We start from the raw sequence: 144,179 nt of genomic DNA, 5'->3' as shown, positions 1-144,179 counted from the left end.
TGTAAGCTCAAGTTGCAGGCCTCTCAGCAGGTGACTCACTGCACAAAGGCGGGTGGACATGCGCCAGCATGCTGCCTCCAATTCAAAGTCAGTGGGTATTTCTGTTGAAGTACAAAAAAAAGTCTGTTGACAATCTTCTATGTTTCTATATTTCTATATAAGCCCATGCGAAGAGCAAGTTATTATCGGGTTAATTAAGGGCGTGAAGGAGTTGAAAATTATAGTCCATCTAGTCTGCCCTATTAGTATTTCCTTTTTATTATCTTAGGATAAATATATGTATACACCAGGCAGGCTATTGCAGATTTACCAACTACATCTGCTGAAAGTTTCCTCAAAGCATCTACTACTCTTTCCGTAAAGTAAAATTTTCTCACGTTGCTTCAGATCTTTCCCCCAACTAACTTCTTGTTCTTGAGTTCAGTCGTTTCCTAAAAACACTTCCCTCTTGAACCCCATTTACTCCTTTAACATATATAAAGATTTCATATCATGTCCCCCCCCACACACCTTTCCCTTCTTTCCCCCAGACCATATAGATTCACATCCTTAAGTCTTTCCTGGTAGGTGTTATGCCTGACACCCTCCACCATTTTTGTTGTTTGTATCAATGTCCTTGTTTAGGTGAGGTCTCCAGAACTGGACACAGTATTCCAGATGTGGCCTCACCAGAGCTCTATACAGCGGGATCACAATCTCCTTCTTCCTACTGGTTAATAAAAAAAAGTCAACCGCTGGAATTCCCAGTTAGTCTCCCATGCCGGTACTTGTTGGGCCTTAAAGGGGCACTCCGGGATTGTTTTTAGGGTATGGCCGGGGAAGGGGTGGAAATAAAGGCCGCCGGTCACTTACCTCTCCAGTCCCAGATCGCGCCACCCCATTCTCCCTTCCTGGTCTGAGCTTCATCTTGAGACGTGACGTCTCAAGGCAGCTCAGCTATTCAGCGGTCTAGAACGGGGCAGCGCGATCTGGGACCTGGCGATGGAACTGGGGAGGTAAGTGACTGGTGGCCTTTATTTCCACCCCTTCCCCGGCCATACCCTAAAAATAACCCATGACATTTCTGTAATATGTCCAGTATCTACTATTCGCTACATATGATACAAGGTCTTGTATGATAAAATAATCCAGTTTCTAATCCACTTACCTGACCTTTCATCCTCTGCTCCCCTCAGCGTGCTGGCTGCACAGCTGCTTTATGACAGCTTGTCTATAGTTTACTCTTTTTGGAGTGGAACTTGGGGGTAGTGTGTCTCCTTAATGGGACCACCCAACGGGTATGTGGAGACGTATACACTAGACAATGCTCCACTGGGAAAAGAACATGCAAAGTAGGTCTCCTCCAGAAGGAAAAGAGCTTGCTCTCTGGCGCCACCTAGTGGTGGAAGCCTCTCTGCAAGTAAACATTTGACCCTTTAGGACCCTTGAAACATGATTATGGATTAGTAGCCAAGCCAGAAACTCGTCCAAAGCGAAGGTTGTGATAGCCATGTACGAAGAGCTGTCCGCCCTCTGGTGCTGAAGTGCTAGCCCCTCAGCCTGCATCTTACATGGGGTCCTATGGGTTTTAGGATTAGATTCTGGCAGCCGCAGAGATGTGATTGAGGCGTCACAGACAGGACTGGATCATGGCTCATCGATAACCACCTATGGGAGCTAGTCGTCTCCCCCGGTATGGTCCCATTCCCGCACTTACACACACAGCTCAGCACACACAGTCGGCTCTGCTATAGCTGCTGTTTATTCTATGTTGGCACATAATGGGAGTAGCTTCTGCATTAACCCCTACCTGTCCACCGGAGAGAGATCTGTAATGGAGAAGAACTGAGTGCAGACTTGAGCTTGGAGAATAATGGCAATATCCTCGCCCCACCCCCACCCCGGAGAACTATCATACCCTGAATTATAAGGCATCTGACATTACGTAATGTGAACAACCACACGAACCAGCAGTGTGACATTACTGACTGTCCTCCAGCGACCATCACTGTACGGCTGTGTGAGCTTAGGGTGGTCCCAGGACATTATCTATCTATCTACTATCTATCTATCTATCTCCTATCTATCTATCTGTCTATCTATCTACTATCTATCTATCTCATGTCTAGCTTTCTATGAATGCCTCTATGTATCATTATAGGAGACACAAAGCAGGCAGGGAAGCAGTGTAACAATGTGAGGCTGGGTTGACACCATTTTTGCCATTAGAGCAGAACTGGAAAACAAAGCCAGCGGATCTGTTGCAATCTGGACACCAATGGCGCCCAGTAGACCCATTGGTTTTAATGGGGGTCTTCGGGTTACCAGCATGGTGTCCAGCATTTTACCAGGCAAAGGAGTGCAGCACGCTGTGTTATTTTATATGGTATTGTGGATGAGACCTGTGACGGAGACGCCTGATGCTGGTGGGATCCAAGACAGGTACTTTATAGCATCAGGAACGAGCTACCTATTATTCTATCTATCTCCTATCTATCTATCTATCTATCTATCTCCTATCTATCTATCTCCTATCTATCTGTCTATCTATCTCCTATCTATCTGTCTATCTATCTCCTATCTATCTGTCTATCTATCTATCTATATATCTCCTATCTATCTCCTATCTGTCTGTCTGTCTATCTATCTATCTCCTATCTATCTGTCTGTCTATCTATCTATCTATCTATCTGTCTATCTATCTCCTATCTATCTCTCTATCTATCTCCTATCTATCTCCTATCTATCTATCTCTCTCTCCTATCTATCCATCTCCCCTCTCTCTCTCTCTCTCTCTCCTATCTATCCATCTCCCCTCTCTCTCTCTCTCTCCTATCTATCCATCTCCCCTCTCTCTCTCTCTCTCTCTCTCTCTCTCTCTCCTATCTATCCATCTCCCCTCTCTCTCTCTCTATCTCTTCTATCTATCTCCTATCTATCTATCTATCTATCTATCTATCTATCTCTCTATCTATGGTTGTGTATCCCCCATCCTCAGCCCATGCCCAGCAGGTATATGGTGGCCATGGACAGGGTATAGCAGGCTGGGGGAGGGTGCAGTGGTCCAGGGCCGATGCCAGCAGCAGCACAGTGGGCAGGGATGTGGGTGGAGAGCCGTGTCAGTCACAGTGAGTGACTGGTGCCCTGTGGGGCACTTTGTCTGGGAGATGTGTGCACACTGATAGTGCCAGCAGCGGCGCTGCATCCCCCTCCTCCTCCTTCTCCTCTCCAGCTGGATCTATTCCTGACACACAGAGGGATGGAGGGGGCGGCTAGGTGACCGGCTGCTGCTGATGCTGCTGATGCCTGTGCAGGACATGTAGCGCCCGGACATCACCCGATGTGCAGCCGAGAAGATGCCAGCTAGAAGCCCCCGGACAGAGAGGTAGGTGGGTGCCGGCTGCTCCTCTGCTGCACTGCAGCTCCCCGGCAGATGATGTCATCTCCAGCCCTGCAGCTGACTCACTGAGAGGGGGCACTACCAGGGAGGCTGGGGGGATGCTGGACGGAGGGGATGGGTGGGCTTAGTCATCACCACTGCTGCCTGTGATGGGCGAAAGCATAGTAATGTGCTGGGAAGGAGATGGGTGTAACAGGAGCTTACTCACTGGCAGTGCCCTGCTATACAGCTCAGGGAGAGGGGGTCACTGGCAGTGCCCTGCTATACAGCTCAGGGAGAGGGGGTCACTGGCAGTGCCCTGCTATACAGCTCAGGGAGAGGGGATCAGTCACTGGCAGTGCCCTGCTATACAGCTCAGGGAGAGGGGGTCACTGGCAGTGCCCTGGTATAGAGCTCAGGGAGAGGGGGAGCACTGGCAGTGCCCTGGTATAGAGCTCAGGGAGAGGGGGAGCACTGGCAGTGCCCTGCTATACAGCTCAGGGAGTGGGGGATCACTGTCAGTGCCCTGGTATAGAGCTCAGGGAGAGGGGATCACTGGCAGTGCCCTGCTATAGAGCTCAGGGAGAGGGGGATCACTGGCAGTGCCCTGGTATAGAGCTCAGGGAGAGGGGATCACTGGCAGTGCCCTGCTATACAGCTCAGGGAGAGGGGGAGCACTGGCAGTGCCCTGCTATACAGCTCAGGGAGAGGGGATCACTGGCAGTTCCCTGCTATAGAGCTCAGGGAGAGGGGGATCACTGGCAGTGCCCTGCTATACAGCTCAGGGAGAGGGGGAGCACTGGCAGTGCCCTGCTATAGAGCTCAGGGAGAGGGGGATCACTGGCAGTGCCCTGGTATAGAGCTCATAGAGAGGGGGATCACTGGCAGTGCCCTGCTATACAGCTCAGGGAGAGGGGATCACTGGCAGTGCCCTGCTATAGAGCTCATAGAGAGGGGTTCACTGGCAGTGCCCTGGTATAGAGCTCAGGGAGAGGGGATCACTGGCAGTGCCCTGGTATCAGCTCAGGGAGAGGGGATCACTGGCAGTGCCCTGCTATACAGCTCAGGGAGAGGGGGAGCACTGGCAGTGCCCTGCTATACAGCTCAGGGAGAGGGGATCACTGGCAGTGCCCTGGTATCAGCTCAGGGAGAGGGGATCACTGGCAGTGCCCTGCTATAGAGCTCAGGGAGAGGGGATCACTGGCAGTGCCCTGGTATAGAGCTCAGGGAGAGGGGGATCACTGGCAGTGCCCTGGTATAGATCTCAGGGAGAGGGGATCACTGGCAGTGCCCTGCTATAGAGCTCAGGGAGAGGGGGATCACTGGCAGTGCCCTGCTATACAGCTCAGGGAGAGGGGATCACTGGCAGTGCCCTGCTATAGAGCTCATAGAGAGGGGTTCACTGGCAGTGCCCTGGTATAGAGCTCAGGGAGAGGGGGATCACTGGCAGTGCCTTGCTATACAGCTCAGGGAGAGGGGATCAGTCACTGTCAGTGCCCTGCTATACAGCTCAGGGAGAGGGGATCACTGGCAGTGCCCTGCTATAGAGGTCATAGAGAGGGGGATCACTGGCAGTGCCCTGCTATAGAGGTCAGGGATAGGGGCATCAGTCACTAGCAGGGTTACTTACTAGCAGTGCCCTGGCACAGATGGTCCAAGTCACTGACAACCTTTAAGCATACAGATCTTAACCCCTAGCAGCAATGTTTGGTCTCCTAAAATTCTAAGATAAGAATTCCCTGTCAGTGCTGCACCGTATACTAATAGCCATAGGCACTGGCACAGATTTTATAATAGTGTTTTTACTGGCAATGGTGTGTATTCTGTGATAAATAGGCATAGTCACTGGCACTGCTATATTGTAGCTGACATTAGGAACTGGCTCTGTTATGTAATAACAGATGTTACTGGCTCTGTTATGATGTATCTGCCTTCATTCATTGGAACTGCTATGTAGTAACCAGCATTGGTCATTGGCACTGCTGTGTAGTAACTGATACGGGTTGCGTACTCTTCTGTAAGATAACCAACATTAGTCACTGGTACTGCACTGGCACTGCTATGTCATTACTGACATTAGTCACTGGTACTATACTGGTACTGCCTTGAGTAACTGACATTAGTCACTGGTACCGCTATGTAGTAACTGATATTAGTCACTGGTACTGTTATGTAGTAACTGACATTAGTCACTGGTACTGCCATTTAGTAACTGACATTAGTCACTGGCACTGCACTGGTACTGCTATGTAGTAACTGACATTAGTCACTGGTACTGCCATTTAGTAACTGACATTAGCCACTGGTACTGCTATATAGTAACTGATATTAGTCACTGGTACTGCACCGGTACTGCTATGTAGTAACTGACATTAGGCACTGGTACTGCACTGGTACTGCTATGTAGTAACTGACATTAGTCACTGGTACTGCACTGGTACTGCTATGTAGTAACTGACATTAGTCACTGGTACTGCACTGGTACTGCCATGTAGTAACTGACATTAGTCACTGGTACTGCACTGGTACTGCCATGTAGTAACTGACATTAGTCACTGGTACTGCACTGGTACTGCCATGTAGTAACTGACATTAGCCACTGGTACTGCTATTTAGTAACTGATATTAGTCACTGGTACTGCACCGGTACTGCTATGTAGTAACTGACATTAGTGATAAAGGGATTCATTCTGGTTCTGGTATGTCCCTTTGGTCCGCTCCTAGTCTGGTACCTTTGTTTCCTGTATAGGCCACTTACTCTGTATTATATATATAGTATACACACCACTTACTCTGTATTATATATAGTATACACAGAGTAAGTGGCCTATACAGGAAACAAAGGTACCAGACTAGGAGCGGACCAAAGGGACATACCAGAACCAGAATCTATCCCTTTATCAATTATGCTAATGTCCAAATGGCCTTTGGACACACTGAGAGCTCAGTGAATGCCTGCTATCAGTATATACTATATACCTGTACCAGGTACTGTATATAGTATATGTGGTCACAGCTCCTGTAACAATTAGTCACTGGTACAACATTGGTACTGCTATGTAGTAACTGACATTAGTCACTGGTACTGCTATGTAGTAACTGACATTAGTCACTGGTACTGCTATGTAGTAACTGACATTAGTCACTGGTACTGCACTGGTACTGCTATATAGTAACTAATATTAGACACTGGTACTGCTATATAGTAACTAATATTAGACACTGGTACTGCACTGGTACTGCTATATAGTAACTAATATTAGACACTGGTACTGCACTGGCACTGCTATGTAGTAACTAATGCTGTTTAGTGACTGACATTAGTCAGGGACGGTGTGGCATACTGAATGAGCTCTATCACTGGCTATGACTTGTCTGTACCATTTCTCCCATATACAGTTCAGCATTCTAGATGATTCTATGGATTTCTGGAGGATTCTAATTAGTGTAATCTGTGTCGGAGACATTACATGACCGTATCTACCAGTGCAGGTACAGGTCAGATGAGAATGAAAATCCAAATAACGGAAATACAGGTGCCGTTACACCATAGTAGCGTAAGGTCCAGTGGTCAAGACAAACTAGAAAAATCACCGGCGTATGGGGACCACTTAGGACTAACTAATACTTAACTTTTAATAATTCATTAAAAATTGTAGCAAAAAGGTCCACACTAACAACAAAAAGACATACACTAATGTGCTCTATATACAGTGAGGTAACCTACAGGGCAAATGTAGACATAGGGGAGATATCCCACGTTCCCAAAGGGATGCTAATACTTAGGGACTAATGGCCCGGTGTCAAAACACCTAGGATACAATTAAAGAGTCAGGGAGAAAAGGAGAGGAGAGTAGTGGTGCGCCCTGCTCTCTGCCCTAATAACCTCTTGCCCTGCCTTTTGGGGAACCCACCTCCTTAACAGGGTGGCCCCAACCACGGTGACAGTCCCTTCCTTATTGCACGTGCCCAGTAGGAAACAAGAAGCACAGAAGACAGAAAAGAGTGAAAAAACGGTGTATACTCAAAACCACCTTAAAAACAACCAGCAAGAAATATCATATTATATACACAGTACCTATTATATATAAGCTGTGCTTGTTCCTACACAGCGCCTATATCAAAAGCTGTGTTCGTTCCGACGCGTTTCAGCCATCCCAATTGTGGATGGATTCATCAGGGAACACATATAGCACTCCAAAAGGATGTGCTTAAACCAATTCCTGCTGTGAGGGATATCCTTTCATCATAACAAATACATGGACCTCTTAGGAATGGTACAACACAATATAGTGGTAAATGATTCGTACTCAATATGGTGACAGCAATTAAGGAGATAACAAAGGAGAACAAAAGAATAACCCCAAATAAATAAACGGATGAATATAGCAAATAGTTGTACTTAGCTATACAGATGAACTGAAGTTGTGCTGCCTGCGAAGGTCCATGTTCACCCCACGATGAGAGGGTGACACTGAATCAGAGGCAGGCCAGGCTTATATACCAGTGATAGTGGTATTACTTCCGGGTAAAGGCTAGTGTGTTGGTGCGGTCATGTGACCTAGATGTGGTCACATGACTAGGTTGATGCGGTCACGTGACCCATATATACCAGTGATAGTGGTATTACTTCCGGGTAAAGGCTAGTGTGTTGGTGCGGTCATGTGACCTAGATGTGGTCACATGACTAGGTTGATGCGGTCACGTGACCCAGATGCGGTCACGTGACTCCGCTACAGTCCTGACTAAATGTTAAATAGCCTCTGCTTGTATAGAGGGCGCACAAGCGCCACTTACCAGCCTACAGAAGCTTCCATAGGACGCCGAAAGTGTCAGAGATGCCACTGATGATGTGTATGAGGATATTTACCAATGCAAATACCTCATAGTATATATAAGGGCAAAGGCAAGTTATGTTAATAGCCCACAACTTACAGAAAAAAAAAAAAAAAAAAAAAAAAAAAAAAAATATATATAAAAAGAAAAATATATAGTAACTAAAGTATAACTAGTAATTCATGATGAATGAAATATAAAGAGAAAACAGTCATAGCCCAACATACACCATTCACCCACATATAGAATAATGTGATGGGTAGCGAGAACATATGGTATAAATACAATTATATGGGGTTACATTCCTGGGCTGATAAAGCCACTAAAGATACATAATATGATGTCAATAACCAAAAAACAGTCACCAAGAGCACACAATAAGGGCATTTTTAACCAATGAATGATGAAAACACAAGTGCTTCATTGAGGCCCCTTGGACTCACAGTCCCAAGTCTGTAAATCCACTGGGCCTCCTTTTGGAGAAGGCGTTTATCCAGATCACCCCCCCTGGGTGAGGGTCGTAGTACCTCAATCACCTGGAACTTGACCGTCCATGGGTCAACTCGGTGGACCAATCGCATGTGTTTAGCAAGAGGTTTATCTCGACTGTGGGAGATGTCTCCCATATGTTCTAGTATACGTCTGCGTAGTTCCCGCTTCGTTTTGCCGACATACTGAAGGGGGCAAGGGCAGCTTGCCAAGTATATGACCCCAGAGGTCTTGCAATTAGCGAACTCTCGATTCGTGTAATGCTTCCCATCTGCCCCATGGAAAGAACGAACCTGCAGAATATACTTACAGGCCTTACAGGCCCCACATTTATAGGTACCCTCCATTCGGGCCTGTCTCAGCCACATGTGCGTAGATGGAGGGGAATAGTGACTATGCACCAAACGATCGCCTAAATTTCTACCCCGTCTGTAGGTGACAGCCGGTCTGTCATCCACTAGTTGGGAAACCACAGGGTCAGATTTAAGGATTGGCCAGAAGCGATTGAGTATGTCCCTGATCTCGGTCGCTGATGAGTCATAGGTCCCTATGATTCTCGTTTTAGACAGTCCCTCTGTTGGTGTGTCCCTAGGTACCAGTAACGTCCGTCTATCTCGTTGCTTGGCCTCCTTGTAGGCCGTTTTGAGTACATGGTTAGGGTAACCACGATCGCGGAAACGCTTATACAGCGTATCTGCTTCTTGTTCAAACGCAATTGGGGAGGAACAGTTACGCCGAGCCCTGAGGTATTGCCCCTTCGGGATACCTCGGCGAAGTGGTTGTGGGTGATAGCTGTCCCACCGTAACAGGCAATTACCGGCCGTGGGTTTTCGATAGATGGCCGTATTAAGCCTACCATCAGCCCCTCTCTTAAGGGTAACATCCAGGAAACACAATTCTTGTTCCTGGATTTCATAAGTAAACCTCATCCCAATGTCATTGGTATTGAGGCACTGCATGAAATCCACGAACTCGCTGCGCGTGCCTGACCAGATTACTGCCACGTCGTCAATATACCTAGCCCATAATTGTATATGCTGCTGGTATTCCAATAAGTGATCACCAAAGACCATAGCTTCCTCCCACCAGCCCAGGAACAAATTTGCGTAAGTAGGCGCCACAGGGGCGCCCATTGCAGTGCCCCTGAGCTGGTGGAAGATATGGGAAGCAAAAAGGAAATAGTTCTTGGTTAGAACAAATTCCAAGAGTTGTAAAATAAATAAGTTATGTGGTCTATCATGGGTACTCCTGCTACTTAGGAAATGACCCACCGCTTTCAGTCCTAGTTCATGATGAATGGAGCTGTAAAGGGCCTCTACATCTATGGAGCAGAGCAGATGGTGTTGTTCTAGGATAACATCCTGAGTGCGCAGCAACAAGTCAGTGGTATCACGCAGGTAAGATGGTAAAGAGAGAACAAACGGCCTGAGAATTTTATCCAGGTATATCCCTACATTCTGGGTTAGATTGTCAACACCTGAGACAATGGGGCGGCACTTTAAGGGTGTCAGTCCCTTATGGACCTTAGGAAGTCCATAGAAGGTTGCCACCTGTGGGGAGATCGGGTACATAAAATTAAACTCATTCTGATCGATGAGTTTATTGTTTTTAGCTTGGTCCAAGATATTCTTGAGCTCCTTTTGAAATACTGGAGTAGGATCAGACCGTAACAATGTGTAGTTAGACCTATCCTTGAGGACCTGTTGGCACATAGTGACATAATCATTGTGGTCCATGATCACCAAATTGCCCCCTTTATCCGAGGGTTTGATGACCAAGGACCTGTCTCTCTCCAAGGATACCAGGGCCTTTCTCTCCTCAAAGGACAAATTGTGTCCAACATTAGGGGGGCTAGTGTCCAATCGTTCGATGGCCTGTATGACGACCTGTAAGAATGCGTCAATAACATCATGGTCCCCCACTGGTGGCATTCTCGTGCTCTTAGGTCTAAGATCAGTGAAGGGGCCAGTCCCCGGAGTCCTATGTTGTTCATTAAGGAGGGAAGACAGCGTGTCGATATTGGCAAAGTCAAGCATATCCAAGGTCGGATCCTGATGGATCCGTTGATTTCTCAACAGGAAGAACTTCTTCCACCTGAGTGACCTACTAAACAAGTGAAGATCTTTAATCCAACCGAAGGTATCCCTTCTGTTGGTGGGGATAAAGGATAGTCCTTTCAACAGAAGGGAGGTCTCTGCTCCTGACAATTTATGATGTGATAAATTAATAATTTGGTTATCAGCTGGAGTCTCTATGTGTTTTAACCCTGTGTGGGTGGTAGTGGACCCCTGTCCAAAAAAGGCACAATAGGAGTAGAGGAGGAGGCATTGGAGAAAGATCGTGTATTGTACCCCCTTCCTCGATTTGTGTTTCCCCTTCCCCTCTGTGAGTTCCATGTTCCAGACCCTCTATTTCTACTATAATGTGTGTACTTTTTATTATTCCCTTGTTTTTCCTTCCTTGATTCGGAGTCTGAGGTGTCTGTGTCCGAGGAGGTATAGTCAGTATCGACACCCCTTTTCTGATTAGATTGTAATAGATGGGTGTAGGCCCTGTTTTCTTTGAATTCGTTAATGTCCTTAACAAAATGCCGATGTTTTCTCTCCTTCAATGTGTATTTAAATTTCTCAATCTTATTTTGTAATTCAGTCTCCTTTTTGGAGAAGTCCTGAGTGTCTCTAAGGGTGGTTGCTAAATTAATTGTTTCTTGTAGTTTAGTGGTCGTGTTTTTGAGAATTTGCTTCTCCTGATCCAATAAAAGATTCATAAACCTCAGTGAACTAATGGTCGCCTCCTGTTCCCATTTACGCATAAACTCAGGGGTTTGTGATCTTTCTGCCGGGACAATATTGATCCTAAGGCCTTTAGGGACTATATTGTGCGAGATATAGCTTTCAAGTGATTTCACCTCCCACCATGACTTGATGTTATCCTTATAATTCTGTTCTAGATCTTTGAACACATTGTGGAGGGTAGGTGTCGCCTGATTAACCAAATTAATATTTTTATCCGAAAAAACTTCACGTGCCTCCTCCGTCCATGTGTCTGTATTAAGACAGCTGGACAGATAACTTGCCATGCCCAATGTAAATACAACACACTGTAAAATCAGTGGAAAAACAGCATAAACATGAAAATCCAAATAACGGAAATACAGGTGCCGTTACACCATAGTAGCGTAAGGTCCAGTGGTCAAGACAAACTAGAAAAATCACCGGCGTATGGGGACCACTTAGGACTAACTAATACTTAACTTTTAATAATTCATTAAAAATTGTAGCAAAAAGGTCCACACTAACAACAAAAAGACATACACTAATGTGCTCTATATACAGTGAGGTAACCTACAGGGCAAATGTAGACATAGGGGAGATATCCCACGTTCCCAAAGGGATGCTAATACTTAGGGACTAATGGCCCGGTGTCAAAACACCTAGGATACAATTAAAGAGTCAGGGAGAAAAGGAGAGGAGAGTAGTGGTGCGCCCTGCTCTCTGCCCTAATAACCTCTTGCCCTGCCTTTTGGGGAACTCTTTAATTGTATCCTAGGTGTTTTGACACCGGGCCATTAGTCCCTAAGTATTAGCATCCCTTTGGGAACGTGGGATATCTCCCCTATGTCTACATTTGCCCTGTAGGTTACCTCACTGTATATAGAGCACATTAGTGTATGTCTTTTTGTTGTTAGTGTGGACCTTTTTGCTACAATTTTTAATGAATTATTAAAAGTTAAGTATTAGTTAGTCCTAAGTGGTCCCCATACGCCGGTGATTTTACAGGTCAGATGAGGACCAAATGAGTGCGGCTACTGCCGTAATACAGGCCATATCCTGAATGTATCCCAGTGTGTGCTCCGAGTGACCCCAACTCTCTGCACTCAGTGCACTATGCTGACTACCTGTAGTGACCACTAGAGGCAGTGTGGAGGCATTCCTCATACTGCTGTACATTCAGATGCGCTCCTCACTGGCCTCCTCTTGTTATCTTCTAAACAAATGTCTGTGCAGTAGATTATGAGTTCTGTATAAGAAACAATGTAGCTCAGCCTCCTTCCTCACTCATGTATTGCTCACAGATAGAAACCTTGGCCACTACACGAGCCGCCATCTTACACAACAGACCTGGCGGAGTCCCTCAGACTCAGGTCATCCCAGGACTTACAGAGACCACCTGCGTGCTTCATGTGAATAGGTTCTTATATTGTACATTGTTATTGATGTACAGTATATGGCAGATATATGTTGTATACCCTTGACTGTATTTTGCATACAGTGGGACCTGCAGAGAGTTAGGACTAACATAGAGCTGCAGACAGAAGAGGTCATGCCCCCCCCCCCCCCCCCCCAAACAAGATACAATACAAAGGAGACTTCCTCCAACTTCTTCATTCCCTGACCTTCCATTACGTTACTCAGACCTTGTGGTGACCCACCACTCTCTCATTTACTAAACTCGGGTCCCTACAGGAACCCATGTGACCCCTGAACAGCTGCTACTCAGTCACTTCCTTCTGCTTCCAACCCACAGTTGGCACCCAGGTGATGTCACGGTGCCCACCTTGGAGCCTGGCTGGGGTGCATAGTTTCTGCACTGTTCCTAATCTCCTGTAGACTGCAGGCCAATGCATCATATGGCCTACAGGGTCAAGGGTTGGTTTGTGGAACCAGCAATTCCTTACAGTGGTGTTTTAGACATGTGCCTAGCCTGCTACCCCGTCCTGGGGCGTAAGATTTTAAAGAGGAAGTCCGGCAAAATTTTTTTAAAAGTATTGTATTGCCCCCGAAAAATTATACAAATTACCAATATACACTTATTACGGGAATAAAGTGCTTTTTTCCCTGTACTTACTACTGCATCAAGGCTTCACTTCCTGCATAACATGGTGATGTCACTTCCTGGATAACATGGTGATGTCACTTCCTGCATAACATGGTGATGTCACTTCCTGCATAACATGGTGATGTCACTTCCTGGATAACATGGTGATGTCACTTCCTGAATAACATGGTGATGTCACTTCCTGGATAACATGGTGATGTCACTTCCTGCATAACATGGTGATGTCACTTCCTGCATAACATGGTGATGTCACTTCCTGGATAACATGGTGATGTCACTTCCTGGATAACATGGTGATGTCACGACCCGACTCCCAGAGCTGTGCAGGCTGTGGCTGCTGGAGAGGATGATGGCAGGAGGACACTGAGGGACACAGGGCACTGGAGGGACACTGAGCATCCCTCTGCCACCATCCTCTCCAGCAGCCACAGCCCGCACAGCTCTGGGAGTCGGGGAGTGACATCCAGGGTCGGATTGGGCCACCGGGGAGTCGGGGGATTCCCCGGTGGGCCCCCCCCCCTTAAAGGGCCCTGAACCACAAGCAGGCCTCCCGTTTAGAATCTCCCTATGATCAGGAGATCAAGGGGCCCTCTGTTGCCTCCCACAGAGCTTGGGTGATGACAGGATGGCAGCAGGGCCCAGCTACTATAAAATCATGGGCCCCGCTCCCCCTGCAGTCTCTATGGACCGGTCTCTGTCTGCTGCTGCTCCCAGGCTCCCACTGCACTCTTCCTGTCTGTCACCAGGGGGCCTCTCCTCACAGTAAAAAAAACTTACAGGTGGCAGACAGGAAGATGCTGAGAGAAGCTGCAACAGCGGGCCCCTCCGTCCCCCTCCCCTCTGCAGCGATGTCTCCTCTCTTTGGCCACTGTGTGTGCAGTGGTGCTGAGGAGAAGGGGGAGGGGCTGCAGGCTGCCGGGCCTGACTGGGAGAAGAGGGAGGGGATGCAGGGTGTCGGGCCTGACTGGGAGAAGAGGGAGGGGCTGCAGGCTGCCGGGCCTGACTGGGAGAAGAGGGAGGGGATGCAGGGTGCCGGGCCTGACTGGGAGAAGAGGGAGGGGCTGCAGGCTGCCGGGCCTGACTGGGAGAAGAGGGAGGGGCTGCAGGCTGCGGGGCCTGACTGGGAGAAGAGGGAGTGGAGGAGAAGATAAAAGGATCCCCTGGAGCTTCCTGCCCTGCAGAAAAAGTAAGTGTGTATGTATATATTTGTGTCTTTATTCCTGCTCTGTCCGCACTGAAGAATGAACATAGACTCCCATCATGAGAGGGAGGCTAACGGCATTCCGCAGCGGACAATTCCGCGAGTTTTGCTCAGTGGGAACGAAGCCTAACACAAGCCTCTAAGGGTATGTTCACATCTCGTTTTTAGCCGCACATCAGGCTACACGGCAGAAATCAGTGAAAAAAGGATGCTGCCGTGCGGCCGACGGTCACATGACGGCCACATTGACTTTAAAGAGCAGGACAGAGTCATTATGTGACTGTGTTCTGCTCATTTGTGGGACATACACGGCTTTTGTGCAGGACTCAAAAGCGTGGTCGACTACGTTTGTGAACATACCCTAACACTGGTGCAGCCCTGAGTGTGTACAGAGTATACAGCACACAGCATACAGCACACAGTATACAGCACACATAGAGCACACAGTATGCAGCACACAGTATATAGTATACAGCACACATAGAGCACACAGTATACAGCACACATAGAGCACACAGTATACAGCACACAGTATACAGCACACAGTATACAGCACACATAGAGCACACAGTATACAGCACACAGCATACAGCACACAGTATACAGCACACAGAGCACACAGTGTGCAGCACACAGTATATAGTATACAGCACACATAGAGCACACAGTATACAGCACACATAGAGCACACAGTATACAGCACACAGTATACAGCACAGTATACAGCACACATAGAGCACACAGTATACAGCACACAGCATACAGCACACATAGAGCACACAGTATACAGCACACATAGAGCACACAGTATACAGCACACATAGAGCACACAGTATACAGCACACAGTATACAGCACACATAGAGCACACAGTATACAGCACACAGCGAGCACACAGTATACAGCACACAGTATACAGCACACATAGAGAACACAGTATACAGCACACAGTATACAGCACACAGAGAACACAGTATACAGCACACAGTATACAGCACACAGAGCACACAGTATACAGCACACAGCATACAGCACACATAGAGCACACAGTATACAGTATACAGCACACAGTATACAACACATATAGAGCACACAGTATACAGCACACAGTATACAGCACACATAGAGCACACAGTATACAGCACACATAGAGCACACAGTATACAGCACACAGTATACAACACATATAGACCACACTGTATACAGCACACAGTATACAGGACACAGAGCACACAGTATACAGTATACAGCACACATAGAGCACACAGTATACAGCACACATAGAGCACACAGTATACAGTATACAGCACACAGTATACAACACATATAGAGCACACATATAGAGCACACAGTATACAGCACACATAGAGCACACAGTATACAGTACACATAGAGCACACAGTATACAGTATACAACACATATAGAGCACACAGTATACAGCACACATAGAGCACAAAGTATACAGTATACAGCACACAGAGCACACAGTATACAGCACACAGCATACAGCACACATAGAGCACACAGTATACAGCACACATAGAGCACACAGTATACAGCACACATAGAGCACACAGTATACAGCATACAGCACACAGAGCATACAGTATACAGCACACATAGAGCACACAGTATACAGTATACAGCACACATAAAGCACACAGTATACAGCATACAGCACACAGTATACAGCACACATAGAGCACACAGTATACAGCACACATAGAGCATAAAGTATACAGCACACAGTATACAGCACACACAGCACACAGTATACAGCACACACAGCACACAGTATACAGCACACAGTATACAGCACACAGTATACAGCACACAGAGCACACAGTATACAGCACACAGTATACAGCACACATAGAGCACACAGTATACAGCACGCATAGAGCACACAGTATACAGCACACATAGAGCACACAGCACACATAGAGCACACAGTATACAGCACAAAGCATACAGTATACAGTACACATAGAGCATACAGTATACAGTACAAAGCACACAGTATACAGCACACATAGAGCACAGTATACAGCACACAGTATACAGCACACATAGAGCACACAGTATACAGCACACAGAGCACACAGTATACAGCACAAAGCATACAGTATACAGTACTCATAGAGCATACAGTATACAGTACAAAGCACACAGTATACAGCACACAGTATACAGCATACAGCACACAGCATACAGTAAACAGTACACGGCACACAGTATACAGCACACAGCATACAGTATACAGCACACAGTATACAGCACACATAGAGCACACTGTATACAGCACACAGTATACAGCACACAGCATACAGTATACAGCACACAATAGGATAAAACATAGAAAAGAACCCACAGAGACAGAGTGAATACAAGAGGGTGCTGTCTCAGTGTGTGAGTACAGTCATTGTGAAAATAAATGATCATAGATCAATAGTGAGTATACAGTCTGTGATGACCCCTGGTGATCTATATACAGTCTGTGATGACGCCTGGTGATCTATATACAGTCTATGATGACTCCCAGTGATCTATATACAGTCTGTAATGACCCCAGGTGATCTATATACAGTCTGTAATGACCCCAGGTGATCTATATACAGTCTGTGATGACCCCTGGTGATCTATATACAGTCTGTGATGACCCCTGGTGATCTATATACAGTCTGTAATGACCCCTGTCGATCTATATACAGTCTGTGATGACCCCAGGTGATCTATATACAGTCTGTGATGACCCCTGGTGATCAATATACAGTCCGTGATGACCCCTGGTGATCTATATACAGTCTGTGATGACCCCTGGTGATCTATATACAGTCTGTGATGACACCTGGGGATCTATATACAGTCTGTGATGACACCTGGGGATCTATATACAGTCTGTGATGACTCCTGGTGATCTATATACAGTCTGTGATGACTCCCAGTGATCTATATACCGTCTGCAATGACTCCTGGTGATCTATATACAGTTTGTGATGACTCCTGGTGATCTATATACAGTCTGCCATGACTCGTGGTGATTTATATACAGTCTGTGATGACCCCTGGTGATCTATATACAGTCTGTGATGACTCCCAGTGATCTATATACAGTCTGTGATGACCCCTGGTGATCTATATACAGTCTGTGATGACGCCTGGTGATCTATATACAGTCTATGATGACTCCCAGTGATCTATATACAGTCTGTAATGACCGCAGGTGATCTATATACAGTCTGTAATGACCCCAGGTGATCTATATACAGTCTGTAATGACCCCAGGTGATCTATATACAGTCTGTGATGACCCCTGGTGATCTATATACAGTCTGTGATGACCCCTGGTGATCTATATACAGTCTGTAATGACCCCTGTCGATCTATATACAGTCTGTGATGACCCCAGGTGATCTATATACAGTCTGTGATGACCCCTGGTGATCTATATACAGTCTGTGATGACCCCTGGTGATCTATATACAGTCTGTGATGACACCTGGGGATCTATATACAGTCTGTGATGACTCCTGGTGATCTATATACAGTTTGTGATGACTCCTGGTGATCTATATACAGTCTGCCATGACTCGTGGTGATTTATATACAGTCTGTGATGACCCCTGGTGATCTATATACAGTCTGTGATGACTCCCAGTGATCTATATACAGTCTGTGATGACCCCTGGTGATCTATATACAGTCTGTGATGACTCCCAGTGATCTATATACAGTCTGTGATGATTCCTCTGTGAGCCCCTCGCTTGCTCTGAGTGACAATCTAGCCATTTTTGGAGGTCTAAGAAACAGAAATGCCAATTTTACAAGTTAACTGGCAGTGCACTAGTATCACTGGTCACATACACAGCTCTATGCAAAGTCGTATGAAAGGTTTGGCACTGGTTATGTCTTTGTATATAGGGTGGGCCCCTAGAATCAGTTTCCCTGGTGGGCCCAAGGTACCCCAGTCCGACACTGGTGACATCCAGGGCTGTGGAGTCGGAGTCAAAACTAGTACTGGCTGGAGTCGGAGTTGGAGTTGGAGTCAGAAAAAGACTCCGTACTGACTCCGACTCCAGCTTTAAAAAAAGTCTTAGAACAATTTTCAATTGATTTTGATATGAATTTTATAAGTTTTGCTCATCAATATATGTTATGAGCAACATATTAATAGAACACTGTCCCTATTACATAAGGGTGGTCAGGGAATATATCAGTAATAGGACACTGGCCCTATTACATAAGGGTGGTCGGGAAATATATCAGTAATAGGACACTGGCCCTATTACATAAGGGTGGTCAGGGGAATATATCAGTAATAGGACACTGGCCCTATTACATAAGGGTGGTCAGGGGATATATCAGTTATAGGACACTGGCCCTATTACATAAGGGTGGTCAGGGGATATATCAGTTATAGGACACTGGCCCTATTACATAAGGGTGGTCAGGGGATATATCAGTTATAGGACACTGGCCCTATTACATAAGGGTGGTCGGGGAATATATCAGTAATAGGACACTGGCCGTATTACATAAGGGTGGTCGGAGAAAAGTTGTCTGTCACTAATCAGCAGTTTGTTTCTGAGCTGGAAGAGTCCATTGTGTGGGGGGAGATCTGTGTTGTTCTCTTCCTGGATGCTGGATGACTGTATATGAGCAACAGTGTAATATGAAGATATCCTGTGTAATATAGAGGAGGAGAAGACATAAATAGTGCAGCAGTAACCTCTGTCCTCAGTGTGGTGTTTTTCTTCAGTGTTCTATGGCTGCAGGTGTGTGTGAGTGCTATGGCTGCAGCAGGCTGTGTGTGTGTGTGTGTGTGTGTGTGTGCTATGGCTGCAGCTGTGTGTGTGTGTGTGCGCTATGGCTGCAGCAGGCTATGTGTGTGCTATGGCGTGCCCCCACACCCACAGTGACCCCTCTCTATCACTAAGTGTGACTTCTGTATATATCAGTGTGTGTGACCCCCCTCTATATCACTATGGCTGACCTCTATATATCACTATGTGTGACTTCTCTATATCAATCTGTGTGACTTCTCTATATCACTATGTGGGACCCTTATATATCACTATGTGTGACTTCTCTATATCACTAGGTGTGAGCCCTCTATATCACTATGTGTGACACTTCTATATCAATCTGTGTGACCCCTCTATATCACTATGTGTGACCCCTCTATATCACTGTGTGACCCCTCTATATCACTGTGTGTGACCCCCCCTCTATATCACTATGTCTGACCCCTCTATATCACTATGTGTGACCCCTCTATATCACTATGTGTGACCCCTCTCTATATCACTATGTGTGACCCCTCTATATCACTATGTGTGACCCCTCTCTATATCACTATGTGTGACCCCTATATATCACTATGTGTGACCCCTATATATCACTGTGTGACCCCTCTCTAAATCACTATGTGTGACCCCCCTCTATATCACTATGTCTGACCCCTCTATATCACTATGTGTGACTTCTCTATATCACTATGTGTGACCCCTCTCTATATCACTATGTCTGACGCCTCTCTATATAACTATGTCTGACCCCTCTATATCACTGTGTGACTTCTATATATCACTATGTCTGACTTCTCTATATCACTATGTGTGACCCATATATATAACTATGTGTGACCCCTCTCTATATCACTATGTGTGACTTCTATATATCACTATGTGTGACTTCTCTATATCACTATGTGTGACCCCTCTCTATATCACTATGTGTGACCCCCTCTATATCACTATGTGTGACCCCCTCTATATCACTATGTGTGACCCCCTCTATATCACTATGTGTGACCCCCTCTATATCACTATGTGTGACCCCCTCTATATCACTATGTGTGACTTCTATATATCACTATGTGTGACTTCTATATATCACTATGTGTGACTTCTATATATCACTATGTGTGACTTCTCTATATCACTATGTGTAACCCCCTCTATATCACTATGTGTGACCCCTCTCTATATCACTATGTGTGACTTCTATATATCACTATGTGTGACTTCTATATATCACTATGTGTGACTTCTATATATCACTATGTGTGACTTCTCTATATCACTATGTGTGACCCCCTCTATATCACTATGTGTGACCCCCTCTATATCACTATGTGTGACCCCCTCTATATCACTATGTGTGACTTCTATATATCACTATGTGTGACTTCTATATATCACTATGTGTGACTTCTCTATATCACTATGTGTGACCTCTATATTACAGGTATCTGGCATTGTTAGCAGTGTTTCTGTGTGTATGGTGAATATTTAGTTAGAATCATAAAAGATTGTCAGCAGGAAAAGACCACCTGCTCCATCTAGTCTGGTTCTGAGTAGTTCAGGACATGGAGGCTGGAGACTGGCTGCATCCACTGCACACACAGGAGAAGCTGCTTTATATCTTTCCTTATTCCCTCAGAAATCGCCCCAGGATCATGTAGGACATTAGGGAGAAGCTGCTGAGCCAGTGTGATAAATAACTCCCCTGGTATATGACCGGCCATTTATGAAGGAGCAGGAGTCTGAGTCCATCCTGATAAAATTCAGGAGTCGGAGTTGGAGCTGCGGCTTACCGACTCCACAGCCCTGGTGACATCACCATGTTCTCCAGGAAGTGACATCACCATGTTCTCCAGGAAGTGACATCACCATGTTCTCCAGGAAGTGACATCACCATGTTCTCCAGGAAGTGACATCACCATGTTCTCCAGAAAGTGACATCACCATGTTCTCCAGAAAGTGACATCACCATGTTCTCCAGAAAGTGACATCACCATGTTCTCCAGAAAGTGACATCACCATGTTCTCCAGAAAGTGACATCACCATGTTCTCCAGAAAGTGACATCACCATGTTCTCCAGAAAGTGACATTACCATGTTATCCAGAAAGTGAAGCCTAGATGCAGTAGTAAGTGCAGGGAAAAAAATCATTATAAGCATTTTCTGTAATAAGTGTATATTGGTGATTTGTATAACTTTTCGGGGGCAATACAATACTTTAATAAACATTTTCGTCGGACTTTGTGGTTTGGCCTAAGGTAGGACCTGGCATCTAAATATTTGGGTCTTATCTTGGTACTGAAATAATTTTGGTGGTTTAGATTAATGGAGTGTTTAAGTCTTTATGAAAACTGGAAGGAAAAAAATTCAAATGTTTTAAACTAAGTTAAAGGAGAAGTCCGGCCCAAACTATTTTTTAATATGTTATTACTTACGGAAAGTTAGACAAATTTCTAATGTACATTAATTATGGGAAATGCACATATATGGCTATTTCCCTTAATTTAGTAGATCAGGGAGACTTTAGATTCTCTAAAAAGAGATGACGTCACGAATCGGGGGTGTAATTACAATGAATCGCCTGCAGGGGCGCACTATATATAGAAGTCAATGAGTACCATTGACTTCTATATATAGGTCGCCCCTGCTGGACACTCCATTGAAATTACACTGGATGTGTATGTACATGTAATACAGTATACAGTGTTTTTGGTTGAATACATTTATGGAATACTTTGGGGAGCAAGTGTCCTTGCTCCCCAAAGTATTCCATAAATTTAATCAATCAGTACATAACAGTAAGCACGCTGCCACCGAACGCCCGCCGCTACCGAACGCCCGCCAAACCGCCGCTCTGGACTACACTCAACTGCTACTCTCATTAGAGAGAGTAGTAGCTGGGTTCTATCGCCGCTGCCGCTGCTGCTGATGATGGGCGCAGGGGGAGACGCTCATCACTCTGCAGCAGCTATCATCCCCCTCCGCTCCCCCCTCCTCCTCCGGCCAAACTTTACTTTATGTGATCGCTGACTCCCCGCCAGCGCCGCTCTCCGATCACGCATGCCGGCTCCCGGTGCTTCCTGGTGTCCCCGGCGTGATCGGAGAGCGGCACCGGCGGGGAGTCAGCTATCACATAGAGTAAAGTTTGGCCGGAGGAGGAGGGGGGAGCGGAGGGGGATGATAGCTGCTGCAGAGTGATGAGCGGCTCCCCCTGCGCCCATCATCAGCGGCAGCGGCGATAGAACCCAGCTACTACTCTCTCTGATGAGAGTAGTAGTTGAGTGTAGTCCAGAGCGGCGGTTTGGCGGGTGTTCGTGGCAGCGTGCTTACTGTTATGTACTGATTGATTACATTTATGGAATACTTTGGGGAGCAAGGACACTTGCTCCCCAAAGTATTCCATAAATGTATTCAATCAAAAACACTGTAAACTGTATTACATGTACATACACATCCATTGTAATTTCAATGGAGTGTCCAGCAGGGGCGCACTATATATAGAAGTCAATGGTACTCATTGACTTCTATATATAGTGCGCCCCTGCAGGCGATCCATTGTAATTACACCCCTGGTTCGTGACGTCATCTCTTTTTAGAGAATCTAAAGTCTCCCTGATCTACTAAATTAAGGGAAATAGCCATATATGTGCATTTCCCATTATTAATGTACATTAGAAATTTGTCTAACTTTCTGTAAGTAATAACATATTAAAAAATAGTTTTGGCCGGAGTTGTCCTTTAAAGGAGAGAATCAAAATGTTAAACGAATCAAACCTGCTGATAGCCCTCTAATGTGCTCAGTGCACCCAGTGTCTTACCTTCCTCCTCAGAGTCGGTCCTGCACTGTTACAGTTTACTCCTTTGCCCGGAGCACTGCCCCACCCCCATATTGTTCATCCGGCCTGCCTGCTCCATTGATTATCATTAGAAAGAGAAAGACCGATTCCGCTTTGGGGGTGGGGCTGTGCTCCTAAAAGTGCTTTGGGCCAAGTAGTAAACTGCTAACAGATGGGAATGGCGCTGAGGAGGAAGGTAAGAAACATACCTTCATCCTCAGTGCCCCATGCACAATAGGAGTATATAAGCAGGTTAGATTTGTGTAACCTGTTGATAGTTCCCCTTTAATACTATCTGTACAGACATCTACAGGAAAGCTGAACTACCTGTTCTATATCTTTTACAGGAAAGCAGCACCATCTGTGCCCACATCATTTATAAAGGCAATACTCTCTGTACATACATCATATACAGGGGGAGACTGTGATGCAGAAACAGGTATGCGGTACTATCTGTGCCTACATCACTGTCTATGTTTACATCATTTTGAATTGATGCAAAAGCATACATATTTCCCTCTAGGACCACTACATATCAGTGATATCGAAGCACAGAGATGGTGGTCACCTTGCTGTTGCCTGGACTTTTACTAGACCTGGTGCACACAAGTTTATGCTGCATTGTTTCCTGAAAGGGGAACAGATCTAGGCTGCTGATAGCTCCCTATAGTGCATGGATAAAGGATGAAGCTCTGCCTTTTAACTTCATCCTAGGCACTGTCACTGTGCAATTTTAGGCCATGTTCACACAACGTATGTTTTACATAAATTGCAACAACGGCCATGATTTGTGCAAAACATATGTTGCATCTGAATGAATGGAATCCCGGACAGAGCTTATACACATTGGGGGAGATTTATCAAACATGGTGTAAAATGAAACTTGCTCAGTTGCCCCTAGCAACCAATCAGATTCCACCTTTCATTTTCTAAAGGGTCTGTGAGGAATGGAAAGTGGAATCTGATTGGTTGCTAGGGGCAACTGAGCCAGTTTCACTTTACACCAGTTTCCCCCCATAGTATACGCTCCGGCCGGAATTCCGGAATTCGCGAAAAACTGACAGAGAACCTGTCATTTCACACACGCTCCATTGTTCACAGTTCACACACGCTCCATTGTGTGCAGTGGTGAATTTCCAATTCATCAGAAATAAAGATTATCCAGGCGGTACTGCAGTACCGGCCGGGATGATCTCTGACACTGGCCGTTCTATGACATGGCTGGGTCACAGAACAGCCAGTGTCTTACACCATGTGAACTTGGCCTTAATGTAATCTTCTGTCCTTTAAGGCTATGTTTACACAGCGTAAAAGTACAACAGCCGTACTTTGTACGGTGTGGAACACTGCCTATTCTTCTTTGGGATCCCGGCCGGAGAGTATACACTTGCGGCGCCGCAAAGAACTGACATGTCAGTTTTCTGCAGTCGCAATTCAGTGAATTGCGGCCGCAGAAAGATCTGTCAGTTCACACAATCAAGCGAGTGGCTCCGGCCTCTTGCTTCATTGTGTGCTATGAGAGTTCTGATGCGGGCGCGCGCTGATGTGCCCGCATCAGAACACTGCGGCCGGAAAGATCATCCGGACGGTACTGAAGGGATGATCTTTTTTGAGAGACTGGCCGGTCTCATACGCCGTGTGAACATAGCCTAAGGCCTTTTGGAGCAATGCCCCCCCTCCCCTCTATAGCGCAGATCAGCCCTGGCCGTCCCTCAGCCGAGCAGTGCTTCAAATGGCCTTTAAGGACCCAGGATTACATTAAGGCTGGGTTCACACTACGTATATTTCAGTCAGTATTGTGGTCCTCATATTGCAACCAAAACCAGGAGTGGATTAAAAACACAGAAAGGATCTGTCCACACAATGTTGAAATTGAGTGGATGGCCGCCATTTAATGGCAAATATTTGCTGTTATTTTAAAACAACGGCTGTTATTTTGAAATAATGGCAGTTATTTACCGTTATATGGCAGCCATCATCTCAATTTTAACATTGTGTGAACAGATCCTTTCTGTGTTTTTAATCCACTCCTGGTTTTGGTTGCAATATGAGGACCACAATACTGACTGAAATATACGTAGTGTGAACCCAGCCTAAAACTGCACAGAAATGGTGCTGAGGACGAAGGTAAGAGACATGCATTCATTCTCAGCGCCCCATGCGATATAGGGAGCTATCAGGAGGTTGAATAATAATAATAATAATAATAATAATATGTATTTGTATAGCGCCAACAGATTCCGCAGCGCTTATTTAAATATATATAAATACATTACAGGTTATATATTAAATTATACAATGAATAAATTACAACAACAAATTAGAGACCTGCTCTCAAGAGCTTACAGGCTAGGATGACTGGGAGTAACACGAGAGGCGACAAGTGCTTTATTTGTCAATGTTCCAGTCATTGTACATGGAATCTCTAAGTGCCTATAGGCGACTGGGCAAGCCAGTCACAAGCCATTTTCTAAGCTCAGATGACAAGGACAGTGTAACTAGCACCGAAGAAGTTATAGAGAGGATGGAGAGGGGATAGCAAAGGGAGCCGAGATTACGGAATGTTATAAGCACACCTGAAGAGATGGGTCTTTAGGGCACGCTTAAAACTGGGGATGTTGGAAATAAGTCTGAGGTCTTTGGGTAAAGAGTTCCAGAGAACTGGTGCAGCACGAGAGAAGTCTTGGAGGCGGGAATGAGAAGTTCTGATTAAAGAAGAGGTTAGTGTGAGGTCATTTGCAGAGCGCAGAGCACGGGAAGGATGGTAGGTGGAGATGAGGGAGGAGATGTATGGAGGGGCAGAGTTGTGGAGAGCTTTATGGGTGAGGGCTAGGAGTTTGAACTGTGTTCTATATTTAATGGGTAACCAGTGCAGTGACTGGCACAGAAAGGAGACGTCGGTATAGCGGCTGGAGAGGAAGATTAGCCTGGCTGCTGCGTTCAGGATAGACTGGAGAGGGGAGAGCTTAGAGAGAGGAAGACCGATTAGTAGGGAGTTACAGTAGTCAAGACGGGAATGGATCAGGGCGACAGTCAGAGTCTGAGCGGTGTCAGTGGTGAGAAATGGACGGATTCTGGAGATGTTTTTGAGATGAAGATGACAGGAACGTGTAAGAGCTTGAATATAGGGAGTGAAGGATAGATCAGAGTCTAGCATAACCCCCAGACATAGAGCCTGATGCACAGGAGTGATGCTAGTACCACAGACTGAGAGGGAAATGTCGGGTTTAGGTTTGTTAGAGGGAGGAAATACAAGAAGTTCAGTTTTAGAGAGATTAAGTTTGAGGAACAGAGAGGTCATAGTGTTAGAGAGAGCAGATAGGCAGTCACTTGTGTTTTGCAGGAAGGCAGGGGAGATGTCGTGGGAAGAGGTATATAACTGGCTATCATCAGCATAAAGATGGTATTGGAAACCAAACCTGCTGATGGTCTGTCCAATGGGGGCTGTATAGAGGGAGAAGAGGAGGGGACCCAGGACTGACCCCTGGGGAACCCCAACAGTAAGAGGTAGGGGACTGGAAGTAGAGCCAGAGAAGGATACACTGAAGGAGCGGTCAGAGAGGTAGGAGGAGAACCAAGAGAGAGCAGAGTCCTTAAGACCAAGAGAGCTGAGCATGGAGAGGAGAAGCTGGTGGTCCACAGTGTCAAATGCTGCTGAGAGATCCAGGAGAATCAGCAAGGAGTAGTTTCCTTGTGACTTTCCTTCAGGAGGTCGTTTGACACCTTGGTGAGAGCAGTTTCAGTGGAGTGAAGGGGTCGGAAGCCGGACTGTAGAGGGTCAAGAAGAGAGTTATCAGAGAGATAGCGAGTAAGGCGAGAGTAGACAAGACGTTCCAGGAGCTTAGAGATGAAGGGGAGATTGGAGACAGGTCGATAGTTGGCTGCACAGGATGGATCTAAAGAAGGTTTTTTCAGTAGCGGGGTGATTACAGAGTGTTTGAATGAGGAGGCCATCTAACCTGCTGATACCTCCTCTTAAATAAGGTCTTTTGAGGAATCCATCAATCCCAGGAATAGGGTCATACATGCAAACTCAAGGCCCTATTCCATGGAACGATTATCGTCCGTATTCGGCCGCTACGGACTATAATCGTCCCGTGGAGTAGAGTGCAACGATCAGCCGACATCGTTCATGTCGGCTGATCGTTGCAGTGGCTTGTTTTTCAACATGTTGAAAAACAAGCGACTGATATAGCAGCGATCTGCTGCCGTCGCTCCGTTGAATTGAAGCATCGGCAGCAGGCGCTGCTGTATCCTATGGGCTGCCCGGACGATCAGCGATCACCCGGGCAGCCCCCCCGCAGCTTCCCGTCGCCCCTCCCGCACTCACCTGCTCGCTGCAGCCGCGTTGAATAGCGACGGCAGCGAGCGGGGCACGAGGAGGAAACGAGCGCTCGTTTGCTCCTCTAGACGACCCGTGAAATAGGGCCATTACTCCATGGTAGATACAGATATACCATACACCAAAAGTGTCAGATTGGTTTGCAAGACCTGATGCATTGATCTCCAGGAGAATGGTATGTCCTGGGGTCGGATCTTTACTAGATCTTTTTAGTAGAGTAATAAATATGCACAAAGAGTTAAATGACAAATCTGGCTCTGCTACATCTGCAGTAGAATAGATCTTTTTGTTGCTGACTGACTCATAGCTCAGCAATACTCAGGGTATGTGTCCTGGTGAGATGACAGTCTTGACCTGAATTTGTCTCTCGGAATTATCCCCCTTGCACAGACTAGGTGAGCGGTGTATATGTGAGGCCCTCCCAGACGCACTAGGCCCCGGCAGGATGGAGCGCCTCTTATGCCACTAGAATAAAATGATTTGCATGTTGCCATGATGTCTCTTTGCCTGTTGTACTCCCAAGGGCCCAGCTTGACCTGTTTCAGCGCTTTCTTTGACATTGTGTAATGTTTTGCTATATTAAGTTCTGGAGAATTTGTAATGACTGTGACTTCTTAACCATTTCACTTCAGTCTATCTTTCTTTACAATATTATGGCTGCCATTTGCAGCTGTGTTATGCCGAGAAGGTAGACAGACACTACGCCATGCCTCCTGAGATCAGTGCCTCATTTGTATACCGTGTAAGCAGGGAATCTAATCTGGGGTCAGTATGCAGAGGGTCTAGTCTGGGGTCAGTATGCAGAGGGTCTAGTCTGGGGTCAGTATGCTGGGGGTCCAGTCTGAGGCCAGTATGCAGGGGTCTAGTCTGGGGTCAGTATGTGTGTGTGTGTGGGGGGGGTCTAGTCTAGGGTCAGTATGCGGGGGGGGGGAATGGTCCACTCTGCTGGCAGTCTGCAGGAAGTCTAGTCTGGGGTCAGTATGTGGGGGTGGGGGTGGGGGGTTTAGTCTGGGGTCAGTATGCGGGGGGGGGGGGGGGGGGGGGGGTTGGGGAAATGGTCCACTCTGCTAACAGTCTGCAGGGAGTCTAGTCTAGGGTTAGTTTTCAGGGAATCTAGTCTGGGTTCAGTCGGCAGGGAGACTAGTCAGCACTAGTGTGGTGTTCATAGTACAGGATAGACATCATGATGCCCTCCTGATTTGTGGTAAAAAATTGCTTTAAAAAAGCAGCATTTTTTTCCAAATCATGGCAGACCTGTGGCCAGGAGACAGTACACCACTGAAAGTATAAGTCTTTTTGGGTGGCCATGGGCCCCCCAGGAGCTCAGGGCCCCTTGCTACCTGCCGAAAAGGACCTATTATAATCCACTACTGGGGTCTAGTCTGGGGTCAGTATACAGGGGGTCTAGTTTAGGGTCAGTATGCGGGGGGTCTAATCTGGGGTCAGTATGCAAGGGGTCCCGTCTGCTGTCAGGGAGTCTAGCCTAAGATCAGTGTGGGGGGGGTCTAGTCTGGGGTCAGTATGTGGGGGGATCAAGTCTGAAGTCAGTATGCAGGGGGTCCAGTCTGGGGTTACTATGCGGGGGGGAAATCTAGTCTGGGGTCAGTATGCAGGGGGTCTACTCTGGGGTTGCTATTTGCGGGGGTCTAGTCTTGGGTTAATGTGCAGGGGTCTACTCAGGGGTTACTATGCAGTGGGGTTCTAGTCTGGGGTCATTATAAAGTGGGTCTAGTCTGGCATCAGTATGAGTCTGGGGTTAGTATGCAGGTGGTCGAGTCTGGGGTCACTATACAGGGGGTCTAGTGTGGGGTCAATATGATGGTGGTCTACTCTGGGGTCCCTATGCAGGTATTTAATCTGGGGTCAGTATGCAGGGATCTAGTCTGGGGTTAGTATGCAGGGGGTCTAGTATGGGGTCACTATGCAGGGGGTGTAGTGTGGGGTCAGTATGCAGGGGGTGTAGTGTGGGGTCAGTATGCAGGGGGTGTAGTGTGGGGTCAGTATGCAGGGGGTCTAGTGTGGGGTCAGTATGCAGGGGGTCTAGTGTGGGGTCAGTATGTGGGAGTCTAGTGTGGGGTCATTATGCAGGGGGTCTAGTCTGGGATTAGTGTGCAGAGGGTCTAGAGTGGCGTCATTATGATGTGGTCTATTCTAAGGTCAGTATGCAGGGGGTCTAGTGTGGGGTCAGTATGCAGGTGGTCTAGTGTGGGGTCAATATGTAGGGGATCTAGTGTTGGGTAAGTATTCAGGAGACTATTGTGGGAGTGTGGGGTCAGTATGCAGGGAGTCTAGTGTGGGGTCTAATGTGGGGTGAGTATTCAGGCGGTCTAATGTGGGGTCAGTATGCAGGGGATCTACTGTGGGGTCAGTATGCAAGGGATCTAGTTTGGGGTCAGTATGCACGGGGTCTTATCTGGGGTCAATATGCAGGGGGTCTAGTCTGGGGTCAGTATGTGGGGGGTCTAGTCTGGGGTCTATCAAAACCTTTGTTTCCCATAGCAACCAATCAGAGCTCATGTGGCCTCTGTGTGCAATGTGAGGTGTACTGAAGGGATTGATTTGCTCTAGTGGCAATAATGTTGCGTCCTGTATAACAGGGAGGATAATGTTTGCCTCTCTTCATAATCTTCCTGAGTTGTCTATATGCGTATGACTATTACCGCAGTGAGGACAGACTGGTGTTACTGGTGTCCCCTGATGATGTCATAGGGTATAAATCATGCTTCCCCTGATGATGTCATAGGGTGTGAAGCAGGCATCCTCTGATGATGTCATAGTATGTAAACAGACTTCTCCTGATGATGTCATAGGGTGTGAAGCAGGCTTCACCTAGTGATGTTATAAGGTGTGAAGCAGGCTTCCTCTGATGATGTCATAGTATGTAAACAGACTTCTCCTGATGATGTCATAGGGTGTGAAGCAGGCTTCCCCTAGTGATGTTATAAGGTGTGAAGCAGGCTTCCTCTGCTGATGTCATAGGGTGTAAAGCAGGCATCCCCTGATGATGTCATAGGGTGTGATGTGTCCCATATATGCCCTCAATGTGTAGCCACATCTCACATGTTCGCAGACAGATGTGATGTTGCTCTGAAGTCATCACTATCTATATCCTCCCACAGACTGTGCAGATTGGCAGCTATATACTGCATTATGAGCAGTCTCTCCCAGATATGTATATATAGAACCCAAGATGATTCATCCCGGAGGTGCGTTGGGTACGGGCCCAAATCAGGTACGTATAATGGTCTCCTTAGCAACTGTGCAGATAGTGGCTTCTAAACTCCTGACGGAAGTGGATCCGGAGCCAAGCACTTTACTAACTTAGGGAAAATGCAGGAAAGCAACATGATGGTTAATATGAGCGGTAAGACAATCTCTGGCGCCATGGTGCAGCTAATCATAGCACTCAGCGGGGGGCATGTATTTAGATGTGTAAGTAGAAACATCAGCATTACCAGCAGTAACCTGTGTTATGTTAATTCCCCCTTAAAGGGGTCTTCTGGTTTATTATTAAATACCTAATGAGTATATTAAGTTTATCGAGAAGGGGACTCCTGTCTAGAACCTTTAACTCTTACACATATTCGTGAACAGCTACAAAAAGTTACCTTGGAGGACCCAGCAGTGTAATACTTAGTTTCCCCAATGGGGGTGATGCAGAAAATTTATTGACACCTATTACTGAAACCCTTGAATTTTCATTATGTCATTTATTGCATCATACGGCTGGTTGGAAGCTCAAAAGACTCACCTGCCTGTCAACACAAGGATTGCATTGTATTACCAGTAGATCGTGGGTGATGTAGCAGATATTGAAAGTTAATTTCTCCAGCTATAATAGATTCCTTTACTTTAAAGGGAATGTACCATCAAGCCTGAGCTGAAGGACTGGAGGTGGGCTGACCCACCCCCAGTGGTAGGAAACCCTCACCCCTCTATGATGCAGCTCCGTTGATTCTAATTAAGCCGTGTCATAGAAGGGCGGGGATTTCCTCCCACTGGGGTGGGTCTGCCCGCCTCCAGTGTTGCAGCCCAGGCCTGATGGTACATTCACTTTAACCTTTTTATTTTAAAGAGACTATCAGCAGGTTTATGGTGTCCTATCTCATGGTAGCATAAACTAGTGACAGAGAAGCTGAACAGAATGAAGTATCACTTACATTGCTCTGTGCAGCTGATCCAGAGATATCTTCCTGAATAACATCAGGGCCGGGACAAAGGGTAGGTCAGGGTAGGCGATGGCCTAGGGCGCCATCTAGTGGTCAGTTACAGGGGGCGCAATTTCAATCTCCAAAAAAAAAAAAAAATTTACTCCAGGCTCCTGTACTCCTGGTGGCCTCAGAGTGCTGTCCCTCCCTGCTCACCTTCAGCATCCTCATGTGCTCCCACTCTCTCCCCTCCTGGGCAGACAGTGTGAATATCCCCTCACCCCGAGCACTGCAGTCACGCTATCAGCACTTCACTGAAATGGAGTCACACTATCAGCACTAGGAATTGCAGTGCTCCTATATACCATGTTTTACGGTAATAGCCAGGACTAGTTAGTTCCAGGCTCCAGAATGTGCCAGGAAGATCATAGGGTGACATCTACATGTGAGACTAACTAAAGAATGTCAACTCTTAACCCCTTCAGGTCCATTCACCCACTGTTAACCCCTCAGATCCACAACTGTTCAATTTCCCCACTGTTAACACCTTCACATCCACTACAATCTAATTCATCCACTGTTAACCCCTTTAGATCCACAACACTTCAATTCATCCACTTTTAACCCCTACACATCCACCACAGTTTAATTCATATACTGTTAACCCCTTCAGCTCCAGGAATATTTTATTTTTTTCTAACTATATGTAATTTTTAACACCTGAAAACCAGGCTCATTTTAATTTATTTCTCTTATTTGTCTTAGACATAGAGGAACCATTATTACTGTACGGATTCGGAGTAATGTGATGGTAAAATGTCTATTTGGGGCTATATGCCCCACTATTTAAAGTCTAATAAAATCACGAAATCAAATTGTTATCCAATCACACTACCATATCCTAGAAGAGCGCTTACTCTCGTACAGATTCTGTGATTTTCAGACATTTTTACTGTACGAATTCAGAGTAATGTGATGGTAAAGTGTCTATTTGGGGCTATATGTCGCACATTTTGAAGTCCAATAAAATCACGAAATCAAATTGTTATCCAATCTCACTACCATATCCTAGAAGAGCGCTTACTCTCGTACAGTTTCTGTGATTTTCAGACATTTTTACTGTACGGATTCGGAGTAATAAGATGGTAAAGTGTCTATTTGGGGTTATATGTCCCACTATTTGAAGTCCAATAAAATCACAAAATCAAATTGTTATCCAATTTCGCTACCATATCCTAGAAGAGCGCTTAATCTCGTACAGGTTCTGTGATTTTCAGACATTTTTACTGTACGGATTCGGAGTAATGTGATGGTAAAGTGTCTATTTGGGGCTATATGTCGCACATTTTGAAGTCCAATAAAATCACGAAATCAAATTGTTATCCAATTTCGCTACCATATTCTAGAAGAGCGCTTACTCTCGTACAGGTTCTGTGATTTTTCAGACATTTTTACTGTACGAATTCAGAGTAATGTGATGGTAAAGTGTCTATTTGGGGCTATATGCCCCACTATTTGAAGTCCAATAAAATCACGAAATCAAATTGTTATCCAATTTCGCTACCATATCCTAGAAGAGCGCTTACTCTCATACAGGTTCTGTGATTTTCAGACATTTTTACTGTAGGGATTCGGAGTAATGTGATGGTAAAGTGTCTATTTGGGGCTATATGTCTCACATTTTGAAGTCCAATAAAATCACGAAATCAAATTGTTATCCAATCTCGCTACCATATCCTAGAAGAGCGCTTACTCTCGTACAGGTACTGTGATTTTCAGACATTTTTACTGTACGAATTCAGAGTAATGTGATGGTAAAGTGTCTATTTGGGGCTATATGTCCCACTATTTGAAGTCCAAAAAAATCACGAAATCAAATTGTTATCCAATCTCACTACTATATCCTAGAAGAGCGCTTACTCTGTTACAGGTTCTGTGATTTTCAGACATTTTTACTGTACGGATTCGGAGTAATGAAATGGTAAAATGTCTATTTGGGGTTATATGTCGCACATTTTAAAGTAAAAAAAAATCACGAAATCAAATTGTTATCCAATCTCGCTACCATATTCTAGAAGAGCGCTTACTCTTGTACAGGTTCTGTGATTTTCAGACATTTTTACTGTACGGATTCGGAGTAATGTGATGGTAAAGTGTCTATTTGGGGCTATATGTCCCACTATTTGAAGTCTAATAAAATCACGAAATCAAATTGTTATCCAATTTCGCTACCATATCCTAGAAGAGCGCTTACTCTCGTACAGTTTCTGTGATTTTCAGACATTTTTACTGTACGGATTCGGAGTAATGTGATGGTAAAGTGTCTATTTGGGGCTATATGTCGCACATTTTGAAGTCCAATAAAATCACGAAATCAAATTGTTATCCAATTTCGCTACCATATTCTAGAAGAGCGCTTACTCTCGTACAGGTTCTGTGATTTTTCAGACATTTTTACTGTACGAATTCAGAGTAATGTGATGGTAAAGTGTCTATTTGGGGCTATATGCCCCACTATTTGAAGTCCAATAAAATCACGAAATCAAATTGTTATCCAATTTCGCTACCATATCCTAGAAGAGCGCTTACTCTCATACAGGTTCTGTGATTTTCAGACATTTTTACTGTAGGGATTCGGAGTAATGTGATGGTAAAGTGTCTATTTGGGGCTATATGTCTCACATTTTGAAGTCCAATAAAATCACGAAATCAAATTGTTATCCAATCTCGCTACCATATCCTAGAAGAGCGCTTACTCTCGTACAGGTACTGTGATTTTCAGACATTTTTACTGTACGAATTCAGAGTAATGTGATGGTAAAGTGTCTATTTGGGGCTATATGTCCCACTATTTGAAGTCCAAAAAAATCACGAAATCAAATTGTTATCCAATCTCACTACTATATCCTAGAAGAGCGCTTACTCTGTTACAGGTTCTGTGATTTTCAGACATTTTTACTGTACGGATTCGGAGTAATGAAATGGTAAAATGTCTATTTGGGGTTATATGTCGCACATTTTAAAGTAAAAAAAAATCACGAAATCAAATTGTTATCCAATCTCGCTACCATATTCTAGAAGAGCGCTTACTCTTGTACAGGTTCTGTGATTTTCAGACATTTTTACTGTACGGATTCGGAGTAATGTGATGGTAAAGTGTCTATTTGGGGCTATATGTCCCACTATTTGAAGTCTAATAAAATCACGAAATCAAATTGTTATCCAATTTCGCTACCATATCCTAGAAGAGCGCTTACTCTCGTACAGTTTCTGTGATTTTCAGACATTTTTACTGTACGGATTCGGAGTAATGTGATGGTAAAGTGTCTATTTGGGGTTATATGTCGCACATTTTGAAGTCCAATAAAATCACGAAAGCAAATTGTTATCCAATCTCACTACCATATCCTAGAAGAGCGCTTACTCTCGTACAGGTTCTGTGATTTTCAGACATTTTTACTGTACGGATTCGGAGTAATGTGATGGTAAAGTGTCTATTTGGGGTTATATGTCGCACATTTTAAAGTAAAAAAAAATCACGAAATCAAATTGTTATCCAATCTCGCTACCATGTCCTAGAAGAGCGCTTACTCTCGTACAGTTTCTGTGATTTTCAGACATTTTTACTGTACGGATTCGGAGTAATAAGATGGTAAAGTGTCTATTTGGGGCTATATGTCGCACATTTTGAAGTCCAATAAAATTACGAAATCAAATTGTTGTCCAATCTTGTTACCATATCCTAGAAGAGCGCTTACTCTCGTACAGGTACTGTGATTTTCAGACATTTTTACTGTAGGGATTTGGAGTAATGTGATGGTAAAATGTCTATTTAGGGCTATATGTCCCACACTTTGAAGTCCAATAAAATCACGAAATCAAATTGTTATCCAATCACTTTACCATATCCTAGAAGAGCGCTTACTCTCGTACAGGTTCTGTGATTTTCAGACATTTTTACTGTGGGGATTTGGAGTAATGTGATGGTAAAGTGTCTATTTGGGGCTATACACCTGATAATTTGAAGTCCAATAAAATTACGAAATCAAATAGTTCTCCATCTTGTTCTTGATGTTGGACGCTCTTGGTAGACTACTTCCAATCCCAGAAGGGACCAGCTTCATGGCTGATGGAGGATAACCATTAAGAGACTTTTTTCAGGACTGTTCTTCTATTCTAGTTTAATAAGTCTATGTTCCTTTTAAGTTTAGGTTAGGGACTCGCAAGAGAATGAGGACACTTGATGTGGCTTGCGAGCTTACGATATTTCTTGCCTATTTTTTTCTTCTAGTTTTCAACGGTAAAAGATATCTACTAATACCTCATTGAAGATTGAACATCGAGCCATCAAGGAGCCCCACTAGACTAAAGCTGCTTTCACATGCAGCAGATTTTAGGCAGATTTTCTACAGCAGATTGTCTGTTGCCAAACCAAAGTCAACCTGAAGTTTCAAATCTGCTGTAGAAAATCTGCATCAAATCCGCAGTGTGTGAAAGCACCCTTACTATTCTGCAAGTCTTCCCAAGTGCATTATAGGGCCATGCAGCTGCCACTGACTGACAGCTACTTACCGCCCTAGCGGTCTTGTTTCTGCCACCTAATAAAGAGTGCTGAGGGGCCTGTGTGAGCTGCTGGCGCCTGCTGATGCCCGTCCCCTGTGCCAACTTCTATGCTTTTATAGAAGAAGTCTGGCTAAAACATTTTTGTATTGTTATTGTATTGTCACCCAAAAGTTATACAAATCCCCAATATACACCTATTACGGGAAATGCTTAGGAAGCGCTTTTTTCTCTGCACTTACTACTGCATCAAGACTTCACTTCCTGGATAACATGATGATGTCACTTCCTGGATAATATGGTGATGTCACTTCCTGGATAACATGGTTATGTCACTTCCTGGATAACATGGTGATGTCACGACCCGACTCCCAGAGCTGTGGGGGCTGTGGCTGCCGGAGAGGATGATGGCAGGGGGATGCTCAGTGTCCCCCCAGTGCCCTGTGTCCCTCAGTGTCCCCCAGCCATCATCCTCTCCGGCAGCCACAGCCCACACAGCTCTGGGAATCGGGTCATGACATAACCATGTTATCCAGGAAGTGACATCACCATGTTATCCAGGAAGTGACATCACCATGTTATCACGGAAGTGACATCATCATGTTATTCAGGAAGTGAAGTCTTGATGCAGTAGTAAGTGCAGAGAAAAAAGCGCTTTCTAAGCATTTCCCGTAATAGGTGTATATTGGGGATTTGTATAACTTTTGGGTTACAATACAATAACAATACAAAAATGTTTTAGCCAGACTTCTTCTATAAAAGCATAGAAGTTGGCACGGGGGAGGGGCATCAGCAGGCGCCAGCAGCTCACACAGGCCCCTCAGCACTCTTTATTAGGTGGCAGAAACAAGACCGCTAGGGCGGTAAGTAGCTGTCAGTCAGTGGCAGCTGCATGGCCCTATAATGCACTTGGGAAGACTTGCAGAATAGTAAGGGTGCTTTCACACACTGTGGATTTGATGCAGATTTTCTACAGAAGATTTGAAACTTCAGGTTGACTTTGGTTTGGCAACAGACAATCTGCTGTAGAAAATCTGCCTAAAATCTGCTGCATGTGAAAGCAGCTTTAGTCTAGTGGGGCTCCTTGATGGCTCGATGTCCAATCTTCAATGAGGTATTAGTAGATATCTTTTACCGTTGAAAACTAGAAGAAAAAAATAGGCAAGAAATATCGTAAGCTCGCAAGCCACATCAAGGGTCCTCATTCTCTTGCGAGTCCCTAACCTAAACTTAAAAGGAACATAGACTTATTAAACTAGAATAGAAGTACAGTCCTGAAAAAAGTCTCTTAATGGTTATTTTCCATCAGCCATGAAGCTGGTCCCTTCTGGGATTGGAAGTAGTCTACCAAAAGCGTCCAACAACAAGAACAATATGGAGAACTAATTGATTTCGTAATTTTATTGGACTTCAAATTATCAGGTGTATAGCCCCAAATAGACACTTTACCATCACATTACTCCAAATCCCTACAGTAAATAGGTCTGAAAATCACAGAACCTGTACGTGAGTAAGCGCTCTTCTAGGATATGGTAACAAGATTGGACAACAATTTTATTTCGTAATTTTATTGGACTTCAAAATGTGCGACATATAGCCCCAAATAGACACTTTACCATCTTATTACTCCGAATCCGTACAGTAAAAATGTCTGAAAATCACAGAACCTGTACGAGAGTAAGCGCTCTTCTAGGACATGGTAGCGAGATTGGATAACAATTTGATTTCGTGATTTTATTGGACTTCAAAATGTGCGACATATAACCCCAAATAGACACTTTACCATCACATTACTCCGAATCTGTACAGTAAAAATGTCTGAAAATCACAGAAACTGTACGAGAGTAAGCGCTCTTCTAGGATATGGTAGTGAGATTGGATAACAATTTGATTTCGTGATTTTATTGGACTTCAAATAGTGGGACATATAGCCCCAAATAGACATTTTACCATCACATTACTCCGAATCCGTAAAGTAAAAATGTCTGAAAATCACAGAATCATTATGAGAGTAAGCGCTCTTCTAGGATATGGCAAAGTGATTGGATAACAATTTTTATTTCGTGATTTTATTGGACTTCAAATAGTGGGACATATAGCCCCAAATAGACAGTTTACCATCACATTACTCCGAATCCGTACAGTAAAAATGTCTGAAAATCACAGAATCTGTACGAGAGTAAGCGCTCTTCTAGGACATGGTAGCGAGATTGGATAACAATTTGATTTCGTGATTTTATTGGACTTCAAAATGTGCGACATATAACCCCAAATAGACACTTTATCATCACATTACTCCGAATCCGTACAGTAAAAATGTCTGAAAATCACAGTACCTGTACGAGAGTAAGCGCTCTTCTAGGATATGGTAGTGAGATTGGATAACAATTTGATTTCGTGATTTTATTAGACTTCAAATAGTGGGACATATAGCCCCAAATAGACAGTTTACCATCACATTACTCCGAATCCGTACAGTAAAAATGTCTGAAAATCACAGAACCTGTACAAGAGTAAGCGCTCTTCTAGGATATGGTAGCGAGATTGGATAACAATTTGATTTCGTGATTTTATTGGACTTCAAAATGTGCGACATATAACCCCAAATAGACACTTTACCATCACATTACTCCGAATCCGTACAGTAAAAATGTCTGAAAATCACAGAACCTGTACGAGAGTAAGCGCTCTTCTAGGATATGGTAGTGAGATTGGATAACAATTTGATTTCGTGATTTTATTGGACTTCAAATAGTGGGACATATAGCCCCAAATAGACATTTTACCATCACATTACTCCGAATCCGTAAAGTAAAAATGTCTGAAAATCACAGAATCATTATGAGAGTAAGCGCTCTTCTAGGATATGGCAAAGTGATTGGATAACAATTTTTATTTCGTGATTTTATTGGACTTCAAATAGTGGGACATATAGCCCCAAATAGACACTCTACCATCACATTACTCCGAATCCGTACAGTAAAAATGTCTGAAAATCACAGAACCTGTACGAGAGTAAGCGCTCTTCTAGGACATGGTAGCGAGATTGGATAACAATTTGATTTCGTGATTTTATTGGACTTCAAAATGTGCGACATATAACCCCAAATAGACACTTTACCATCACATTACTCCGAATCCGTACAGTAAAAATGTCTGAAAATCACAGAACCTGTACGAGAGTAAGCGCTCTTCTAGGACATGGTAGCGAGATTGGATAACAATTTGATTTTGTGATTTTATTAGACTTCAAATAGTGCGACATATAGCCCCAAATAGGCATTTTACCATCACATTACTCCGAATCCGTACAGTAAAAATGGTTCCTCTATGTCTAAGACAAATAAGAGAAATAAATTAAAATGAGCCTGGTTTTCAGGTGTTAAAAATTACATATAGTTAGAAAAAAATAAAATATTCCTGGAGCTGAAGGGTTAACAGTATATGAATTAAACTGTGGTGGATGTGTAGGGGTTAAAAGTGGATGAATTGAAGTGTTGTGGATCTAAAGGGGTTAACAGTGGATGAATTAGATTGTAGTGGATGTGAAGGTGTTAACAGTGGGGGAATTGAACAGTTGTGGATCTGAAGGGGTTAACAGTGGGTGAATGGATCTGAAGGGGTTAAGAGTTTACATTCTTTAGTTAGTCTCACATGTAGGTGTCACCCTATGATCTTTCTGGCACATTCTGGAGCCTGGAACTAACTAGTCCTGGCTATTACCGTAACACATGGTATATAGGAGCACTGTAATTCCTAGTGCTGATAGTGTGACTCCATTTCAGTGAAGTGCTGATAGCGTGACTGCAGTCCCCGAGCAGGATCATTGCTCTGCCCTGAAGATGGCCTGCAAGGACCTGCTAAAATGACCTGCTAGGACCTTTCACTGGGACTAGAGGCTCCGCCCCCCCTCACCATGTGACCTCCTCACTATCTGACTGCTGGAGGCCGTGCCGACTGCTGGGGCTGCTGTCTGGTGAGTTCACTGACTGACTCTCATCATCCTGTAGGTGTAGGGAGGCTGGGAGTGCTGAGAGAGGGAGGTCACCTAGGTCACAGGGCTGCCCCATATAACACTGCCCCATATCCCTGCACTGCTCCTCTATACACAGCACTTCCCATATTGTTCCCCAACCTGAGGGTCACCAGCTGCTCCAAAACTACAACAGTCACAGCATGATGGGAGTTGTAGTCCTGCCACAGCTTGGGACCCACAGGTTGGTGAACACATGTGTTTATTATGTACAGGCTAATTCTCCTGACACTGGTGCTTTATATTCTTATTGTATTGGGTCCTTGTACTGGGTCAGGCAGGATCAGTATATGATGTGTATATGGCGCTGTGCTGTCATGGTATAGGGGAGGTGTATGTGGCAGGATCAGTATATGATGTGTATATGTGACTGTGCTGTCATGGTATAGGGGAGGTGTATGTGGCAAGATCAGTATATGATGTGTATATGGCGCTGTGCGGTTATGGTATAGGGGAGGTGTATGTGGCAGGATCAGTATATGATGTGTATATGTGACTGTGCTGTCATGGTATAGGGGAGGTGTATGTGGCAGGATCAGTATATGATGTGTATATGTGACTGTGCTGTCATGGTATAGGGGAGGTGTATGTGGCAGGATCAGTATATGATGTGTATATGGCGCTGTGACTGTGCTGTCATGGTATAGGGGAGGTGTATGTGGCGGGATCAGTATATGATGTGTATATGTGACTGTGCTGTCATGGTATAGGGGAGGTGTATGTGGCAGGATCAGTATATGATGTGTATATGTGACTGTGCTGTCATGGTATAGGGGAGGTGTATGTGGCAGGATCAGTATATGATGTGTATATGGCGCTGTGACTGTGCTGTCATGGTATAGGGGAGATGTATGTGGCAGGATCAGTATATGATGTGTATATGTGACTGTGCTGTCATGGTATAGGGGAGGTGTATGTGGCGGGATCAGTATATGATGTGTATATGGCGCTGTGACTGTGCTGTCATGGTATAGGGGAGGTGTATGTGGCAGGATCAGTATATGATGTGTATATGGCGCTGTGCGGTTATGGTATAGGGGAGGTGTATGTGGCAGGATCAGTATATGATGTGTATATGTGACTGTGCTGTCATGGTATAGGGGAGGTGTATGTGGCAGGATCAGTATATGATGTGTATATGTGACTGTGCTGTCATGGTATAGGGGAGGTGTATGTGGCAGGATCAGTATATGATGTGTATATGGCGCTGTGACTGTGCTGTCATGGTATAGGGGAGGTGTATGTGGCGGGATCAGTATATGATGTGTATATGTGACTGTGCTGTCATGGTATAGGGGAGGTGTATGTGGCAGGATCAGTATATGATGTGTATATGTGACTGTGCTGTCATGGTATAGGGGAGGTGTATGTGGCAGGATCAGTATATGATGTGTATATGGCGCTGTGACTGTGCTGTCATGGTATAGGGGAGATGTATGTGGCAGGATCAGTATATGATGTGTATATGTGACTGTGCTGTCATGGTATAGGGGAGGTGTATGTGGCGGGATCAGTATATGATGTGTATATGGCGCTGTGACTGTGCTGTCATGGTATAGGGGAGGTGTATGTGGCAGGATCAGTATATGATGTGTATATGGCGCTGTGACTGTGCGGTCATGGTATAGGGGAGGTGTATGTGGCAGGATCAGTATATGATGTGTATATGGCGCTGTGACTGTGCGGTCATGGTATAGGGGAGGTGTATGTGGCAGGATCAGTATATGATGTGTATATGGCGCTGTGCTGTCATGGTATAGGGGAGGTGTATGTGGCAGGATCAGTATATGATGTGTATATGGCGCTGTGACTGTGCGGTCATGGTATAGGGGAGGTGTATGTGGCAGGATCAGTATATGATGTGTATATGGCGCTGTGCTGTCATGGTATAGGGGAGGTGTATGTGGCAGGATCAGTATATGATGTGTATATGGCGCTGTGCTGTCATGGTATAGGGGAGGTGTATGTGGCAGGATCAGTATATGATGTGTATATGGCGCTGTGACTGTGCTGTCATGGTATAGGGGAGGTGTATGTGGCAGGATCAGTATATGATGTGTATATGGCGCTGTGACTGTGCGGTCATGGTATAGGGGAGGTGTATGTGGCAGGATCAGTATATGATGTGTATATGGCGCTGTGACTGTGGTGTCATGGTATAGGGGAGGTGTATGTGGCAGGATCAGTATATGATGTGTATATGGCGCTGTGCTGTCATGGTATAGGGGAGGTGTATGTGGCAGGATCAGTATATGATGTGTATATGGCGCTGTGACTGTGCTGTCATGGTATAGGGGAGGTGTATGTGGCAGGATCAGTATATGATGTGTATATGGCGCTGTGCTGTCATGGTATAGGGGAGGTGTATGTGGCAGGATCAGTATATGATGTGTATATGGCGCTGTGCTGTCATGGTATAGGGGAGGTGTATGTGGTAGGATCAGTATATGATGTGTATATGTGACTGTGCTGTCATGGTATAGGGGAGGTGTATGTGGCAGGATCAGTATATGATGTGTATATGGCGCTGTGACTGTGCTGTCATGGTATGGGGGAGGTGTATATGGCAGGATCAGTATATGATGTGTATATGGAGCTGTGACTGTGCTGTCATGGTATAGGGGAGGTGTATGTGGCGGGATCAGTATATGATGTGTATATGGCGCTGTGACTGTGCTGTCATGGTATAGGGGAGGTGTATGTGGTAGGATCAGTATATGATGTGTATATGGCGCTGTGACTGTGCTGTCATGGTATAGGGGAGGTGTATGTGGCAGGATCAGTATATGATGTGTATATGGCGCTGTGACTGTGCTGTGCTGTCATGGTATAGGGGAGGTGTATGTGGCAGGATCAGTATATGATGTGTATATGGCGCTGTGACTGTGCTGCCATGGTATAGGGGAGGTGTATGTGGCAGGATCAGTATATGATGTGTATATGGCGCTGTGCTGTCATGGTATAGGGGAGGTGTATGTGGTAGGATCAGTATATGATGTGTATATGGCGCTGTGCTGTCATGGTATAGGGGAGGTGTATGTGGTAGGATCAGTATATGATGTGTATATGGCGCTGTGCTGTCATGGTATAGGGGAGGTGTATGTGGCAGGATCAGTATATGATGTGTATATGTGACTGTGCTGTCATGGTATAGGGGAGGTGTATGTGGCAGGATCAGTATATGATGTGTATATGTGACTGTGCTGTCATGGTATAGGGGAGGTGTATGTGGCAGGATCAGTATATGATGTGTATATGGCGCTGTGCTGTCATGGTATAGGGGAGGTGTATGTGGCAGGATCAGTATATGATGTGTATATGGCGCTGTGACTGTGCGGTCATGGTATAGGGGAGGTGTATGTGGCAGGATCAGTATATGATGTGTATATGGCGCTGTGACTGTGCTGTCATGGTATAGGGGAGGTGTATGTGGCAGGATCAGTATATGATGTGTATATGGCGCTGTGACTGTGCGGTCATGGTATAGGGGAGGTGTATGTGGCAGGATCAGTATATGATGTGTATATGGCGCTGTGACTGTGCTGTCATGGTATAGGGGAGGTGTATGTGGGAGGATCAGTATATGATGTGTATATGGCGCTGTGACTGTGCTGTCATGGTATAGGGGAGGTGTATGTGGCAGGATCAGTATATGATGTGTATATGGCGCTGTGACTGTGCTGTCATGGTATAGGGGAGGTGTATGTGGCGGGATCAGTATATGATGTGTATATGTGACTGTGCTGCCATGGTATAGGGGAGGTGTATGTGGCGGGATCAGTATATGATGTGTATATGTGACTGTGCTGTCATGGTATAGGGGAGGTGTATGTGGCAGGATCAGTATATGATGTGTATATGGCGCTGTGCTGTCATGGTATAGGGGAGGTGTATGTGGCAGGATCAGTATATGATGTGTATATGGCGCTGTGACTGTGCTGTCATGGTATAGGGGAGGTGTATGTGGCAGGATCAGTATATGATGTGTATATGGAGCTGTGACTGTGCTGTCATGGTATAGGGGAGGTGTATGTGGCAGGATCAGTATATGATGTGTATATGGCGCTGTGACTGTGCTGTCATGGTATAGGGGAGGTGTATGTGGCAGGATCAGTATATGATGTGTATATGTGACTGTGCTGTCATGGTATAGGGGAGGTGTATGTGGCGGGATCAGTATATGATGTGTATATGGCGCTGTGACTGTGCTGTCATGGTATAGGGGAGGTGTATGTGGCGGGATCAGTATATGATGTGTATATGTGACTGTGCTGTCATGGTATAGGGGAGGTGTATGTGGCGGGATCAGTATATGATGTGTATATGGCGCTGTGACTGTGCGGTCATGGTATAGGGGAGGTGTATGTGGCAGGATCAGTATATGATGTGTATATGGCGCTGTGCTGTCATGGTATAGGGGAGGTGTATGTGGCAGGATCAGTATATGATGTGTATATGGCGCTGTGACTGTGCTGTCATGGTATAGGGGAGGTGTATGTGGCAGGATCAGTATATGATGTGTATATGGAGCTGTGACTGTGCTGTCATGGTATAGGGGAGGTGTATGTGGCAGGATCAGTATATGATGTGTATATGGCGCTGTGACTGTGCTGTCATGGTATAGGGGAGGTGTATGTGGTAGGATCAGTATATGATGTGTATATGGCGCTGTGACTGTGCTGTCATGGTATAGGGGAGGTGTATGTGGCAGGATCAGTATATGATGTGTATATGGCGCTGTGACTGTGCTGTCATGGTATAGGGGAGGTGTATGTGGCAGGATCAGTATATGATGTGTATATGGCGCTGTGACTGTGCTGTCATGGTATGGGGGAGGTGTATGTGGCAGGATCAGTATATGATGTGTATATGGCGCTGTGACTGTGCTGTCATGGTATAGGGGAGGTGTATGTGGCAGGATCAGTATATGATGTGTATATGTGACTGTGCTGTCATGGTATAGGGGAGGTGTATGTGGCAGGATCAGTATATGATGTGTATATGGCGCTGTGACTGTGCTGTCATGGTATAGGGGAGGTGTATGTGGCAGGATCAGTATATGATGTGTATATGGCGCTGTGACTGTGCTGTCATGGTATGGGGGAGGTGTATGTGGCAGGATCAGTATATGATGTGTATATGGCGCTGTGACTGTGCTGTCATGGTATAGGGGAGGTGTATGTGGCAGGATCAGTATATGATGTGTATATGGTGCTGTCATGGTATAGGGGAGGTGTATGTGGCAGGATCAGTATATGATGTGTATATGTGACTGTGCTGTCATGGTATAGGGGAGGTGTATGTGGCAGGATCAGTATATGATGTGTATATGTGACTGTGCTGTCATGGTATAGGGGAGGTGTATGTGGCGGGATCAGTATATGATGTGTATATGGCGCTGTGACTGTGCTGTCATGGTATAGGGGAGGTGTATGTGGCGGGATCAGTATATGATGTGTATATGTGACTGTGCTGTCATGGTATAGGGGAGGTGTATGTGGCGGGATCAGTATATGATGTGTATATGGCGCTGTGACTGTGCGGTCATGGTATAGGGGAGGTGTATGTGGCAGGATCAGTATATGATGTGTATATGGCGCTGTGCTGTCATGGTATAGGGGAGGTGTATGTGGCAGGATCAGTATATGATGTGTATATGGCGCTGTGACTGTGCTGTCATGGTATAGGGGAGGTGTATGTGGCAGGATCAGTATATGATGTGTATATGGAGCTGTGACTGTGCTGTCATGGTATAGGGGAGGTGTATGTGGCAGGATCAGTATATGATGTGTATATGGCGCTGTGACTGTGCTGTCATGGTATAGGGGAGGTGTATGTGGTAGGATCAGTATATGATGTGTATATGGCGCTGTGACTGTGCTGTCATGGTATAGGGGAGGTGTATGTGGCAGGATCAGTATATGATGTGTATATGGCGCTGTGACTGTGCTGTCATGGTATAGGGGAGGTGTATGTGGCAGGATCAGTATATGATGTGTATATGGCGCTGTGACTGTGCTGTCATGGTATGGGGGAGGTGTATGTGGCAGGATCAGTATATGATGTGTATATGGCGCTGTGACTGTGCTGTCATGGTATAGGGGAGGTGTATGTGGCAGGATCAGTATATGATGTGTATATGTGACTGTGCTGTCATGGTATAGGGGAGGTGTATGTGGCAGGATCAGTATATGATGTGTATATGTGACTGTGCTGTCATGGTATAGGGAACATATACAGTCAGGGGGTACAGTATACACGGTCCTGTTACAGTCAGGGGCTACAGTATACACGGTCCTGTTACATTCAGAGGGTACAGTATACACGTCCTGTTACAGTCAGGGGGTACAGTATACATGGTCCTGTTACAGTCTGGGGGTACAGCATACACAGTCCTGTTACAGTCAGGGGGTACAGTATACATGGTCCTGTTACAGTCTGGGGGTACAGTATACACGGTCCTGTTACAGTCAGGGGTATACATGTCCTGTTACAATCAGGGGGTACAGTATACATGTCCTGTTACAGTCAGGGGGTACAGTATACACGGTCCTGTTACAGTCGGGGTACAGCATACACGGTCCTGTTACAGTCAGGGGGTACAGTATACATGGTCCTGTTACAGTCAGGGGGTACAGTATACACGTCCTGTTACAGTCAGGGGGTACAGTATACATGGTCCTGTTACAGTCAGGGGGTACAGTATACATGGTCCTGTTACAGTCAGGGGGTACAGTATACAGGGTCCTGTTACAGTCAGGGGGTACAGTATACAGGGTCCTGTTACAGTCAGGGGGTACAGTATACAGGGTCCTGTTACAGTCAGGGGGTACAGTATACAGGGTCCTGTTACAGTCAGGGGGTACAGTATACAGGGTCCTGTTACAGTCAGGGGGTACAGTATACAGGGTCCTGTTACAGTCAGGGGGTACAGTATACAGGGTCCTGTTACAGTCAGGGGGTACAGTATACAGGGTCCTGTTACAGTCAGGGGGTACAGTATACAGGGTCCTGTTACAGTCAGGGGGTACAGTATACATGGTCCTGTTACAGTCAGGGGGTACAGTATACATGGTCCTGTTACAGTCAGGGGGTACAGTATACATGGTCCTGTTACTGTCAGGGGGTACAGTATTATTGGTCCTGTTACAGATACATGGTCCTGTTACAGTCAGGGGGTACAGTATACATGACCCCTACATACAGTATAGCCTCCTGGCTGTCCCCGCATAGTGTACAGTCTATACTGGGGGGGGGGGGGGCGCCATTTGTCTTCTCTGCCTAGGGCACCAAAACTCCTTGTCCCGGCCCTGAATAACATAGATAATAAGTAGTCCTCTCCGTTATGTGCATGAGCCCAGTAGTCCTGGATATTCATGAGAAGCAGAAAACTCCGCCCACCAGCTGCTGATTGGCAGTTATCTATCCATGCTGTGTATAGTCAGCCAACTGTCAATCAGCAGCTGGAGGACGGGGGGAGGGATGTGGCAAAAATCTTATTCTTCTGCATATTAGGAGAACGGCTGAACAGAATGATGTGAGTAATACACTGATCTGCTCAGCATTTCTGTCACTAGTTTATGCTGCCCTCATTTAAAGGGAATTTGTCAGCACCTGGGCTGGTCCGAGGTGCCGACAGTGTAGTGAAGGTGTATGTCCCTTATTGTGTATGGTACCTTTCTTGTAGCCAGAGGTGCAGTAGATTTTTCTTATTCTTGCCCGTAACTTGTAGTGGTGAGGTGTTCGAGCCGCACTTAGACACGTCTCACCACCACTTCCTCCTCCCTGTTTTCTGCCCGGCCCTCCCTATTTGATTGCGGCCCGGCCTTCTGCTTCCTGACGACAATTGCGCACTCCTACATCCCGAATCGAGCATGCGCCGTAGCGCCAATGAGTGGTGCAACTGTGGGCACTGGCTTCAGGCCATTGGTGTGCCTCAGCACTACAGCGCATGCTCGATTTGGGACACAGGAGCGCGCAATATCTGACAGACCCAGGGCGCATTCGCATACTGGCAAGTTGGCACGCGGCCCTTGCCAGCAACATCATCAGGAAATAAGAGGCCGGGCCGCAATCAAACAGGGAGGGCCGGGCAGTAAACAGGGAGTAGGAAGTGGTGGTGAGGCATGCCTAAGTGCGGCACGAACACCTCACCACTACAAGTTACGGGCAAGAATAAGAAAAATCTACTGCACCGCTGGCTACAAGAAAGGTACCACACACAACAAGGGACATACACCTTCACTGCACTGTCAGCACCTCGGGACCAGCCCAGGTGCTGACAGATTCCCTTTAAGGCGGCATTACCTAGTGACAGATTCCCTTTAAGCTTTTTGTGTGTTTTGAAGTGAAGGAGCAATAACTATAACCTATCACAAGAGTTATGACATTACAGGTACCTATAGGTGGAGGTCAAGAGACAGTATTCTTTCCTCTGATAGAGAGCTCATTTGCATAGATTTTCCCATGAAGCATTGCAAGTATAATTCCATACAACAGCTGGATCTCCATGAGGAGAACTAGCACCTTCCAAGAGGCATCTCACCCAACCAACCAATGATGATTTACAGGGAAGCTACCTATAGGTGGCGCTGGAGAGACGTTTGATGGGGATGCCATAGGCTTCATAAGGCTGTAATATGCTGATATATAAAGTTATTAGTCATGATAGCCTCCTGTTTGCCCTCTTGCCTATGTACAGTGAGCTTGGATGTTTTATGTATATTTTTGTATGTATCAGGACATCGTCCTCCGAGACTAGAGATACATATGTCTGGCAGACAAGGTGTTAATGATTCCATTCCTGGAGATATCCCATGCAGAACTCATTATGTAGAGATAAGCTCCAGCAGATGTTTATTGCAGGCAGCTCAAGAGTATACGGCATATACACCGGAGACGCTTCACTGGACAGAGAAATTCTCATTTAGTAACAATGACGTAAAGGCTATGGTTCCAGGTTGTGCTTATTATGGACTGAAACCTTCCCCCCTCTTAACGTAGAGGGTGACCCTTATTATGGATGCAGCCCTGCCTATACATAGATCATGGGAGAGGTCTCTGTATAATCCTTTCATTTAGTTATACATAGTTATTGGGTCAGCCATATGTTTTCATGTACATCCAGGCCCTTTTGATGCATCACATATTTGCCTTGGCAGCAGCTGCCTGATACTGGTTCAGTCAACTATTTTTTCCCAGTGTTTTCCTATTAAGTAAGAATCCTTGCCATGGATTATTTCTTCCCTCCACGCAGTATCCGCCTCTTTTTGGCCATAGCAGAGAGACAAGAAAATAGAGCGGATGATGCTTTGGTAGTGTAGGACTCAGCTCATCATTCAGTTAAATAAACCCATGTAATACCAGGTTTGGCCTGTAGTGGCCACTGCAGGAAATCTCCTCAGACAATATCCAGTGCCACAGATTGCAGATCAGGTGATTTCCTTACATGTAAAGTACACGGTAGGTTCCACCCATGTGAGGTCACCTCAAAGTGGCGGGATGGTACACACTATTTGATCAAATGGTACGTCAATAAGCTCTTTTTTTTCTATAGCAGTTCCAAATATCTTTATAAGCCATATGTTTTGATAGACAGGTAGATAATGTGATATGAGATAGATGGATAGATAGATAGATAGATAGGAGATAGATGATAGATAGATGATAGATAGATGATAGATAGATGATAGATAGATGATAGATAGATGATAGATAGATGATAGATAGATGATAGATAGATAGATAGATAGATAGATAGATAGAAAATTAAGATAAAATCGAATAACATGGATGGATATGACAGTAGACATGAGTTATACCGACCATCAAGTCCTTCAAAAGTAACCTGAAAACCCATCTCTTCAAACAAGGCTACAACCTACAATAATTCTGCATCACACTTGAATGGCTGCACTTTACCTCCTGTTTCTCTCCCTATACCCCATAGATTGTGAGCCCTCGCGGGCAGGGTCCTCTTCCCCCATGTACCAGTCTGTCTTTTGCCTTCATGTAATGTTTTCTGATCTTGTATTGTTCCTGCCTGTTGCCTATCTACTGTATAGTGCTCTGGAACTAAGGGCGCTTTATAAATAAATAATAATAATAATTAGACTTGGAAGTGTGATGCACTATACTCACCTGATTCGTGTCGACCCCTGTCCGCCATCTTGGGACAATGATGTCATCTTTGGGCGGGCGGGCGGCCGAACCGCTCCATCCGTCCCTCATGCCGGCCCCCCTCTGCCGCGTCATCAGCTGCTCAGCCGCGATTGGCTGAGCATATCGCGGCTGAGCACAGTTATGATGCGGCAGAGGGGGGCCGGCACGAGGGGCGGATGGAGTGATTCGGCCGTCCGTCCAAAGATGACATCATTTTCCCAAGATGGCGGACAGGGGTCGACACGAATCAGGTGAGTATAGTGCATCACACTTCCAAGTCTGGCGTGGGTGGGGGGGAAACACGGGGAAGGGGGCCATTCACATACATAACATACGTTACAAAATTGTATAACTTTGTAATGTGTGTTATTTTGTGAATAATTGTTTAGCGCCGCACTGCCCCTTTAAGATAAAATCAAATAACATGGATGGATATGAGATACATATATGGCAGTAGACATGAGTTATACCGATAGATAGTACAGAGATAGATAATAGATAGTAAATATAAGATAGATAGATGGGAAATAGATAGATAGATAGATAGATAGATAGATAGATAGATAGATAATAGATGCAAGACTCCAGTATATATATATATATATATATATATATATATATATATATATATATAATGACATATATAGATGCGATCACTGTTATCGTTGTCGTTCTCTGGAGTTTTGCTCGATAATTCCCGAGCTCCATAATTTGATGATTTTTTTCCCACTATAATAGAATAGCAGAGCTGTGTTGGCATGTGAGCGGGCACCGTGCGGCACAGCTACACCCACCTATCAGCCTACTCGGGCACTCAGCCCATGTGAACATTCAGTCCTACACAGCGACGTGACTCAGTGCTGGAGACACACACAGCACACACATGAAGGCTGGTGGATGGGGGGCTGCAGGCACTGCTCGCTCTATAGGACATGGCTATGCTGCAGTACTGGGGAAGGATGAGCCGTGTGCAGCCATCACACAGCATGGGGACTGAGGAGTGACAGGGCTGGCAACATGATATAAGGAGAAGACAATCTGCAAAGGTAAGAGGAGGGGGCGCACCAGGCTCCAGCTAATCACAGCACCGCTATAGTCTACAGCAGCCTCACTCACACCAAATGAGCCATCTTCAGGGCTACATCTGGGCCAGTAGTAGCCTTGTGGTGCTGAGGAGGAGGATGAAGAAGAAGGAAATTATGTGGGTGAAAGGAGAAATAATAAATAGTAATAATAATGATGATTATTACTATGATGAGGAGGATGAAGATGATGATACTGAAAATTGTGATGATGATTATTATGATGGAGAGGATGATGATGATGGTAAAAATAGAAATAATACTAGTAATAATGATCATAGTGATAATGATGATTGCGATAGAGAGGATGATAATGGTGAAAGTAGAAATATTAATAGGAATAAGAATTATACTGTTGTTGATGATGATGATAACCATGATAGAAATAGTGATGATGATGATGATGATGAAAATAGTAATAATGATGATAACACCTACTTTAAAGGCCCCTTGCACAATAAAAGATGATGATGAACTAAGATAAGATGAATGATAATAAAGATAATATAATAATAATGGTGATTATAGATATGATGATGATGATGATGATGATGATGATGATGATGATGATAGCAGCGGTAATGAGAATACATGGACCTGATGATGTTGAAGAAGATGCTGATCATATGGACTTGTAGATACTTGATGATGATGATGACAGTGAGGAGGAGGATGATACAGATTTTTTTAATGCTGCTTCTAATGGAGATGATGAAGATGATGATGATCATATGAACTTTGTTAGATGATGAAGATGGTGATGATATGGACGTGTTTCATGATGAGGATGGGGATGATATGGACGTGTTTGATGATGAGGATGGTGATAATATGGACATGTTTGATGATGAGGATGGTGATGATATGGACTTGTTTGATGATGAGGATGGTGATGATATGGGCTTGTTTGATGAGGATGGTGATGATATGGGCTTGTTTGATGAGGATGGTGATGATATGGGCTTGTTTGATGAGGATGGTGATGATATGGAAGTGTTTGATGATGAGGATGGTGATGATATGGACTTGTTTGATGATGAGGGTGATAATGATATGGACTTGTTAGATGATGAAGATGGTGATTATATGGACTTGGATGAGAATGGGGATGATATGGACTTGTTAGATGATGAGGATGGTGATGATATGGACTTGTTAGATGATGAGGATGGTGATGATATGAACTTGTTAAATGATGAGGATGATGATGATATGGACTTGTTAGATGATGAGGATGGTGATGATATAGACTTGTTAGATGATGAGGATGGTGAGGATATGGACGTGTTTGATGATGAGGATGGTGATGATATGGACGTGTTTGATGATGAGGATGGTGATGATATGGACATGTCTGATGATGAGGATGGTGACGATCAGACTGGTGAAGGTTACAGTGATTATAATATTTATAATAGTGATTGTGGTGCTAATAATATTTATAAGTCTGATAATATGAACCAGTCAACGATTATATGGACTAGGAGTATGATGGACTCTATGATAATGTTATGGGCTCCTAACATGGGTCACACCATCAGGTGTCTGTGTTATGTCTAATACATTAGATACATCATGTTGAATACTGGAGAATTCCATTTTTTAGAGGTAAAAGAACATGAAGACTGTCAATAATGTTGTGGTCTTGTAGACTGCTAAGGATAGTGATGATGACTATGATGAGGATATGGACTTGAAGAAACTTTATAAGGAAATAGATGTCGGTACTGAGTGATGATGATGATGATGATGATATGGGCAGTGATGTGAAACTGACTCGAAGAAATGTATTATTAATACTGATTATAATAATGGGGAATCTAATGATGTTGGTGATGATGAAGATAGTGAATAATAAATGCTTAATAATAATAAAGACAGCAATGATGATTACAGTGGTGGTGGTGGTGATAATGGTAATGGTGGTGATGATGATGTTGGTAATAATGGGGGTAGTGATGATGATGGTATGGGTGGTGGCGATGATGGTGGTGATGATGTTGGTAATAATGGGGGTAGTGGTGATGATGGTATGGGTGGTGGCGATGATAGTGATGATGGGGGCAATGGTGGTGGTGATGATGTTGGTAATAATGGGGGTAGTGGTGGTGATGATGGTGGTGATGATGATGGTATGGGTGGTGGCGATGATGGTTATAATGATGGTGATGATGGGGGCAATGATGGTGGTGGTGATGGTGATGATCTTGGTGGTAATGATGATGGAGGTGGTGATGATTATGGTGTTAATGGGGGTGGGGGTGATGATGATGATTGTGGTGGTAATGATAATGGTGGTGGTAGTGATGATGGTGGGGGCAATGATGATGGTGTTGCTGCTGATGATAACATGGTCTTAAAAGAACTTGATGATGATGACAGAAAATTATGACCTTTGTATTGTTGTTAGTGATGATGAAGACGATAATGGTAATAATAGAGAGAACATTAATACATCAGTAATCTAACCTTTGGCTGCAGTCCATATATATAACATAGTAAACCCAGCAGATGCTATATACTCTGTAAGTGTTATATCTAGCAGATATATGCCCTATCCTGTTACCTTCCCACTGCTCGGGCTCATTACAAACACAGGAGAGGATAGGAGAGGACAGGCTTGTGGGTGTCTGGTGGCTGATGTAGTAATGTTGATGTTTTGTGCATACAGATGGGGGTTGTGGTGGGTTGTAAGTAGTGGATCTATTGGGTGCACTGTTAGTTACTGATACAAAGGCCATGATCCATGTGTCCGGGGCTAGGCCAGAAAAATCTCTTTACAGATGGACTGCCACATTAGGGCTCGGACTGTCCCATATTATCTACCTTCTCAGTGGAGTAACCCATCTGTCCTGTAGCCATGTACCACCCTGAAGGAGCCCAAGCTGGTAATGTGGTGGTCAGGGCATGTTGGGCTTGTGGTTTTCCAATTATAGAGCATAATAAATGTGCATCATAGTCATGCCTGGTGGTTGGTTTGGTAGTGTACTATGACTAAAGTATTCTGGGTATGTTATTATGGGCATGTCCAATGGTTGGTTCATGTTTGGGGTTTATGTATAATATATATTTGAATCGTATCATGGTCATATTCTTTGATAGGATATGTTAGGGGATGTAGTTTTGTATGTATAAATTATATTTGAATTGTACTATACTCCATTGGAGGAGAAGCTAGAATGAGAGGGGAGTAAGGAGCAGGGCCTGTGCATTACTGTGTGCTTCTCCCCCCACTCTCATATTTACATGGAGGTATTTCAGTGTGGAAAATCTGCAACAAGTCCATGCACTTTCTGCAACAGAAATTGAGGTGATGGGAATTTTATGCCGTGTGTTGAAGGCAATTGGTTAAAAATAAAGAATTTGTGACAGAATAAAAAAAAAAAATTGTTGTCTTTTTATGCAGCAGATATACCGTACACTGGAAAACAAATGCCACTAAATGTTATGGGGATTAGTGGGGGTGAAACAGCATCAGATGTGATTCTAGTGGGGGGTATAGCAATAGTGAATGAAATTATACTTGGGGGGTGTAATGTGATTGTACTGGGGGGAGCAATACTGGATGTGATTATACAGGGGGAGTAGTACTGGATGTCATTATACTGGGGGAGCAGTACTGGATGTCATTGTACTGGGGGGGAGCAGTACTGGATGTCATTATACTGGGGGAGCAGTACAGGATGTCATTATACTGGGGGAGCAGTACTGGATGTCATTATGCTGGGGGAGCAGTACTGGATGTCATTATACTGGGGGAGCAGTACAGGATGTCATTATACTGGGGGAGCAGTACTGGATGTCATTATACTGGGGGGGAACAGTACTGGATGTCATTATACTGGGGGAGCAGTACTGGATGTCATTATACTGGGGAAGCAGTGCTGGATACCATTATACTGGGGGAGCAGTACTGGATGTCATTATACTGGGAGAGCAGTACTGGATGTCATTATACTGGGGAAGCAGTACTGATAATGATTATACTGGGGGAGCAGTGCTGGATACCATTATACTGGGGAAGCAGTGCTGGATACCATTATACTGGGGGAGCAGTGATGGATGTCATTATACTGGGAGAGCAGTATTGGATGTCATTATACTGGGGAAGCAGTACTGATAATGATTATACTGGGGGAGAAGTACTGGATCTCATTATACTGGGGAAACAGTGCTAGATGCCATTATACTGGGGGAGCAGTGCTGGATACCATTATACTGGGGAAGCAGTGCTGGATACCATTATACTGGGGAAGCAGTGCTGGATACCATTATACTGGGGGAGCAGTGATGGATGTCATTATACTGGGAGAGCAGTACTGGATGTCATTATACTGGGGAAGCAGTACTGATAATTATACTGGGGGAGAAGTACTGGATCTCATTATACTGGGGAAGCAGTGCTAGATGCCATTATACTTGGGGAGCAGTGCTGGATACCATTATACTGGGGGAGCAGTACTGGATGTCATTATACTGGGGAAGCAGTACTGATAATGATTATACTGGGGGAGAAGTACTGGATCTCATTATACTGGGGAAGCAGTGCTAGATGCCATTATACTTGGGGAGCAGTGCTGGATACCATTATACTGGGGGAGCAGTACTGGATGTCATTATACTGGGGGAGCAGTACTGGATGTCATTATACTGGGGAAGCAGTGCTGGATACCATTATACTGGGGGAGTAGTACTGGATGTCATTATACTGGAAGAGCAGCACTGGATATCATTATACTGGGGGAGCAGTACTGATTGTGAATATACTGGGGAAGCAGTACAGGATGTCATTATACTGGGGGAGCAGTGCTGATTGTGAATATATTGGGGGAGCAGTACTGGATGTCTTTATACTGGGGGAGCAGTGCTGGATGCCATTATACTGGGAGAGCAGTGCTGGATGCCATTATACTGGGGAAGCAGTGCTGGATGCCATTATACTGGGGGAGCAGTGCTGGATGCCATTATACTGGGGGAGCAGTGCTGGATACCATTATACTGGGGGAGCAGTGCTGGATGCCATTATACTGGGGGAGCAGTGATGGATGTCATTATACTGGGAGATCAGTACTGGATGTCATTATACTGGGGGAGCAGTGCTGGATGTCATTATACTGGGGGAGCAGTGCTGGATACCATTATACTGGGGGAGCAGTGCTGGATGCCATTATACTGGGGGAGCAGTGATGGATGTCATTATACTGGGAGAGCAGTACTGGATGTCATTATACTGGGGAAGCAGTACTGATAATGATTATACTGGGGGAGAAGTACTGGATCTCATTATACTGGGGAAACAGTGCTAGATGCCATTATACTGGGGGAGCAGTGCTGGATACCATTATACTGGGGAAGCAGTGCTGGATACCATTATACTGGGGAAGCAGTGCTGGATACCATTATACTGGGGGAGCAGTGATGGATGTCATTATACTGGGAGAGCAGTACTGGATGTCATTATACTGGGGAAGCAGTACTGATAATTATACTGGGGGAGAAGTACTGGATCTCATTATACTGGGGAAGCAGTGCTGGATGCCATTATACTTGGGGAGCAGTGCTGGATACCATTATACTGGGGGAGCAGTACTGGATGTCATTATACTGGGGAAGCAGTACTGATAATGATTATACTGGGGGAGAAGTACTGGATCTCATTATACTGGGGAAGCAGTGCTAGATGCCATTATACTTGGGGAGCAGTGCTGGATACCATTATACTGGGGGAGCAGTACTGGATGTCATTATACTGGGGGAGCAGTACTGGATGTCATTATACTGGGGAAGCAGTACTAATAATGATTATACTGGGGGAGCAGTACTGGATCTCATTATACTGGGGAAGCAGTGCTGGATACCATTATACTGGGGGAGTAGTACTGGATGTCATTATACTGGAAGAGCAGCACTGGATATCATTATACTGGGGGAGCAGTACTGATTGTGAATATACTGGGGAAGCAGTACAGGATGTCATTATACTGGGGGAGCAGTGCTGATTGTGAATATATTGGGGGAGCAGTACTGGATGTCTTTATACTGGGGGAGCAGTGCTGGATGCCATTATACTGGGAGAGCAGTGCTGGATGCCATTATACTGGGAGAGCAGTGCTGGATGCCATTATACTGGGGGAGCAGTGCTGGATGCCATTATACTGGGGGAGCAGTGCTGGATGCCATTATACTGGGGGAGCAGTGCTGGATGCCATTATACTGGGGAGCAGTACTGGATGTCCTTATACTGGGGGAGCAGTGCTGGATGCCATTATACTGGGGGAGCAGTGCTGGATGCCATTATACTGGGGGAGCCGTGCAGGATGTCATTATACTGGGGGAGCAGTACTGGATGCCATTATACTGGGGGAGCAGTACTGGATGCCATTATACTGGGGGAGCAGTGCTGGATGCCATTATACTGGGGGAGCAGTGCTGGATGTCATTATACTGGGGGAGCAGTGCTGGATGCCATTATACTGGGGAGCAGTACTGGATGTCATTATACTGGGGGAGCAGTGCTGGATGCCATTATACTGGGGGAGCAGTGCTGGATGTCATTATACTGGGAGAGCAGTGCTGGATGCCATTATACTGGGAGAGCAGTGCTGGATGCCATTATACTGGGGGAGCCGTGCTGGATGCCATTATACTGGGAGAGCAGTGCTGGATGTCATTATACTGGGGGAGCAGTGCTGGATGCCATTATACTGGGGAGCAGTACTGGATGTCATTATACTGGGGGAGCAGTGCTGGATGCCATTATACTGGGGGAGCAGTGCTGGATGTCATTATACTGGGGGAGCAGTACTGGATGCCATTATACTGGAGGAGCAGTGCTGGATGCCATTATACTGGGGGAGCAGTGCTGGATGTCATTATACTGGGGGAGCAGTGCTGGATGTCATTATACTGGGGGAGCAGTGCTGGATGTCATTATACTGGGGGAGCAGTGCTGGATGTCATTATACTGGGGGAGCAGTGCTGGATGTCATTATACTGGGGGAGCAGTGCTGGATACCATTATACTGGGGGAGCAGTACTGGATGCCATTATACTGGGGGAGCAGTACTGGATGCCATTATACTGGGGGAGCAGTACTGGATGCCATTATACTGGGGGAGCAGTGCTGGATGCCATTATACTGGGGGAGCAGTGCTGGATGCCATTATACTGGGGGGGAACAGTACTGGATGCCATTATACTGGGGGAGCAGTGCTGGATGCCATTATACTGGGGGGGAACAGTACTGGATGCCATTATACTGGGGGAGCAGTGCTGGATGCCATTATACTGGGGGAGCAGTGCTGGATGTCATTATACTGGGGGAGCAGTGCTGGATGCCATTATACTGGGGGAGCAGTGCTGGATGTCATTATACTGGGGGAGCAGTGCTGGATGCCATTATACTGGGGGAGCAGTGCTGGATGCCATTATACTGGGGGAGCAGTGCTGGATGTCATTATACTGGGGGAGCAGTGCTGGATGTCATTATACTAGGGGGGCAGTACTGATGATATTATACTGGGGGAGCCGTGCAGGATGTCATTATACTGGGGGAGCCGTGCAGGATGTCATTATACTGGGGGGGCAGTACTGATGATATTATACTGGGGGGGCAGTACTGATGATATTATACTGGGGGGGCTGTGCGAGGTGAAACTGGATGTTTTTATACTGGGGAACATGTGAAGCAGCACTGGATATGATCCTCTATAGGCACACAGTGATATACATCTATCTGTTGGCACACAGCCATATACTGACATCCCTTTGGCCTCCATCTGGCAATAGAGGTCTATGAAAACGTTTTTCGTATATATGGCCAATTTTCCCAACATACAATCTATATGTATTTGTAAAGTGTGATGTGAACAGGGCCTGAAATCACTGATATCCTCCCTGTAGAAATGAGTTACTAATCCCACAATCTCACAAAGAATGAAGACTGATTCCCTGGTGATCGCCCAGCTGTATACTATAACTATGACATAGCAGACCATCCCCAGCATTCCTGGGAAGTGATAAGCCAGAAGGAGGACGCAGAGATAACTGGGCGGAAGGTTTAGACTTTGTTTATAAATTCCTGTAAACTTCACTTTGATCTGGGAGAAACCTTGGAATAGTAGGGGGTGTCCTAGTGATCAATCTCTGAGATCTCAGCTACTTGTCTAAGCTGGCAGTAAATGTTAGGGAGATGATGCATTTTCTGCATAACACTAAGGGCCCTTACTGTTATATTGTTCAAATTTAGGTGATAATAACCATTCCATGTGTATGCAGGCAAAGAACCAACAATGAAAATTTGTTCGCATTTGAGCTGACCATAAAATCATTGTTAATCGTTTTTCGCATGTACATGTCGTTCGTTATTACAATGGTTTAGCATAGCAATGATGATAGTTGCGATTGTAACTAGAAGAGTTAAAATTATAAGGTGGGTCCTGTGTATATAACATGTCCCCTGCTGGTGTGATGACGTGTGGAGGACACACTGCCCCCTGCTGGTGTGATGATGTGGAGGACACACTGCATCTTGCTGGTGTGATGATGTAAGGAGGGCACTCTGCATCCTGCTGGTGTGATGATGTAAGGAGGGCACTCTGCATCCTGCTGGTGTGATGATGTAAGGAGGGCACTCTGCATCCTGCTGGTGTGATGATGTAAGGAGGGCACTCTGCATCCTGCTGGTGTGATGATGTAAGGAGGGCACTCTGCATCCTGCTGGTGTGATGATGTAAGGAGGGCACTCTGCATCCTGCTGGTGTGATGATGTAAGGAGGGCACTCTGCATCCTGCTGGTGTGATGATGTAAGGAGGGCACTCTGCATCCTGCTGGTGTGATGATGTAAGGAGGGCACTCTGCATCCTGCTGGTGTGATGATGTAAGGAGGGCACTCTGCATCCTGCTGGTGTGATATCTACAGGACATCCTGCGGCCACATGTGTAGTCTCTCATGGCTTCCAGATTTAGGATAGTGCTCCCCACACACACAAGGGTTTCCGGGAATGTCTCCTCCATACTGTAACACTTCCATGGCTTCCCCATTACCACATTTTTCACAATGAACTGGTGGCTAGTGGATGAGTGAGCACACATAGCATAGACACCTGCTCGCTGCCTCGTACCCTTACTACACTTCACTACCCCTATTCATAGGACTATAAGAATAATAGTATAACCCAAAATAGGGATTTTTCTGTGCTCATTGTGCTTTCATGTCAAAACAGCAAGTGCAGCTGATTTTCCTGTATAATATCTTACCAGCCGCAGGAGGAGCCAGTCTATCAATGACAGCTCTATACAAGGTGCACCTGCATGGTAGCTGGAGCAATGAATGCCACGTCTGCACTGGGATTATTACAGTGCTGGGCTCTTGTAATAGCACAGCTGTGTGTACAGGCCTCATTCACAGTATAATCCTGGAAAAAAGATCCGACACCCCCTTTAGGTATAATATAGTATAGTATTGGATTGTTTGGCCCTACAGTATGCGTACACACATTACTACAACCTGGAACTCCTCAGCTGTTGGGAAACTAGAACACATGGCCTGCTGGGAGTTGTAGTTTGGCAACAGCTGAAGAGTCTTATAGTACATAGTACAATACAGTTTCTTTTGATAGGATCCACTCCTGTGAGTCCAATAGGGATGATTTATGGAGTAGTTTATTAGCACCTCTAAAAGGGAATCTGTCACAGTAAATATGCAGTCCAGATTGATATGTACTGTAGTTATATATATATTTGCTTACATCTCTGCTACTAATTCTGGACTTAGGAGTCCAGTGGGCGGTCCTAATCAGTGATTGACAGCTGCTTTCTGTGTATGTAACTTATACATACAATCACTGCTCAGCCTCTCCTGTATACCTCCCAACTTTTGCAAAGAGGGACTTGTGCACCGTGGTCCTCATAGCCACGCCCCCATAGCGACCCTCCATAGCCACTCCCCTACAGTCACCACATGCTCCTGACTGAATAGTGCCCTATACAGTATCCAATCCCCCATTATAGTGCCCCACATAGTATCCAATCCCCCCAATAGTGCCCACATAGTATCCAATCCCCCTATATAGTGCCACACATAGTATCCAATCCCCCATATAGTGCCCCACATAGTATCCAATCCCCCATATAGTGCCCCACATAGTAGCCAATCCCCCCGTATAGTGCCCCACATAGTATCCAATGCCCCCATATAGCGCCCCACATAGTATCCAATGCCTCATATAGTGCCCCGCATAGTAGCCAATACCCATATAGTGCCCCACATAGTAGTCAATGCCCCCATATAGTGCCCCACATAGTAGCCAATCCCCCCGTATAGTGCCCCACATAGTAGCCAATGCCCCCATATAGTGCCCCACATAGTAGCCAACCCCATATAGTGCCCCACATAGTAGCCAATCCCCATATAGTGCCCCACATAGTAGCCAATCCCCATATAGTGCCCCACATAGTAGCCAATCCCCATATAGTGCTCCACATAGTAGCCAATCCCCCATAGAGTGCCCCACATAGTAGCCAAAGCTCCATATATACCCCACATAGTAGCCAATCCCCCATATAGTGCCCTACATAGTAGGCAATGCCCCATATAGTGCACACATAGTAGCCAATCCCCCATATAGCGCCCCACATAGTATCCAATCCCCCATATAGTGCCCCACAAAGTAGCCAATCCCCCCCATATAGTGCCCCACATAGTATCCAATGCCCCCATATAGTGGCCAATCCCCCATATAGTAGCCAATCCCCCCATTTGTGTGGCCAGACCAGAAAAACAATAAACCAGTAACTCACCTGTCCGCCGGTCAGCGGGGTATACAGACACTGACTGTGCCGGAAGTAATTCATGATAAAGGCTGCAGGTCACTTCCGGCACAGTCAGTGTCTGTATACCCCGCTGCCCGCCCCGGAGGGTGACAGGAGTGCGCGCCCTGCCGAAAGAGGAGCTGCTGGGACAGGTGAGTTACTGGTTTATTGTTTTTCTGGTCTGGCCACACAAATGGGGGGATTGGCTACTATATGGGGGATTGGCCACTATATGGGGGCATTGGATACTATGTGGGGCACTATATGGGGGGATTGGCTACTTTGTGGGGCACTATATGGGGGATTGGATACTATGTGGGGCACTATATGGGGGATTGGCTACTATGTGTGCACTATATGGGGCATTGCCTACTATGTAGGACGCTATATGGGGGATTGGCTACTATGTGGGGTATATATGGGGGCGTTGGCTACTATGTGGGCACTATATGGAGCATTGGCTACTATGTGGGGAACTCTATGGGGGATTGACTACTCTGTGGAGGTCACTTCTGGTACAGTCAGTGTCTGTATACCCCGCTGCCCGCCCCGGAGGATGACAGGAGTGCGCGCCCTGCCGGAAGAGGAACTGCTGGGACTGGCGGACAGGTGAATTACTGGTTTATTGTTTTTTTCGGTGGGGCCACATATAATGCGGGACACTGGGTGCCGTTCCGGGACCGCGGGACAGTCCCGTTTTCGGGGTCAATCCGGGACAGTTGGGAGCTATGCTCTCCTGTACTATAATTTGCTCAAAGCAGATTGTAGTCTCACTTTAATGGGTATTTTTTTTCCATTTCTAATATAACTTTGTTGCTGTTATAGAGGTCCGATCGACTCCCAAGAAAGTGATCACAAAGAGCCAATCCATTGCCATGGTAACCTGAGGCCTGTAGTAAGCCTCTGTGGCTGCCATCAGTGATCTGCTCCTACAAATTGCTATAGACAGGCTGTATTAGCAGATCGCAGATTGAATGCATGATTATTATGTATTGTAATAGTATACAAATAAAGCGTACCTGTCACTATGCAGCTCTTTCTTGATCTGAGTGCTGTCTCTGCTGCTGGCGGAAGATCAGGTTACCATGGATACCATCCAAGCCTTCTAATCTGATTCCGTACAGCTCATGGAACTCTTTTGGCTTGGATGCATCTATGGCAACCTGATCTTCCGGCGGAAGCAGCGACTGCAGGCTAAAGCGGTGATCTCCTCCGGCTGCTTCCTCTGTCTCTGTCTTTGCAAGCACATGAGTGACAACACTCGTTCACCACAGCGTTGGAGGGTGTTGTCTCTTGTGGCCGTCGACATAATGGCTGTCAAAGACAGAGCCACATTTAACTGTATGTGCTTCTGATTAGATACATTTAATGGGCGAGCATCAGCACCCCAGCATGTATAACTTAATAATATAGTGTTATTGTTCAGCCCTGACAGGAAGTTGAAAATAGAGGAACAACAAAAGGTGTATTGTCTACTGCTCCCTGACTCCTCTCTGTCTCCTGAGACAATGCATCATTCTCTGATGTCACAGGCTTGACTAGCTCCTTCCACTGAGTGACATCTTTAACCAGCCCCTCCAGTCTACATCACTATCTCCCTGTTATATTCCTAGATATACAGTATATTTCTTTATTGAGACCTTTGTAGTGGGTGAGGTCTGTATATAGCATGCTGCCTCATGGTGGATGATGCTATAGAAAGAGCAGACAGGGAATATATGCAGCAAATGCTGTAACCTCACTATGCATTAGTCTGCAGTGAAATGCGACGTTCTGCAACAGCTTTATGTGGTGAACTGCTAGGAAGGGGTATAGGCAGGGTGGTGATGGAGAGCTAAGGGAAGGCAATGCATTTAGGGAAAGGTGCGGACCACCAGTATAGTAACTGACATACATAAATGTACGGACCACCAGTATAGTAACTGACATACAGTACATAAAGGTACAGACAACCAGTATAGTAACTGACATACATAAGGTACAGACCACCAGTATAGTAACTGACATACATTAAAGTACAGACCACCAGTATAGTAACTGACATACATAAGGTACAGACAACTAGTATAGTAACTGACATACAGTACATAAAGGTACGGACCACCAGTATAGTAACTGACATACATAAAGGTACAGACCACCAGTATAGTATATGACATACATAAAGGTACAGACCACCAGTATAGTAACTGACATACATAAAGGTACAGACAACTAGTATAGTAACTGACATACATAAAGGTACAGACCACCAGTATAGTAACTGACATACATAAAGGTACAGACAACTAGTATAGTAACTGACATACAGTACATAAAGGTACAGACCACCAGTATAGTAACAGACATACATAAAGATACGGACCACCAGTATAATATATGACATACATAAAGGTACAGACAACCAGTATAGTAACTGACATACATAAAGGTACAGACAACCAGTATATTAACTAACATACATAAAGGTACAGACAACCAGTATAGTATATGACATACATAAAGATACAGACCACCAGTATAGTATATGACATAAATAAAGGTACAGACAACCAGTATAGTAACTGACATACAGTACATAAAGGTACAGACCACCAGTATAGTATATGACATACATAAAGATACAGACAACTAGTATAGTAACTGACATACATAAACGAATGGACCACCAGTATAGTATATGACATACATAAAGGTACGGACCACCAGTATAGTAACTGATATACATAAAGGAAGGACCACCAGTATAGTACATGACATGCAGTCTTTATACTAGACTATGGATATAGTGTGTACCACAGCATCAACATGCAAATAATAGCAGATGAGAGAACATGTGCAACACATGGATGAAAAGCAGGCAGCTCTGGAAGAGTGGTCCTCCCTGGGACTGGAGGAACGTCTTCAGAAGGAGAGCGTACGCTGGGGAGGCAATTAACGGCGGCTCGGGCGTGAGGCTTCCTCACATTCACTTCTGCTGATTAACTCATGGGGACAGCTGAATTGCACTTTTCTGTCTTCATTTTATGTAAATCTCTTTATTTTTCAGCTTTAACTAGAGCAGAACATCCCAAAGCCTTCCACCACCGTTTTCATCTGCCGAGCAGGAGGCCTGTGGGGATTGGCAGCCTGACCTCTGGGCCCAGACACCACATTACATGGAGATAGTTTGGAGGATATAGAGTAATAATTATGGGATGTCATCCTCACAACTGTAGACGCGTCAATAGGTTGTAGTCTTGTTTCTCTGTCTCTGGTTCTGGGTTTGAAAATGCAGTCATGTTTGGATGGAACTTTTTTTTTTACTTGGTTGCAAGCCAAGCCTATGATTCCTGGTGGTCAGGGGTATAGTCACTATCCTTTACTTTGCAATCACTTTAGTTATCATATGGTATCTGGCATTGAATAGTCATTATCTGGTTAATGATAACTTTCGGGGCAGTCATCATATGGTACCATGGTAGTGGTGTAGCCACTAGCTGGTACTGTACTTCGTAACTATTGGGACGGTCATCATATTTGAACTGGTGGTAATGGTGTGGCCACTATCTGGTTCTGTACTTGATAACTATTGGCACAGTCATCATATGGTACCTGTTGGTTAGTGGTGTAGCCACTAGCTGGTATTTGGTCACTATTGGGACAGGCATCATATTGTATCTGGCATTCAGTAAAATAGTAATTTTCTATTAGTAACCATAGGGACTACCATCGCATGGTACCTGGTAGTTGGTGGTATAGCTATTATCTGGTACTGGGTTAGCAATGATGCATTTATCATCTGGTATCTGATGGTCAGTGTTTTAGAAATTTTCAGGTCTTTACTTGTCAATGGTAGATAAATCATCTGGTATTGGATGGCCAGGAGTGGACACCTGCCATAAGAACTTCTATAGACATCAATAGAAAATCACCCAAAAAGTTATCCAACAATGGCAAATGTCTAGACACATCGCCTGCTACGCCAAATGTTAAAGCGACTCTGTACCCACAATCTGACCCCCCAAATCGCTTGTACCTTCAGATAGCTTCTTTTAATCCAAGATCTGTCCTGGGGTCCGTTCGGCAGGTGATGCAGTTATTGTCCTAAAAAACAACTTTTAAACTTGCAGCCCCGTGCCCAACGGGAGTGACTTAGAATATTTGTGACCTAACTTTGCACCACCTCTCCGTTCCTCCTCCCCACCCTCTCTTCATCATTAGGAATGCCTCTGAAACAGAGAGGTTGTGCCAGCCTAATGAATACACAATCTAGGCCACGCCCATTGGGCACAGGGCTGCCAGTTTAAAAGTTGTTTTTTAGGACAATTACTGCATCACCTGCTGAACGGACCCCAGGACAGATCTTGGATTAAAAGCAGCTATCCAAAGGTACAAGCGGTTTAGGGGGGTCAGATTGTGGGTACAGAGTCACTTTAAGTGACACAGAGAGTCCCTGGTGGTCAGTGGAGCCCTTCACAGCCTCCATCAATGAAGCCCAGTAGACATAGGAAGGAAAATACTTTGGGACCAGTGTCCATAGTCCAGTGAGAAGTACTGATATATAAGCAATATGGGCCCCAGCAAACAGTATTCGTACAGGCAGTGGTTGCCGCCAATAAAAAAAAAAAGCTGGAAGTGTGTTATAAGGTTCATGACTTTTCGAGACGCCTAATGGACCCTGTGTGAGATGTCTGAGCCGTCCTTCCGGCGTCTCTATAATATATATGAGCAGGCAGCCTGTAGGGGTGAGGGAAGGGAGGCTGCTATGTGATATACCATCAAGCTGAGGAGATGCAAGATTCGTCGCCCTTTCCAGCTGGTGCGAGAAGCAGCCTGCCACATTGTAACGAGACATATGCAGCGAGAATAGCTAGAAGCCCAAGCATTGTTTAATGTTTTATTCAGCCAGGGTTGCTGTGTAAGCAGGAAGCCGGCTGGAAATAGCGACAAAGAATCAAAGTGTACGATTTCCCTTAAGTAAGACCGACATTGTACTTTATGGAGCTAAAAGTATAACTACTAAAGAAAAAAACACCAATATGTATGTAAAAAAGCACATCGAAATGCAGATAATAGGCGAATAGTGATGCGATATTAACAGTGATGTCATCATCTAATAGCTCTTATTATCATGGTCTGAACAGTTCTACAAACCCATCCACACCTGCAATAAGAACATCTAAAGGCATCAATAGAACAGAACACAAAAGCATCAGCTCAGACTAGTTTATGGGTCTACACAGGCTGGTCTAGGGACTGTTCATATTATTGGAGAAAATCATGTGACCAATGCATCTTACTTTCATACATGTGGCCACTGGGTATGGTACAGACACAGCAGTAATGTTAACCTTTGCACTGGTAATATACCTTAATGTGTGCTGTTAAAGGGGAACTATCAGCAGGTTTGACGAATCTAACCTACTGAGCCCCATATTGTGCCCGGGGTGCTGAGGAGGAAAGTATGTCTCTTACCTTCCTCCTCTGCGCTGTTCCCGTGCAGTAAGTAGTTGAATTGACAGCCCTGCGCACCATTAGAAGCCCTGGCCTGGCCCTATGGCACTGATCTAGTTTGCCCGCCACATTAATTATCATTAGAAGGAGTGGACCGGCTTGACGTGATGGGGGCAGGGCTCTTAACGGTGTTCCAGGCTGTAGATTCAACTACTAACTGCGCGGAAAAGGCACCAAGGAAGAAGGTAAGAGATATACCTTCCTCCTCGGCGCCCCGTGTGCATAAGTGGGTTTTCAACAGGTTAGATTTGTCTAACATGCTGATAGTTCCCCTTTAAAGTGTGGATGTCATGCTGGCCAGCTGCTTGATCAGCGGCAAGTTCCCCTGTTATGGTTCAGGGAAGAAAAAGAGTGCTGCACCTCACACTTATGGCTGATACTAGTACCTCTCGGCTGCATAAAAAACATCAGAATTCTGTATGTGAATTAATCAAGCCACACTGCCCCATGTACCTCGTGCAGGTATCTGATACACATGGGTCCCTACACTAAGTCCACACTGTGCCAGTCAGCGACCACCGCCCCCGCAGGCGTGCACAGTCAGGAAAGGGAGGCCATGGAATGGCTCTGCAACCCCCATGCCACAGGACCAGACCCAAAAATGCCACACCAAAACCCAGCCAGCACCACCGGCGGAAGAAGCTGCCCCCAAACAGCACAAGTCTGGATAAGGTATTGCACTCACCATAGCTGTCAAAGATAGAATGGGACAGACAGGAGGGATTAAAACCATGAGCACTCAGGTGTCTCCTGCTAATTGCGGTCATGTGGGTCTCACAAGGAGGAGTGAAAAACACGGAGAAAAGAGAGAAACAAAATACGGTTCAGGGAAGAAAAAGAGTGCTGCACCTCACACCTATGGCTGATACTAGTACCTCTCGGCTGCATAAAAAACATCAGAATTCTGTATTACCATATCCATGCTTGTGTCGTTTGAGGGCAGCCTTCCCCGCCGGTGGTGCTGGCCGGGTTTTGGTGGGGCTTTTTGGGTCTGGTCCTGTGACATTGGGGTTGCAGGGCCGTTCCATGGCCTCCCTTCCCTGCACGTGCACGCTTTGCGGGGTTGGCGGTCGCTGACCGACACAGTGTGGAGTTAGCGTAGGGACCCGTGTGGACCAGAGGACCTGCGCGGTGGTACACGGGGCAATATGGCTTGATTAATTCATATACAGACACTCTGGTGTTGATTTTTAATATAGGCCTAGCGGCATTAGTATCAGCCATAGATGGGATGTGCAGCCGTTCCATTCTCTCCAGTTCGTGTTTCACAGTTCTCCCTCTCTGAACAGCTCGCACTCCTTTATAATACCCACATGACCAAAATTAGCAGGATATGCCTGTGCTCACATGTCCGGACCTTATGTCTTCTCCATTCTGTGAGAGCAGCAATGGTAAGTGTAATACCATATCCATACTTGTGTCGTTTGGGGGCAGCCTTCCCCGCCGGTGGTGCTGGCCCGGTTTTGGTGGGGCTTTTTGGGTCTGGTCCTGTGACATTGGGGTTGCAGGGCCATTCCATGGCCTCCCTTCCCTGCACGTACATGCTTTGTGGGGTTGGCGGTCGCTGACTGACACGGCGTGGAGTTAGCGTAGGGACCCGTGTGGACCAGAGGACCTGCGCGGTGGTACACGGGGCAATATGGCTTGATCAATTCATATACAGACACTCTGGTGTTGATTTTTAATCTAGGCCTAGCGGCATTAGTATCAGCCATAGATGGGATGTGCAGCCGTTCCACTCTCTCCAGTTTGTGTTTCAAAGTTCCCCTGTTAAACCGGATGTTTGTGTCTCCTTGGATACCACCAAGCAATAAGCCACGCCTCTGGGACCATCCGCTCATGTCAGTCGGTACCCCTAGCACATGGTGGGCATCCTGATTAACAGTCATCCTTATAATACTAAAACATAGTGGCTCTCAGTTCTGGTTCATAGAGATGTTCCTGAGAAGAGGACCACCAGCTAGGACCCCTGTCTAGTAGCAACCTCTTCAATGGCCATGGTTTGGAAATAGAAGCCCAATAAGCCCATATAGGTAGCAGTGCTTAGGTAGTCTAAGTGAGCTGAGAAGGCACAGATATCTCTATGGTCTAGTCACTGGGGCCCATAGTCTAAATAGTTTCGAAAGCTTTATCACCATGATCATTTGGAAGATCGCCAGTATACTCCATGGATTAAAAATCACATTTGGATACTAGACTGTTGCAGGTTCCATCCTGGTCGGCTTCTGGTGTCAAGAAGATTCAGATTTATGTTCTGGGTTAATGGTGGTCAGTCAACAGTAAAAAACAGGCCTGATGATTTACTGCTGGAGAAGACAACTTGGCTGGATCCAATATACAGCAGGTTGCGAGCCGAGACTCCATATGTAATAGGTCTATGGATTTTCCTATATGGTTGAAGAAGCAATTCAGTGAACTGGTTTAGAACAATCTCCTAAGGTTTCTTCTCCAATCTCCCTTGAGTCTTCCTTGACATGAAGCAGTCATGTTAGACATACATTCATCCATGTCTCGATGATAAGAAGAGAGGTCTGTCCCACACTCAGAGTAGGTCATATTAATTCATGGTATGGACATGGAGGAAATTTCATGGTCATAATTCTGTACATTGACTTTTAGACATGGAATATAAAGGTCCATGTCCACCAAAGGTGATCTCACATTAGTATATAACGGCAGGTGGTGAGGACATGGGTAAAGCACATCACTCAACTACATTGATCCACATTTGTTACTATTGGGTATGACTACATTGTGACACTGACTTGTGATAGGATTCAGGCATTCCGATAGATTAGCTTACCAACGTCAAGTAATTCCTTTGTACCAAAATTTCCTTAAGTTAGCCCCAAAGCTTTGGTCGTACCCTGTGATGTGTGAGATAAAGTGTACAGAGATACTCGTGTAACAGGCTTATCTGTTTCTGTGCTGCTGAGGTGTTATCATGGAACCACACCAAAGAGCAGATTCTAGGAAACCTCTGGTTCTTCGCTTAACCTTCACCTGGGGATGTGCACTTTTACCCCTAGAATGGTCACCATTGGTAGCTGTTGACATGGATTTAGCTTGGTACTGGATGTTGAAGCAGAAGCATGGTACAGGTACAGGTAGGAAGTCAGGTCTGACAGAGTTTTTGCATATCACACAGGTCAGGACAGGTGGACTAAAATTAGAATCCCGTCTCAGGGCGGACGGAGTATATTCACAATCATGTCACAGGTCATGGCAGGTGGAGTATTATCAGAGCCAGAGGAATACTTAAGAATAAAGAGAGAGTACTTCTGCACGTGTTTTGACCTTTGGGTCTTCACACCACCTGTTGCCCTACCAGTGTGGGGGGACCCGTCCTAGAAGGTGACACAAGCCCCAGACTTTGTTACCTGGGATGAGCGGAATGCTGAGGATTTCCTGCTGACAACTGCACTGCGAGATAGAGTTCCTAGGCTTACAGCAACTTTGCTCTATCCGGATCAGTTCCTAGCTTTCTGTGGCTTTAAAGGATATTGTCCTAGTCCATGGCGTGGATTGAGATAATGTCTGACGTGTTCTCTTCTGTAAGGGTTTAACACTGCATAGTGTTGTGTAGAGTTACTTGAAGAGAAACTGTTAGCCGTGTCATGTCTTGCTTCCTCACCATACGGGAGCCTAAGACTACACTACACCTCCTCTACCCATGTGACTTCCTATCTCCAGCCTATCTAAAGTGTGTTGTGAGTGTGTGAAGAGTGCATAAATAAAAGTAAAGTAAGAGATGATAGGACAAAAGAAGAAGACACTCCTATAGGTTCACAGATCCATTTGACACACATATAAACAATAACCCTTTCCATACTTCAGCTGTGCAACCACTGAGTACCCATACCTATAATAGCGACATCTAGTGGCGATACTTTATCACTACTTTACTTACAATAAGTACAGGCTTTTCCGAGGGGTGTAACCAATAGCAACACCTGTGGTGGGACGTCACAACAGGTTAGGGCAGACAGAGTATAATCAGTAATGTCACAGGTCAGGACAGCGGAGTATAATCACAGGGCAGGGCAGGCAGCAGACGCAAGGCACAAAAGAGAAGTAGGTATATTGTGGACCTAGGAAAACCTAATTATTTTATCAAATTTTTGTTCCAGAAAATACCATATTAATACCTTCTCTCATTTTTTAAACCTACTTTTGCTATTTGTTAATTTTTTATTCGACCCTCAATGTTTAAATATTTAGCAAGATTCCGCCAGAGAACACATACAGAGTGTGACTGTTTGGTCCAATGTCACCTTCTCCCACCTGCCTTGTGCGTGCAGCGTCCCCTCCGGCTACAACCACCTTCCTATGAGTATAGCCCACCGACAGGATTAGTCCAGGCACATTTGTATCTTCCAGGCATTTCCTATAAAGGCCTCTCCTCTTCAGATGCTTTATCCCCGCTCCCCCTGCAGGGAGGGAAACATTTCAAAAACTCTTTGCAAGTTGCAGTTGTGATAAGTTTTAGTGGGGTGCAGAAGGCCCCATCCCCCCCTGTTATTAGCCTCCAGCTCCGCACGGCTCGCTCGGTAATTTCCGTTACCAGCTGCCTTCAGAGATTTACATCTGATTCTTATAGATTAAACCTTCATTTCTTTGCTCGAGGGGAGGTAAAATGTGATGTGCTGAATAATGTTTGAAATAGGGATAAGTATTTTTACTTTCTACGGCCTGGATATTATGGAGGAACATTATTCTTAAAGGGGTACACCAACTTTTGCATAGAAAAACCCGAGAGTGGCTGCAGCTTTGGTGGACTTGATTATATGGTCATCCATTGATCTACATGGGATCCAGTTGTATCACATCTACTCTACCTTCTATCTCAGTAGCTGCTGCTCTGTTCTACTCCAATACACAAAAGTGCAGCCCCCCTGGACTGTTATAGGTTGGGGTTACACTTTCCTGCCCTAGAAAACCATTATTAACTTCTTCACCATTATAATAATATACCCACAAATTGTAATTATTGTTCAAGTTTTTATTAAGCATCAACTAATAAAGCCCTCTAGACGTCCAGCCCCAATAATAAATTTAAACCCAGAATTATCATAGGTCACTATGTATTATGTTACTCAGTATTAATCCCCTGATCAATCTAGACATCCAGGGGTAGTAATGTTAACCATTATTCACCATGGATAGTGTATATTGATTAACCCTTCAAAGAGACTCTGTCAGTAGGTTTATGGTGTCCTATCTAAGGGTAGCATAACGTAGTGACAGGGAAGCTGAGCAGAATGATGTATCACTTACATTGTTCTGTGCATCTGATCCATAGATATCCTATTGAATAACATGGACAACAAGTAGTCCTCTTTATTATGTGCATGAGCTCAGTAGTCCTGGATATTCATGACAAGCAAAAAACTCCACCCACCAGCTGCTGATTGGCAGTAATCTATCTATGCTGTGTATAGGCAGTCAACTGTCAATCAGCAGCTAGAGGGAGGGGGGGTGGCAAGAATCCTATTCTCCTGCATATAAGGAGAACGGCTGAACAGAATGATGTAAGTAATACACCGATCTGTTTAGCATTACTGTCCCTAGTTTATGCTGTTCTCTTTTAAGGCATCATACACCTAGTGACAGATTCCCTTTAATCTACCTGTCACAAATCATATGGGATTTTTTTTCTGTGACTAAACTCAGTCTTAGGGATAGCCTGGTTGTCACACTTATCCGGCCTAAGGTGATCCTTGCTACAAGGCATAATCTCAGATTAGTGGCCTGGGCACTGTTCCCCGTATTTCCAAAACGATCTGGATCAATCAGGATAGAATTCCCTGCAGCCCTAAGCAAAGGGGGACATGACTTTGGGAGGGGGGGGGGGACCTATAGCCCCAGCAGTCTTGTCTGTATAATGCTATACATTTAAGCACAGGTGGTTCTGCTTTAAGAGGAGGAGTATATGCCTAGTGTAATGATATGAGCAGGGTGAGGTTTAGGAATAGATATAACTTCCTGTCTTTCTCTCATTTCCTCTCTTTCGCTAGAAGATCTGGAGGAAAACATTTTCCTCCCACCCTCCTTTTTTCATCTTTACTTTAAGACTTATTTTCTTTTGTAAATAATGCATGTATTGTAAATATTATGTTTATGTATGGTACCATATGCAATGACAAAATTGATTTTTTTTTTTTTTATTTGATTAGTTACAGTTTGGCATTAGGATTCTAAGCCCAAGGGAAGGGCAATCCTTCAGCCATGGTTCCCTAGAGGTTTCCTCCACAGGGGTTTTTTTTCTCTCCTGAGTGCTGGAGGATGACAATTTTCATAGTTTTGCCTGGACTTTTATGTTGTACATTCATGGCATTGAATTCAGTGTGCGAAAATGTGTAAAAAATAAAAAAAAGTAAAATAATTAAAAAATAATTTAAATTAAATATGCATATATTATCTGTCACAGCTTAGGTTTGGCGGCTCAGCAGTCAGGTGGAAGTTGCAGGAAAGTTATGGTGGACTCCTTTTAACTCATAGAGGATGTTAAATGGTGGTGAACAGGCTGAGCCTTGGAAGTGGCCAGCCTTAAGGATGTCAGAATGGTAACGTCATCCAGGGGCGGGCACGGTGGTTAAGTACAGCAGTATGGATCTTCAGTAGGGTCATTGGGGCCCTTAAAGTAGACTGGCTCTGCTAGAATGGCAAGCCAGAACGTGCCGCCCCCCTTTATTGCTGTCTGGCCGAGTGCTGTATGGTAGACAGCTGGCGATCTCACAGTATACGTGAATCCCAGTGACCTTGCACTTCACCTGACTCCTGTGATTGTTTTAGTCCTGTGATTTAAATAAAGCTGTGGCCATCTTAACACCAAAAGTGTGTTTTGAGCCTTCATTTCATAGTCTGTATTTATTGTTGTTGGAGTGTTTTTAAGGGAAAGCGAGGGTCCATCCCATATCCAAAAGTCAAGTCCTGGTGCTGTCCCCTGGAGGTCTGTGTATCTTCCGCTTTCTCCATTGAACTCTGCCTGCTGGGAATACATTGTGCCATGGAGAGATTAAGAGACCAGGCAGAGCTGTGGCTCTTGTAGATAGCAGAGCTGACCTTTAAAGCAGAACAATTTCTTCACTAGTTCTCATGTCTCCTCCCTATCACTGCTCTTTGGTGGAAAGGTGGTGGGTCGATATGGAGGAGCCTGCTATGGTAACACTCTCACGTAAAGATGATCCAATATTCATTTCCCTTGTTGCAGGTCATGTGTTACCCATATAGAAAATATTATACTGTAAGTCCTGAAGGGGTAGTTCACCATTAAAAAAAAAAAATCAAATCAACTGGAGCCAGAAAGTGTCAGAGATTGGTAATTTAGTTTATTAAAAAAAATCTTGTCTTTCGATACTTATCAGCTGCTGTATCTCCTGCAGGAAGTGGTGTATTCTCTTCAATCTGGAGAGCAGGAGAGGTTTTTTATGGAGATTTGCTCCTGATCTGGACAGTTCCTGACATGGACAGAGGTGGCAGCAGAGAACACTGTGTCAGATTGGAAAGAATACACCACTTCCTGCAGGACATACAGCAGCTGATAAGTACTGGAGGACTTGAGACTTTTGGATAGAAGTAAATGACAAATCTCTGTCACTTTCTGGCACCAGTTGATTTTAAAGGGAAAAAAAAGGTAAACAAACCCCTTAATGTAGGAGGCTGACTGTGATTGGTTGTGTTTGGGGGAGGATCCGGCAGGATTCGAGGTTTGGCTTAAGAAATCTACTTGCCATAGCGACTTTGGGCAATTTCTTGGGTAAAGTTGGGTTGGAATCGATGTAAGACGCTAGATGTATAAGGCTCTGGGGTCCGAAGACGGTTTTCAGTTATTGGTGTCACCACTACAAGTTAGTGCATACAGATTTTAGTTAGAATAAATCCATATAGAAGTGTAATATGCTGCCAGGAGGTAAGCAGATGGAAAAGGAGAAAAAAAGCTTAAATTATTTCATCAGATTTTGTTCTTCTTCACACGCATTGCTCCAGCCAGGTAACAGCTAAAAGCGTAATGCAGAAAATGTGTCAAAACAACCCATCATCTTCCTACAGACTAAAAGCCTTATATAATCTATAATAATAATAACGAAGGAGAAAGTAACTCACTAGTGATGAGCGAATAGTATTCGATCAAATAGTTCGCTATTCACGCTATTCGATTTTGTTCGAAAAGTCGAACGATAACGCAGTAAAAGTTCGATTCCCCCTCCCACATCCCCTCACGCTTTTTTCTGGCCAATAAACATGCAGGGGGAGGGACAGGCACTAGGAATAGGCAGGGCTTTAAAAAAAAAACTCTGTCATTGGCTGGCTAAACTACGTCACCTCCTGAGTATAAGAATAGGGGATTTCAGATTCGTGTCACTTACTGGTTGGAGCTAGAGAGGAACAGACTGTATACCAGGGAGAGAAAGGTTTTAGGTGAAGTTAGGTAGGAAGGGACCCCCAAAAGGCCTTGTTAGGGCTAAAAGTATAAAAAACATATATTTAGAAGCTGTTGTGAGACAGGCAGTGTGTTCAGGTATCTACTGATAGTGTATACAGCTGTATACTGTGATTGCGGGATAATAGCTGTGATCTTGCTACTACTGATTTGCGCAGTCTGCGTCCTGTAAAGGAATTGAACGGCTCTTTCATTTTATTATAGTAAAAAACAATTATATATCCGGTATACGGCTGTATACTGTGAGTGTGGGATAATACCTGTTGTCTTGCTATTACTGATTTGTAGTTATCGTTAATTTTCATTATTACGTATTTTACACTGCACCTGCGTACCACTAGACTGAAACGTACGTTTCTACTTTACGTTCGTAATTTGTTCGTGAATATTCGGCGGACACGAACATAAACCAATCACAAACATTTTTTTTTTTTGTTCGTGTTCGGGATCCGAACCAAAAATTGGGATGTTCGCTCATTACTAGTATTAGATGCAGCCACGCATGCTTCCCCTGCTGTCCCATATGCATCCAGAGGTGTTGGCATCATTTCCTGAGGTGTCATTGGGCATTTGGTGACCTCCTAGTGGTCGAATATTGATTTCAAAGTCCTGAGTATTTTTCTCCCATCGACTATAATGGGATTCGATATTCATTCGAATAGTCGAATATCGGGAGCTAATCGAATCGAATTTCGAATTATGGAATATTTTACTATTCGCTCATCTCTATAACTCCCATATATAGATGATTAGGAGGAAAATTTGGCTTCAGGGACAGATAGAGGGGAGTATTCAGACTACATGGTATTTGTAGTCTGTAACAGTAGACACATAAAAGCTGTCTACATAAACGGCAGGATCAGACATCATTGTGTTGTTTTGTAGTCTGTAACCATAGAGATGCCTAGTATCTGTCCCCATAGAATGCAGGATCAGATCAGACTACAGCTGATTGTTTGTAGTCTGTTACCATGGAGACACATAGGTCTGCATAGGAGTTATATACACAGAACCATAGCAGATTTTCAATAAAGATTCTTTGCAAATTCATTATAGCATAAAACAAACTATATGAAAAGTAAGGAATTCAAAGCGAATGTACCATCAGGCACATTGCTTTAAAAATTTTACATCAATAGACCGGGGCGGGGATGCTAGTGCCATGGTCCTTTTTTGAACCACGACCTGGTTCCCGCTTATGGCACCAGTGTATTCCCGGGCACAGGCCTAGGCTTAAAGGACAACTCCGGCGTTAGCAAAAAAAAAACAAAAACACTAATAGACACAGACCCTATACTCACCATGCCTCCTAAGTCGATCGCCAGTCAAAAATCCCGCCGGCTGCGGTCCCGGTCAACCCCGTCCGCGTCGTCATCTTCTTCCTCACTTCTGGGGTCCTACAGCATGAATGAGAGCGAAAAGGCAGCCTTTTAATTGGCTGAATTGCATCACATGCATTCCAGCCAATGAAAAGGCTGCTGGTGCACACGCGCACCGGCAGCCTTTTTGCTTCCATTCATTATAAAGGAAGACACAGAAGAAGAGGATGACTAGGCCCGCCCCCCAGCTTGTGACGACATCGTCACAAGCACGATCATCGTCGAGCACGGGGGTCGACAGCGTTTGGGGGGGGAAAGAGGCGAAATGGCTCCAGACAGGTGACTAACACACATTACAAAGTTATATAACTTTGTAATGTGTGTTAGTTAAGGGGGGAAAAAATGCGGGAGTTGCCCTTTAAGCACTGAAGGCGGGTCTGCCCTCCCCCCAGTGTGACGAAACCCCTCCCCTCTGTGACATGGCTCCATTGATTCTTATGAAACTGCGTCATAGATAGGGGGTAGGACATCACACTGGAACCAGGTGGGCCCGTCTTCAGTGCTTCAGGGCGGGCCGGTGCCCAGGAATATACCGTCCTTGTGCCGGCACCAGTCTACTGATGTAAAAATCTTAATGCAATGCACCTGATAAAACATTCGCTTTAACTAAAGGTCTTGTGGACCTGGTAATTTATTTTTTTTTTTTTACATTGTGGCTGCAAATATAGCAGAGCTGAGCTTGTCAGATGTAGCAGAGTTCAGAATAATCCATTGTAATTCAGGTAACCCTATCACAGGTTTACTAAGATGCGCTTGAGGGCACCTAAGGGTTAAATGTCAAATTTAGCTCTGCCACATCTCCATGTAAAATCGTCGTTGCGTGTAATCTTCCTCTGCGTACATGTAGCAGAGTTGTGTCGGTGTGATCCTCCAGCCAGACGCTGATCATTCCTGACACATGTTTTAGTGAGAAGAACCAGTAGGCGCTGAGATCATTACACGTTGCAGATGAGGGAAATAGCTTCCTAAAGTCTCCAAGATTAATTGTTGCATGTACGCGGGCGAGCGGCAGCAACGAAGTCTGTAACCATAGCAGCCAACTCCTCCAGCAGGATCCCACTCGAAAGGATCAGAACAGAGAGATGAAACGGGGCTTTTTATAGCTTATTCCTCCAAGACAAACCTTAATTGGGACTGGGCTATTATAACGCTCGCCTGCGGAGGGGGCTGCTGAGTCCCACCCATAGTCTGGTGAATAGGGCTGCTGTGGTGTTGAGATTTCTAAAAGGGTCACTTGGTACCATGGACCAGGTAGCTTCTCTCGAGTATAGGCAGTGTTGGACTGGCCCACCAGTAGACTGGAGAATCCTCCGGTGGGCCTCCAGCTTTAGAATCCGCCCAAACCTTAATTGGGACTGGGCTATTATAACGCTCGCCTGCGGAGGGGGCTCCTGAGACCCACCCATAGTCTGGTGAATAGGGGTGCTGTGGTGTTGAGATTTCTAAAAGAGTCACTTGGTACCATGGACCAGGTAGCTTCTCTCCAGTATAGGTAGTGTCGGACTGGCCCACCAGTAGACTGGAGAATCCTCCGGTGGGCCTCCAGCTTTAGAATCCGCCCAAACACTGACTGATGTGTTGTTACTCACTGGTTCTTCATTAGTGGGCCCCCAGGATCATATTCTATAATGGGCCCCAAATACCCCAGTCCAACACAGTATAGTAGGATGAGAAATACAAGGTGGGCCCCACACCACCTGTAGTTATACCCTTGTAAAAAGGCTTGCCAGTTTCCAAGATGGAGTCAACCATCTTCTTTAGTGCTCCCTCCTGGTACTGTGCAGATAGTTCTTTCTCAGTATGTCTGCCCTTGAAGCTCCATTGTAATCAATGGATGGGATGGAGGATCAGGACAGTGTTCAGGACTGGACATTATGGCTTCCATTGAAGCTGTATTGTAAGAAGACGTCCTGTTTCCACTGTTTATTATATAAGGATTGGTGGGGGAGGGTAGTGGCTCATGGACATATATATGCAGCCGACTGTATTCGCGCTGCAGAATATTCTGCTCTCTATGCCCGGCCACTCGCCCCACGGTTGCCATAGCAACCTACACAATGACAGAGAGGAGACACGTACGGCCTCCTGTATTCATTATATTAACTCGCTGCCGTTTCCTTGACACCTTTATAAGAAATACACAAAATCTCAAGCGATCTATAAAGTAACGTTTTCTAATCATGAATATCCCACAGGCTCGTTACACGTGCAAATTATACAGCCGTGTTGTGCGTAACCATTAAGCTCATGGGAGAGATGACAGCAGCACAGAGTATTTTAGGTGCGCAGATCTTGTAGGACACTCGTGTGATGATAGTGAGGAAGGGCTGGATGTGACAGGGTCAGGGTCATGATGTAGGGAGGGTATTATCCATTCGGAGATGGAGCTGGGTCCCACAGGAACACAGAGTATTTCAGGAGAGAAGCGTGGGATGCAGTGGTGCGTCCTCTCGTGATGATAGTGAAGAACAGGGTCAGGGTCATGATGTGAGGAAGGTGTTGTGAAAGGTCACAGATTGAGTCCCACAACAACTGACCTCCTGAAGGAAGAGAGCTTGCTCGTTGGTGCCATCTATTGGAGATAGGGTCTCTGCATGTTAATGCTTGGCTCCTTTAAAGGGGCACTCCGGTGAAAATCTTTTTTTTTTTTATTTATTTATTTCAAATCAACTGGTCTCAGAAAGTTATATAGATAAGAAGATAATCTTAAATCTGGTATTATTTTTTTTTCGATGCTGCCACCTGTGTCCATGTCAGGAACTGAGCAGAAGAGGTTTTCTATGGAGATTTGCTACTGGTCTGGACAGTTCCTGACATGGACAGAGGTGGCAGCAGAGAGCACTGTGTCAGACTGTAAAGAATACATCACTTCCTGTAGGACATACAGCAGCTGATAAGTACTGGAAGACTTGAGATTTTTAAATAGAAGTAAATTATGGAGTACCCCTTTAAAGAGCCTTTAAACAAGACTGAGATTATTAACCAAGATGGAATATTCTACAAAAGGAAGAGTAAGCTCTTCTAGTGGGGGAGGGATACTTTACAAGCTATACCCATGACATCTAGCTAAAGATGGCCTGTGGTTATGTAATGTATGCATTCATTTCCATGCCGTATACACAAGCCAGGCGCACGTTCCTGCTATATAGGAGCCCACCACCAGTATATAGGACAAGGACTATAAACAGGGCTAGTAATAGGATCTGCAGGTTTTCTAGAAAATTTTCCTCCCCCCTCCTCTCCAGAATTTTCTTGGAGGAGATTTCTCCATTCTACAATGAGCGTCTTGAGCTGCATCAAATCTCATTGTGCAGATTAATGGTCTCCAGGCCGGAGATGCAGCAGCGCTTGTACAAATCCTGCCCTTCACACAACATCCTGTCTCTTATCATTAGGCCGTGCGTCTGCCATCCTGCCGAGCATATTCTGCACATGGAAACTCCGACTAAATGCTAATCATCCGCAGCAAATATAGGCCACACGTCACAGCCGGCACACACTGAGATCTGCTGCCGCTATTACATCCGCCATAGTGCTGCTCCGTAAAAACACACACGCTTACATGTCCCCTATACATTATCAGGAGCTCTATGGCTGTAAATTATTCCTTCCTGTAACCTGTAGACTGTAATACTTTATTGCTACGAGACAATACAACAGAGCTCTTGGTTTCAATAGGCCTCCAACTACTAATTGTATTGAGGTATATAGTTTACAGCAGACGGTAAAGAAAGGTGGCTTTTTGGAGTGTAACATGTTATGTTGCCATCTAGTGGTGATGAAGGAAACTGCAATTTAAAAGACGTTTTTAATTATAACATAAGCTAATTCCACAAATAACAAACTGTACATACAAGTAACATATTGTACATACTTGATTTTATTTATTAGTATCACAAAAAAGACCATGTTAAATGAAAGGGGCTGCTGGGCCACCTTAGAAGACCCCAGTATTATATATAGAGCATGACGTTATGCATGACGTTCACCCTCTGGTTGCGGCTCTTAGAGGCGTGTAAATTTTCTTACAGGGTATTCCCGGCATATCACGATTATTTCAGGTATTACAGTAATAGCTGCATCTTGACGTCTATCCGGAGACGTCTCCATCCAGCTCGGCTTCCTACACTTCATTACTTAATTATTGTAATGTGTGTAATGTGCAGACACGCGCTCCGTGTACAGTGATGTAAAGATCACTTCACATTATCTTCAGATATCTTCATCATTTCACCTGTTTACTGTTTCCTTGGCAAAAGCTGTTACCATGGAGATTTCCGGGACCTTATTCAGTGCAGATAGAGGCGGCCATCTTAATCTTTCTTAGATTTTTTTTTTTTTCTAATGAGCATAAGCTTTGATAGAACTGACAAGGTGGACTTGATTTTTGTTCCACTAGGTGGCAGTCACAAACCAGTTTTAAGTTGCCCACTTAAGCGGCAATTTTGGGAAATCTGCATAATTGTGGTATGAGACATAGTGGCACTATATAGGTGTATGCATTAATAGGGAAGATTTATTTTAGGTTTTTTTAGTTTATCCTATAGTATGCTTGTATACTCACCTTCTTTTGATAAACTATATTAGGGTGCAGGTATTGCATGTGACCCCAAAATTAAATCAGACCCTAAAATAAATTAATTCAGACCCCAGACCTGAAAATGAAATTCAGACCACAGACTTCAGACCCAAAAATTTATTTAGACCCTAGACTGAAAAAATGTACTCACACCTAAAAAAATGTGGTTAGACTCCAAACTTCACACCTGAAAAAAAAATATTTACTTTAGACCCTGAAATAAATTCAGACCCCAGACCTGAAAAAGAAAATCAGACCCCAGACCTGAAAAAAACAATTCAGATCTTAGACTTCAAAGCCGAAATATCAATTCAGACTTCAAAAAGGAGGAAAAAATTAGCTCAGTGTCTAAAATTCAGACATAAAAAATAATTCAGACCTCAAACTTCATACCTGAAAAATTCATTTACACCACAGACAACTTCACACCTGAAAAATGAGTTTAGATCCCAGACTTCAGACCAGAAAGAAATAATTCATACAGTACCTTAAACTTCATGTTGTAAAATTTCATTTGGACCCCAGACTTCAGACCCAAACAATGTATTCAGGCCCCAGACTGAAAAATGTACTCACCTAAAAATGTGCTTAGACTTTAAACCCCAGACCTGAAATATGTAGTCAGACGTGAAAAAAAACAAAAAAACACAGACCTCAGACTTCAGACCAAAAATATGAATTTATTCACCAGACTTCAGACTCCGCAATAAATTTAGACCTCAGACCTGAAGAATAAATTCAGACCCCGGTCTTCAGACAGGAAAAATGAGAGTCTCGACCTCAGACATAAAAAAAAAAAATATCTTCGGACCTCACACCTGAAAAAAATAATACCGACCTCAAACTTTAGACCTGAGATCAGTTTAGACCCCAGACCAGATAAAAATAATTTTTATTTTAAACTTCAGATGGTAAAAATAAGTTTGGACCTATTCTTCAGGGAGTCGGGCTGGTCCCCGTTTTCAGGGAGTCCCCTGGACCTTCGGGAATACGCAACCCTGAAGTAGATCGATACCTTTAAACAGAATTGTATTTTACAATTATGAAAAGAAGTGAAAATGGGAACAACACCCGGTACAACTAAAAACTGTGTAGGAAAAGTGGGACCTTTAGTTCTTGGTCCGCTGCCATGTAATGTGCACGAAACCACCCTCACAGCAACTGATGAGAAGGAATCGGAGCCCAAGATATGTCACTTCTTCAAGACAACATCTCCAAAATTAAGTCTAGAAGTAAATATGGCATCCATCCTATCTCAGTACATTGCATCTCCAGGGCTACTCTTTCTGTCAAATCTAATAGAATTAGGGACAGAGGTTGTCTCCATAGACTTCAGAGAGGAGAATGAACATGGTGACGTGGAGGGTGATGAAGGAGTTAATGCTCAGTGTAATTACACGGGTGCCATAGAGACCATCTGAGTCATAAAAACTTTCATATTCTGGAAGAACAGACACCACCCCAACTCCCCACTGCAAATTCTGTCTCTGATACGTGTCCTCCTTATATCGGTCAAGTATGACATCTCTATCAGAACTCTGGTATCATAGCACAGGGTCAGGACGTCCATCCAGGAAGAAGGTGCAGGAAATGACTACGCTGAACCCAAGTGCATAGCCCTATGGTGTCCTATACAGATGATAAGGGCCTTCTTACCAACTCTCTCGGAATATCTGAGAGGTCACCAAAGAAATAGGAGACCTCCCGGAGTCCTGGACTAGATGCAATTTGAAAAACTTTGGTGTTAAAAAAAATTATAAAGACCTTGTTGTCCGAGTCTGGAATCTGATACACTTTAAGGGTGCGTTCACACGTACAGGATCTGCAGCAGTTCTGCAGCAGATTTGAATCTGCAGCAGATCCGCAGCAGATTTGATGCCCCAGAATTGATTTGCTTTGAATCTGCAGCTTCACCATCCCTGCACCATCTGGAGGTGGCTGAGATGCCAGTGGGAAAGGGAGTTCTGCAGCCCGCTTCAGCTTCCCAACCACATCTGGCTGCTATAAGGAGGCCGGAGGGGGACGAGAGACCCTCACTCTCAGTATGGGTGCCGAGCCATGAAGGGGGACCTGCACCCTGTAGACATAAGTTTGCCTCTTTATATCCGGGGTCTGAATCAGGTGTCTTAGTATGCAGTCTGAGTCTGGGGTCTGCAACACTTTGGGATTGGACAAATTTGGGGAACACGTTTGGAGTATGAAACCCTTTGTTGTCTAAGGGTGGTATTACACGGGCCGATGGGGGATCGATAATACCTGTAAACGAGCAGCCATCTGCTAGATCGTCGCTCGTTTACTGGACCTATTACACGGCCCGATAATTGTTAAACAAGGGCTGCAGGGACATCGTTACTGATGTCCTTGCAGCCCTTGCTTAACTATAAGCTTTAACTATCCACGTTCCAGGGCTGCTGCTGCCGTCTTCTTCTCCACGGGTCCCGCACGCTCTAACTTCAGAGTGGCCTGTCAGCTGACAGGCCGCTCAGCCAATCACAGCCGGGACCGCTGCGGCCTGTGATTGGCCAGGCGGCCTGTCAGCTGACAGGCCACTCTGAAGCTAGAGCGCGCAGGACCGGGTAGAAGAAGACGGCAGCAGCAGCCCTGGATTGTGGATAGGTAATGTATATCGTTAGTCGCTGGCCGTGCACCGCTATTACATGTAGCGGTGCGCAGTCGGCGCCTGACGAAAATAGGTCAGAATCTATATCAATGATCAGACGATGATCGTTATCATCGGCTGAGCTTTGTATTTATTACATGGAGCGATAATCGGCCGAATTGGGCCGATTCGGCCAATTATCGTTCCGTGTAATAGTACCCTAAGTCTAGAGTCCGACACACGTTGGCGTCCAAAACACTGAATTTCGGATGTGAAACATTCTGTTATGTCTACGGAGTCTGAGGTTTGAAACGATTCAAAGGCGTCAGGTTGGCGTCTTATGAAAATGCCCTTAATCTCAAGAGGGCTCTTTAAAGTGTAGCTGTCGCAAAAAAAAAAAATTGTTTTAAAGGAATCAACAGGGGTTGTGATTGCAATCTATTCACTTAATTTAATAAAATTTTCTATGTTTAAATTAACCTTATTTTGTGTTTAATAAAAAAAAAAAAATGAGCCCAAACACAGGAATTCCCAGTTCCTAGCGCACTCACACAAGGAGAGACACTTGTTCATCATGCAGGTTGTATATCACCTGAGGGCAATTAACTTCGGCTAATAATAGTATTAACAATTGCTAATTCTATTATCAGCTCTGCAGCTTACCAGGAGACAATGCTCTTAGTTATGTAACAATTCAGTCAGTATGTGTGGTTACTGAGGTTTTGGTGCTGTGTGACAGGAGAGCTGACCATACAATGCAAGTACCCCCTGGATTCTCTGCTACTGAATGTGGATGCACAGCAGCTGTACACATGCACAGTGAAGACTTGTCCCGCTCTGTGTGGGCTCGGCAATGGCTGTCAGTCAATACCAGGACCTGTCTGTGAGCAAAGGACGGGGACTTCCTGTGTTTGGTCTCTTTTCTTGAACAGAGAAAATCGACACAGAGGGAACATGGAGCACAGTTTAAAAGAAGGGAGACACCTAGTGGCCGTATGAATAACATTGTTTTTAAACATAGAAAAGTAGAAAGAAAGTAGAGTATATTGCAGAACTGCTTGAGATCACAACCCCTGTTGATTTCTTTTAAATAAAAGAAAAATTGTGACCGTACCTCTTTAAGAACTGACAGGCAGCAGGTCCTTCCTCCCCTCCCATGCACTGATGCTCTCCCTCTTAGCCCCCTTTTCTTGCCCGGTGAGCTGTGCCAGACACGTGACCCTGCAGAGACATCAGGAATCCCTGGTATGTGTGTGAGCAGGGACTCTGTAATATGTGCAGGTCCAATGCTCACACTTCACCAGGCGCCACCGTCCAGAACCTGCCAGGAGCCCCCCGACCTGTCCTGATGGAGAGACACCTGCAGGAATAGAGGCGGTCACTGACAGGTAGGAACACTAAGGTGCTGAGAACTCCTCCTGCCCTGATGGTTTGTTACAATGTATCAGTGCAGGTCAAATCTGTCACAGAAGGGGATAAAACCCTAGAACTTGCACAAAGACCAAAGGAGCATCACTGTTTATACAGTACAGAACCCCCCCTGACCTGTTCCCTGCACAGCGCCCCCTCCTGACCCTGAACAGTGCAGGAACTACAACTTAAAATCCTATTCTTTGCTCAGTGAATGTTCTATAGAAAACAAGTAGTTGCCACCGTTGGGTACTTTATTGTGTATGCAGTGTTATGCTATAATGTCAACGTTCTGTATGTAATAATATAAGTAAAAGTAGTATTTATAGGAACCATAAGGCTCTATAATGTTACGCTGTAATATTGGGTCATTGTGTAGTATAGATGTTTGGAAACCATATGGGAGCATTATTTTTTCTTTGTATGCTGATATTATTATGTATGACTGTTATATATGGTTTTATTATAGCACTGTATGGTATTAGGTACGGCAGTTATATATGGTATTATTATAGCACGGTATGGTATTATGTATGGGGGATATATACAGTATTATAGCACTATATGGTATTGTTATGTACGGCTGTTATACTGTATATGGTATTATTATGTATGGCAGTTATATATGGTATTATTACAGCGCTGTATGGTATTATTATGTATGACTGTTATATATGGTATTATAGCACTATATGGTATTATTATGTACGGCTGTTATATATGGTATTATTACAGCGCTGTATGGTATTATTATGTATGGCAGTTATATATGGTATTACAGCACTGTATGGTATTATTATGTATGGCTGTTATATATGGTATTATTACAGCGCTGTATGGTATTATTATGTATGGCAGTTATATATGGTATTATTATAGTACTATATGGTATTATTATGTACGGCTGTTATATATGGTATTATTACAGCACTGTATGGTATTATTATGTATGGCAGTTATATATGGTATTATTACAGCACTGTATGGTATTATTATGTATGGCAGTTATATATGGTATTATTACAGCACTGTATGGTATTATTATGTATGGCAGTTATATATGGTATTATTACAGCACTGTATGGTATTATTATGTATGGCAGTTATATATGGTATTATTACAGCACTGTATGGTATTATGTATGGGGGATATATACAGTATTATAGCACTATATGCAGGGCTGTATTAACAGCTGCTGCTGCCCTAGGCACCAAACCTGGAGACGCCCCATCTACACGCACCTATTGGCGATACCAGACCTGACCAATACCACCATAACCCCCACCCCCCTGGAAAAGACACCAGATTTACTGGCAAGTCTGAACGGGAGGAGAGAAACTAAAAAAAAAAAAAAACTAAACATTGTTTTTTCTGTCCCCCTGCTCTCTGGTGCTTCCCCCCTGCAAGGTGCTGCCCTAGGCACCGGACCACGGGTGCCTAGTGGTAAATACGGCCCTGACTATATGGTATTGTTATGTACGGCTGTTATATATGGTATTATTATGTATGGCAGTTATATATGGTATTATTATAGCACTGTATGGTATTATGTATGGTTGTTATATATGGTATTATTTCTGCACTATATGGTATTATTATGTATGGCTGATATATATGGTATTATTATAGCACTGTATGGTATTATGTATGGTTGTTATATATGGTATTATTACAGCACTGTATGGTATTATGTATGGCGGATATATACAGTATTATTATAGCACTATATGGTATTATATATGGCTGTTATATATGGTATTATTATAGTACTATATGGTATTATTATGTACGGTTGTTATATATGGTATTATTACAGCACTGTATGGTATTATGTATGGCAAATATATACAGTATTATTATAGCACTATATGGTATTATGTATGGCTGTTATATATGGTATTATTATAGTACTATATGGTATTATTATTTATGGATGTTATATACAGTATTATTACAGCACTGTATGGTATTATGTATGGCTGCTACATATTTTATTATTATAGCACTATATGGTATTATTATGTACGGCTGTTATATATGGTATTATTACAGCACTGTATGGTATTATTATGTATGGCTGTTATATATGGTATTATTATAGTACTATTATGTATGACTGTTATATATGGTATTATTACAGCACTGTATAGTATTATGTATGGCTGCTACATATGGTATTATTATAGCACTATATGGTATTATTACAGCACTATATGGTATTATGTACTGCTGTTATATATGGTCATTCTGTGGATATGGTAGCATTATGTTCTCTCTGCGCGTGGCAGTATTATTTGAACGCTATATTTTCGACTTTCCAACTTTAGAGAATGCATCCATGTTACATAGTGGTATACATTAAATTCACCTGGGTAAACTTATTTTTTTAATTGGCGTATGAAAGTCCGTTTTATGAATTGTGGGCCGCTGTGCCTCAGTAATATTTAATCAGTCTTGTGGTCACGAGTATTAGTCAGATGTCACTTTATGAGATTTTATTAGGGTATCGAATTGCACTATTATTATATTATATGTAATTCCATGTATTTGCACTTTCTCTAGCACAGGGGTAAAGAACCTTGGCTCTGAAGCTGGTGCTAAACTACAACTCCCATCATGCACAGAAAGCCAAAGTTAAAGCTTTGGCTGTCGAGGCATGATGGGAGTTGTAGTTTTGCAACAGCAGGAGGGCCGAAGGTTCCCCATCCCTGCTCTGGCACTATTATTTGGGAACTAAATGTAAACCTTCTTCGGACATTGTTGGGCACCATTTATAAGGAACGGAGTGTAATTCTTATTTTGACATCATATGTTACTATTATTGGGAACTGTGTGTTACTCTTATTTGCACACAGGTTACCACTATTATTCAGGGTCTGTGTATGACTCCTTTTTTTGTTTTTAGGATATTTCATAACACTTTTACTTGGAAACAGTTTTAATATTTGTACATTATATGTCACTATTTTTACAGTTTAAATCAACCAGTGTCAGAAAGTTTTAAAGATTTGTAATTTAATTCTATTTAAAAATCTCCAGTCTTCCCGTACTTATCGGCTGCTGCATGTCCTGCAGGAAGTAGTGTGTTTTTTCCAGTCTGACACAGTGCTCTCTGCTGCCACCTCTGTCCATATCAGGAACTGTCCAGAGCAGCAGCAAATCCCCATAAAAAACCTTTCCTGCTCTGGACAGTTCCTGACATGGACAGAGGTAGCAGCAGAGAGCCCTTCCTTCAGGACATACAGCAGCTGATAAGTACTAGAAGACTTGGGAATTTTAAATAAAAGTAAATTACAAATCTATATAACTTTCTGACACCAGTCGATTTAAAAGGAAAACATTTTCACCATACTGTGTGTTCCTCTTTTTTAGATATCGTATGGCAGTATTATTGGGGAGCTGTATGTAACTCTTGTTGAAAAATCTGATCAATCACCTTGTGCAGTAGAATCTGTTTATGTATATAATCTATTAAAATTCTAATAAAATGATGGTAAACGGCACTAGAAATGGGATATTTCATAACAATAAAGAGACAGGCACTGATCTCTGTGTACACACAGGCGGCTGTACACTATAGGGTTAATTACCCACTTGCTGTACATTATAGGGTTAATCACCAGCCTGCTGTACATTATAGGGTTAATCACCAGCCTGCTGTACATTATAGGGTTAATCACCAGCCTGCTGTACATTATAGGGTTAATCACCAGCCTGCTGTACATTATAGGGTTAACATGCTGTGCATTATAGGGTTAATCACCAGCCTGCTGTACATTATAGGGTTAACATGCTGTGCATTATAGGGTTAATCACCAGCCTGCTGTACATTATAGCGTTAATCACCTGCCTGCTGTACATTAACAGTTAATAACCTGCCTGCTGTACATTATAGGGTTAATCATCTGCCTGCTGTACATTATAGGGTTAATCACCTGTGTGCTGTACACTATAGGGTTAATCACCTGCATGCTGTACATTATACGGGTAATCACCTGTGTGCTGTACACTATAGGGTTAATCACCTGTGTGCTGTACATTATAGGGTTAATCACCTGCATGCTGTAAATTATAGGGTTATTTACCTGCATGCTGTACATTATAGGGTTAATCACCTGCCTGCTGTACATTATAGGGTTAATCATCTGCCTGCTGTACATTATAGGGTTAATCACCTGCCACAGACAGTACACAGGAGCATGGATCAGGCACAGGGGGCAAAGGTTATGATCTGTGTGGCTGGGGGGATACAGCAGTGTACAGGACTGAGCGCACACATGGCAGAGGGCTGGAGGGATCAGGGGCTGCAGGTAAGGTGGGCTATATATTATTATACTGGGGTGTAATGGCTTCAATAATGTTGGACTCCAAACAACTGGGGCGATGTACCGAGGGCCAGGACACCCAGCGCAGTGTCTGAACACGGCTATATGACAGTGTATGAGATAGGTATTATCCAGTGTGTATGTATGTAGGTGTATATATAGGACTATGTGTATGTGTGCCTGTATGAATGTATTGTGTATGTGCATGTCACCTGTATGTATGTGCATGTATATTATTGTGTATGTGTGTATATTATATGTATGTTATCTCTATGTATATGTGCATGTGTTCGATATGCGTGTTGCACATGTGTATATAGCATGTGCATGTCTTCTATATGTGTGTGTTGGGCATGTGTATAGAGTATGTACATATCTTTTACATGTGTGTATAATATGTGTGTATATGTGCATGTGTGTATAGAGTATGTACATATCTTTTACATGTGTGTATAATATGTGTGTGTATATGTGCATGTGTGTATAGTATGTACATATCTTTTTTATGTGTGTGTTGTGCATGTGTATATAGTATGTACATGTCTTTTATACATGTGTATAATATGTGCATATCTTTTATATATGTGTTTAGTAGGTGCATGTATTTTATATGTGTGTGTGTGTGTGTGTTTCATACATACAGTTTGTGCATGTTATCTGTCTGAATTAATTGTGTATATTATGTGTATTTCATCTAGATGTGTGTGCTGTGCATGTATATGTAGTATCTATATATCATTTGTGTGTATGGATTGTAAGTACATAAGTGTAAATTAGTATGTGTGTGTGTTGTGCCTGTGTATAGTATGTAGTATAGGTGTTATATATATATATATAATGTGCACATTGTTCACATAACATTATACAGTATGGGGGAGATTTATCAAACATGGTGTAAAGTGAAACTGGCTCAGTTGCCCCTAGCAACCAATCAGATTCCACCTTTCATTTTCCAAAGAGTCTGTGAGGAATGAAAAGTGGAATCTGATTGGTTGCTAGGGGCAACTGAGCCAGTTTGTCAATGTGTTTACAAATCTACACAACGTCTGTATGCGTGTATGTGCTGTATACACATAGGTGTATATTATCTGTATGTCAATTCTTTGATTTTCACATGAGGGGGGGGTGCAATAAACACATTTTGCTCTGGGACCCTTGTGTAGGTGTTAGCTAGTCTAGGTAAGTTTATTTAGCCAGTTCTTTACATAATAGGTTGTCAGTGGATGGAGCTGTCCTATTCCCCCACTTTAGCAGTACATTGCATAGATAGCTGGGGACAGGTCCTACTCACTTACGTTGCAGTATTATTTATACTTGTAGAAAAACTGGTTGTGCTTATTGTGCGGCCGATAGTTGGAGGTGGATAATTATTAACTACATTCCTCATCATAGACAAACACAGATGAAAGGATTCCTGCAAATACTGGGCCTTCCCTCTACACTGCCGGGATGGAGGGGGTAGAGACTGGAGCCTGGGAAAGTTGGCTTCACAGCTCAGATGACTATCAGCAAAGTTGAGTAGAAGTTGGATGCAGGCCTAGAGAGTCCTGGGAAACATGGATACAAACATAGGCCATAGGCGTTATCCATGTTTTCCCAGCATCCCTAGGGCTGCATCCAATTTCTCCAGCCATCGGTGATCCAATGCAGATTGTTGGGGTTTGGATGAACCCGATTGTGTTCGAAATGTTATCATCTCTAGTTAGGATTATGGTGTCTTGGTGGTAAAGAGCGTGGATACAGTCCTGGGAGACCTCTGCATGTCACATGATCTTCCAGGGCAGTTGTCGTATTTTCAAACCAAATTTGGTAATAGGAGAAAATCTTGGACCAGAAGTGAAACCAGCTGATGCCGGAGCAAAGTTTTAAAGCAACTCTGTACCCCCAATCTGACCCCCCCCCCCAAAACCACTTGTACCTTCGGATAGCTGCTTTTAATCCAAGATCTGTCCTGGGGTCCGTTCGGCAGGTGATGCAGTTATTGTCCTAGAAAACAACTTTTAAACTTGCAGCCCCATGCCCAACGGCCGGGGCTTAGAGTATCTGTGCTCTAACTTTGCACCACCGCTCCGTCCCTCTTCCCCACCCTCTTCATCATTAGGAATGCCACTGGAACATTTTCTCCTGTCTGAACACTGCTTAACGATCCAGTCCATGTGCTGTGCTGACACAGGTGGGGAATAGGAGACAATCTGCCTGAAGCATTCCTAATGATGAGGAGGGCGGGAAGGAGGGACGGAGGGGTTGTGCCAGCCTAATGCATACACAATCTAAGCCCCGACCGTTGGGCACGGGGCTGCAAGTTTAAAAGTTGTTTTTTAGGACAATAACTGCATCCCCTGCCGAACGGACCCCAGGACAGATCTTGGATTAAAAGCAGCTATCCAAAGGTACAAGTGGTTTGGGGGGGACAGATTGTGGGCACAGAGTCATTTTAAAAGTTGAGAAGCCTATGGGAATTTATCAATACTAAAAAAAAGTGTAAAAAAAAAAAAGTTGCACATATATTCACAACACTCTCAGTTTTTGCACAACACAAAGAAAAAGTTGACATTTTTACACAAATGACTGCTCAAAAATGTACTTTACCAAAACCAACAAAAACCATTGATAAATTCCCATATTTCTGGATCCTGGCACCAATGTTTCAGAGGGAAACGAGAAAGTTCCATACTCATATAGGGAGGGTTGCAAGGTGTTTTGACATTCTGTTGTACATTGCACCAAAAAGTTGTGTGGGCCACATTTAATAGGTCAGATTTACTGTCAGTCCAAAGAATGCACCAAATTTATCATAGTGGCTAGGCTGTTGGGTAGATTTGGCAAATACATAGGGGGAGATTTATCAAACATGGTGTAAAGTGAGACTGGCTCAGTTGCCCCTAGCAACCAATCAGATTTCACCTTTCATTCCTCACAGACTCTTTGGAAAATGAAAGGTGGAATCTGATTGGTTGCTAGGGGCAACTGAGCCAGTTTCACTTTACACCATGTTTGATAAATCTCCCCCATCGACTGTTTAGTCTAAGTTTAGACCAACTTTTAGTTTTCTTACTTCTGGTACATTTTTAGTGCACAACTTCCCATTCAGCCTACTTCCTTTTCCTAATAAGCTATGTGGTGCAAGCAGTGGGGGTGGCCATAGGGGTTCACAGGAGTTGCAGCGGCAAACAAACCCATATATCAGGGGGGCTCGGAGACCCCCCAATACCACCACCTCTTTAAGATTGACTGCTTACATCTGACCTGCTGAAATTCAACACCAGTGCTCAACAGTATATGGAGATCTGTGCAGCAGCACTGACAGGGGCAAAAGTGTCACACAGGTTAGGGGTCAGAGAAGAAAAGTCTGTGCAAATTGAAAAAATAGTAAATCTGCCATTTCGGAATAGATTTGCTAACACAGTGTAGTTATAGGCTACGAATACTCCAAATTTATTACAGTGGCTCTTTGGTCTGACTTGACACCCTATCGGTTTACATAAATCGCACCAAAATGTTGGCCAGAAAAAAAACGTGTTATTAGACAGATCTGTAGACCAAAGTAGATAATTTTTTTTTTTAATTTTTCTACCATTCTTGACAAGGGGGTTAGACAAAGTAAGGGTTTTTTCAGGAGTCATATTACTACTCAGGGGAGAAGAAGTCGAGTCCCAACTCTCACCTTGGACTGTCCATGTACAGTATCTCACAGTTGGCCAGTTATCTCGGTCTGGCCCAGCAAAACCAGTTGCTTTTTTAAAAGTCCTGGACTGACGGCCTCCTTAAAGGAGTTGTCCTATCGGGATGATAAGTGGACAAACACAAGTAAAGTTTACTCTTCCGATGCTGAATGTTTGATGCTTCTTTGAAAATTTTGTGCCGGAGTTTTCTCTTCTACCCTCGGTAGATTTTCAGCTCGTCTTTGTAGAGAACCAAATGGGATTAAATATTCTTTTCAACCCATGAAAAAAGCTCTAATTACGTGAGCTCCAGAATGAATCTTTAACCTGCCTGATCTCGCAGGACTGCAATCATTTTGGCAGAGATTGGGTTTTTGGTAATGAAGTTACTCGGCGCGTTTTAAGTTCATACAAAATGTGCCACATAGAGGCGAGTTATGAATTCTCTCTCCAGGAGCCAACATTACACGTAACCTTTCCTTCAACTCGCTTTCATCTGCAGCAATTGCTGAAAACACTTAACTGGGGAAATCTCTGGACTGAGAAATTGATTCTGACAGCACGGAGACCGGAGCAACGTAGGGAGGTGCAGAAAGAGGGGAGCCAAAAGTTCATAGCCGAAGCGGGAAACTGGACCGGGGGGGGGGGGGGGGTGTAGACACTCAAACTTCCTTGGTTGGCAAAAGTTGTTAATGAGACATAATGTGATTCGCATTGTAAGCAGATAAATGTCAGAGCTAACTGGGGCGACTGTGGGGTCAGGAGGATAGAAAAATAGTACAGACCTGAAAGTGTATTGCATCGGGTCAGTCTAAAATAAGGTGTCCAAAAAGTATCCATTGAAAGTTCCAAACGAGTTGTCTTGTGTAGGGTCTTGGACAGATCCTGAAAGGTATGCAGTGTGTCTATGGAAGATAATATACTTAAAGTTCTTGTTTACGGTAACTAAAGCAGAGTGGTGTAACTGGCTGCTAACATTGGTAATACTAGCCTACCCCAGTATGGCTCCTTTCTGAGCTACCTATATTGCCTAAGGATAAAGATAGACATGATCCTAACCTTAAAGGGGTTCTCCAGCGGGGGGCACTTTTTTGCTGGGACGGGGAGGAGGTGGCCGAGGGAAAAGACGTCACCTCCCCAGTTCCAGCGGCGGGTCCCGCATTGCGGCGCTCCGGTGCCTGGCTGTTTCCGGTTGTCTGACGTGGGCCCGAGACGTGCCGTCTCAGGTCCGCTCTGCCTTTCAGTGAAGGAGGTGGGATCCGTTTCAAGTCCGCTCAGATCCCGCCTCCTTCACTGAGTGACGTCACGTCTTGGGCCCGTGTCAGACACCCGGAAGCAGCCGGGCACCGGAGCGCCGCGATGCGGGACCCGCCGCTGGAACCGGGGAGGTGAGTGGACGTCTTTTCCCTCGGCCACCTCCTCCCCGGTCCAGGCAAAAAAGTGCCTCCCCGCTGGAGTACCCCTTTAAGCATGCTTGGGTTCGTCCAAACCTGAACGCTTGGTATTTGATTACCGGTGGCTGAAGAGGTTGGATGCAGACCTAGGGAGTCCTGGAAAACATGGATACAGCCTATGGCCATGGGCTGTATCCCAGTGGTTATTGTGTCTACAAACTTGCTTCCTAAATTTTTGGATGATTGTGATTGACTTCTAAGATCTTATTACCTAAAAAAGTCAAGATAGCTCCTACGATGATCACAGCAGGGCCGGCGTCAGTACAGGGCTTACTCGGGCAAGTGCCAGGGCCCAGAGAGGGAGAGGGGCCCAGTGTTCTAATGTTCAGCGCTTACTGTAGTGCAGGGTGAGCGCTAAACATCAGAAGACATAAGAGACAGAACAGGACCTGCTCAGAGAGAGAACAGGGTGAAGGACCTGATCACAAGACCTGAAGGTCCTCAACCTTACAGTGTGGAGAGCAGCCCGACAAAGAGGAAGAGGGAGAAGACATAGTTATAAGTGAGTGTGTGTCAGTGTCAGGCAGTCAGTGTCAGTCAGTGTCTGTGTCAGGAATGGGTGTTTGTGTATGTTAGTGGTGTCTCTAGTGATTGTGCATAGTGTGTGGATGATAAGTGCATAGTGGATGGATGAGGGGCCCGCTGAGGCTCTATCACCCGAGGGCCCCCAAATACCTGGAGCTGGCCCTAGTCCACATTTTTGGATATTTTTTCTATCAGATATTGTTAGTTATGTAGCCTGTATGGGAAGGATGGGGAATTTTTGGCCTTCCAGCTGTTGGAAAACTAAAATTCCCTTTGCTGTCCAGTCATAATGGGAAATGTAGTTTTGTAACATCTGGAAGTCTGAAGGTTCCCCATCCTTGCTGTCTGGGATCACACAGTCTCCTATGTTTGCATATAAGGATATGCTCCCTCTACAGAATACGCGACTGCAAGTGGATTCCGCCGCGCGGCCTTCGCTTGAAGTTCCGCCCGTCCAATAGAGTCATTGATATTCGCTGTCAAATTCCACCAGTTGCCCAAAGAATTGGCATGACATGTCATTGGCAGCGGAATTCACCCGGCGAATATCATTGAGTCTATGAGACAGGCGGTACTTCAAGCGTAGGCCACGCGGCAGAATCTACTTGAAGTCTCCGCACATATTCCTTAGTGGGAACATATCCTTACATAGACATGCCATGAGCCACCACATGTTACCAGCTGGAACCATATATAGAGATGAGCGAACCAGCCGAATTTCTGGTTCGTATGAATCAGAAATGGCTGTATCCCAGTTTTTCAGGCGTTCCTTACGATGTATCCACCCGCTGCACGGAGCGAGCAGACAGCGGGAGTCAGCCGCTGAGATTTCGGATTCATACGAACCAGAAATCTGTCTGGCTCGCTCATCTCTAACCATAATCTCCGTAAATCCCGAATACAACATATCATAGAACAGGTTATGCTTCCTTATTCAGATTTTCTTACATAAGAAACCGGAGCCATACACAAGCTCAGAATGACCCCATAGACGTCTATAGTCTTTTGGCTACGACTGAACATTTTGTAGTCAAGGACTGCCCCACCTTGACTATAATATTCTCATTGAGGCCTATACCTGTTAATGATTATCTGTATTATCTGTGAAACTGCAATTAACTTGTGGTTACCAGACCCCGGGCAATGTTGTAGCAGAGGACAGATCAGTGGATTCATCTCCATGTTCAGATGAACAAAACATTTCACATTCTGTTCAGTTATCAGTGAATATAGAGAAATTTCTCATCCCTTAATTTAATACAGGGCCCCCCCGCCTTATAAGCCGTGCATGAGGAGATAACTCAGGATCAGGACAGGATCAGTAATGTATGTACACAGTGACCCTACCAGCAGAATAGTGAGTGCAGCTCTGGAGTATAATACAGGGTGTAACTCAGGATCAGTACAGGATAAGTAATGTAATGCATGTACACAGTGACCCCACCAGCAGAATAGTGAGTGCAGCTCTGGAGTATAATACAGGATATAACTCAGGATCAGTACAGGATAAGTAATGTAATGTATTTCCATATCCAGCAGTACCCAGTATATATATAACCCTTTTTTTTCTTCTCTTGCAGTGCCATTGAGTGTCATCACACACCTTCCTCTCTGCGACCATGGCAAAATTAGAGTCCAGAACTGTCCTGAGTGACACGACCTACCAGAGCCAAGAGTCTTTTCACTCTTTTGCCAGCCGGTCTTCAGACTCTCCCTCCCAGGGCACTATGGGCAGTGTGGGCAGCGGAGTTGCCAATGATCAAGAATTTGCAATGAAGAGTGTGGGAACCAGAACTCAGAACAGCCTCAAGCAGAACGACAGCTTCAGAAATGGCTACTCCAACCGATACTCGGGGGACGAGAAGAGCTACAAGACAGAGAAGAACTCCATGTATATCAATGAGCAACGCAAGAGCGACAAGGTGAAAAGTATCAGATACTGCGGGGGGGGGGAGAAGTGTGAGAGACACAGCACCTCTTTTGTGCATGGATTGTGTCTGGTCATTGCAACTCATCCTCATTCACCGGAATGTTGCAATACAATATACAGCCCATACAGTAGAGGGGCGCTGTTTGTAAAATGAAATAGAACCTTTCTTTCAATGGCAGACAATCACTTTTTACATGATTATTTCACATACTGGATGTGGCTTATACTCTGGAAGTGACATTTCTGGTATACACATGTTTAGGTGTATATATATATATATATATATATATATATATATATATAATATGTACATCTTGGACATGTGTATAAAATAAATGTCACTTCTAGACATATATACTGTACATATATCACCATTAAAGAGAGAAGGGACAGCAAGCTAGGGATGCTTTGGGCATTCCTGGCTTACTGTTAATAGATTCTATGATTTTAGATGATAGAATCTTCGTTGCGCTCCACAGCAAGCCAGCGCCCTTTAATGCATGACATAGAGCCCTTCTACACAGGCCAGCTGTAAGCAGACAAAGAGAGACAATCTAACAGATTGACAACCATTGCTGAGATTTTTAAGGGCCCTTTTACACAGAAAGATTATCTGCCATATTATCTGCCAAAGATTTGAAGCCAAAGCCAGGAATGGATTTGAAAAGAGGAGAAATCCCAAACTTTCCTTTATGACCTGATCTCTGTTTATAGTCTGTTTCTGGTTTTGGCTTCAAATCTTTGGCAGATAATCTGTCAGATAATCTTTCTATGTAAAAGGGCCCTAAAGGCTTAATCTATCATGTAGCTCATTAACTTCATCACTGTCAGACGCACATCTCCTGTTTACACAGGGCAATGAGCGGCCGATAGTAAATGTTTGCTGATGCTGACCCTTTCACATCGCTCCTTTGACTATTCTAAGGGCCCTTTTACACAGAAAGATTATCTGACAGATTATCTGCCAAAGATTTGAAGCCAAAACCAGGAACAGACTATAAACAGAGATCAGGTCATAAAGGAAAGCCTGAAATTTTTCCTCTTTTTAATTCCATTCCTGGTTTTGGCTTCAAATCTTTGGCAGATAATCTGTCAGATAATCTTTCTGTGTAAAAGGGCCCTAAGAGGGGTTGTTCTTAGCTGAGAAGCAGGGTGAGCATAATAGTACACATACACCCCCACTGCCCCCATAACTGCTTGTTTACATAATCCTATTTGTGTCAATTTGGGTATGTGGCAAGATTTTTTTATTCATTTATCACTAAGTTATACAAATATGTAATTTACTTCTATTTAAAAAGCTCCAGTCTTCCAGTGCTTATCAGCTGCTGTATGTCCTGCAGGAAGTGGTGTATTCTTTCCAGTCTGACACAGTGCTCTCTGCCGCCAACCCTGTCCATGTCAGGAACTGTCCAGAGCAGAGGTTTTCTACTGGGATTTGCTACTGCTCTGGACAGTACCTGACATGGACAGAGGTGGCAGCAGAGAGCACTGTGTCGGGCTGGATAGAGTACGCCACTTCCACTGCACATCTATATAATTTTCTGACACCAGTTGATTTAAAAGAAAAATCATTTTTGCCAGAGTTCAAATAGATTTTGTGGTGATCCATAACCAAAGGATATATCTCTTTTATTATTTTAGGGTGGAGAGTTGCCATGAGCTGAGCTGTAGTAACAAAGGGCCACCACTGCACAGTGAATGGAGCCTTCTGTCTCCAGCTCTAGTCACTGTGTAGTACTGTAGCCCAACAGCTGAAAGGCCATTGGTCATACTAGCCCCGAAAACTCAGCTGGTTTATTTGTAGGATGGGCAATCAATGTGGGATCATTGGGAGCCTCAGGATCCCACCATCCACTGACTGAAGGCACCACAGTACTAGTCTGCACAGGCATCTAAGCCCCCTAAATAACCCCCTGGGCCTGAGTAAGGGCCCCATTACAAAGAGCCATAATCAGTCCGATAGAGACAATGATCAGCCAATGAAACGATCATCGGCTAATCGTTTTTTTAGGCCCAGACCTAAGATCATCGGCCGCTGTCCGTACAATGCTACATGTAATAGTGATGCGCAGCCCCCAGCTGACGATTCAACAAACAGTTTAATCACCACTCCACGTTCCCGATCTCCTCCTGCGTTCTGCATGCTTCCTCCCCAGTCCCACGTGCTGCAGCTTCAGAGCGGCCTGTTTCAGCTGACAGGCCGCTCAGCCAATCACTGGCCTCAGCGGTCCCGGACTGTGATTGGCTGAGCTCCCTGTCAACTAAGACAGGCCGCTCTGAAACTGCAGAATGTGGGAGTGGGGAGGAAGCAGAGCGCAGGAGTAGACCTAGAGTAGGTCATATAAACTTTTTAGGCAAAGACTACGCGGCCATCACTAATGATGTCTGTGCAGCCCTTACTAAATGATTATCAAGCCGTGTGATAGGCCCAGAAAATGAGTGCTGATCTAGCAAATCGGCAATCATTTACAGCATTGATCGGGCCACCACCGGCCTGTGTAATAGCACCGTTAGGATGCATTAGCGTCACAAGTTCCTGTTAGTATTAGATGCCGGTGAATCCGTGCACAGAAAGGCAAATTATGATGTGACCATAACCTACTTTTAATAATGACTCGACTTCTCATCCAGCATCAGATCTCCATTGTGATGATCTCAGGTTGTCTGGGACTTGTCCAACAGGATGGAGAGGGAGTATAAATACATATGTATCTACTACCACATGGAGTCACCTTGAGACTTCAATATTTCGATATAGAAGGAAAAGTTAATTCATTGAAATTTCTTTCTTTGCTTCCAGAACAATGAGCCCTTGGTGAGACCCTCTGCCTTTAAGCCGGTGGTTCCGAAGAATTTCCATTCCATGCAGAACTTATGTCCACCAGTAAACAATGGTGTCACTGAGAATCGAAAGGGCTCAGGTCATGGGAACAGCAACAGTTCAGCTGCCTTGAAAAGCAGCTTGGAGAAGACCAGCCACAATAGGTCTTCCAATCAGGTGGGAGGTCTATCTGATTCTGGTCGCAACTCGCTGACCAGCCTACCAACATATGGAACTGGTTACAGCCAGCATGTTGGCCCAATGAGCGCGTCAACAAGCCATATAAATCGCATTGGGACTACCTATGTAGAAAAGAATATAGTAGGTTACAATGGAATTTCTACCTCAGACAGTGGCCGATCTTCCAGCAAAAGCACCTCCTCATTTAGCAGACTGAACCATCTCAATGAGGCCTTGCCTTTCCATTCACCTTCAAGCGATGACATCATTCAAGACCTGGAAGATCGTCTGTGGGAAAAGGAGCAAGAGGTGATACAGATGAAGAGGAACTTAGATAAAAGCGAGGCCGCCATTTTTCAAGTCTTTGAAGAGAAGCAGAAGATCTGGGAACGGGAAATGGAAGACTTGAGACAAAATTACGCCAACAAGCTTCAGCAGGTGTCCAAGAAAGCACAACGCGCCCAACAAGCGTTACAGCTGCAGATATTCAAGCTCCAGCAAGAAAAGAAGAAGTTTCAGGATGATGTCGGCCAGTTGCTGCAGGAAAGGGAGGAACTGGAGAAGAAGTGCATGGTCTTTAAGAAAGAGCAGTCCGAGTTCCTCCCGAAAATTGAGGAAACCAAGTGGGAGGTAAGCTGCTAAGATGATGCCACCAGAATCTGTGATTGTTGATTGAATACATGAGATTGCTACCACTAAAATGTATGTGCTATTCAGCGCTATTCCTTAAAGGGAACCGGTCATCACAGTCATTCTGCCTGAACCATGAGTCAGTAGGGCGGTCTCTGGTAGCTTCTACTCACCAGCCGACCTTGATTGATCGATCTCTCTTAATAGAATGGAGTGTTCAGTCAAGGCTGGTAGGGCAGAGAGAAGCCGCTGGGGACCACTTCAATAACTAGTAGTCATATTTAACTTTGGCCATGATATGCCATCAAAGAGATGGCCAAAGGGGTAAGCGCCAAGAAGAGGGTCACAACAGAGTTATGAGACAGATCAAGACAGTAAAGTTTAATTCCCTGTTCTGTCTGTGTATAATTGTTGAATACAGTGACACAAATATACACAATATACAGTATACAAAAATAACTCCTGCCAGGAGAAAAGAAAACATGAACGTCACCTAGATTTGTCTTTTCACTGTAGCCATATGGGCATCTCTATGTCCATAGTTTGAAAACAGCAGCTCCCTCTCCCCCCTCTCCCAGCAAGCAGTCCCAGCATGATCTCATAATGTTATTAACAGATGAATTCCATCCAGCCTGGCTACTAGTCAGTAAACCAAGTGAACTTTCTGACTTTGTTGGGACAGGACAGTTATTTATTGTGTTTCTTCTCCATATGTTGAGAAGAGAAGGACTGGGCAGTTGGGTTTTTTAATACTCCGTCGTGTTGTTCTCAGACAGATAAGCTGCTGCTGGAGGAGTCTGGGAGATGCTTACTCTCCTCTTTCCCAACACATGCACGCAAGCCCAAGTCAAGCAAGAATGTGAATCACATTCAATCTATTGAAATGAAGTAGTGTACATGGGTATACGCAAAGATCAACAGACGTAGGGCACCTAACAAGTGTCACCCTCATTTCACTGCAACCACCATTTCTATGTGACCCAATGGGAGACAAGATTGAAAACCTTGTGACCCTTGCAAAAATTCAGCATAGTTAGAGATGGTTCTTAGTTTCAATGGTAACCAGTGTTAAGCAGAGTTGCTGAACTGTTAGAGTTCGGCAACGTTCTCCGAACGTGAACACTCAGCATTTGAGCATCTGGAAAAGTTAGTTCCCACCCTAGGGAGTCCTGGAAAACATAGACTGGGGCAGTATCTAACTTCTCCAGGCATCAAATGCTGATCGTTTGGAGAACGTTACCAAACCCGAAAAAGTTCCTCAACTCCACCCAATACTAATGGTAACCAATGACCATGATTCCTTTAGGAAGGCATGGAGGTTGTGTTATGATTATACCACTACTTGATTGTGGTCAGATGTCAGCTTGTAACCATGTACGCGATATTGTTTTGTTTCACCTAAGCAATGTGTGTGCTTTTCTTTGCAGGTTTGTCAAAAAGCTGGAGAGATATCACTTTTGAAGCAGCAACTAAAAGACGCCCAGGCAGACATTGCTCAGAAACTCAACGAGATAGTTGGCCTTAGATCACAATTAAAGGAAGTCAAGGCCTTGCTGCGAGAGAAGGAGGAACAGATCGCATCCATTAAAGATTCCTATAGCTCAAAAAGCGTCAGCCTGGAGATCTGCGAGAGCGAAATGCAGAGAAAGCAGAGCGAGGCCCAGCAAATGAAGGAGAAGCTGAACCAATGTGAACAGGAGATTGCCGGTTTGAAGGAGACTTTGTCTGATCTGGGTCAAAACCCATATACCATGGACCTCAACGAGAAACTGAGGGACACTCTGGCGTGCGAGAGCGATGAGGCCAAGATGAAACGTCAGAACGAGGACAGTGTGGGCACCCTTAAGAAAGATATAGAGAATCTCCAGATGGAGTTGGCTATGGAGAGACAACAGCGGGAACAGCAGGTGGAGGACTTTGAGGAGGAGAGACGTACATGGCAAGAAGAGAAGGAAAAAGTCATAAAGTATCAGAAGCAGCTGCAGCTAAACTATGTGGAGATGTATCAGAAAAATCAGCAACTGGAGCAAAAGATCGGTGAGATCTCTACAAAGGCCACCACGCCACCGGCAGAAGACAAGAAGGCTTGGACGCCATCCAGATTGGAGAGGATAGAGTCCACCGAAATCTAAGGACAACTGACTGAGTGTACACAGCTAGTTACTCACTGTGCATGTGCTACCTACTCCAGCCCATGGTATCAGGAAAAGACCTAACAGAGTCTAAGGGGACTACTGACTCCATAGAAGACCACCCTGAAGGACTCGAAAAGGTGTCTCAAGTGCTTGCTGTAATCTAACTGCAGAAGAAACATTTATGGTATACGGTTTGTTATGCCGCCAACGATGCTATATGTCTGTTTTCTTTTCCCTTACGCCTTCACTTCCCTCTGACTGCCGGTCCGAAAGGTGTATTATATTGTTATAATGTACCGCAGGGCAGTCAACGGGAAGTGCAGTGTTGTGACTGTTACCAGTCCTTAATCCTTTAGGACTCGCGGAAAGAAAGGTCAAAGTGACTTGGATACTGAGTTTATTTAGCCATATTGGCTAGCAATGGGAGTTCTGCTGTGCAGTGAAATCTAGCAATCTTTAATATACTTCCCACCATTCTAGACACTGTTTACTGTGAATTATCCCAAAGTCTTTCGAGGGATGGTAGTAAATGTTCTTTGTCAACAGGTAGTTGTTTCCTATAGTATTACAAATTGATATTTTGGCAAGTCTGCACTACTGATAACTTACACTTTATTGACTGCGAGATACTCTATCAGTCTGTGTGTTGTCCCTAGTGGGATGTCCTTGTTTCTTTGATAGCCCTTGGTCTTTTGTTGCCCTTTTTTTTGACCCTCAACCTTCTTATCGATAGAGTCCAAAATGAGCTGATCACAGAGAATCCAATGGTGGGACCTTCAGTTACTTTTTAGCAAGTGTGTGCTTTCTCTGCAGCACCACCACAGGGGAAATTGAGCATTACACCTCTAGAAATCAATCTGCAAGTGTAATGCATGGACATATGTGGTCCTCCAGAGAGATGGACTCTCTTTGTATCTACTTTATTGGCATTTTGAATGGGAGAACCCTCTTCTATTCCAGTTTAGAAAATCCACTTTCATATACCGGATTATCTATTCAGGATCTTCCTCTCTTGTTGGTGTGGATAGTAACTACAAAGAGTGTCTCTCTTTCTGGAGGACCAGTCCTGTCCTGCTTTACACAGACAACCCATTGATATGAATAGGCACTATGTCATGCTTCATTTCCCCTGTGGTGGCGCTGTAGGAAAGTCAAACACTTACTGCCAGGTTTCTTAAAGGGGTTTTCCAGCGCTACAAAAACATGGCCACTTTTTCCCTTACTGTTGTCTCCAGATCAGGTGCGGTTTGCAATTAAGCTTCATTTACTTCAATGGAACTGAGTTTCAAAACCCCACCCAAACTGGAGACAACAGTAGGGGGAAAGTGGCCTTGTTTTTGTAGCACTGGATAACCCTTTAAAAGATTACAGGTGATCGCTACAGGTTTTAGTCTGTGATCTGCTTATTTAAGGGAATCAATATATAAAATGTAAACGGACACCTTCCTTAAAGGGGATTTCCACCTACTAGTTAAATGTACACTTCATGTTTTGGGTTGCCATTCTTTTATCTCCATAGAGATACAAGAAGCAATGATATGGGGCTGATTGGGTTGGCGTAGCCATTAGATCAACATAAATACCCATAACCTCATTGTACCCATGGGTGTCGTTATACATATTTGCCCCGTCTATCATTCGGTATAACTTTCGAGACAACATACAGACTGGAAAGACTTTCTCACCTGCTACACGCCGAGACTAATTCCGATAGAAATCCCAGGGATAAAACCAAAGAAAAGTGCTGTACAACTTCAGGAATAAATTGCCTCTTCCCTCTTCTTCAGGGATTTGCTGGCAGCACCACTAGTACAGTAAACTACAGGATATAAGCTGAGCTGAGAGCTTCTCCGAGCCTCCCGCCAGGCCGTACTATTACAGACGCACCGCCGGCAAGGGGTTACCTTGGTAATAATGCACAGTTCACAGTGGGTAGATTTTAGCACGCTAGATTTTACTCCATAAAAAAAATGCTGCAACGAATCGTGAGTGTGTTTGTTTACTAATCCAGCATCAAGAGTGTCCTGGAGTCGTGTTCGGTACTTAGAGAGTAGACAACATGCCGAGCGTGGAGCAAGTTCTTCAGGTGGATGGTTGGGGAGATGTGCTACATTACCATAGTGTGTCTTATAACTTAGCAACGAGGCAGCCAAAGCTGGTCACACACACAGGGACTTTATCAGATTGGACGATCAATGTACTTAAAGGGGAAATCCAGCCATCACTTGTTATATTGATGACACACTTGAAATATCTAGTAATAATATAAATTCAAATTCAAGTGTTGTTTTAGTAAAATCTCATGATTTCTACATGGTGTTTTTTTCCGTTTTTCCTTCAGTGGGAGGAGCTTACTGTCATGTGATAACCTAATGCCCTTTTAGGGAAAGGAGAATGAAATAAGCTGAGGAGGAGCCTACTGTCATGTGACAAAATAATTCCCTTTTAGGGAAAGGAGAACAAAATAAGTTGGGGAGGAGCCAAAGTAACTTGTACCTGCTGTGGTGTCTAAATGTTCGCTAAATCTTTGTGGGTGGTGCTTAGTTGTCACATGACGATAGGTGCCTACTAACTAATTCTGTTGTTTAAAAAATAATTGGAATGACACAAGTCGGGGTGGAGTCTGCAGCAAACTTTGTGCAATGGAACCTTGAGCTGCTACAGTGTAGAAACCGTAATGTAACTCATAAAACTGTGGGTGGAGCTTAGTTGTCACATGACTGTGTAGAAAAAGTAATGTCTTCACGGGGAGATGAGAATGACAATCTAACACACCAGGAAGAAGATCCATAAGTTGCCATTATGTAGAAACAATACTGTGACCGTACATTCTAGGAACCTTGCCACTGTTCACATGCAGTTTTTGGTCTATTTTTTGTGTATTAAACAGCTTGAAAAATATCCATTTTTTAGCTCAAAAACAAAATAAAAAAAAATGTTAATACTAAATTTTATCGGGAAAGGGAAAAGGAATGGTAATTCCCATTTGGTACAATTGTACAGCTGTGATTCTATGGCTGTAAAATTGCCAGTTCCTTTTCTTGGACATTAAAAAATTTGGGGTCTCTTTCCACAGCCACCCCACCCCACCCCCACCCCATAAAAAAAATTGCTGGTATGCAAATTGCATAATTGCATTTGCTGTAATAAAAAGATTTTTGAAAAATCTGGAAAGAAAAACCTTTGAAAAAAAAGAAAAACTTTTCAATTGGATCAATTGGAAGAAAAATTGCTGCAATATGAAAAAAGGGCCAAAAACTGAGTGTACATAAAGCTGTTTCCTCTAGAATTTCATTGTATGTGTGCACTAAACTAGTTAAACTGAATGTCCATGTGTGACCAGCTTTATGCCTCTGCTAACGCCAATGTGAAACTTAATGGGGTTATACGAGACTGGAAAAAAAGTCTGCTTTTTCAAGAACAGCGCCACTTGGGCGATGGGATGAGTCATGTATTGCAGCATTGTTATGAATAGAGCTGAGCTGCAATACCAGACATGGCCTATGGATTATAGTGGTGCTGTTACTAGAATCAGAAGTGGATTCTTTTGTCTAAATCCTTTTGAGAAGTTTTCTTCGAGGTCATTCCTCAAGAGCCACCAATTAAGCTTCCAGCTTCACCCATGTCTACACGTCACGTGTCTGATCTGAGAGGAGAGTCACATTTTATCATTACATGGAATCCCATTACTGTTAAAGTGTTTGTAGGACTTTGCCTAAAACTTTACAATTTTTTTTTGTTACAACAACATGTTAAATATAATTGTATTTAGAGTTGGCCCAATCTCTTATAGATGGCAAATTCAGCGGAGAAGTCTGTTAGGCTGGGTTCACACTACATTTTTTCATCCGCCTTTGTGTGCATCCGATTTGATCCATTTTTTCATTGACTTCCATTATGAAAAAACACGGCTCAAAAAGCATGTTTGTTTTTTTTATGTACACAAAAATGAGGTTGACCACATTTTTGTGTAGGCTTAAATACAGATGCGTTTTGATCCTTTTTTTTTTTTCATAATAGAAGTCAATGGAAAAACAGATCGAATCGGCTGCAGGGGGGTGTAGGAATATAATAAAGAATGTATACCTACCTGTCCCCTTCCTCCACAGCACTGGCTTTTTGCTCATGGGGCCCGCTGGCCTCCTGGATCTCCTGCTCCTGCAACGTTACTGGCTCAGGAATGTCTGCTCAGCCAGTCAGTGAATGGGATGGGACACCACTGTAGTCACTGACTAGCTGAGCAGGTCCTTTCACCGGGTCATGACAACCCTGGAACCAAGGAGAAACTGAAGCCTGGCAGTTGTTAGTGACGCAGTGCTTCGGGGGTATGGGGACAGGTAAGTATACATTATTATATACCCACCACCCCCCCTGCCTACAATGGATTTTTTATTTTGGTCGGACTTCTCCTTTAACGATGTTTAAACTTTTTTGATGTGGGTTTTGATATAGATTCTGCCTGAAAATTCTATGAAAACACAAGTTACTTCAATGAGAAATTTGAAATCCTGTCTCTTGATTGGCTGTATTCTTATTCTAATACTAAGAGGTCTCTCTTTTAACCCCTAAAGTTTGCCCTCTGTGAGGGATTTTTACATCTTACATATCTTGTGGTAGTAACCACAGCATCTAAGTGGTTTTTGAAGTGATTTTAATACTATTAACAATTATCTAGTGTTAGTACTAAAACATAGAACCCACAGAATAAAGTAATCCTATGATTTATTACATACAATGAACATGTGGAAAGCAAAACCCATAAAACAAAAATTGCATTTTTTTCACCCTGCCCCTGAATACATGAATGACAGCGTTTCTATTCAGTTAATGCCGCCATATTAATACCATTAAAAGAGATAACTAATCCTGAAAAAAAAAAGTTCTCATACGGCTACATGGACATGAATAATTTTGACATCAAGGCCCGAAAAGACTGCGTCCTTAAATCGCATCTGTACCAGCTGCCACCCACCCCAAACTGCCGGTACCGTTTTGTAGCCCTCACCACACCATGTCCGGTCCCAAGGTCTGCCTTTCTCCTTAGGCTGGTATTATGCCTAAAAAATTTTATTCTGCCGATTGGGCGGGGTGTCAATGAGGCGGGGCTAAGAGCATCCGTGCCCTAGGCCTGTGGCACCGCACTCCCTGTCTCTCTTCTTTTTCAGCATACCTCTGGGCTAAATGAAGGCGGAGAGGTGCTGAAGGCATAGGGACCAGATGCTTTAGGCCCCGCCTCATTGACACCCCACCTTGTCACAGGCATAATACTGGCCCCAGGAAAAAGCTAGACCCCGGGACCAGACATGACGTGATGAAGGCTAGAAAACTGTATCAGGCAGTTTAGGGTGGGTGTCGCCTGGTATAGATTCGCTTTAAGGGGTTAAGCAAAAAAAACCTTAAGTGCATTATTTAGGGATGATCATCACTTATTATGCAGCAGCTATACTGCCATATGGCTTATCAGGTGATCCAGGCCACCAATCACTGGCTTTAGCTGTAACTTTGAACAGAATGTTATGACTGGCTGCCATGGTCACCTGACGTGTTGTCATTATAGATGCCACTTTACTAAGCAGGGGTGGGGACACGGGTTAAAGGGTATGGCTGAGACTGGAGAAAAAACAATAGGATATTGCAAATTTTAAACTTTTAAATCCCTGAAAAACTATTTAAGAAGTCCTTTTAAAATTATTAGTATAATATTTCAGCCTTACAATCAGGGGATGGAGCATAGCTAAATGTTTCCTCCTCCCCTGAGTAACGTTCTTGGCCAATCCAGCGAGTGGCCATAAGTACACATAAGGGCTCTTAGTTTTACCCATGAAAGAACCAAAGTATACCAAGCAACACACAGTGCCCAAGCTCTGCCAGCCTCCTAGCCACCCCTTGCCTTCTATTGTTACCACCCCCAAGTAGGGCTTTTGTTTGTTCCAATAAGTGGCACAGAAAGAGTCTGATGAGAAAGTATACACAATGGGGCTCTTAGTTCTGCTTACAGATTGTATTGAGTTTTCAAGCCAAGTACACCACCCAACATGCAGTGCTCAACCAGCTCCCTAGCCACACCCTTATCTTCTTATGTCCCGCCCCTGAGTATATCTAATGACTGGTCCATTAACAGGCACAGAAACATTTCAGTAGGTGAATACTAATCAGTTCTGCTTACAGACCATGTTGGGGTTACAAGCCGAGTACACCACCAAACAGGCAGTGCCCGAGCTCTGCCAGTCCCCTTGCCACACCCATTTTCTCATTTTCCCACCCCTGAGTATGTCCTTTGGTGACAAAGAAACAATTCAATAAATAAGTACTACTCATCAGTTCTTCTTGCAGAATGATGTGTTGGGTTTACAAGCCAACCCTACCACCCAACAGTGCCCAGGCACCACCAGATCCCTAACCACACTCTTTCCTTCCTTTTGCCCGCCCCTGAGTAAGTCTCTTGGCCAGTCCAATGAGTGGCAAAGAAACAAACTAATAGATAAGTACTACTTATCAGTTCTGCTTACAGAATGAAGTGTTGGGTTTGTAAGCCAACCACACCACCCAACATACAGTGCCCATGCCCCACCAGATGCCTAACCACACCCAAGCCTTCCTTTTCCCCGCCCCTGAGTATGTCTCTTGGCCAGTCTATTGACTGCAAAAATTTAATTTTTTTTTTCATAATTTTTAAGTGCTCTTTAGTAAAGATACATTATTAATCACAATCTATTTCCACCCTCGTGGAAAGATATCCAATTTTTATCAAAAATATTTTCAAAACAATTAACCACGACCAATACTCCGCTGTATTTCCTACAAGACCATAAATATCAAAACAGAATGAAAAAATGGATGACCTCTCAGTAATGTCCATCTGTCTGTGTCACATGACCCTGTCAGTCACCAGCCTCGTCCAATCCCATCCTATCGTCATCAACTCTGCCCTGCACATGATACAGAGCAACGAGGGAGTCTGCAATAACGTGTATGTGTGCGTGAGTGCGTGTAAAAGTGCACGCGTGTGCATGTGACTAGCCGCCTGTGTGTGCATGCACAGATTTAAAGAGAGATATATAAATAGGCAAATAATTGTATATATATAATTTTATATGGAGAAAAAAAAAAAAAAATCTGCGGAAAGAACGCAGGGTGTCTATGAGAGAAAATATATGTGGACAAAAAAAAAACCTATTTTCTGTTATTTTATTTCATAGTTTATGCCGTACGAACTGTTGTCAGTGATTTTACTGGTGAAGAGATGTGTTATGATATCACCCAATTTACTGTTGAATGTTCCACTTTGAACACAATGCTGTGCGTAACGGGACACCTTCACGTGTAGATTTTATGTATTGCTGGTTCTTTTTGACCATTGGGCACCAGTCGTCTCCATAGGGCTCTGGGGGGGTCAATTTGTTGGCTGATCCAAAATTCCTCGGAGATAACAATTTCTTGGACAAGCCTCATTTTCTACTTTTTTTTTGCCTTTTTGCCCACGGTGAGTGGATTGATTGGCCTGCCGGACTGTGGAATTTCAGTGTTGTACACATCACGACCAGGCTGATGGACTGGTCGCTCAGCCATTTAGTGACTGGGGCGGGACACTGCTCCAGTCACCGATTGGCTGAGCAGCCAGTCCATCAGCCTGGGCAGGCATTTTCCCCCTGAGTCATCCCAACTTGGGGGAAAATACCTTCTGGCAGGGGTTGGTCCCACCTCTCACCGTGGGCATTGGGGAGAGGTAAGTTCCTACTTGTTATCAAATTCCCCCTGCTCCTGCCGGCTGCTGGGTTTTAAAGATGGCCGTTCATTATTTTTTTAAAATCTTTTCATTGACCGGCAGCTCCTCTGCTGCAACCAGTGGCTGTGTCAGGAAGTGCAGGGCTTTAGAAGCAGGGATGTCCGTCAATCTGCTTCACTATGCCGCGGCTGCAGCGCCCTTGACATAGACTTCTTCCCCAGTTGTAATGTCTATTCTAATGCTAATAGAGTTCAGGGGTGCCTCAATATGTAACTGTGGGAAGGACCAGAGCCTCTGATGCCCTGCAGTTCTCAACACAGCCACTGGTGGCAGCAGAGGGGCTGCCGGTCAATGAAAACAAAAAAAAATATATTTCTCCAGAATACTTCTTTAACAATATGCATCGGGAGCGGAGGGCTTGAGCCGTCTTGTCCTCCCCGCACAACCCCTTTAAGGTCTACAGAGTGGCTTACTCCATTGTATCTTTCCATACAGAATCAGTAGGCCAAAACTATGGCAATGGGAATTCTAAATGTGGCTGAACCCATCCTCTGACCGGTCATGTGACTTTTAAAATGTAAATTTACTTTTATTTCAATCCTCCAGACAAAATACAAAAAAAAAATGGTGGACCGACACTATTTCGAGGGGCTGATCACAGTGATCAGTTTCCAAATAAAGAAATCCTTAGAGCGCCCCCTTGTGGAAGTCATTGATTGATGTTACCTTTCTGATTTTGGATCAGCTCCCCTTCCCCCTTCTATGTGGACGGCGGGTGCCCTTTAAATAATGCAGAACTTTGAAGAAAGATTTCCTGGCAATCTGAAGTGAGTGACCTGGTTGTTGAGGATTTGATCCATATTTGATATGCTGCTACGTTATATATAAAACAAGTGTACTTTGATATAAATAGAACTATTTCTGTATATACAGTATGTAAACTTACCTGTTAGAGATACTAACACGAGGAGGACGGGTCCGAGCAAGGTGTGCCAGTGCACGTCAAGTTGGGAGGCAAAAAATAAACTTCAATCTTTTTGGGAAACTGTTGTTTTGCTTTCTTGTTATATTAAATGGAAATACAAGTAACATTGACCGCGATATCCTTGTCTTCCTTCATCCTGCTCTCACCCAACAGTCCAATCTGTCCGAGGATACCGCCATACTGTGTCCCTTCTCTTCCCCGCCAGTGCTAGGGCATGCAAAGTAAGTTTGAAAAAAGGGGGCAGGGGCTGGATTTAAAAAAAGCTGAGAGGCAGCAGACTTCTTACCTTAAAGGGGTACTTCGGCGATATTTTTTATTTCTTTCAAATCAACTGGTTTCAAAAAGTTATATTGATTTGTATATTTTTTCTATTTAAAACTCTCCAGTCTTCCAGTACTTATCAGCTGTTGTATGTCCTGCAGGAAGTGGTGGATTCTTTCCAGCCTGACACAGTGCTCTCTGCTGCCACCTCTGTCCATGTCAGGAACTGTCCAGAGCAGTAGCAAATCCCCATAGAAGAAATCCTCTCCTGCCCTGGACAGTTCCTGACATGGACAGAGGTGGCAGCAGAGATTAGAGCGTCAGACTGGGAAGAATACACTACTTCCTGCAGGACAAACAGTAGCTGATAAGTACTGGAAGACGGGAGATATTACAAATCTATATAACCTTCTGCAACCAGTTGTTTTGAAAGAAAAAGATTATCCCCAGAGTACCCCTTTAACAAACTTGATAAGCTCTACCTCTTTTAAGCCCCTCCCACAAGCAAATCATGACGTGATGAATCCTAAGACTGTTGTTAGAATCTATAGAATTATTTATTTTTCTTGATTTACTTGCCCTTTAAATAGTATTTACCAAAAGGGTCTGATTTAATTTTTAAGGCTATGTATACATTTAGTTTCCTAGATCCACTGTCCCTTTAATTAATAATTACTAGAAGTCTTAGTAAAAATCTATTTTGGAAATTAAAAAAAAAAACACAGCTACTTTCTTGCAAAAACAGCGCCACCCCTGTCCTCAGGTTGTGTGCAGTATTACAATTCAGCTCTATTCACTTCAATGGAACTGGGTTATATAGCCACACCCAAAGTGAGGACACAAGGCGTTTCTCTGGACAAACTCCTTAATGGCAGAAATCTGAGGAATACACAGCTTGTGGGCTGCACATTTGGCCGATATCTAGAATAAAGGTTAGTCCCCATTCAAAGGGCTATTCTGTATCCAGATTATCCACTTACATATACTGTATGTCACTTCTTTTTGTCCACCGCATAGATATTAAATCCAGACTTTACGTTACACTGAACTGAAAACTGATGCCACACATCGGAATCAGTGTGAACAAGGCCTAAGGGGATCAGGGAAACATATCATGATCAATGACTAAATAAATAAAATGTTACTGATAATCAGCCTATATTACACACCATCATATTACACACCACCAGCCTATATTACACACCATCATATTACACACCACCAGCCTATATTACACACCCTCATATTATACACCATCAGCCTATATTACACACCATTATATTACACACCATCAGCCTAAATTACACACCATCAGCCTATACTACACACCATCAGCCTATATTACACACCGTCAGCCTATATTACACACCATCATATTACACACCACCAGCCTATATTACACACCATCATATTACACACCACCAGCCTATATTACACACCATCAGCCTATATTACACACCCTCATATTACACACCATCAGCCTAAATTACACACCATCAGCCTATATTACACACCATCATATTACACACCATCAGCCTATATTACACACCATCCTATTACACACCATCAGCCTATATTACACACCATCAGGCTATATTACACACCATCATATTACACACCATCAGCCTATATTACACACCCTCATATTACACACCATCAGCCTAAATTACACACCATCAGCCTATATTACACACCATCATATTACACACCATCATATTACACACCATCAGCCTATATTACACACCCTCATATTACACACCATCAGCCTAAATTACACACCATCAGCCTATATTACACACCATCATATTACACACCATCAGCCTATATTACACACCATTATATTACACACTATCAGCCTATATTACACACCATCATATTACACACCATCATATTACACACCATCAGCCTATATTACACACCATCCTATTACACACCATCAGCCTATATTACACACCATCATATTACACACCATCAGCCTATATTACACACCATCCTATTACACACCATCAGCCTATATTACACACCATCCTATTACACACCATCAGCCTATATTACACACCATCATATTACACACCATCAGCCTATATTACACACCATCATATTACACACCATCAGCCCATATTACACACCATCATATTACACACCATCAGCCTATATTACACACCATCAGGCTATATTACACACCATCATATTACACACCATCAGCCTATATTACACACCATCAGCCTATATTACACACCATCATATTACACACCATCAGCCTATATTACACACCATCATATTACACACCATCAGCCTATATTACACACCATCCTATTACACACCATCAGCCTATATTACACACCATCCTATTACACACCATCAGCCTATATTACACACCATCATATTACACACCATCAGCCTATATTACACACCATCATATTACACACCATCAGCCTATATTACACACCATCATATTACACACCATCAGCCTATATTACACACCATTATATTACACACCATCAGCCTATATTACACACCATCATATTACACACCATCAGCCTATATTACACACCATTATATTACACACCATCAGCCTATATTACACACCATCATATTACACACCATCAGCCTATATTACACACCATCATATTACACACCATCATATTACACACCATCAGCCTATATTACACACCATTATATTACACACCATCAGCCTATATTACACACCATCATATTACACACCATCAGCCTATATTACACACCATTATATTACACACCATCAGCCTATATTACACACCATCAGCCTATATTACACACCATCAGCCTATATTACACACCATCATATTACACACCATCATATTACACACCATCAGCCTATATTACACACCATCATATTACACACCATCAGCCTATATTACACACCATCATATTACACACCATCAGCCTATATTACACACCATCCTATTACCTAGGCTGTATCCCGGAATTCCAGGCGGTACCCCGGCTCCTTCTTTCCCATGGACCAGGAAGGCATCGGGAATCAAATGCGGAAAGGTTAACAAGATTCGAGTTCGATAGAACCTAAGGTTTTCCGCTGTTCGATCATCTCTACTCAGCACTACCCAGAACTAATACATTAGGGTGCATGTAATGGCAGTCAATATGACACTGTACTGGGCACCAATGTGTGGTGTGTACTGTGTGCTATATATACCGGAACACTTTGTCTCCCATCCAGTACTACTGGGGTGTGCTGGGAAAACAGTCTGTTTATTAGGATAGCACCATATGGCGGTATACAGAGCTCCAGGAGTGAACTGTAGCACCTACAATCTTACAACTACAAAGCTAAAATAGTAATAATAAGAATAATATATTAGCATAAAGCACAAAATTACACCACACCACATAGTGAAAAAGGTGGTTATAGATATAGGAATCTATGTGTGTGTAACATGTCCTACAAATACCCAGGTTATACCAGCTGTACATATATAATTATATACAGGAAATACCCAGGTTATACCAGCTGTACATATATCATTATATACAGGAGATACCCAGGTTATACCAGCTGCACATATATAATTATATACAGGAGATACCCAGGTTATATCAGCTGTACATATATAATTACATACAGGCGATACACTGGTTATGCCAGCTGTACATATATAATTATATACAGGAGACACCCAGGTTATACCAGCATGCTCCATATTACTATATACAGGAGATACCCAGGTTATACCAGCTGTACATATATAATTATATACCAGAGATACCCAGGTTATACCAGCAGTACATATAATTATATACAGGAGATACCCAGGTTATACCAGCTGTACATATATCATTATATACAGGATACCCAGCTTATACCAGCTGTACATATATAATTATATACCGGTGATACTTAGGTTATACCCAGTAGCGGTCTTTGGCACCAAGCACCCCAAGCAATCCCTTGGGGCCCTCAACATCCAGGGGAGCCCCCACGCCCTGCTCTTCTCTTGTGCTCAAGACCGCTAGACAGGGCCGCTGCCCCGCTCGCTGCTGTGATCTGAACTGTAAATATGAGCACTCGTAATGAGCGCTCATAGTTACATGCAGCAGCACTGACAGGGCGTTAGCCATTGGCTCCCTTCCTGTCAGTCACTCTTGTGGTAGCAGGAAGTGTTTTCCCTGCGGTCACAAGTGGCTCTTTGTCCTTCTGGTGTTGGCGCTCCAGTGACATCACTGGAGCATCGGCGCCAGGACAAGGGGAGCACGGCCTCTTGTGACCGCAGGGAAAACCCTTGCGGCCACAAGAGTGAAGAGAAGAGGAGACACCCGGACCCAGGTGATTATAAGTGTTTGTTTTATTGTGTTATTTACTATATGGGAGGGGGAGCACACAGGAGCCTGTGTAACTGGGGGAGCGCACAGCGGGGGTCTATATAAATGGGGGGAGCACACAGTGGGGCTATATAACGGGGAAGACACAGGGGGGGCTATATATAACTGGGGGAGCACACAGGGGGGCTATAGACTACTGGGGCTTCACAGAGGGGTCTATATACTACTTGGGTCAGCACACAGGGGGTCTATATACTACTTGGGTCAGCAGAATGGGGTCTATATACAACTGGGGGAGCACACAGGAGGTCTATATCCAAGTGGGGGAGCACACAGGGGGGCTATATACTACTGGGGAGCACACAGGGGGTCTCTATACTACTGGGGTAGCACACAGGGGGTCTATATACTACTGGGGTAGCACACAGGGGTCTATATACTACTGGTGGGGCACACAGGGGGTCTATATACTACTGGGGGAACACACAGGGGTCTATATACGACTGGTGGGGCACACAGGGGGTCTATATACTGCTGAGGCAGCACACAGGGGGTCTATTTACTACTGGAGGAGCACACAGAGGTATATATACTACTGGTGGGGCACACAGGGGGTCTATATACTACTGGGGGAACACACAGAGGGTCTATATACTACTGGTGGGGCACACAGGGGGTCTATATACTACTGGGGGCAGCACACAGGGGGACTATATATAACGTAGAGCACACAGGGGGTCTATATATAACTGGGGGAGCACACAGGGGATCTATATATAACTGGGGGCAGCACACAAGGGGTCTATATACTGCTGGAGGAGCACACAGTGGTCTATATACTACTGGGGTAGCACACAGGGACCTATATAATACTGGTGGAGCACACAGGGGGTCTATAAACTACTGGGGGAACCACACAGGGGGTTTATATACTACTGGAGGAGCACACAGGGTTCTATATCCAAGTGGGGGAGCACACAAGGGGGCTATGTACCACTGAGGGAGCACACAGGGGAGCTATATACAAGTGGGGGAGCACACAGGGGGTCTATATACTAGTGGGGGAGCACACAGGGGGTATATGTAACTGGGGGCAACACATGGGGTATATACGACTGGGGGCAGCATACAGGGGTTTATATACAACTGGGACAGCACACAGGGGGTCTATATACTTTTGGGGGAGCACACGGGGGGGCTATATATAACTAGGGGAACACACAGGCGTCTATACACTACTGGGGGAAGCACACAAGGGGTAAATACTACTGAGGGGAAGCACACAAGGGGTATATACTACTGGCGGCTGCGCACAAGGGGTATATACTACTGGGGGCAGCACACAGCGGTCTATTGTTGTGGAGTGCGTGTCGAGGGGGAAGCCCAGACATAACTTCGCTTGGGGCCCCAGAAATGCCAAGACCGCCCCTGGTTATACCAGCTGTACATATATATTATATACAGGAGATACCCAGGTTATACCAGCTGTACATATATAATTATATACAGGAGATACTAAGGTTATACCAGCTGTACATATATGATTATATACAGGAAACCCAGGTTATACCAGCTGTACACAGGGCCGATTCTGGGGTTTCTGCCGCCTGAGTCAAACCTCAGGCGGCCGCCCCCTGACAACCCCCTCCCGCACCCCCCCCCCCCGCCCCCCCCCGCCGCCGCCGCCGGCGGCGCCGCCGTAACCGGATCACCTGCGCCGGCACCCCCCACCCCACCCCCCCCCCGCCGTAACCGAATCACCCGCGCCTGGACGCCCCGCACCCCCCCCCCCCCCGCCGTAACCGAATCACCCGCGCCTGGACGCCCCGCACTCACCTGTCCTGCAGCAGCCGTCCCGTCCCGCTCACCGCTGTCTCCCGACCCTGCAGCCGCTCACCTGTCCTGCCGCAGCCGTCCCGTCCCACCGCTGTTCCTTTCCGCGCTCCAGTGCCGTCAGCCCTCCAGAGAGTCGTGAGTGCCTGGGGTCAGCGGGGGCATCGCGGCCCCCGCTGACCACGGGCACTCACGACTCGCTGGAGGGCGATAACAGCTGCTGACTGACGGCGCGGGACAGCGGTAAGCGTTGGCGGCGGGACCGGACGGCTGCGGCAGGACAGGTGAGCGGCTGCAGGCGCAGGGCTGCTGTCTGCCGCCCCCTGCAGGGGCGCAGAATCTGCCGCCTGAGGCGGAATACTCATTCCGCCTCATGGCAGAAACGGCCCTGGCTGTACATATATAATTATATACAGGAAACCCAGGTTATACCAGCTGTACATATATAATTATATACAGGAGATACCCAGGTTATACCAGCTGTACATATATAATTATATACAGGAGATACCCAGGTTATACCAGCTGTACATATATCATTATATACAGGAGATACCCAGGTTATACCCGCTGTACATATATAATTATATACAGGAGATACCCAGGTTATACCAGCTGTGCATATATAATTATATACAGAAGATACCCAGGTTATACCAGCTGTGCATATATAATTATATACAGAAGATACCCAGGTTATACCAGCTGTGCATATATAATTATATACAGGAGATACCCAGGTTATACCAGCTGTGCATATATACTTATATACAGAAGATACCCAGGTTATACCAGCTGTACATATATATGTACAGCTGGTATAACCTGGGTATCTCCTGTATATAATTATATATGTACAGCTGGTATAACCTGGGTATCTTCTGTATATAATTATATATGTACAGCTGTACATATATCATTATATACAGGAGATACCCAGGTTATACCAGCTGTACATATTATATACAGGAGATACCCAGGTTATACCAGCTGTACATATATAATTATACACAGGAGATACAGGCCATAGAGTTTTGTATTATGTCTTCCCATTGCCTACATAGACATATCCCACAGCGCTGTACACATACTGTAACCACTGCCTTGTTGCAGTAAGACTGCTGTGAAGGAAGAATCCATTCCTGTAGTTCCGTCTATAGTGAACACACATATACTTATAATGATAACTGAGCAGAGTTGCTGGAGGAGTTATTCTTGTTTTGTAACGAATCATAAAAAACACAAATATTCTCCATGGAAGAAAATCAATCAGTCTTCGATATTATCAATATTTCACTATTTACCAAAAGATGCTCTGGTTATACCAGAATGGTCCATATCACTATATAGAGCTGTACATATATCATTATATTGAAGAGATACCCAGGTTATACCAGCTGTACATATATAATTATATAGAGGAAATACCCAGGTTATACCAGCTGTACATATATAATTATATACTGGAGATATCTAGGTTATACCAGCTGTACATATACAGTGGCGGATTATAATATAGGCGGTTTGGGCGGCTGCCCGGGGCCCGAGGCTCCAGGGGGCCTATGCCACGCCACCCACATTATAATCCGCTACTGCGGGTGACTCTCTTGTGACCGCAAGCATTATTTAGCTTGCGGTCACAAGCAGGGCCGGATTAAAGGGAGGGCACAAGGGGCACGTGCCAAGGGGCCTCCACCACTAGGGGGCCTCCACCAGCCCAAACCCAGAAGTCGTGTCTGGGAGCCAGTCCCACGCGCAAAAAACATGTGGAAACCCTACTTGGACACAGCACTGGCCACACTGCATGCTGTCCAGGGAGGGAGGGAGGTGTAGGGTTAATCCTGTGTAAGCATCTCCCTCCCGACAGGCTCAGACTCCCACCTGGTGGGTCTTTCAATGGATTCTTCCTGTCAAGCTGCCTGTCTCCTGCCGAGGTACTCATTCTCCCTTGTCCCTCCCCCTCACTGAGGAGAGGACTGCGTGGGACCTTAGCAAGGAAACCTGATCTCTCCAGCAGGGATGTGACGTCATGGAGCATGCTGGAGCATCTGTCACAGTGGCTGAAGGAACAGAGAAGAGCCAGAAGAGAGAAGACCTGTCATCTGCCCAGATCAGGTGAGTATGAGGTTTTGTTTTGTATTGGCACATCAGAGCAGGGGTATATACTATAGAGGCATATATCAGAGCAGGGATATATACTATAGGGGCAGATATATATAGCCTGTGTGCAGCATATGACATGTAGCCTGTGTGCAGGGTATGATATATAGCCTGTGTGCAGCCTATGATATATTGCCTGTGTGCAGTGTATGGTATATAGTCTGTGTGCAGTGTATGATATATTGCCTGTGTGCAGCCTATAATATATAGCCTGTGTGCAGTGTATGGTATATAGCCTGTATGCAGCCTATAATATATACCCTGTGTGCAGCATATGACATATAGCCTGTGTGCAGTGTATGATATATAGCCTGGGTGCAGTGTATGGTATATAGCCTGTGTGCAGCCTATAATATATACCCTGTGTGCAGCATATGACATATAGCCTGTGTGCAGTGTATGGTATATAGCCTGTGTGCAGCCTATAATATATACCCTGTGTGCAGCATATGACAAATAGCCTGTGTGCAGTGTATGGTATATAGCCTGTGTGCAGCATATGACATGTAACCTGTGTGCAGTGTATGATTATAGCTTGTGTGTAGCCTATGATATATTGCCTGTGTGCAGTGTATGGTATATAGCCTGTGTGCAGTGTATGATATATAGCCTGTGTGCAGCATATGCTGTATATATAGCCTGTGTGCAGCATATGGTATATATAGCATGTGTGCAGCATATGACATGTAGCCTGTGTGCAGCTATATATGCCATGATACTTAGGGTATATTCACATGTAGCATATCCGCTATAGATTATACACAGCCTTTAAGTACTTTCTGCTTTTTACTGCTTCAGGTAGTTTATATGGTTGGGAACTGAAGATGGGACTTAGACTTGCAAGTCCAGGTTCTGCCTGCGATTCACAACTGCACATGCTAGCTGTGGTGGCTAACACAGTGGGCAAGAGAGCACAGAAAGTGCTGAAGTGCTGTGTTCTCGCATTGAATTAAGTGGGAACGCACCGCAATGCTCACCTCTCCCCCATCCTGTCTCTAGGGCCTGGCATCTTCCTCTGGACTGCAGCCTCTAGGGACCATCATATGCAGAACAGAGGAGGATGCTGAGCCACACAGCCAGGAGTGAGGAGGGGTATGTGCTAAGTCCCCTACAGTAATCAGCCATCTGTATAGAATGCTGTATGGTTTATTTCCGGGGCAAGAAAATGGGGGGGCCCCCAACAAAATTATTGCCCAGGGCCTCCACCAACCTTAATCTGGCCCTGGTCACAAGAGTCCATCTGTCCCCTGTCTGATGCGCGGCTGCCGGGGGTGTCCCATCCTGTCCCCGGCAGCGCACGCATCAGTGAGCTCCCCGTGCGCCTGTGGCTTTGACTTCCGGCGCACGGGGAGCTCTCTGATGCGCACGCTGACGGGGATAGGACGGGACACCCCCAGCAGCCACGCATCAGACGGGGACAGACTAAGAGGCTCAACGGGGGAACGAATGGCAGGTGAGTACTGTTGTGTTGTTGTTTTTTTGTTGTGTGTTATCTGCGGGGGGGGGGGGGGGGCAGCAATGAGGGGGACCATCTATAAGGGGGGGCAGCAATGAGGGGGACCATCTATAAAGGGGGGGCAGCAATGAGGGGGACCATCTATAAAGGGGGGCAGCAATGAGGGGGACCATCTATAAAGGGGGGGCAGCAATGAGGGGGACCATCTATAAGGGGGGGAGGCAGCAATGAGGGGGGACCATCTATAAAGGGGGGGCAGCAATGAGGGGGACCATCTATAAAGGGGGGCAGCAATGAGGGGGACCATCTATAAAGGGGGGGCAGCAATGAGGGGGACCATCTATAAGGGGGGGAGGCAGCAATGAGGGGGACCATCTATAAGGGGGGGGCAGCAATGAGGGGGACCATCTATAAAGGGGGGGGGCAGCAATGAGGGGGACCATCTATAAAGGGGGGGCAGCAATGAGGGGGACCATCTATAAAGGGGGGGAAGCAATGAGGGGGACCATCTTTAAGGGGGGGAGAGGGAAGAGGGGGCCAGCAATGAGGGGGACCATCTATAAAGGGGGGATTGGGAAGAGGGGGCCAGCAATGAGGGGGACTATCTATAAGGGGGGGAGAGGGAAGAGGGGGACCATCTATAAGGGGGGGAAGAGGGAAGAGGGGGACCATCTATAAGGGGGGGAGAGGGAAGAGGGGAACCATCTATAAGGGGGGGAGAGGGAAGAGGGGGACCATCTATAAGGGGGAAAGAGGGGGCCAGCTGACATCCTCTGTACTGCTGTAACCTCCCCTATAGATCAGCACCCTCCTCTCCTGACATCCTCTATGCTGCTGTGACCCTGTGACCTCCCCTATAAGCTCAGTGCCCTCCTCTCCTGACATCCTCTGTGCTGCTCGGACCTCTCCTATAGATCAGCCCCCTCCTCTCCTGACATCCTCTGTGCTGCTGTGACCTCCCCTATAGATCAGCACCCTCCTCTCCTGACATCCTCTGTGCTGCTGGGACACTGTGACCTCTCCTATAGATCAGCACTCCCCTCTCCTGACATCCTCTGTGCTGCTGTGATCTCCCCTATAGATCAGCACCCTCCTCTCCTGACATCCTCTATGCTGCTGTGACCCTGTGACCTCCCCTATAAGCTCAGTGCCCTCCTCTCCTGACATCCTCTGTGCTGCTCGGACCTCTCCTATAGATCAGCCCCCTCCTCTCCTGACATCCTCTGTGCTGCTGTGACCTCCCCTATAGATCAGCACCCTCCTCTCCTGACATCCTCTGTGCTGCTGGGACACTGTGACCTCTCCTATAGATCAGCACTCCCCTCTCCTGACATCCTCTGTGCTGCTGTGATCTCCCCTATAGATCAGCACCCTCCTCTCCTGACATCCTCTGTGCTGCTGGGACCTCTCCTATAAGATTAGCACCCTCCTCTCCTGACATCCTCTGTGCTGCTGTGACCTGGGGGGGGGGGGGGGGGGGGGGCAACAGCAGGAAACCAGGTGTCAATATGTTTATTGGGGGCAGTGGAGGAGGGGTGGACAATGCTTACTGGGGGTAGCAGCAAGGGACCAAACATAATGTTTATTGGGGTCAGCAGGGAGGGGAGGCAGGCAGTGTTTATTGGGGACAGCGTGGGGGGAGGGGGGGTCAGTAGCGTATTATAATTTGGGCAGATTGACCCTGGGGGGGGGCAGGTTGGGTTGACAGCCCGGGGCCCAGGGTACATTTAATCCGCCACTGCACATATATAATTATATAGAGGAAATACCCAGGTTATACCAGCTGTACATACTGTATATAATTATAAAGAGGAAATACCCAGGTTATACCAGCTGTACTTATATAATTATATACAGGAGATATCTAGGTTATACCAGCTGACAATATATAATTATATACAGCAGATACCCAGGTTATACCAGCTGTACATATATAATTATATACCGGAGATACCCAGGTTATACCAGCTGTACATATATAATTATATAGAGGAAATACCCAGGTTATACCAGCTGTACTTATATAATTATATACAGGAGATATCTAGGTTATACCAGCTGTACATATATAATTATATAGAGGAAATACCCAGGTTATACCAGCTGTACATATATAATTATATAGAGGAAATACCCAGGTTATACCAGCTGTACTTATATAATTATATACAGGAGATATCTAGGTTATACCAGCTGTACATATATAATTATATAGAGGAAATACCCAGGTTATACCAGCTGTACATATATATTATATATATAACTCAGGTTACACCAATTTGTGGTCTGTACTGTGTGCTATATATACCAGACCACTTTGTCTCCCATCTAGCGCTACTGGGGTGTGCTGGGAATTTTTTAAAACAGTCTGTTTATTAGGATAGCACCATGTGGCGGTATACAGAGCTCCAGGAGTGAACCGTAGCTCCTACAATCTTACAATTACAAAGCTAAAATAGTAATAATAATAATAATAATATATTAGCATAAAGCACAAAATTACACCAATATAGTAAAATAAAAAAAGGTGTTTATATACAGGGAGGAATCTATGTGTGTGTAACATGTCCTACAAATACTGACAGTCAGGACTGGAGAAAGGAAGGCTCCACATCACCATCTGCTGGTACCAGCGGGTACTACAATGACTATTACGCCATAGAGTTTTGTATTATGTCTTCCCATTGCCTACATAGACATATCCCACAGCGCTGTACACATACTGTAACCACTGCCTTGTTGCAGTAAGACTGCTGTGAAGGAAGAATCCATTCCTGTAGTTCCGTCTATAGTGAACACACATATACTTATAATGATAACTGAGCAGAGTTGCTGGAGGAGTTATTCTTGTTTTGTAACGAATCATAAAAAACACAAATATTCTCCATGGAAGAAAATCAATCAGTCTTCGATATTATCAATATTTCACTATTTACCAAAAGATGCTCTGGTTATACCAGAATGGTCCATATCACTATATAGAGCTGTACATATATCATTGTATTGAAGAGATACCCAGGTTATACCAGCTGTACATATATCATTATATAGAGGAGATACCCAGGTTATACAAGCTGTACATATATAATTATATACAGGAGATACCCAGGTTATACCAGCAGTACATATATAATTAGATAGAGGTAATACCCAGGTTATACCAGCTGTACATATATAATTATATAGAGGAAATACCCAGGTTATACCAGCTGTACATATATAATTATATACAGGAGATATCTAGGTTATACCAGCTGTACATATATAATTATATAGAGGTAATACCCAGGTTATACCAGCTGTACCCAGGTTATACCAGCTGTACATATATAATTATATACAGGAGATATCTAGGTTATACCAGCTGTACATATATAATTATATAGAGGTTATACCAGCTGTACATATATAATTATATAGAGGTTATACCCAGGTTATACCAGCTGTACATATATAATTATATAGAGGAAATACCCAGGTTATACCAGCTGTACATATATAATTATATAGAGGAAATACCCAGGTTATACCAGCTGTACATATATAATTATATACAGGAGATATCTAGGTTATACCAGCTGTACATATATAATTATATAGAGGTTATACCCAGGTTATACCAGCTGTACATATATAATTATATAGAGGTTATACCCAGGTTATACCAGCTGTACATATATAATTATATAGAGGAAATACCCAGGTTATACCAGCTGTACATATATAATTATATACAGAAGATACCCAGGTTATACCAGCTGTACATATATAATTATATAGAGGTTATACCCAGGTTATACCAGCTGTACATATATAATTATATAGAGGTTATACCCAGGTTATACCAGCTGTACATATATAATTATATAGAGGAAATACCCAGGTTATACCAGCTGTACATATATATTTATATACAGAAGATACCCAGGTTATAACAGCTGTACATATATCATTATATACAGGAGATACCCAGGTTATACCAGCTGTGCATACATAATTATATACAGGAGATACCCAGGTTATACCAGCTGTACATATATAACTATATACAGGAGATACCCAAGCTATGCCAGCATGCTTGATATTACTATATTCATGAAGACACTTACACCAGCTGTACAGGATTGTAGCTTCAGGGCTCAGATACAAAAGTTTAGCTTGGGTCCTGAAGCACAGATTTTTTTCATGGGCAGCAGTAGTATCCCCTCCTCCTCACTTCCCTTGACCACCAGGGATGTTTTTATAAAACCCTTCACCGCCCTGGACCACCCAGATTCTTAGTATTATAGGGTTATTCCAGCTGTTTGTTCTACCTAGTTATGCAGAGTGTGCAATTAAACACAAAAAACGATACTTATGTTCCTCGCTCCCATGCCGCCACCGCTGCCGCCACTGCCGCCACTGTCCTAGTCTATGTGTCAGTGATGGCACAAGGACCTTCCTGCTCGGCCAATCAGTGTCTGAAGTGGGACATCGCTGCAGCCACTGATGACTGAGCAGGCAGGTCATTCTGTCACTGTCGACTTAGCAGTGGGGACTGCCCCCGCAACAGTGGAGGGGGAGCGAGGAAGGTAAGTATAGGATTTTATTTTCTATGTAACTGTAATCTAAGCACATTTCAATAAAAGACAAATATCTGGAATATCCCTTTAACCCCATCCACTGCTTTAGTCCATCAGGGATGTTATTATCACCTTCTTCACCTGGCCTAGACCACCAGGAATGTTATTATTAACAGTATCTTCACGGACTAAGATCTTCCGTTTTGTCATTGTTACCTACAATCACTGTCCGAGACCACCAAAGATGATATTAAAACCCTTTCTGTGCTGCCCTAAACCATAGCAATGTTAACCCTACGGGCCACCAGGGATGCAACCATTAACCTCTTCACCATCCTAGACTACCAAGAACATTACTGATCTCTCCAGGGGCCATGGACGAAGTGACGAAGTGGCCTATACACCGAAGTATAAAGCAGAATAAAAGACAAAACCGTCATGAAGAAGTTTACCACTCTACCACTAGAGGGAAGCAGAGCACCAAATATTTTTCTGGTTAAAAATGTGTAATTTTAGATTTTGTTCTAGTGTAATGTAATCCTGACACATGGCACATATGTGGTGGTCCACCGCTGCGTGGGTGCTGTGGTTGTGACTGCCCTGCCAGTGAGCAGTGACGGACGGACGGTCACAGGTTAGCTGGAACAGCGTGACTCCACTGGTGTAGTGGTTGGCCGAGGTATAGCCCTGCCCTGTGTTCTGTCGTGACGCCAGTGCCGGTTGGGCACACAGGTATGCGGGCACACCTGCTTTTATTTTTAGTGGGCTGGCTACACCTTTTTCCCCTGTGGACAATATCCTGCCGGGCTGTTGCAGGGTCCCTTGGGCAATTATCACGGTGGTCCGGAGTGAAGTAGTGACACACCCGGACTGTTGGCACTGCCACCCACAGAAAGAGGAGATAACCCAAGAAAGTGTTATTACTGTGTCGGTGCTTAGTGAAGAACCACAGAGTCCCCTTAAAATAAATATAATCTTGTTGACTGTGAAGATACTTGATAAAGGAGAATACAGTTTTGTCTTGATAAGTTACTTAATACTTTAGAGTCCAGATCTGTACTGAGAGTGAAGCAGGTGATACAGCCGTGCTGGCTGGGTTGCGTGCTGAGACGTAGAAAAGGATCAGAAGTGTAGAAAAGAGGATGTCGAGAGAGTCCCAACCGAAGTAGTACTGTGCTCTACCTCTGTGCTCTTCAGAGGTAGAATAAGTAGAATACTTGAAAGTAGAGAGAATACTTGTGCCTGTGTTTTGAGGCTTTGGTCTTTTCACCACCTATTGCCCACCAGTGTCGATTGACACAAGCCCCAGACCTTGTTACCTGGGATGAGAAGAGTAGTCAGAGTTCTCTGATTACACCAGCGCTGTGAGATAGAGCACATAGGCTTCTAGAAACTTTGCTCTATCCGGATCAGTTCCTTTACTTCCTGGATACTGTCCTGCACTGTTTTCCTCTTTGTCCACGGCGTGGTTTAGGATGATCCCTGACTTGTCTTCTCTAGTTGTGGCTTAACACTGCATAGTGCGGAATAAGGTTGCTTAAAGAGAAACTGTGTCTAGATATATGCTAGCTCTACGTCTAGACCACAACTTAGACTGGGGACCTGGCAGGAGGCAGGGCCCACCCTTAAAAGTACAGACTTCTGCAAAGGGTGTAACCAATAGCCACAGCCATTGCTGATTCTACTTCAGTGCTCAGTCCTAACACAGGGGAGTCAGGAGACACAACCCCCTGCAGCCATTTTTAACCCCCCCCCCCCCCTTGCAATAATAACAGCACCTGTGGCCAGTAATAATGCCCACCCAGTAGCTAGATGCAATGCTTCCTGTACCCAAACATACCCCCTTCAGACAGAAAGGCCCCAGTAGCAGATATGCATCTTGCAGCCAAATGTGATACTTACCCCTTGAAGCCGGATACATGTCCCCTTGCTGCTATATATGCCCTTGACAAGGCAAGGAGGAGGCGTGGCCTCCTCCTGCGCCTCATTTATCATGATTTATGCCTGCTTGCAGGCGCTAATCATGATGCAAATCTATACCTGCTAGAAGCAGATGTAGATTTAGTACGCCGGGTGCAGGCACCCAGCCGGCCAGATTCACTAAGAGGCGTGCTTCTCTTAGCAAATCCTGCCCGGGAAAGGGGGTGGGGTCTAATATATAGCGGCGTACTTGTACGCCAGTCTTCATAAATCAACCCCATTGTTTTTATCCTTTACATCAGCACATACTATGATTAGGTCTCAATGTTTATATACACTCACCGGCCACTTTATTAGGTACACCATGCTAGTAACAGATTGGACCCCCTTTTGCCTTCAGAACTGCCTCAATTCTTCGTGGCATAGATACAACAAGGTGCTGGAAGCATTCCTCAGAGATTTTGGTCCATATTGACATGATGGCATCAGACAGTTGCCGCAGATTTGTCGGCTGCACATCCATGATGCGAATCTCCCGTTCCACCACATCCCAAAGATGCTCTATTGGATTGAGATCTGGTGACTGTGGAGGCCATTGGAATACAGTGAACTCATTGTCATGTTCAAGAAACCAGTCTGAGATGATTCTAGCTTTATGACATGGCGCATTATCCTGCTGAAAGTAGCCATCAGATGTTGGGTACATTGTGGTCATAAAGGGATGGACATGGTCAGCAACAATATTCAGGTAGGCTGTGGCAATGCAACGATGCTCAATTGGTACCAAGGGGCCCCAAGAGTGCCAAGAAAATATTCCCCACACCATGACACCACCACCACCAGCCTGAACCGTTGATACAAGGCAGGATGGATCCATGCTTTCATGTTGTTGACGCCAAATTCTGACCCTACCATCCGAATGTCGCAGCAGAAATCGAGACTCATCAGACCAGGCAACGTTTTTCCGATCTTCTACTGTCCAATTTTGATGAGCTTGTGCAAATTGTAGCCTCAGTTTCCTGTTCTTAGCTGAAAGGAGTGGCACCCGGTGTGGTCTTCTGCTGCTGTAGCCCATCTGCCTCAAAGTTGGACGTACTGTGCGTTCAGAAATGCTCTTCTGCCTACCTTGGTTGTAACGGTTGGCTATTTGAGTCACTGTTGCCTTTCTATCAGCTGGAACCAGTCTGCCCATTCTCCTCTGACCTCTGGCATCAACAAGGCATTTTCGCCCACAGAACTGCCGCTCACTGGATGTTTTTTCTTTTTCGGACCATTCTCTGTAAACCCTAGAGATGGTTGTGCGTGAAAATCCCAGTAGATCAGCAGTTTCTGAAATACTCAGACCAGCCCTTCTGGCACCAACAACCATGCCACGTTCAAAGGCACTCAAATCATTCTTCCCCATACTGATGCTCGGTCTGAACTGCAGGAGATTGTCTTGACCATGTCTACATGCCTAAATGCACTGAGTTGCCGCCATGTGATTGGCTGATTAGAAATTAAGTGGTAACGTGCAGTTGGACAGGTGTACCTAATAAACTGGCCGGTGAATGTATGTATATATAATATATAACTTCTATGCACTGTTAGCACTTTATACATTTATTCATTTATGAATATGGATGGATGTTAGTTAGTTTGCACCCTATAGATATGGACCGTTGACCATCATGCACTGATTGAAAATGGCTGATCTATTTTGTTTGGATGGAATTAATCACTATGGGGAGATTGATCGCACAGTCTTAGGTTACAAACCCACTTGGCGGGTCTGCAGCGAGTCTCCATGCTGCGTTTTTGCAGCGAGACTCGCTGCAGATCCCAGCCCTATGCTTTTAATGGCAGACAAACACGCAGCAGGGATATACATCTCTGCTGCGAGTTTGTCTGCAGCCCACCCCATTAACCCCTCGGCCGCCGCGGCGTGTTTGTCTGCCATTAAAAGCATAGGGCCGGGATCTGCAGCGAGTCTCGCTGCAAAAACGCAGCATGGAGACTCGCTGCAGACCCGCCAAGTGGGTTTGTACCCTTACAGTAGGAATATCCTTTGTTGCCCATAGCAACCAATCACAGCTGGCCACTAATGTCCTTTGTTGCCCATAGCAACCAATGACAGCTGACCACTAATACCCTTTGTTGCCCATAGCAACCAATCACAGCCGAGCACTAATGTCCTTTGTTGCCCATAGCAACCAATGACAGCTGACCACTAATATCCTTTGTTGCCCATAGCAACCAATCACAGCTGAGCACTAATGTCCTTTGTTGCCCATAGCAACCAATCACAGCTGAGCACTTATCACTGACTGTAAGCTTGATACATAAACAACAGCGGCAGTTATGATGACATCACAAGCACAAGTCTCATGATGTCACACATGGTGCAGAATATACAGGTGTAGCTGAGGCTTCTGCTGTTAGTTACAGGTTGGCAGCGTGAAGAAGACACGTCCAGGTAGGGAGCTCTTCACATAGGCCTTGTTCCCACATGGAGCTAAAATGACTTTAGTAAACACCCCATCTGGGCACATGTGTGAACATGGCCTTCAAGGGGTTTTTCAAGGAAAGTTGAGTGATGGTCTATGCACAGGACTGACCATCATTCCCTGGAAAACCCTTTATAATGGCTGTTCTTATGTAGACAGCCGCCTCTCTGTTGTATGTCTGCTGTGTGGTAGGTTGTATATTAGATTGTAAGCTCCTGCGGGGAGCAGGGCCTCTATACATGTAGCTTGTGTTACCATGAAATGCTTTGTCCTGTTCATGTTAACACTGGCGACATCTGTATGGTACATTGCAATGCAAGCTCTTAGGAGTGGGGTATTGTAGTGTACATTAGATTGTAAGCTCCTCGGGGCAGACATGCAGTCATGTACTAAATATAAGCCTGTAAGCTCTTAAAGAGGACCTGTCACTCCCCACGCCTCCATTCATTCTCTATGGACGCTGGACTCATCTCCACAGCGCGCGCGCCGGCTTCTCACCGGGATATCTCCATCCCGGGACTGGCTCCGGCAGCGGGACTTGGCGACATGAGGTAAGTATAAGGGGATCTATCTGGGGGTCGGGAGCCTGTCACCCCGGCGCGGGGGGTGACAGGTCTCCTTTAAGAGGAGGGCCTGTATTACTCTGTGAGCTCTTAGGAGCAGAGATTGTATTATATATTAGAGTGTAAGCTCTGTGGGCAGGACATGTACTGTATATTAGATTGTAAGCTCTGTGGGCAGGACATGTACTGTATATTAGATTGTAAGCTCTTTGGGCAGGACATATACTGTATATTAGAGCGTAAGCTCTGTGGGCAGGACATGTACTGTATATTAGATTGTAAGCTCTGTGGGCAGGACATGTACTGTATATTAGATTGTAAGCTCTTTGGGCAGGACATGTACTGTATATTAGAGCGTAAGCTCTGTGGGCAGGACATGTACTGTATATTAGATTGTAAGCTCTGTGGGCAGGACATATACTCACTGGCGGAACTACCGCCGTAGCAGCCGTAGCGGCTGCTACGGGGCCCCGCCGCATCAGGGGCCCGTGACGCGGGCCCCTGGAGCTTACATATCCTGCAGCACCCAGCGGCTGAGCATGCCTCCCGGGTGCTGTAGCCGGGGGCCGGTCCCGTGCTCCTCCCGACCCGGAGACTCCTTTCCCCAACCATAGGGAAAAGGAGTCACTGGGCCAGGAGGAGCACGGGACCGGTCCACAGCGCTCCTGTCACCCCCTGTCTGATGCGCGGCTGCTGTCTGATGCCGCGTCCTAGCCCCGGCAGCGCGCGTATCATAGAGTTCTGTGTGGGCTTGTGCTGCGGTTCGACTTCCGGCACAGAGACGTGTGCCGGAAGTCGCGGCCACAGGCCCAAACAGAACTCTATGATACGCGCGCTGCCGGGGCTAGGACGCGGCATCAGACGGCAGCCGCGCATCAGACAGGGGGTGACAGGAAAAAGGCTCGACGGGGGAGCGTGTTGTTAGGTGAGTTTTTTTCTTTTTTTTAAACTTGCTTTCCTCGGAAGGGGGCATCTATAAGGAAGGGGGGGAGAGAAGGGGGCATCTATAAGGAAGGGGGGGGGGGGAGAGAAGGGGGGGGGAGAGAAGGGGGCATCTATAAGGAAGGGGGGGGGGGAGAGAAGGGGGCATCTATAAGGAAGGGGGGGGAGAGAAGGGGGCATCTATAAGGAAGGGGGGGGAAGAGAGGGGGGCATCTATAAGGAAGGGGGCATCTATATGGAAGGGGGGAAGAGAAGGGGGCATCTATAAGGAAGGGGGGGAGAAGAGAAGGGGGCATCTATAAGGAAGGGGGGGGAGAGAAGGGGGCATCTATAAGGAAGGGGGGGCAAGAGAAGGGGGCAAAAGAAGGGGGCATCTATAAGGAAGGGGGGGAAGAGAAGGGGGCATCTATAAGGAAGGGGGGGAGAAGAGAAGGGGGCATCTATAAGGAATGGGGGGAGAAGAGAAGGGGGCATCTATAAGGAAGGGGGGAGGGGACATCTATAAGGAAGGGGGGGAGAGGGGGGCATCTATAAGGGAGGGGGGAGAGAAGGACCATCTATAAGGAAGGGGGGAGGGGGACATCTATAAGGGGGGGGGGGGGGGGGAGAGAGGGCCATCTATAAGGGGGGGACACCATAGGGGGAGAGCAGGCCATCTATAAGGGGAGAACATAGGGGGAGAGGGGGACAACATAGGGGGAGAGGGGGATATAAACGTACAACATTGGGGGAGAGGGGAACATCTATAAGTAGACAATAAAGGGGGCCATCTATAAGGGGACAATATAGGGGAAGAGGGGGCCATCTATAGGGGGGGCAACATAGGGGACCATCTATAAGGGGACAACATGGGGGGGCATCTATAAGGGGGGCAGCGGGGGGGGGGGGCAACATAAGGAAGCTATCTATAAGGAGGGGCGACAGAGAGGAGGGCCATATACTAAAATGGGATCACATAGAGTCAGCCTACCCACTAAATGTGGGTGTAAAGGGGCCAATACAGATGTGTAGTTGGTAGAGATGAGGATGGTGACAGAGTGTGGAGCCTAATATGTCTGTCTGGCAGATTCTGTGGATTCGTGGCCCGGAAAGGTTCTCATAACGGCCCAGGGCAGATGGAAAAGAAAATGAAAAGGGAAGAACTCCGATCAGAGAAGACGTCTCCTGTAAGTCACCTGATGTAACTGTACTGTAATTTATATGGTGTACAGAACCCTTGTAGAGCTGAGTGTGTTGATGGCATAGAGGTCGATCGAGAGGGGGTGGGGCGGGGGGGCCCCAATCAAAAGTTTGCTATGGTGCCCAGCCATTTCTAGTTACGCCCCTGCATGTACTGTATATTAGATTGTAAGCTCTGTGGGCAGGACATGTACTGTATATTAGATTGTAAGCTCTGTGGGCAGGACATGTACTGTATATTAGATTGTAAGCTCTGTGGGCAGGACATGTACTGTATATGAGAGCGTAAACTCTGTGGGCAGGACATGTACTGTATATTAGAGTGTAAGCTCTGTGGGCAGGACATGTACTGTATATTAGATTGTAAGCTCTGTGGGCAGGACATGTACTGTATATGAGAGCGTAAACTCTGTGGGCAGGACATGTACTGTATATTAGATTGTAAGCTCTGTGGGCAGGACATGTACTGTATATTAGATTGTAAGCTCTGTGGGCAGGACATGTACTGTATATTAGAGCGTAAGCTCTGTGGGCAGGGCATGTACTGTATATTAGAGCGTAAGCTCTGTGGGCAGGGCATGTACTGTATATTAGAGCGTAAGCTCTGTGGGCAGGGCATGTACTGTATATTAGAGCGTAATCTCTGTGGGCAGGGCATGTACTGTATATTAGATTGTAAGCTCTGTGGGCAGGACATGTACTGTATATTAGAGCGTAAGCTCTGTGGGCAGGGCATGTACTGTATATTAGAGCGTAATCTCTGTGGGCAGGGCATGTACTGTATATTAGATTGTAAGCTCTGTGGGCAGGACATGTACTGCATATTAGATTGTAAGCTCTGTGGGCAGGACATGTACTGTACATTAGATTGTAAGCTCTGTGGGCAGGACATGTACTGTATATTAGATTGTAAGCTCTGTCGGCAGGACATATATTGTGAATATTAGCTTGTAAACTCTTAAGGGCAGGTCTCCCGAACTATATAGATTGTAAGCTCTTAGCAGCAGGACATGTATTGTATATAATATTGATGTATATAATAATAGCTATTTCTGTAGGGAGAACATATTGTGTAGCATTAATGTCTCTGTCTTTCATTCGTTACAGGGAGGAGTCTCCTGATCCTATCTAATATACAGCTGTATGTGGCAGGCTAGTTGTGATCCAGGGAGATCGGATCCGATCGCCATAGTGGGGTCAGGAAGGAATCCCCCCCCCCCCCCCCCCCCCCCAAGGTAGAAGTCTCTGGGGGGTTTCTTCGCCTTTCCTCTGGATCTTTAGGTCCGGTGACTCTCAGACCAGGATAATAGAGGACGGATGGAAATGTTTGCGGCACGTTCTGTGGTCTCCACCAGACCTGACCCGAGAGTCACCGGATCAACTATTCGAGAGCCGGTAATATTTCATTACGATGTTGCATATTAAATAAAGAATTTGAATTTATGTTGGTGTTGCTTCGTTTTTTGTCTGCATTTCTATTTACTATACCGACCATGATCAGCGAGATAATGTATATGTAGCCAATGTATGTGTATTCTCACTGCGTGTTTGGTGCGATTTTTACATGCGAGTTTTGATTTTCATATGATTTTCACAGGCGAGTTAAACACCACAAAAAACGCAGCTACTTTCATGCGAGTTTGATGCGAGTTTTGCGCGAGAAATAAGCAGCGATACGGTACGTGTGAAGGCACCCTTAATATGATAAAACCATCAGACTACACAGAGGTGGTTCCGTGGTTCACAGGACTTTTGGTGGCCGCAGTACAGATGGTGGTGGGTATACCTGCATATACCCCAGCAGTTTAATAGGGAATTTGCTGGGATCTGTAGTCATGGGTGAATCAAGCCACTCTGCTACCTGAGGTGAACTACAAAAAGCCCCCCAGATAGCCATATTGGCTAATATTAGAAACAGAGGTGACTTTAATTAATTTATAATCTATAGAAGAAAACTTTTTCACAAATACTACTGACTGTACTCTCTAAGATCAGAGAGGCATTAGAAGTATCTAACCTACTAATATGCCACTATAGCACACGGGGCGCTGAGGATGTCTCTGATTTTTGTGCATACTGACTGGTTGCTGAAGCAGGAAGGACGAGGCTGGTCGGGGGAGCTAGGGGAGGGTGGGCTTAGAGCTGTCAGTGATGACCAATCAGTGATGCTCCTGAGACTGTGTGCACTCTCTCTCCTTCCATTCCCCAGCAGCATCACCAAGCCCCCATGTCACCAGGTGGGTAGAGTCAGGTAGGTGGTGATTGGCATCAGGACATGATGGCAATGTCCTGACATTAAAATGAAAAGTTTTTTTGTTTTTTGTTTTTTTTACACCTCCCACGTACCTCCTCAACCTGTGCCTCGTACCCCCTAAGGCAGTGTTTTTCAACCAGTGTGCCGCGGCACACTAGTGTGCCGTGACACATGGTCGGGTGTGCCGCGGGCGCCGTCCCCCTCACCTACTGGCCCGAACATCCCCAGGTTTCTCTCCCCTCTCATCCCCATCCCTGCTCACCTTCCCTGAGATGCTCGCCGCGGGTGCCGTCCCCCTCACCTACTACCGGACGCGCTCCTCCAATCAGGGGAGACTGGGAGCGTGGTGCGCTGCGGCAAGCCGTAGCGCACATGTTGATTGGATGCGTGCATCACGGCCCGCCGCAGCGCACCACGCTCCCGGTCTCCCCTGATTGGAGGAGCGCGTCCGGTAGTAGGTGAGGGGGACGGCACCCGCGGCGAGCATCTCAGGGAAGGTGAGCAGGGATGGGGATGAAACGGGAGAGAAGCAGAGGGGAGAGAAACCTGGGGATGGGGAGAAGCAGGGGGATGAGAAACCTGGGGATGGGGAGAAGCAGGGGGATGAGAAACCTGGGGATGGGAGAGAAGCAGGGGGATGAGAAACCTGGGGATGGGAGAGAAGCAGGGGGATGAGAAACCTGGGGATGGGAGAGAAGCAGGGGGAGAGAAACCTGGGGATGGGGGAGAAGCAGGGGGATGAGAAACCTGGGGATGGGGGAGAAGCAGGGGGAGAGAAACCTGGGGATGGGGGAGAAGCAGGGGGATGAGAAACCTGGGGATGGGGGAGAAGCAGGGGGATGAGAAACCTGGGGATGGGGAGAAGCAGGGGGAGAGAAACCTGGTGATGGGGAGAAGCAGGGGGAGAGAAACCTGGGGATGGGGGAGAAGCAGGGGGGAGAGAAACCTGGGGATGGGGGAGAAGCAGAGGGGAGAGAAACCTGGGGATGGGGGAGAAGCAGGGGGATGAGAAACCTGGGGATGGGGGAGAAGCAGGGGGATGAGAAACCTGGGGATGGGGAGAAGCAGGGGGAGAGAAACCTGGGGATGGGGAGAAGCAGAGGGGAGAGAAACCTGGGGATGGGGAGAAGCAGGGGGAGAGAAACCTGGGGATGGGGAGAAGCAGAGGGGAGAGAAACCTGGGGATGGGGAGAAGCAGGGGGAGAGAAACCTGGGGATGGGGAGAAGCAGAGGGGAGAGAAACCTGGGTATGGGGGAGAAGCAGGGGGATGATAAACCTGGGGATGGGGGAGAAGCAGGGGGAGAGAAACCTGGGGATGGGGGAGAAACAGGGGAGAGAGAAGTTTGGTGGAGAGAAGCATGGGGGAGAGAAGCACAGGGAAGAGAAGTATGGTGGAGAGAAGCACAGGAGAGAAGCACGGGGGAGAGAAGCACAGGAGAGAAGCACGGGGGAGAGAATTATGGTGGAGAGAAGCACAGGAGAGAAGCACGGGGGAGAGAAGTATGGTGGAGAGAAGCACAGGAGAGAAGCACGGGGGAGAGAATTATGGTGGAGAGAAGCACAGGAGAGAAGCACGGGGGAGAGAAGCACGGGGGAGAGAAGTATGGTGGAGAGAAGCACAGGAGAGAAGCACGGGGGAGAGAAGCACAGGAGAGAAGCGGGGGGAGAAGTATGGTGGAGAGAAGCACAGGAGAGAAGTAGGGGGGGAGAAGAAAACAGGCCCAGGTTTCGCACTGAGTATAAATACATTTAGAATCTATATTATTAACTCTATGTATAATATGAACTGTTTTAGTGCCATTTTCGTTGGTGGTGTGCCCCGGGATTTTTTAAGTATAAAAAGTGTGCCGCGGCTCAAAAAAGGTTGAAAATCACTGCCCTAAGGTACGTGTACCGCAGTTTGAGAAACACTGGCCTACACCACATAATTGGGCATTGCAGAGTATTTGACTCAAACATTACTTTTGATATGTTGCTGCCCATGGTGAGACTAACAATACCTTCCATACTTGTTATTATCTATTTAGTCTCCTCCCCCCAGTTCTGAGCTGCTGCTTTCTGCTTAAAACACAACAATCTGTGTGTGATCTTTTCTCTCTGTCTCCCCCTCTTCCCCCCTCCCTTCTGAGACAGCTGATGTAAACAAGTCCCTGGCTGGCTTTATCTGCAACTTTGTAGGTTCTTTGTAAAGCTGGCAGGGTTATTATAAGTTTCTAATGAACTCATTGTGATTAACCCTCCCAGCGTTACAAAGAAGCTACAAAGTTGCCGAAAAAGCCTGCCAGTGACTTGTTTACATCATCTGTCTCAGAAGGAATAGGGGAAGAGGGAGAGACAGAGAGAAAAGCTCACATACCGATTTTTGTGTTTTCAGCCGAAAGCAGCAGCTCAGAACTGGGGGGAGGAGACTGAATACATAATAACACGTATGGAAGGAATTGTAATTCTCACCATGGAGTCACTTTTATCTCTTGTCCTACCTCCTCATAGATCTTAAAGGGGTTATCCAGCGCTACAAAAACATGGCCACTTTCCCCCTACTGTTGTCTCCAGTTTGGGTGGGGTTTTGAAACTCCGTTCCATTGAAGTAAATGGAGCTTAATTGCAAACTGCACCTGAACTGGAGACAACAGTAGGGGAAAAGTGGCCATGTTTTTGTAGCGCTGGATAACTCCTTTAAAGGGGTAGTCCACCCAAAAAAAATTTCTTTCAAATCAACTGGTGCCATAAAGTGCCAGAGATTTGTAATTCACTTCTATTAAAAAATCTTAAGTCTTCCAGTACTTATTAGCTGCTGTATGTCCAGCAGGAAGTGGTGTTTTCTTTCCTGTCTGACCCAGTGCTCTCTGTTGCCTCCTCTGTCCATGTCAGGAACTGTCCAAAGCAGGAGCAAATCCCCATAGAAAACCCCTCCTGCTCTCCAGACTGGAAATAATACAACTTCCTGTTGGGCATACAGCAGCTAATAAGTACTGGAAGGCTTGAGATTTTTTAATAGAAGTAAATTACAAATCTCTGTCACTTCATGGCAGCAGTTGATTTGAAAGAAAAATTTTTTGGGTGGACTACCCCTTTAAGCTCTTGTGAGCAGATTCCTTACTCCCCTGGTGTCCTCCTAAGTCCCTGTAGTGTCCACTATGGTCACTAGTGATTATTTTGCCCCCATCATGCTGTATCTCAGCTTCCTACTAGGGTCAGTGCACTACAGTCTAGGCTTGCACAGGTTGTGTTGTGGAAAGCAGAGACGTAAGCCCAGCGGCCATGTTTAAGGTCTTTATTCACTGTACAGTACATCTATACACAGCGGCTGCAGGGATCCTGCTTCTTGTGGTTGTATGGCCGGTTTGGTTGTCATTGGGTTTGCAATGGAGAAGTTCTATCATGTTTGATGACACCGACTAGGAGAATACAGAGTCCTGTTCACAGGCCGGGTCCATCGTGCAGCTTTCTGTAAGAAACAAACATGAGACGATTATAGTCCTAAAGCCTTACATAGTTAATGATACATCACCCAGGTTGTGTTATTGTATAGATCAATTGGTGTTTGGAGTCCACATTTAATTCTTGGTGAAAGGCTGGTCCTTCTAACACAGCTGAGGGTATGTTACACTGTATCAGTATGGAAAATCCTCAAAATTCTCCCCAGTTTTGGACTGATACCTACATGATGTAAAACTCATAAGCTTTGTAAGCAGAACTAAGTCAAGACAAATTTTATATCTACATGTATGTTATTATAAGTCAAGAACCCGATTAGATGCAAACAAAACATGTAGAGGCTCGATGTATATCTGGCCACACACACATATGACAACACCAAGAATCTCATTCTTCTTTTTGTACAGTACAATTGTTATGAAGGTTTATAGGAGTTCTGGAGGATGAGGAGATCAGTCCTCAGGGGTGGTTTGGATAAACCACATGGTTTGATTGGTTAACGCCCACGCCTAAGTAAAGTCCCACTCCATAGTTTCCGCAGAACTTTCACAGTAATTTCACTGGTGACAGCTCCCATACTAACTTCTAGAGTCCAAATAATTCTGCACCTGAATAAACAAATTTTCAGCACCAATGGTATGGAATAGAATCTGAATCCAAAAGACTGTATAGATGATGATGATGATGAGATGAGCATAGGACTACTTTATATCCACACAGTCACGAACTGTAAGCTCATAGTGAATATCCTTAAAAATCATTCCTGCAACTTAGTCAATACCACCCTGTGAAAGCTGAGGAATCCCTTCAACTCCTCACCGAGTCTAGCCAGTGCCAAAAAGATTATGGTTTCTACCAGCTAGAGGTTATACAGCTCGTTTGGTATGATGGGAATCCTCAAGTTGGGGGCCATACATTTTGTACTTTGTATTGTGTTTGTACCAAGTTGGTCTACATAATTTATTTGCTCTCAGGAGACACTCTGCCCTGGCCATCACCCTTACGAGAGAGCAGCAACCCAATATAGTCATCTCTGACTTCCTTCCTTTCGGAGACCCTTTGTAGACCCAGGTTGCCTGAAAAAGGGACTTCCATGGCAGGACAAAACGCTTTGCCTCCTGGCTTCAGAGTATGTATAGAACAACATGTCAAGTAAAATAATTGGATGAATTATTGGATAAATTGGATACATTTTGGGAAGAGTCTCAAGAAAATGCAGACTGGTATTGTGGCCCGGCACTGACCTTCAATTGTTTCTCCTCAGCTGAACTATGGGATCTCAAGCATTTGGGTCATCTGACTTTGTCTTAGGAAGAAATATGACATTTTATGATCCTAGGGGCTATGTCACTATTGTGTCCTTAAAGGACACTCTTCCCAATGAAGTCAGAGAAACCCTAGAAGAAGGCTTTGGTGTGAGTGAGGAGATCAGCTTAATTCTTTCACTTCCATTCCCATATGACAAGTTTTTGGTTGCCATCACCATCAGTTTCATGAGTTCTGCCTTACTTGTATATACAGTGGAGCTACAGAGAACTTCAATAACTGATGAAGAAACTCCAGATTCATTGGGTACCCAATTCCTTAGGGTCAAGTCAATCATGACACAGTCTCCGAGTAGGAGTCCACCATTGAGATTACATTGTTCCATTTCACTACTTCCTGACAATGCAGCCCAAAGAGTACAATATATTCTCCTACTCCACTAGATCCCCAAAAAATCTCATCTTATATATCAGAGAACTTTTTGAAAGAGACTATCCCTACTTTTGTGAGTTTATCTGGAACTATTCTCAAGTCATGTCACCTCACTAATGCCCAATCTCAAAAAGAAGAGAAAACCTGTCTTTGGTCGTCTATTAGTCATCTCAAGTCCTGCTTCCCCTCAGGCCTCATCCTCCATCATCCCCATCCTGAGAAGATCTTTTTCTTGGATGTCTTGGATCGCCTGTTCTTTCTAAGCATTTGGGGTAGAAGTATCTTCCATTCTCTTTGCCAAGAGGAATTCCTCAGTTGGTGATCGAGAGTGATGCTTGCCTTGTATGAAACATTACTTGGAAGGTGCCAAGTTTCTTTTGACTGTTTACACCGACCTTACGACTCTAGAGTATCTCCACTCTTTCCTCAGACTTGCTCCTCAAGACAAGTTCATTGGAACATCTTCTCTTAGCTTCCTTCTTACCTATCTTCTGAATGAGAAGAGCCAAAGTACGATATCTTTCCATGGTCCCTCTAAATTTCTTCTTGAGGATCCAACTCAAACCATTGGCCTAAAATCCTTGCCTTGACCAATGTAAGTCACAGGAGACCACAGAGAGACAGAAAGATCGCCCATATCTCCTAAGCTCCACAGCAAGGTGGAGACCATTCATCTCTGAAGTTAAGTATTGGTAGCCAAGATGTCTCCTCTTGTCCCTCTTGGGGCCTTCTTCAGTCATAGTCTATTGCAACAGAGCTTCACCCGGAGATCTCATTAGACTTCATCATAGATTTGTCTCCCCCTTAAAGGGGTTATCCAGCGCTACAAAAACATGGCCACTTTTCCCCCTACTGTTGTCTCCAGTTCAGGTGTGGTTTGCAATTAAGCTCCATTTACTTCAATGGAACAGAGTTTCAAAACCCCACCCAAACTGGAGACAACAGTAGGGGGGAAAGTGGCCATGTTTTTGTAGCGCTGGATAACCCCTTTAAGGTTTCACTACAATCTCCAGGACACGACCTTTACATTGATCATGTCACTCTATGTCTATGCAGAGGGTTTAGAGCTACGTATCAGAAACAAAATGCTGCCCTCTATAGAACATTGCATCATAAAACAATGTTAAATGGATTATCCAGAATTAGAAAAGGCACAGCTACTTTCTTTCGAAAACAGCGCCACCCCTGTCCTCAGGTTGTGTGTGGTATAACAATTCACCTAAATTCACCTAAATGGTTGTTTTCCTGTAAGAAAGCGGACATGTTTTTTTAAAGGCTAGATAACCCCTTTAAAAAAATGGAATTCCCTAAGAAGAAGAATTCTTTACCCCTCATACATACGTTATGGAGAAGCGTTGTCACTTTCTATGAAAAGAAGGTTCCGATCAAGAGGGAAGGCACATTGCCTCATAGTATACTGGAAGCTGAGATATGGGGAGCTGTTTTACATTTAGACCCAGAATCACTGTGCACTTGCAGACAGCTCCCTATACCTCAGCTTCCTGAAGCCATGTAGTGTAACATTGGGGAATATTAGAGATGTCCTCAGGTTTTTAGCGTCTGTAAGACATGTGTGTTCTCACCGTGGTTGCAGCAGATGCCGGAGGCTGCACAGTTCCCTCCGTTGTTCCCGCATGGCTTCCTTCCAGATTCACATGGTGAAGGTAGGAAATTTTCTTCTTGGCATCGCAAAGTCTCAGTGGTGCCAAAGTAACAACCCAGCTCTTCTCCGCAGCAGATGTTGGGCCCAAAGCAGTGGCCTTTGTTTCTTGGTCCACAGGGAATACACTGAAAAGTAAGAGAAGACGCCTTAAGAGCAGAGCAGAAGAACACAATGCTGCAATACCAGACATAGCTCAGACAGTGCTCTCTGCTGCCACCTCTGTCCATGTCAGGAACTGTCCAGAGCAGTAGGAAATCCCCAGAGAAAACCTCTCCTGCTCTGGACAGTTCCTGACATGGACAGAGGTAGCAGCAGAGAGCACTGTGTCAGACTGGAGAGAATACACCACTTCCTGCAGAACATACAGCAGCTGATAGGTATACTTTCGGACACCAGTTGATTTGGATAGTAACATAGTAACATAGTAAACAAGGTTGAAAGAAGACAAGAGTCCATCAGGTTCAACCAAGGGAAATCCTAGTGTGTTGATCCAGGGAAGGCAAAAACCCCTATGAGGCAGACGACAACCACCCCACCACAGGGAGAAAACTCCCCCCCGACTCCAATGGCAACCAGAATAATCCCTGGACCAACATATCACCGGAAATCTAATGCCCATAACTTGTAATATTATATTGTTCAAGAAAAGCATCCAGG

General features: G+C 44.9%; 2 protein-coding genes across 6 annotated transcripts in view; one reads left to right on the top strand and one right to left on the bottom strand.

The window, feature by feature from the left end:
- The first annotated feature begins 40,336 nt into the window (after positions 1-40,336).
- Positions 40,337-105,303, top strand: LZTS3 (leucine zipper tumor suppressor family member 3). Of its 5 annotated transcripts, none has more exons than XM_069976343.1 (4): positions 40,337-40,390; positions 97,957-98,298; positions 101,110-101,940; positions 103,368-105,303. In XM_069976343.1, exons 2-4 carry the CDS (start codon positions 97,996-97,998, stop codon positions 104,070-104,072), a joined length of 1,839 nt encoding a protein of 612 aa, XP_069832444.1. In that variant the 5' UTR covers positions 40,337-40,390; positions 97,957-97,995; the 3' UTR covers positions 104,073-105,303. The 5 variants fall into 5 exon arrangements, with proteins under 5 accessions (XP_069832444.1, XP_069832443.1, XP_069832446.1 ...); XM_069976342.1 differs by lacking the exon at positions 40,337-40,390 and adding an exon at positions 51,550-51,654; XM_069976345.1 differs by lacking the exon at positions 40,337-40,390 and adding an exon at positions 79,933-79,985.
- A 34,680-nt stretch (positions 105,304-139,983) lies between these two features.
- The window catches only part of LOC138796699 (mesotocin-neurophysin MT), a 17,244-nt gene continuing 13,048 nt past the window's right edge, over positions 139,984-144,179 (bottom strand). The window contains exons 2-3 of the mRNA XM_069976340.1: positions 143,443-143,647; positions 139,984-140,171 (exon numbers count right to left, since the gene is read on the bottom strand). Of these exons, the coding sequence (XP_069832441.1) occupies positions 140,122-140,171; positions 143,443-143,647 (255 nt within the window). The 3' untranslated portion in view covers positions 139,984-140,121. The remainder of the gene's footprint in view (positions 140,172-143,442; positions 143,648-144,179) is intronic.

Source organism: Dendropsophus ebraccatus, chromosome 7 (genome assembly GCF_027789765.1).
Source record: "Dendropsophus ebraccatus isolate aDenEbr1 chromosome 7, aDenEbr1.pat, whole genome shotgun sequence".
Taxonomy (NCBI): domain Eukaryota; kingdom Metazoa; phylum Chordata; class Amphibia; order Anura; family Hylidae; genus Dendropsophus; species Dendropsophus ebraccatus.
Note: the sequence above shows the minus strand (reverse complement) of the source record. Positions and strands in the feature narration are given on the sequence as shown.

Coding starts and splice junctions, on each gene's coding strand:
- LZTS3 (XM_069976343.1), top strand. CDS start 97,996: ATGGCAAAATTAGAGTCCAGAACTGTCCTGAGTGACACGACCTACCAG. Junction 98,299..101,109: donor AGCAACGCAAGAGCGACAAG/GTGAAAAGTATC, acceptor CTTTGCTTCCAG/AACAATGAGCCCTTGGTGAG. Junction 101,941..103,367: donor TTGAGGAAACCAAGTGGGAG/GTAAGCTGCTAA, acceptor TTTTCTTTGCAG/GTTTGTCAAAAAGCTGGAGA.